At 44.7% G+C, this 144,179-nt stretch overlaps 1 protein-coding gene across 4 annotated transcripts; it reads left to right on the forward strand.

The window, feature by feature from the left end:
• The first annotated feature begins 14,582 nt into the window (after positions 1-14,582).
• On the forward strand, positions 14,583-76,817 carry NAP1L1 (nucleosome assembly protein 1 like 1). 4 transcript variants are annotated; one of them, XM_085653870.1, is made up of 16 exons: positions 14,586-14,748; positions 25,851-25,884; positions 26,780-26,868; positions 27,032-27,134; positions 29,276-29,417; positions 30,216-30,296; positions 32,658-32,783; positions 33,775-33,846; positions 35,167-35,306; positions 36,224-36,369; positions 36,449-36,468; positions 38,927-39,046; positions 54,029-54,061; positions 55,081-55,131; positions 55,370-55,398; positions 76,118-76,817. In XM_085653870.1, the coding sequence occupies exons 2-15, from the start codon at positions 25,868-25,870 to the stop codon at positions 55,373-55,375; spliced, it is 1,146 nt and encodes a 381-aa protein (XP_085509996.1). In that variant the 5' UTR covers positions 14,586-14,748; positions 25,851-25,867; the 3' UTR covers positions 55,376-55,398; positions 76,118-76,817. The 4 variants fall into 4 exon arrangements, with proteins under 4 accessions (XP_085509993.1, XP_085509996.1, XP_085509994.1 ...); XM_085653869.1 differs by having other exon boundaries at positions 14,597-14,748; positions 32,655-32,783; XM_085653867.1 differs by lacking the exon at positions 55,370-55,398 and having other exon boundaries at positions 14,583-14,748; positions 32,655-32,783.
• Positions 76,818-144,179: the final 67,362 nt, after the last annotated feature.

Below are 144,179 nucleotides of genomic sequence, written 5' to 3' on the forward strand. Positions count from 1 at the left end.
CGCTGCTCGCACCGTGACCTGAGAGCACCGCTCGCTGCACCACTGCACTTCGCACCGCAGCACCCGACACCGGCCGACGCCAGCACTCCTGACTCCAACAGAGAGGAGATCAACCTGCAACACTTGTGACTTCGAGGGCCCCGACGACTCCTGCACTGACCTCCAGAACCGACGCCTGCAGACGTCGTGTTTTCGGATGCTCAACGAGAGGTCACCGACGCCCTCCATTTCTAAAAGGTGCTGTTTGCGGGTCTTCCCGACACTGTAGCTGGCCCGCGACGCCCCGGTCAGCCTGAATTGTTTGGATTTGTTTGCTCACGACGCCGTGATAGTCCCGGACGGAGCTATCGACATCAAGGAACCGTTTTTAAAGCGTATTTTGATAACTGTGGATTTTTAAGTACTGTATTGTGGATTTTTATCGTTTTTGGTCTTGTCTATAACTATATAAAAATATTGGATATTTTTCTACACTGTTGTGGTGTCCTTTTGTAGTGCTTATGCTGTATTACTGTTGGTTCTGTACAAATGCTTTACACACTGCCTCTAGGATAAGCCTGACTGCTCGTGCCAAGCTACCAAGGGGGTGAGCAGGGGTTATTTTAGGAGTGTAACTCCCTTATCCTGACTAGAGTGGTGGTTTCTGCCTGGCTTTGACACTTGCACTAGCCTGCCAAAAATCCCATTTCTAACAGCATTCAATAGGGATTGCGAGATGCCCCAGTTCTTTAATTTTTCCCACAATTTGGGACGAACAACGCTGTCAAAAGCTGTTTGGTAGTCGATGATCCCCAGATATAGCAACTTTCCTTTTGTAGCGAGCACGCCCTCCATCATGTGAGCTAGACAGATCAAGCTGTCTTCAATGTGGCAGCCCTTTTGGAAGCCGGTTTGAGTGTAGGGTATCAGTTTGCGGTCTTTCACCCAGGTTGTCAATTCTTGAAGTAGAGTGCTTGCGTGGGCCTTCCCTTCGACGTCAAGGAGGGCGATCATCCGGTAGTTATCGGGGCTAGACCGGGGACCTTTTTAGGTCTCGCTGAGTCAGCGCACATGCGCTGCTCAGAGAGACATTTAGTAGGTGAGTATTCAAAGAGCTGCTGGCTGGCCTAGCGCTTGCGTGCATGTGCGCGTGAAAGCGCGCAGCCGCCATCTGCCGCTCTTATCTCATTAAGTTACGAGCCGTCATGGCTCATTAAGTGCTTTTGCGCGCAGTGCGCGCACACTCAACTCCCTCCGCCTCTCTCTACCACTGCAGCCCCATCTATGCATTCCGCGCGGAAACGTAAAAAAAAAAAAAAAACGGGATTCATACAGCGTGAAAAGTGGGAAATGCCTTTCTGTTCCATAACACTGAAGACCTGATGTAAGTGCACTTTCCTCTACAGGGCCCTGTACCTGCTGCGAAACGTATAACTTGTTATGCCAGACATAGATATGTTTTACCCTCGGCGGTAAATTATTTCATCATTGCTGTATGTATTAAAGTGAAAGAACTGCAAGAAATGTGTTCTGCCGACTGTCAATGTATTTGTGTGTCCACTTATACATTAGCAAGCACTTGAATATATCACGGAGTTCCAGTGACAAAACAATAACACGGGCGTAGAGTGCATTGTGCCAGCATTTGAAAGCTGTCCAATAAATCGATAAAGAGAGAGCCCTGTCTTACCGATGGAGAGCGGTCTGAGTGAGAATCAGCCGCACTTCCCTGGTATGTCTCTGGGTAGCGCTCAGCTACCTCACACCCAATTTAGCTCTCCTCTGCTCTCAGCTGCCATGGGCACCTGATGCTTTATGATACGTTCTTTCCCATGTTGCTCGTCGCAGGAGCCTTCCTGGGATTTTCTTCTCATTTACTTATGCCGAGGTAGCCAGAGTAGCTGCAAAGAAAGGGGCCCCCTGATTCTAATGTGAAGTTCACCTAGACAGGGAAATACATGATGTGAATAATCTAGGACAACTTCAAAAATTAATACAAATCTCAAAACATGTCACAATAAGACACTGGTGACACTGGAAGTTAGAAAAGTACAAAAAGCAATTTATTAGGAATTAATAATCATTATAAAAAATATAAAAAGAGAACTAATGTTGCAGAGATGAACAAAAACACAACATTCTAGCTAGCAATCATACCTCACACATTCATACTGCATTCTATTGTTCATATTAAAGTACATGATCTATAACAAAGCAAAATTTTTCGATTGCAATTGATGTAGCAAGATAGTTCTATGAACACATCGTTATTGTTAAGGTGGTTTCCAATGTACGTGTCTCCAACTTTCGTAATGACAGGTAATCAAGTATTACCTGTCATTACGAAGGTTGGAGACACGTACAATCTCGGGTGCGAGCTGCCAGCGATGTCTCATTTTACAAACAGTATCCAATATATGTGGTAAAACACTATGGACTGACAGCTCGTCCTCTTTGTTAGGATCCTCCTAAACAGATTAAAGATTCAGCAGCAGTAAGAGAGGACTCTTTTACTCGTGTGCCCACCAATATATCAAGATTAACTAGATGATGTTCATGAACTCACATCTAAATGATGATTTTAAAACACTAATAGGTTTTTGCAGAATGCAATTTGAGTGACAACTGGCATCATTCACAGTTGTTGCATGCATTCTACTGAAAATAGAATACAGTCTTTTTCATGTCTCCGTGTTGTGGTCATTTTCAAATACAGTCACTGAGCACAAAATTCGGTGGTGGAACTCCTGAGGAAGGCAGAGGTCTGCCGAAACGCGCGTAGAGCTATATTGGAAACCACCTTAACAATAACGATGTGTTCATAGAACTATCTTGCTACATCAATTGCAATCTAAAAACGTTGCTTTGTTATAGATCATGTACTTTAATATGAACAATAGAATGCAGTATGAATGTGTGAGGTATGATTGCTAGCTAGAATGTTGTGTTTTTGTTCATCTCTGCAACATTAGTTTTCTTTTTATATTTTTCATAATGATTATTAATTCCTAATAAATTGCTTTTTGTACTTTTCTAGCTTCCAGTGTCACCAGTGTCTTATTGTGACATGTTTTGAGATTTGTATTAATTTTTGAAGTTGTCCTAGATTATTCACATTATGAGGTTGCCAGAGTAATTATCACATAAAGAGGCCACGCTTCTAGTACGGCAGAGGGAAAACCGGTTTGACCAACCTCTCGTCTCTGTGTCGGCCTGGGGCTACCCAGACCAAAAATCTTCAACACGATTTATTTACGTATTTATTCATCCATCCATCCATTTCTGTATAGCGCGGACATTACCCCAAGGCGCTAGGCTCTACAATATATATGGATCATTGCCCAAGGTACAAAATTACACGAGCTGAAGATGTTGATGCATTACAGTATAAGAGCAGATCATCACACAGGGCGGCATTGAATTACCTTCTCTCAAAACGTGTGTACATTAAAAGCCACAATATATTCGATCTTCTCATTAAAGGGTGCACCTCCATCTTCAGTGTTAACCTATCGCAGACCCTCCAGGATTTTGCGATTTGCAAAAAAAATGCGAAATGGGCACTTTTGTAAAAATGCCGCGATTTTTACAAAAGTGCCCTCAAAATATGTTAAATAACTGCCGTTCACCCTCTCTTTACTGCAGTGGTCTTCAAACTTTTCAATGCTGCTCTCCCCCCAGTAAAGAAATAAAATGCATCGGGCCCACCATATATTTTTCACAATTATTGTATAACTGACAATGTTTAAATATGTCTGTACTTATTTAAACACAAGCCATATTTAAACATTGTAGTCAAATTGTATTAACATTTTCCCCAGCTAGGACATAATGACAAAAAAGCTAGTGATGGCCCCATTACAGAGTGGCCTCTTATAACAAGCATTGGCATAGCCAATAGGTCTCACCTTTGGGACCTTATAAGAGTTTAGCCATGCAACAGTTGTTGCACCAAGGATATAGTGCTGCATAGCTAAATACTTATAAGGTCCCAAAGGCGAGACCTATTTAGGAGAGAGTTATGTAGAATTGGAAAAACGATAACCCTATTGATTCTATAGATGCATGAGGATTACTTAAGGATGATGAAGGTTTGCGAAATGAGGATGAGATCCTTCAGATGTTGTTGAGTGGTAAAGTATACATATAAATGACCTACCTTGTTACTTTAAGTTCCAAAACCACATTCCGCCAAAAATGTGATGACGCTAAATATTTCAAAACACATTACATGACACATTCACCGATTTTAGACATAGAAACTTGAACGTGAATATTGCCTGTGTTAAATGAAGTTACACAGTAGTTGAGACAAGTGAAGTAACAGCACTATAAAAGCGTGCTTGAAAGTGTTTGAAAAAGAGAAAATCACTGCTGACTGATTATAATGCTTATTAATGGGTTTCCATAACAAAATTACTTTTGAAAATGTTTTATTGTTCATTAATTGATGAAACTAATGATTAAAATGATGTGGCTTAGCATTTCTATTGCCTTACATTGAAATGCACCAAGAATAGATTGTGGTGCAATTATGCGTTAAAATTAGTTAGGAAACTGAAATTTACAAATATTATAGTAGAGACCATAATGATCATAGAAAACAAGAAACAATTTTAGTAAAATTATTTTTAAGAATAATTTACATGTATGGATTTTGAAAATTGTGGCAGCAGGCCATAGTAAACGTTAACCAATTTTGTGTAATAATATATTGGTGAAGTATTACTATTTATCTTTTATTATTTTTCATTAATTGGTACATACTATTATTTATTAGCAGACATAGATACATGATGATACATTGATTAGATATGTAATGAGTGATCACATTTATATGCTCTGGTTCGTAATTCTCCCTTCCAGTCAATTCAGCGCACCAACATAGAAGTTGAATGTGTCCCGGGTTCCCCAATCTGCACAGTTAGTCACTAATATCTGACAGCGACTCATCTGGTGGCGGATCACAAATGTTACCCCTGAATGTTTCCATTTTCCCCAAACCCGTGTCCACTTCTTGGGGCACCCCCTGTGTATATATACCGTTTTCTCCACTATCATAACGCCATCCGTGTCACAGCACTACTGATGGTAGGAGGGAAGAAGTCTTGCTCCCCAATATTGAGCTATATTGCGCTTCGCTATCATTACACCCAGTGTCGCCCAGCTCTAGGCGATTTGGTTTAGGTCTGTCAGCTCACAGATATTTAAAAGACACCTCTTGGGTTCCGGTGTAACAGCAGTTCCGGCCACCCTCGAGATGGTATGCATGACAGACCCCATTATCATTTGATCTCCGAGCTTTCCCAGAGTATATGATATAAGGTACCTAGCCCTCCGCACTGCCTCAAACAGAGTGGTGTGTCAGTGCGACCTATCGGGTACAGAGTTGTGCGTGTGTAGTAGATGTGATGGAGGATTTCCAGTTGCACTAACTTAAGTTTAGAGGGTATTGCCACTTCTCTCGGGTAAGCAAGTGTTTCTTGCCAATCTGTCTTGTCCAACTCCCCAATGTCGGTTTGCCACCTTTCCCTAAGGGTGGTAGTGGGGTCCGGTTGATTATTTGTAATCTTACGGTAGGTTTGGGAGATCGCCTTTTTAGCCATGTGGTCCGTTAATAGTCTGTCCTCTAATGGTGATGCCTCTGAGAGCTCAGTACCCGGAGGAATAGTTTCAGGAGTGCATGTCAATCTGCATGTAACGAAAGGTTTCCGTTGACGCCATCCCATATGTTTCTTGGAGCTGACCGAATGTAATGATCTACGTTACAACAAACAAATGATGGCTGATGACGGCTGAAAGCCAGAAACCGGTCCTAGGATGCTTGATTCCGGTCCAGGGAAGACATGGCTTGGCAGTTCGGGCTGGACTGTTCCCATGAGGCACAGGGTCAAGACTGATTTGCATATGGCCATGTCTAAACTGGGGTGGCGTAGTGGGCAAAAGAACGATGGATTTAACCCAGATCTCTTGACTGGGGGAGAATGTATGCATTGTCAGCATTCCGTCCATCATTTGTTTGTTGTAACGAATGTAATGATCTTGCACTTTTTCCACAGATCCCCCACCTCGGAAATTCCTATGAGGTGCCACTGTTTGGAGCCCTTGCTATTGCGTAGTTTACCTCAGCGTCGGGTTTCCCAGAGTGGTGTGGCCTGCGTTATAACCCCTTCCCAGCCAAGGGTACGCTGTGACGTGAACCATACACGTACCATGTGCGCTGTTGGTTCTATAAGGCTTGACCCCCGATGCTTGTTATAGAGTGCTCCCATGATGCCCACTATACCGAGGATATACCCGTCCATGCAGAACGCCAGTTCCTCCTGCGAAGCAGGTATCCATTGGTTTATCACAGTGAGCTGCGAGGCCCAGTAGTATACCTTTATATTTGGAAGGGCGATTCCGCCATACCAGCTTTTTACTAATTTATGCATGGCTATTCGGGCGGGTTTTCCATCCCAAAGTAGATTGTTAACCTCGGTGTCAATTGCTTTACAATAGGTGGGGGGAATCGGAAACAGGGTATCTTGTAGGGCATAAAGGAATCTAGGGAGAGCCATCATTTTAAAAAGAGCAGCTCTTCCCAACAGCATCAGTGGTAGGGAGCGCCAATGCTTTACATCACGGCGGAACCGTCCGAGCGGTTCAATTAGGTTTTTTTCCATTAATTGTTCGGGCTGTGGCGTAATATGGAGTCCCAAATACCTGAACCCCCCGACCGCAATCTGTATCTCACAATTCCTTGGTAGTCTCGGTGGTGGGCCCTTTAGCACACAAAGAAGTGACTTCTCCCAATTAATGGTGTAGCCCGAAACCTTACCATAAGCCACACAAATATCCATGAGGCAATTAATGGAACGTGCGGGAGATGCCATATATAGCAACACATCGTCCGCATATAAGGAGATGCGGTCTTCTCAGCCCTCCGCCCACTTTAGCCCTCGAATGACCGGATCCGGTCTTATCCAGGCCACCAATGGTTCGAGCACCAGCGCGAACAGAAGCAGGGACAATGGGCAACCCTGTCTTGTCCCTCGTCCCAAGGGGAAGTCGGCCGAGATATGTCCGTTCGCCACCACATGCGCCAGGGGTTGTGCATAGAGCAATTGCATCCAAGCACAGAATTTGGGACCGACGCCCAAATGTTGCAGGACAGCAAAAAGGATAGGCCATTCGACCAAATCAAATGCCATGCTCGCGCCAAGGGAGAGAATGACGGCGTCCTCCTCAATGAATGGTATACGTGCTATAACTCCGTGGAGCCGCCGCAAGTTAAGAGACGTGTTGTGGTCTGGCATGAAACCCGACTGATCCGGGTGCACCAACTTTGTAAGATAGGGTAGCAGTCTGGTGGCCAGCGTTTTAGCCAGTATCTTGGCTTCCACATTTAGCAAAGAAATAGGCCGATAAGATCTGGATTCCTGTGGCGGTTTCCCAGGTTTGTGTATTACCACTATCGTTGCTAGACGTTGATCCTGTGGAAGCTCCCCCTTACCCAGGCTGTCTACCTACATCTCCAGCAGACACGGGGCTGCATGGCTCGCTGCTTTTTTATACAGTTCGATAGGTATGAAATTGGGGCCTAGGGCCTTTCCAGTGTGTAATGCGCCTATAGCTAGTGTTAGTTCCTCTGACGTCAGATCTGCTTCTAGCTCTTGTGTCTCACTAGGGGCGAGTGTAGGCATATGGATATCTTTGAGAAATGTAAGATTGTCTTCTATCGTGGCCGTGGTGGCTGGTGTATATATAATCTCATAATGGAGCGTTAGCGCATCAACTGTCTGTTGCGGGTTAGTAGTTGTTTAACTATTCTTCAGTCGCAGCTGCGCGACCCAGCGACTAGCTTTCTCGCATTTATCCACCCATGCTAGGAGCTTTCCTGCCTTATCTCCCACCTCGTAAATAGTGTGCTAGGTCTTGGTGAGCCTGCCCTTCGCCTCCTCCCGCATATAGTCCCTGTATTCCTGTTTTGCCAAGTTCAGTTTGTGTGTCGTTGCCATCTGAGGCATGACTTTCTTCAGCCTGACCCACCTCCCCCTCCAGAGCCTCTAAGTGGCTCAGCCAATCCTTTTTATGGCAGGTGATCAATGAGATTGCTTGGCCATGCAACACTGTCTTGTATGCCTTCCATAGAGTCGTCGGGGACGTGACTGAGTGGTCGTTTTCCGTAAAATACTGTTTTGTGGTTGTTAAGAGACCCTTCCATTTCTTAGTGTTTTAGATGAACCCTGGGTAGATAGGAAATATGCTCCGTCGTCCCAGTGTGAGACGTGTATTGAATAGTAACTGGGGAGCGGTCGGAGATACCCCAAGGCAGGTGCGACACCTCCAGTATTCTCTCTAGACCCGTCACCAGTGTGAAAATGTAGTCTATTCTTGAAAGACTGTCATGAACACCTGAGGGGAAGGTGTATTGCCGCTTTTGTGGGAACCGCGTCCTCCAGGTATCTACCAGATAAAAGGCATCTAGGAATTCAGATAGTCGTAGATTTGTGCCACTCTGATCCCCAGGGGGCTGTCGGTCTATGGTTGCGTCTCCCGTGGCATTAAAGTCACCCCCCAGTATTAACTCACCCTGTGGGAGTGAAAGCAAGAATTTGGCTAAAGCAGCGAAGGCTACTCGATGCAGGGCCGGTGGGATATATACTGACACTATATTATATATCCGTCCCTCCCATTGACATGCTACAGCTGCAAAGTGCCCCTGATCATCCGTCCATGACCCAGTGATTATGAGCGAGAACCGTTTGTTAATCAGGACGCCTACACCGCGTGAGCCAGTAGTGAACGCAGAGTGCACCACCATTTTAAAACCCTATCTAGGGCCTTGCAGGCTGAGCCCATCAAATGCGATTCTTGGATCAGGGCCACTGCCGGTGCCTTGCGTTTTAGATATTATAGGACCAGCCCTCTCTTTATCCTATCCCCAAGGCCGTTTACATTCCATGAGACAATAGGGAGAGGGGGGCCCGCGTACTAGGGGTCAGTGATTGAGCAGCCCGTGAGTCAGCCAGGATAGTCATGTACGCCATCTATTACATCATAAATGGGAGAATGTACAGAGCATTGCAATAGTAACATCATGCATGTATTGGGTATATACCACACACTCTGGTCATGTACCTCTAACAGTGAAAAAGTCATAACATCGAACTGGTCCCTTCCCCCCCCTCCCTGCTCGGCGGATCTAAAACTACCCGCCAACCAAACATCGCATAGTCAAGGCATAGTGTAGTGGCTAATTGTTCAAACAAAAAGTCTTTGTCTCACCCCAGTTGGGCCGCTGGATAGTATTAAGTTCACAACATTCGAACATGCGCGATAGTCTATTGCAGTCATACCGCCCCGCCTCTGGGCCCCATCGGCACTCTCGCAGAGACCCCCACTCTGTTGGATATAGAATCGCAGGGTCAGACCTTATCCTTAGCGTCCGCCTTTCGCCTGCACTGCATCCTCCGGCGAGCTTGAGTCCATGGAGCCCGGGGACGTGTTCTCCAGCAGCCGCTGGTGTTGCTTCTGGCCTAGTAGTTTAGGCCCAGATGCCGGGCGCCATCCCTCAAGCCAGTCATGGGCTTCTTCTGGTGTCTCGAAGAACCAAAGTTTTCCCTCTGCTTCTACCCGCAACTTTGCCGGGGATAGCATAGAGTACTTTAGCTCTCTGGCTCTCATTTCTTTCTTGCCCTCCAGACAGCAGCGACGTTGCTTAGTCACTGTCGCCATGTAATCGGGAAAGAATGTAACAGTGTAGTTCTCGAGACGAATCGGAGGGGCAATCCGCGCCGTTTGAAGGATCGCATCTCGGTCATGGAAGTTGAAGATGCGGGCGAGTATAGGCCGGGTGGCGGGGGGCCCTGGTCGTGGTCTGCTACCCAGGACTCGTGAGCCCTTTCAACTGAGAAGAAGTTGGACAAACTGTGTGGTTGTAGATGATTCTTTATGAGGTCCTCTACAAAAAGGTCCAGCGCAGCCTTTTCCGGTACGCCTATAATCAAGACGTTGTTGCGTCTCGAGCGGCCTTCCTGGTCATCAAGCTTGGCCACCATTAGTTTGTTATCCGCTTCCAGTTGCTTGACCTGGCACTGTAGAACGGTGGTATCGGTCGAGAGAGTCGCCTCCATGGTCTCAACGTCTGTCATTCTTGTGGCCATTTTCTGTAAGTCAGCACGCACCAACGAAATGTCTGAAGAGATTGATCCCACAGTAGTTTGGAGCCTAGTCAAGGTAGTCATGATGTCCAGCAAAGTGACTTCTGCAGGTTTCTCGTTTGTCAGGCTTTACCCACGCTCAGTTTGCGACCCTGTGTGGACCGGCGCGTCTTTGTTATATGCATATTTGTCCAGCTTGAGTTGCTGCGTAGTTCTTTGTCCCTGACCCCCTATTGTAGCTGTTCCTCCGTAGAGCACTCTACGTCGCACTGGCGTGCGTCAGTAATCGCCGCTGCCAGCCGCAGAACTGACACGCGGTCTTTCGGTTTTCCTGCACCTGCACCCTGCTGCGAGTGCCTGAGAACGTGTCTGGGGGGGGCTCTCGACCAGGAGCGCCGGCGTATCTGCGCAGCGAAGTTCTCTGGTTATGTTTCAATGCGCCACAGTTGCAAAAGTTCTGGGCGCTTCAGGGCTATCTTCTTGTAATTACCACTGGAAGTTTACTTACTGCGGTCTCCCGGTCACCGTGGCCCAGGCTCCACCAGTGGCAGCTGGCAGTCTTCAAAACGTGCAAGGCTCACCCGCAGGATTGCAGCAGGCCCTTACTGTCTGTTAGGCTGGCCGTGCAGCACCGAGAGTGCAATGTTGGCAGCAGGTAGATATTAGGTGCAGTGGTGGAGGCACACGCAGGAAGTATCGTCGGCGCCTCCCCAGGGAGTACCACAGCTCCAGGCGTACGCCACAGTGCGTGCACCCCCATCTCGTTTGATATTAAATAGTCGATGCGCGTGAGGGCGCCCAAAGTCCAAAGTGTAACGGAGGTGGCGGGTCTCAAGCACGTCTCCATGATCGACACCGGCGTCTGCAGCTGCAATCACTGTGCCTCTTACACCGGAGCAGGCATTTAACAAGGAGCCTCACTCCTCGCCGTCCACCCGGCACAATCTGACGCTGCCGTGGGGTCGCCTCTTTCTCACTTGCGGCTCCCGCAGCGCGCACACTGATCGCTTATATCTCCACACGGCTTGTGCACATACTTGCTGATCAGGTCCCGAGCAGAGCGGCTGTCGCAGCGTCCCTGGAGTGTCGCTTGTTCGTCCCTTTGAGCCAGTCAGTGCCGCCCTTAATGCTCCGCGGCTCCTGGGCCACGCAACGCCCCGACCTCACTGCACCTCGCAGGCCGCGTCTCTTGCTCATGACGCAGGCTACTTATCTCGGGACGCTCGGGGCTCAGGAACCATTTGTGCGATTCCGCAAGGTTTCCGACGTCTCGCCCGCTAATCGTAGGGCTTTAATGCGCCACCGGATCAGCGAACTGATTGATTGGGAAGGTGCTTCGGTCGCGGAGCCTCCCTAAGCAGCGGCCATTTGCTTTGGCTGCTAGCCACGCCCCCCCATATATGCATTTGAATGCGTTTGGAAATGTGCTCTTTTCTCTTAGTCAGGTACAATGGTCCCTTGGCATTTCTGCTAATGTTGCCTTATTTGCTCTGTACATGTATCATCTTACGTTTAAAGGACTTTCTTTTAGAGCTCGCTGTGAAATAGTTTGGTGGGAAATCGAACCATAACCCGATATCATTGAATGATACAATGTAATCTTCTTACTGCGAGAAGCATGTGAGAAGCGGAAACCCAGCTATTTCCCATGATCAGCATACAGGAATAAATAAATTGTATTTGGTGATTTCATATGTAAACTAATCATGCGATGGACTGACAAGTTGAGAAATACTACATCACTAAAGCGTCATAAAGACTATAAAAGAAGAAACCCCAAAGGAGCGGCAATGCCATGCTTTTTCTTTTCTTTGCAAGAGCTACGGATGATATATTTTTCCTACGCGAAAGGAATGATCGCTTTCCCTACGATTTTATAAACCATCCTTGATCTTTTATTTTGGACTCCCTTTGCTGATACTGCTGCCTTAAGCAGCGGAGCTGGAATCCTTCTTTGCTGAGCTACTTGCTTTTGCCTTATTTCCACATTTTGCCCATGCTTATGAGCTCACTCTTAGTGGACTTTAACGTGATTCCTTTTACCCCTTTTTTTTGTTTAGAACCTTTGGATGCTGTTAGAGAACTACCATCCTTCTGCCTTAAAGGGTGGTAGGAAAATGCAACCTTGCATCTGATGAGTGTTTTAAACCATCCTCTTTGGTTTTGTATCTCTGCCTAAATGTGTAGTCTTGAATTACACGCTGTAATATTCTTGACCGAAATCCTTAAGAGATTGCTTATTTGTATTGATTTTGGATCATTAATAAAATACCATATTTATCTAAATTGTCTGAGTCAATTAATTTGTCCTGATGTTCTTTCATTGAACTGTGCTATTTTTCATTTAATTTTATATGCGTTGTACAGGGGCACAGCAAATCTTTTCAGAACATGAAGCTCTGCTACTTTTATTCTGTGTTGCTGTAGCAGAGCTCCTGGTGTGCATAATTTTAGATAGACTTAACTTCTTTAAGAGGTTGGGTTTACTCATTACGATACTTTATTTCTATCGCATGGTCCTGAGAGTGGCGTATTTGAACCTGAGATCGAACTTGTAAGTTAGTCACAAATTATTGGTCCTCATTGGGTGGCTAACCCTGTGTTTTGAACGCCCTATATCCCCCCTCCTATTGGTGGAAAAAGATTCATCAGAGGACCATTCGCCTTTGTGGTAAGAGAAATGCTGTGATCCATCTAACTGTAGAGGGCCCAGTATGGTTTGAGGGATAAATAGCAGAAGCAGGGCACAAATCGGGGATTCACGCAGATACACCGCGTCCACCCACTATTTTGATGCCGCCCCCCCCCCCCCGCCAAGAAGTTGAGCCCCACAGAAATATGCTGAACTTGTAAGGGTGTAATTTTCAGACACCAGGACACGTTCAGCAGAGACTGTACGTTGTCTTCTTTCCATTCCCAGCAGCAACGTGCAGGCAGCGAGGGGGCTTTTTTTTCACCTCCAGCTGGGTAGCAGTTAAGGGGCCATCAGGCCTCCTTTTGTTTGAATATCCTTACTGGAGCGGCCTGGAACCTCACACTTAAATGTAAATGCCACGGAAGGGAAACAAAGGCGCACAGCCTGTTATCTCTTCAAAAGTACTTAAGAGCAGCATGCTTTTGCCTTTGTTCAGTCCCTGTATATAAGAGATGCATGCACTGTAAGAATGTCAGATGTGTAGTATGTCTCAGTATTTACACAAATAACTCAATTTCATAAATTTCAATGCTGCGATTGTATTTCTTTTATGCGCTACTCAACCCAATGCAGGGTGTCAGAGCTCTTTATGTAACATACACATTATACATTGACAATAAATCATGTACATGTGTAAATCAATGTACAAGACGGGTTACATGAGAGGGGCTTACAAGGTGTAGGCACCACATGTCCTTAATAACTCACTGTGCTATAGTACAAGGATTCAAATGTATGAACTGCAGGTAACAAAGGATCTCTGTGTTCAAAGCAGTAACCCACTTACTTATCTACATAAAATAAGAATCTGCCATCTGCATGTTACATGAAGTGCTTTGCATGAGACACGTTAACCTTCTTTACTACTTTGATTGAAATTGAGACTTCACAAAACACAGATCTCCCCAACAAATGCATTAACCTGCGGAGTTATATCACCATTATTATTATTCCCTGAGATTTACTGGGCACCTCTGCAGCAGGTGCCTTAACCACATAAAATATTTTAAGATGCAGACTTTTCAGCCAATTATGCAGAACACATCTACTGCCATGCTTAATGTTGCCAATTTCTTTGTGGAAGGGTTGAAAAAATAAATTAGTTGAGGCACAGATTTTGCGTCAGGATTGCGCCACTTTTTTGGCACAACCCTGACGCCAAAAATAATTTGTTAAATCACATAATGCCCTTAAATGTATTCATGATATACCTGATAAACAAACGTGTGTGAGGTCTAAATATCTGATGTCACTTCTTGTGATGTCACTTCCAGTGAGGTCACTTCCTCCGATGTAGCGCGTCGTGATATCATGCGCTGTATTGGCACACATCTTGACTTCACTTGCATACTGCCTAACCTGGTTATTCCCCACTTCTTTTTTTAGGACCTGTGCCCTGAGCAGAAGTAAGAGATGAAATTAAAACTATTCTAACTCTTCCGCAGGATTAAGTGCTTGCATGAAATTCTATTTGTAGGAAGGCCATGACATAATCACGTCTTCTCGCTAAAAGATCGAAGTGTTTCGTTAGTTTACTATTTATTAAATACTAACTAAACAAGGGACCTCTCTCAAAGCTTCGTTGCCTATCCTACTTGAGCATGCAGTAGCACCCGCCTCCTGCATATCCGGCTACCTTGCTCTCGGAGTAGCAGTTGGTCTAGCCAAGCAGCTTGGAGATGGAGAGAGCTGGATCCAGGTCTCGGCAGGCGCGTGGTCTGCAAGTTTCCGACGAGCACGAGCGCGTTGTCCCGGCGACTGGCGGCAGAGGCGGGGTGCGGCGTGATGACGCCATGTATATGAGCGTGAGCGGCGGGACGTCCGTTCCTTTTTTTGCCGCCATCCGAGGGGCGCCTCCTCTTGTCTCTCGCGCGCTGCCGCCCTGAGTCACTGCGCAGCTCGCCCGGCTTCAGCCGCCACCGTTCCCCGGTAAGCAGGGAGTGGGCGAGAGTGAGCAGCTGCCTGGTGGGCGTCAGGTAGTGCGCGCCGCCGTCTAACCCTGATCCATAACTGTTCGCGGACAACCGACATCCGGGGTGGTGGAATTCCGCGCCACTGGGCCTGACCGGGTGGGGAGGGTAAAAGTGCTGTTGCCTGGCCTTTAGGAGGTGGGCCCTGGTTGTCTGTGAATTTGATCAGGCAGAGGCTTTCATTACAGAGGCAGGGGAAAAGGTATCTTCACTGGGGGTTGCGTGCCTGCAAGCCCATGTGTGATGGCATCTTCACGCCTAGGAGGCCCGAGGCGGGGCGTCCTTAGCGTTACTTGGAGCAGTGACACTATTGACAGGTAGCATCTGGTTGCGCATCAGACGGAAATAGGGGTGCTAGTTGTCAGGTTGCAGTGGGGGCTGCTCTGCATGCATCATATTGCTCGTAATGTTACAGAAGGTCTAATTGCTATAAGACCGAGGGGGCGACGGATGGGTGAGTGATCAGTACAGTGGTGTCGGATGGGTCTTGTGTCACGGCAAACGGGTACTGACTATTTTACTTTACTGCTCTGGGCCTCTGTTGGTGGGTATCCTCTGCTACTTTTCTTTTCCTCCAGTGTCGCGCGTACCACGGGAGTGGCCGCTGCCAGAGAGGGTCCTTACTGCACGTGTTATACTCCTCTGCCGCAAGGGTCGGCAGTACCCATTTGTTTCCAGGTCGCGATGCAAAGTAAGCATAGGCCTTTCAAAGTTAAAATGCGCGGACTTCTCTGGCAGCTGGAGTCATTGCAACAGTTTTTGTGTGCTTACGGTATCAACTGGAGTTTTGCCCTCTATCGTGTAATTTTTAAATGAAAATGAATAAACGTTTATTTTATCGCTAGGGTACGAGGAAGCATAATTCTCACTTTCACCTTTCTGTTAGCAGTTGTATGTTGTGCATTTTGCTGGATGGTCGTGGTGCTAGGAGTAATGATAGTTAAGGTACCTTGAGAAGTATTTGATGGATCGTTTAGTTCAGTTTCGTCTCTAGATTAAAAAAGTATTATCGTTTGAACGTGGCGAAGGTTGACCCTGTGATATCTTGTGCCTACGCTGCGACAATGCAAGACCAACCGTTGTATCAATAAGTTATGGTCTTGCTTGTGTTGCCAAGTAGCCTTCAGGCTTGGGTACACAAACCTGCACTGGCTCTTTAATTCGCTGCCACGTGATCTCCACGTGCCTGCTGTAATGGTGCAACGCCACTGAAGGAATAGTGCTAGACACGAACTGTGTTTACCACCTCACTTCTGTTGGTCGTATGCTGAATGATGGTTTTTATGCGTGGCGTGTGCATGAATAAACTTGATCATACATTGATTAGTATCGAGATTTATACATACATGCATGGTTATCTTGAATTGCCCGATAAGTTCGACTTGTACTTGCGTGAAAGCGTCGTCTGTATAGCACCTCACCAGGTTGTTTAGAAATAACGACTTAGTGTAAAATGAAACTTTTGTTTGAACGTATTCGGCTCTCGATGGGTTCTTCTCTGCTGTTTATTTCTCCTAACGTTGCCACAATGGCTAGATCTTGGTTTGAAAAACGATTGTATTAAACAGAATACTGCAGTGAATTGCAAATATTTTTCAAACTCTCCTCTCATTCAGCGCAAGCTCGGACATAATGTTCTGGTCTGCAAATGTGTTGGGTGCCTAAGATATTTTTAGTGGAAGGCCCTATCTCCTAGAAAGTGTAGTTTTGGTGGTGGGGGCTTCCAGAGGCATCCACAAATAACGTGGTAGCTATCAACACAATTTAGGTATTTGAAGAGCATTACTTGTTATAAACAATGTTAGCTTTGTCCAGGGCGAGCCATGTGTTAGGTTCCGCTATATCACTTTAATTGTCGACCCGAGTCTTCAGGTCAAACTTGTTGTTCATTCAGGTAACTGGCAGAATTAGTGAAGTATGTAGCTGTGACTGATTACTTGTAAAGCTGCTCTACCAAGGTAATAGCAGTGTCTTCGCTATGAACCATCGGACGCAAAAGCAGGACAACTAAAATGCATCAACTTATCTTCCAGTCATTGACTTTGATAAGTTCAATCTTTCTACTCGAAGATCACATGGAGCTTAACTTCAGTTTGGTGCACCCTTCTTCATGTGTCAATTAAAATCAAATCTGCGCGTAAACTGTTTTAGAAACACAAGTGTGCTTTAAGCATTTGGGATGTTAATGTGTTTAATGTAGTGTAGATGCCTGTTCGATTCTCTCGTTCTTAAAACTTTCATAGTCTTGCTTACCCTAGTAAATGTATGACATGAAATGTGTTTTCAGTTTGAAAGCGCTAGCTTGTGGACTGCTGAACTCATTCAGTAATGGCATTGTCTAAAAATGCCCTGCAATATCACCGGGTGTTGCAGACGTGCGCATAGTATTTGTTATAACTTGAAGTGGGCTGGTTACTTGTAGTATTAGGTGATATTGGCCCAGTTCAGAAAATATGGATTAGTAAACTGGATAGAAGTGTCCAATTTCTAAAGATAGTAAGATGAAGCATAAGCGTAGTAGCTCTTTAATAGGCGCTCACGTACTGTTCGGTAGTGCTGCAATTCTTTTGCAACATAGACCTCTTAGACGTGATGTTTGGTATCTGAAGAAGGCTCGAACTAGTATGTTCTTGCAGCTTGTCTCATGGGCGAGAGGTGCAAGTCACATTGAGCAGGGCATGTTTGAATTCTTGGGCAGTAGTTTACGATTATCACCACAGTTGCTGAAACTGAAGGTTCCTTAGCAGTTATGTTTTGCAACAGTGTTCTCAAAAGGCAAACCTGAATGTCGATTACCATGTACTCATGACTAGCATTGTTGACATACAATCTGTAAAAATAAGACAATGTTGTCCCTGCATACCTCACTGCTTTCTGTTTGCTCTTCTAAAAATGTATGTGGAGTGGTTCTAGGGCAAGAGGACTTGTTAGGTTTATTTTCAATGAATCTCTTCCTGCATGCATCTCCAAGTCAGTTCATGACTTGCGGACTAAAAGCTAGCTCCACTTCACACACCTACTGACTTATTTCTTTTAAACTTTCTGAGAACCTGTTTTGGCCTGCCTAGAAATGCTTGGCTTTGCCAGTTTGCTGTGTGCAGACAGCCAGGTACTGCAGTCATAATGACATTTTGCTTGTGTTGATGGGAGACCTCCGGCTTGCATTGCTATAGGCAGTTCACTAGGCACAGTTTAATTCACCACATTTCTTTGACATCCCCATGCTTTTAAGAAAAGGGCTGTAATATCAATGTAGACTTGGTTCTCGTGTGCTTTTTATTTGCTAGCACCTTTAATGTGAAAGATTGATTTAGGCCTCAAGTCTGGCATTCAGTCCTGTGGAATCTAACTTCTGTTTTGACATCCAGAGAATCTGGTTTAGAGTAGTACATTTTCTCACTTCATCTTTCTCTGTTGCTGTTGGGTAAAATGTCCATGATTCCTCAAATTAAAGGGACTAAAGGAAGTCCAGAAGGAAACATTCATGTCAAAACTGAGTTAGACAGGCTTTCTGAAATGTTGAGATTTTTGGCATGGTTCGATTTTTAAGGAACAGGACAGATTTGAAGAGATTTAATGAACAAGTCCAGTGAAATTAGTTACCAGTGTAACACAATACTATTTTCATTACTTGAGTAACCTCCATGCACATAAAGAGTGGTTTCCTTGATCAGTAGCTAGAATTTAGACTGCAATTTAAAATGGTTCAAGAGTAACCTTTCCAGAAGGCATCAGTTACGAATCAGAACCCATCTAAAGCAATTAATGGCATCTTTGAGTTCAGACTGTTACACCATAAGACTCCCATGATCGTCTAAGACAGCTAAACTCTTAAGTTATCACTATTCCTTCTACTCTATCCTGTAGAACATATGTAGGCACACTGCAGTTTCTTGACCTTGAGTTATTGTTGGTTCTGCATACAAAAAACTACCTTCGAATTACGGAAAAGCTTCCATTCACACCATGCCAAATGTCCAGAAGAAATGCCAGCTTGTCAGAACACCAATTCAGGATACTTTCAAAAGTTGAAATTGGATGTCGTTTTGCAATTCCAATTGTTTTTTTAAAACTTGTTTGTAGATGTTATGCTCTGCAGGCCTCTTTTGTACATTCACCAAGTGGATAGACTGAACTAAGGTAATTCTGATGAGTTAAAATTGGTGTGTTTATTTGCTTCTTACCTTGGGAGAACAGACCCTCAAATCATTTTTGCTTCCTTAAAAGCAAGAGTGTGAATTCCTTCGCGCTACGCCTATAACCCTCCCCGAAAACCTAGATCTTAAACTAACTTATTACTTTGGATACTTATAATAGGGCAGTTTCCGGAACACAAAACAGATCTCAAGTTTTCACACCCTGTAGCTGGCAAAATACAGATGGTGGTCTCAGACTCTCACTTGATTATTCAGAAGAGAACTGGTCTAGCATACTGCAGCCACCTGATAAAAAAATCTGTGGGATGCCCAGCTGAGGGCTCGTTTTTGCTAAAGTCTCCATAGGTGACACTGGTCTACTCGATAATCAAAAAGAAAGAGGTCCCTCTTGTCACACTAATATCCTTTATTTCCTTCACTTATCACTCGCCTCATGATCAGCACTACTCTTTCATTCTATCACTCGTACAATAAAGCCTGTTGATTACAAAGGCAACTATACGTTTTATTTCAAATTACTAATTTTATTCACCATTAAAATCCAATAAAAGTAGTATCGGCAAATTCATAACATACAATTATAATCACACTGGAGGTTTTAGCAACCACTATTGTAAATTGATCAATTAACTAATATACTAGAACTACGTCTTCGAAGTTGTCCTTCATAACAATTTCATTGTGTTTCAGTTTAACATCGTTGCTTAATGCACGTAAAATAAACTCCTGCAGAATCAGTACTACTATAACTCCCTTAACCTACATATACATCAATTTCAATAAACAAGAAAAACAAAAGTAAAATTTGTTAGGGATATATATATCAGATTGTCAACGCAACGTTTCGGTGGATCAGTTGGTTTACTCCACCTTCAGGACAATGCTTTAAAAGCATTGCAGTTCTTTTAGATATCTGTTCCAGTGAGGCGTCAGATAGATCGCCCTCATTGTTAATCCTTCCTTTCCTTAAGTTTCGTATCCATATTGCACTCCACATGGGTATGATTTTCATCCTGTCAAAAGATTATGGTTATACTTCTGAGGTCAGTTATTTCTTTTATTAGACCTGTCTATTTAAGTTAAAATCTTCTGTGGGGTGCATTAATGTCTCCCTACCCACACCCATTGGTTAAATCCATTTGTTTTGCTCACCATGCCGCCCCAGTTTGGACCCCAGCCATTTGTAAATTGGTCTTGACCCTGCTCCCCATTAGCACAGTCCAGCTCAAATGACCAGGACCTGACTGATTGATTCTGGCCCCAGGATGCTCATTGTCTAATCAGCACATTTGTAAAGCGCACTATTCACCCGTGAAGGTCTAAAGGCGTGGGGGGGGGGGGGGAGAAGAGGAGGTGCTGTTACTGCTCGAACAGCCAGGTCTTGAGTAGCCTCCTGAAGGTCAGTAGGTCCTGGGTTCGCCGTAGGAGGATGTGGAGGGTGTTCCAGGTCTTGGTGACAAGGTAGGAGAACGATCTTCCGCCGGTGGCCGCTCTTCGGATGCGGGGGACAAGGTCGGCAGAGCAGGCGGTTCGAGGTGTAGGTGAGTGAGGTATGCCGGTCTGGTGTTGTGGAGTGCTTTGTGGGTGTGGAGCTTGAAGGTGATCCTCTTGTTGATGGGGAGCCAGTGCAGGTCTCCGGTGGGGTGAGATGTGGCTGTTGCGAGGGATATCGAGGATGAGGCGTGCAGAGGCGTTCTGTATGCATTGCAGTAGTTTAAGGAGTTTGGCCGAGGCTCCCGCATAGAGGTTGCGTGCGTGGTCGGTGGGTGTTGGTGCTGCTCCCAGTGTGGTTGGCCACCAGGAGTCCCAGGCTGACTGGGTAGAGCAGAGGATGAGTACCTCCATCTTGTCCAAGTTCTGCTTCAGTTGGCTCTTCATCCACTCTGCAACGGCCTTCATTCCTTCGTGGAGGTTGGCTTTGGCGGTGAGGGGGTCCTTGGTGAGGGAGAGAATCAGCTGGGTGTCGGCGTAGGAGATGTCGGTCGTGCAGTCAGGCGACGTGGGTGAGCGGTGCCATGTAGATGTTGGAACAGTGTCTGGCTGAGAGATGATTCTTGGGGTACACCGCAGAACTCTGAGGCTTTGGAATGGGGTGAGGCAGACACTGGTTTCTGCCAGAGAGGAAGTAGGTGGTCCATTCCAGAGCCTTGTCTCAGATCCCTGCGTTGTGGAGGCATGTGCGTAGGGTGCAGTGGCAGACCGTGTCCAAGGCGGCTGAGAGATCCAGGAGGATGAGGGCCGCAGCTTCACTGTTGTTCAGATGTCATCAGTGGCGGCGATGAGGGCAGTTTCGGTACTGTGGTTGCTGCGGAACCTGGACTGGGATTGTTCTAGGATGTTCTCGAGGTAGCGGGCCAGTTGTCTGACTATCTCCTCGATGTCCTTCTCCAGGAACGGGAGCAAGGAGATGGGACGGAAGTTCTTGAGGTCTCTTGGATTGGCCATGGGTTTCTTGAGTAAGGCATTTATCCGTGTGCTTCCAGCTCTCCGGGAAGGTCGCGAAGGAGATGTTGACTTTGCGGAGATGGGGTGCAATGGTGGTGCTAGCTTTGTTGAAGATGTGGTGCGGGCACAAGTCTGACGGAGAGCCTGAGTGGATGGTGGTCGTGTTTTTGATGGTGTCGTCGTCGTTCACGTTGGTCCAGGTGAGCATGGGGTCGATGTGGATGGTGGCCCGGGGAGTCCGAGGTGTCGTTGGCTGTCAAGGCGGTCAGGTTGTTGACGCTGTCGTGTATGTCTGCAATCTTGCGGTGGAAGAAGGTGGCAAGGGAGTCGCACAGGTCTTGTGATGGTGGATGTCGTTGGCGTTTGAGCTGGGGTTGGAGAGTATTTCACGATGTTGAAGAGCTCTTTGCTCTTGTGTGCGTTGTTGTCGAGGCGGTTCTTGAAGGAGACCCTTTTGCTGTTCTGATGAGGTGATGGTGTCTGCGGATGGTGTTCTTGTGGGCCTCAGGGCTGTCCGGTATCTGTTCGCAGTGCCATTTCTTCTCTAGTTTCCGGCAGGTTTGTTTGGAGGCCTGGAGGTCCGCGGTGAGCCAGCTGGCTTTTTTGTCAGTGTCTGTGGAGGGTTTCTTGATCAGAGCGAGAGTGTTGGTGCAGTCGTCGATCCTCGCCTGAGGTCGCAGGACTCCGGGTCGGCAGGTGGGCTCCAAGCTAGGGTGGTGTTAAGCTGGACATCGGTGACTTTGCTCCAGCTGCGACGGGGGATCTGAGTGCGGTGGTGGGTTTCCGGAAGGTGAAGTGGATGCAGCGATGGTCGGTCCATTGGAGTTCAGTGGTGTGATTGAGAGACGTGGGAGCTAGCGGAGAAGGGGTCGAGCGTGTGGCTGGCGGAGTGGGTGGGCGTTGTGACAAGCTGTCGGAGTCGTGTCGATCAGGGTGGTGGAGTTGGTGTCTTTGGTGTTCTCGAGTTGAGTTCAGGTCTGAGGATGATGTAGTCTGTGGAGGCCATGGCGTGCGTTCCGACTAAGTCTGCGATGGAGTCACTGAACTGAGTCCGTGGGGGTCTGTAGATGAGCGTTCATCTGAGGGTGGTGTTGGGGTCCGTGTGGATCTGGAAGTGCAGGTGTTCGGTGGTGCTGAGGGTGTCATTGGTGCTGGTCGAAACCCTGAGGGTGTTCTTGTGGACGATGGCAATTCCACCTCCTACTCCATTGGTGCAGCCCCTGCGGGTGATCTTGTAGCAGTCTGGGATGGCATGGCGATGTTGGTTGCAGAGGAGGCATTCATCCAGTCTCCGTCATGAAGGCGACGTCCGGGGTCGACTTGTCGATCAGGTCCCAGAGTTCAGCGGTGTTTGCGTGCAGTGTGAGTGTTGATTTGGATGCATCTGAGGTGGTTGCACCCTCTCAGCGGGTGGTTTGGTGGCTCAGAGGCTGGTGAAGCTGCAGTTCCGGCAGAAGGGCCCTTGGGTGCACTTCAGGGTGGCCAGGAAGCAGGTGTGTGATCGTCCGGTGTTGAGTGCGTTGAGGGTGCTGGCATCGTAGTGGCGTTGGTCGTCGTGGCGGGGACCAGGGGGTCTGGCACTGGGTGCAGTCCAGGCAGAGGTGCTTGCCTTAGGCGTGCCAGCGGCACGCAGCGGCTGCCATAAGGGGAGGTTGGAGGGGGAGCGAGATGAATTGGTGTTCAGGGGTCCGGGCTGCAGGGAATGCAGCGGCAGGAAGGGAGAGGGGTGACTGGCAGAAAATGTGGGCACAATACAGGCTAAAAATGGACCATAAACAATGCAACAATCCAGCAGAATGGGGCAAAGTGGGCAAAACGAAATTACACTGCCAACAAAGGTGCAGAAGGCACAGTGAAAAGGGGCACAGGGGGCAAAACGAGATTACACTGGCAACAGTACAGAAGAAAAAACAGAAGGCAGTCAATCATAAGGGGGCACACAGACTTGCAGTACCCCACTGGCCACCAGGAATGAGGCGCAGGTGGTAGGCTGCAGGTGGAGGAGAGCCTCAAACTCGTAGCAGCGAGGGTAGGGAGCAAGGTACACGGGCACAACAGGTGGTGCTGTGCAGTGTGGGGAGCGACCTGCCCGAGACGGGGTCAAGGGTCGCACTCATTAGCCTAGCAAGCTTGGGACCCATGCATGAGCATACCCTTCCCACTTAAATTGCCAGTAGCAACACTGATAAGAGATGTGGGTTAAATCCATTAAAACATTTTTTTTTTTTGCTCAAGTCTCTACCCTGCTCCCCATTGGAACAGTTACAATGACCAGTGGCACTGCCCCATCCCTCCTGATCTGTCGTTTTGTTATAGTGCCTATAAAGAGTGAACTTAGTCTATTTCTGGGGTGTAAACCCATTTTGGTCTGTCTGGAAAGTCCAAATCACTTTCTGTAGCTTATTAGCCAAGGCCTTGTCTAGAATTTTGCTGGCTGTATTTAATAGTGAGATTGGTCCAGGAGTCAATTAGTCAGATGTTTTCCCTGGTTTGGGTATTGGTATCGCCTTCAAAATTAAGTCTCTGGGGAGTTCACCTTTCTGCTGTGCTTCCATGTAAAGCTTATGTAACATGCCTTCAATTCTAGAGGACATTTTCTTCATGAATTCAACTTGGAGGCTGTTCTGTCCAGGGGCTTTCCTGTATTGTAGCTGAGAGCACGGTGTGTATCATGTGCTAGTTCAGGTCTGCTTCCAGCCCTAGAGCTTAGTTGCACCAGTTTTCTGCAAGGACAGTCATTGAGACCTGCAAAGCTCACCTCTTGGCGGGTACCCTCCCCAAATAGAACTCCTGTGTTTTGTCTGCCATTACTGCTACTATTGCTTCTCTTCCAATGGCCATCTTGTAGACCTAGAATCACCAATATGCATTCTGCTGTTGTCCCGAGATTGCTGAGCCATGCTAGTTTACCTGCCTTATCTCCCGCTTCACATATCATTCGTTGTTGGGCTAGATGAGCTTGTTTAACTTTGTGTAACAGGGAGCTGTATTCTTCTTCTTTTTGTGTACTATCTGTTTTGGGCAGGTTTGCTCGATCTCCCGGAGTTCCCTTTCTGCCTCTGAGCAGTCAAACCCTGTCATCTCCTACGGTTTCAGAAATTTCCTCCGCCACTGCTCCCCCAATCTTGTGGTGGATGAGTCCATGTTCTGCAAAGTATAATTCTGTAGCTGCTCTAATCAACTTCCCGGTGATTAATTAGGTGCCAGGCTTCCATGCCATTCACGTTTTTCCCCTTGGATTTTGTGATTCTGTGATAGTCCATGGGCAGTAGTCCAATATTCCCCTTGCCCTATATTCCTTGTCTTTAAATCTATGGAGCGTTGGCAAGGCTGTCAAATCTGAGTATGCATGTTATGTTCCTGAATCCTATTGGGTATTCTCATACACTACACTTGCAAGCTAACTTTCAACTGATATATAGAGGATGAAATTGGGTGCTTATTTTTAGGGTTTCCATGTGAAGGGAGGTTGCACATCTGCAGCATGGTGGTGTAGTTAAAAACCAATAGATAAATAACTGGTTTGCTATAATCTGTGGTAGTGCAATAAGACTGGCTAGAGCTATTCAATCTGATTATCTAATTAGTAATTAGTCAATTGGCTGAATAAAGTAGGGCTTTGGCTGCTAATCAGTCATTTTCCTGGTGAGGGTCTTCTGTATCTGGTTTCAGAAATTACTTCATTTGAAGACAGCAAGTTAAACATTTTTCCATACACTTATTACGCGGTGCGTAATGCCCAGTTATTTTGGAACCTGTTGCCCAAGCTGGTTGGAGGTCTTAAAGTAAATTTTTGTTTTGCTTCGGGAGCTTGTCACACCTTGAATAGTTCTAGAGCCTATTAATCTAATTGATATGGCTGGGATCACCTTGTTTTTGGGCTATCTTGAATGGTTCATATCAGGTGGTCCTTATTCACATGAGCATGCTACAGAGAAAAGTGGAGCGAAGGATTGTATTAAATCTTTGATATTGTAAACAATCGCTATTACTGTAGGTTACTACTTTCAGGTTTCTGGTTGTTGGGTACAGTAAGTTTCTTTTCAGTAGCCCTGATCTTCAGCCAAGATTTCCTGTGATTTACATTTTCAGATGTATACCGAAGGCTTAATTCCATACATTTTAAGGTGTAGTATTGGATCTGGCCTATTCATTATTGGCTTTAAACTACAGTTTACATTCATCTTTAGTGTATTCGGGTAAGCATGGCTGAGGAACTGTCCTTGTAAACCATGATTTGTTTGCGTATGACTGTTTTTTAGAGTCGGTTCTACAAAAACACTTGCCATTTACTTGGGGCATTACTTAATGTCTTACAGTAGAACATCTGGTGTGCCACATGCATTGTAGATGTGTATAGTGCTTTAACCAAAGGGATTCTGTGCTCCATGGATTTCTTAGGCTTTGAAAAGTACTAAAATGATTAAGGGTCTAAAATGGATTTGTTTATCATTTCTAGGTGTTAAGAACATAAACATGGCAGACCTAGACAAGTGAGTACACTTTTTCTAATTGTGCTTTGTGTTGAACAAGCTTAACACATTTTTGGGTTCATTAGGATGATTTGGGTCAAATTTGGGCATCTCCTTTCAAAAAGTTTAACATTGTATTGTAATTTAAGTGCGGAAATGCTTGGTTACATCCCAAGTAGTTACCAACCAGGGGTTTTGTACAACTTAAACTGTTCTACAGATGTTTGGCTATGAATAAGATTCAATTGCACGATTTCATAAATTTACGGATAGCTCTTGTTGTACCCTCATTGATGTGATCTGTTGTATCTGCACAATTGCAGCCTAGAACCCAGAGAATGTTGTGAATAAAACCAGCCTGTCGTAACTTCTGCTTAGTGATGGGCAGCATCTGTTTGATTAGACAATGGCTGGCTGTACTATTTTCAGTATGTCATTAAAACTTTCACTATGTTTTTTTAGATTGTATTAGGCTTCTAAAGTAGTGACTACTAGTCTTGAATGTTGCATAGTGGATGAGCTGCTTCAAATTACATGTGAGCGTCTAGATTTAGGAGACAGTAGTATGTGTATCATTGCAGCAAAGGGTTGTAGAGGTATCCCACTCTGGATTGGACCGGATGAGGTCCTAGTTTCTCCTGATCTCCTGGTCCCATTTAAAAAGGGTAACTACACCTTGTGAAATTTTATTGGGGAAAGTAGGGAGATATCAAATGTACTTGCGTGTACTGTAGCAGCGATTAATTTAGAATTCTACCAAGTGACACTTTGTTTGCACAAGATGGTAGGGTATGGAAGTGTTTCTTTTTGACTGCATTGACAATAAATAATTCCTCGATTGCATGACAACTGATGTGTACTCATTTTGGTACTGTTTAAATTAATGTATTAAGCACAGTAATTGTCTATCCACTAGCAAAGAGCAGGCTGAGCTTGACCAACAAGACATGGAAGACGTTGAGGAAGTAGAAGATGAAGAAACTGGTGAAGATGCAAACAGCAAAGGTATGCTAAAACAGTAAAGAGGGATTCTGGGCGTAAAAAAATCTTTGGCAGTTTGACACAAGCGCTGCTCTATATGGGCACGTAATACCTTAATGGAGGGAATATATGTAAACTGTGTGCATAAATACTCAAATTTAAGCCAACATTTATTTTCTTCCCTCAGCTCGTCAACTGACTGTACAGATGATGCAAAATCCCCAGATTCTTGCAGCCCTTCAAGAACGATTGGATGGTCTAGTAGGCACGTCAACAGGATACATAGAAAGGCAAGATATGTACTGTAGTGAATATCTGCAGGTGTATTTAGAACCGTTTCCTAGTAAACGAGGTACATGTCTAGTATTGCTTGGTTTTGATTTACAGCTAGATACAACCTACACTTTGGATTATAGAAGTTTTTTTATGTAGTTTAAAAACAAAAAAAAATAATGTAATGGGGTTGTGACGGGGTTTAAGTGGAGCAGCAACGATGAGCATGTGATTTCAATCATTAAATGCATTATTGGTTAAAGTGAACCTGGCGTTCATTTTGATTAAAACTGTCTGTGGTTGACCAAGGGTTATAGTGCCTGGTCATGCATCACTTAATCTGTCCTGTATAAGAAATGTGGTCTTTGGAAAGGTTATAGGAAAACCGCAGTTTAGATGCGGTCCTAATGTAACCTTAAACACATGATTTTCATATGGAAGATCGAGAAGGTATATTTCTACAATTATCAGATCAGCCTAAGCAGAGTATAGCTGTGCTTTCAAAGGTGCCCAAAGGGCACACTGCTTTCAAAGTAGCCCTTCAGCCATAAGTTGTCAAAGTGAAGGAAATATTTGGGCAAGCCACTTGCTGTGGCAGGAGTAGACATTCTAAGTGCTTATTGCTGAGATTTGTTAGTTAATTGTGTTCTTATTGCACTACAAGAGTTTTTCATATTCCTGCATGAATTGCCATTCGGACATTTAAAATCACTAGCTGTCAGAAATAAGCCACATCCTTCTTGGTTCAGAAACGTGGTCATGTTGGCTATACCCACAGCTGGCTGCTTAGTCATCCCATAATGTAATAAGTGACTGTAGATGTGATCATTGACCAAAAAATCCCTTTTGTCCTAGGCTTGACTTCTCTGGAGTAGAGGTGAAGTTCTTGACTTGCGCAGTAAGTTTCCTGAGGGTCGAGTGGTGGCTCTTTGACATGTTGCAGACTGAGCCTACTACACACGTGCATTATTGTGCACCAGCTGTCTTTAAAAACTGTCCACTTTAAACTTGAGGAAGGATTATTTGGCTAGCAGGATGTTAGCGGATTCCGACCAACTGCAGTTTGTTTTGACATTACTATACGTTGTATGTTCAGTATTTCTATAGCGCAAACCTAGGCAAAAGGCAGCAGAGTGCTCTGCGTGATTTTACACTCAATCATGTAAAGGAGATGAAGCTAGGTTAAGGACTGTTAATGCTATGTGATTTTCAATTTTTTAATGTAAAGTCTTCAACTCTTAACTAAATGGTAGCAGCTTTAGAGTCTGTTGTGCATGGAGATGTTCCTGATCTTGGTGCATAGATGGAAAAGGCCGGTCTAATTCGTTCTTTTTTTAATACTTGGCCTGATGGTGTCCTGGCTGTGGGTGAGCTGAACCACCAGAGTTGGTGAGCTTGCCTGCAAGATGAGCAGTGGTGGTCGTGATGACTTTGTAAATGATGCCGCTGATTTTGAAGATTGTTCGACTTTGCAAGGGGAGTCAAGAGTTCCATCCGGATGATGTGATCATGTCTTCTGGCCCTGGATGAGTCATGCTGAAACTTGTAGGATGCTCATGAGGAGTGCCAATGTGGCCTCTGGGCATAGCCTCCACCCGGTTGCAAGAGTATAAGGTCTTGGGAGAAAGCAGGTGCCAGGCTTTCTTGTTGGCAATGTCTCTTGAGGTTGGAGTCTAAGGTAAATCCAAGCGACCCAACATTTGGTGGTGATGGGGTTCAAAGCAGTCAAGGTTGTTGTAATTGAGGCAGGTATCTTTTATTCTTTGAAAATAACGGAATCCTGTCTTGGCTGGATTTAGCTTCAATTGGGTGTTGGATTCGTGAAGCAGGTTTTTGGTCTTATAAAATCTCAATGCGCAATGTGGTTTTGTTAAGCATGACATTAACTTGCTACGGTATGTTCCTAAGTATGATTTTTTTTTTTTTTAGTACTTAGTAGCACAATGTTGCTTAGCTCTGACCATTGTAGTGATTGTGCTGACCAGTGTGTAGTGCTATTACACCAGCATTTCTCTCAGAACTGAAGTGAGTCCCCCAAAAGACATGATCCATGGCAGGGGTGCTTTGAGTTTTGTCTTCAGTCGTAGCATGATTTTGCACTATCTAGTTAACAGTGATTTGCAAGATGTTTACTATGTAACTCATTTACTAATTTCAGCTTGCCTAAAGTAGTCAAAAGGCGTGTAAATGCCCTGAAGAATCTTCAAGTGAAATGTGCAAAGATCGAAGCTAAATTCTATGAAGAGGTTCACGAGTTGGAACGAAAGTATGCTGCTCTTTATCAACCCTTATTTGACAAGGTAATTTGGTTTCTGGCATTTTTGACCATTCACTTGCATTTTCATTTGCTTCCGGTATTTTTAACTAACGTAAGCCACTCTGACTTAAACATGAAGTGTTTTGCTTACCTATAGTTCATTGTTACTACCAATAGTCTAGACCTTTACAAGGAGCTGAATTGCCAAGAATAAACTTCCCGTACTAAGAATAAATATCCTGGTCTACAGGCCAAGTCTAGCATATTACAACTTTACTGTTGGTTTTAGTAGCATCAGTGCTGGTGGCCATAGTACCTTTGATAGCTTTGCCTTAACTGAGCGAATTGTAACCTCTACTTCTAGCTCATTTTAAGCAAAGCGACTGTTTGTTCCTGTTCAATTCTATTTGTGTGGTGCTTTAAGGGGTGCATTGTAATTTTAATAAAGCAAGTTGTAAATGTTATCTTTGCCTTTTTCTCACGGCTCACTTGTATCCTGTGCATTGCGCCACAAAATAGCATAAAGATGTAAATACACTTAATCTGGTCTAGAGAAGTAATTTCTCCAGGACTTAACTTTGGCCATTCTTTAAGAAATTTGTTTTATTAAAATGAACTAGCTCAAGGTGTAGAAATAAACATCCTTGCAGTTGGTTAATTCACTAAAATGCATGATTGTGCTGTTCAGTTTAAAGTGGATCACTGCAAGGTATGCTGGTATTTTAAATTGCCTCGGTACATAGCTTGTTCACTGTTTTGATATCCTAATTCTGTGATTGCGTACTATTACATAGTCATTACGTATGGGTTATTTTACTCTTTAAACTATTAAATCTTTCAGCGTAGTGAAATAATCAATGCAGTTTACGAGCCCACAGAGGAAGAATGTGAATGGAAAGCAGATGAAGAGGAAGAACTTTCAGTGAGTACTTGTAGTAAGAACGTAGTTATTTCCATATATTTTCAACCAAGTGCATATATCCATTCTGTCAACAAGCCGGTAGTTCACTGATCTCGTTACTAACAAGCAGTTAACTTGGTGCAGGAGTTACAGTAATCTGATAGTGATTTGTTACTCAGCAGGGATGTTTTACTGAGTTCACCTAAAACGAAAGTCCTGATTTAGTTTACTCCACCCAATTGTCCTCTAATTCACCATGTTCTCTTCCCATGCTGACCTTAGGGGACCCAATAGGTCAGGGGCTTAATTTCCTATAGATCAGAGGCACTCTGTGAATTCATGGCAATATCCGGTCCTCTGGAGGTGAGCGCTGTGCTATCTGCTCGCCCTGAAACGGGTGGCGGTGTAGGGCATGCCCTCGCTGCAAATACCGACAGCACGCACTCTCCTCCAGATTGTACTCCATTCCCCCCGCCCATTTCAAGTCCTCCAATTTTATTTTGCCTTGGATCCTCCAGGCTTCTCCCAGATGTTGTGTGTTCCCAATTCGAAATGCCTCCAATCCTACCAACTCAGACAGCTGATTGATGCACCAGAGCGGTGTTAAACCAGTAGTTTTCCCTTCCAGCCCAGAAACCAGGTGGCATCCTTCCATATGTGAACTACTGTGTGTAACGTGCACCGATTTCCTGTTCCATAACAGTCTTAGCACCCACTCATGGATGCCCTGTCCACTTTATACCCTGGTCTTGATGTAGAGCGAATTCCTATTTGTTAATAACCAGGAGTTGGGAGGCCCAGTAATACTTGAAAATATCGTGGATGCTAGCCCCATCATATACCCCTGTTGCAAATTAGCCAGAGCTATTCTGGGGGCTCCCCCACAACATTCTGCAAACTTCTTGGTCTATACCTTTGAACACTGCTTGTGGAATCTTGTGGGGTGTGTTCTGTATAATGTAGAGTAGTCTATATAGACTCTTATACAGAGCTGCTCTACCCATAAGCGCCAACTGTGGGGTTCCCCTTCACAGTTCCGGAGTCTGTCCAATTGTGGCTCTATTTCTGCAGCAGTACTCTTGTGAGTCCAGCGTGATATAGACCCTTCACGTCTAACTGGCTCCTTCTGAGTCGCCCCTGACTGATTGTATTTCACTGACTTCTACCAGTCGATCTTCTAACCGGAGTTAACCCTCCAAAAATGCAAAACACCTGTATAATCCAAACAATTGAGTTTTGGAGACATGCAATGTACAAAAGGACATCTGCGTAAAGCAAGATGCTCTCCACCGATCGCCCCCTATGCCCCTAATTAAAGGGTCCCTTCGGATCCAAGTTGCCAGTGGCTCAAATGCCAGTGAAAATGTCATGGGGGGGGGGGGGGGAGGGGAAGAAGCAGACAGTTATGCAGAGTACCCGTGTTTGTATATATTCAGTAAAGCATGCACGCAACTATGCAGACTTTGCCTTAATATAGTCTGAACTAGATGAGAAAATCAATATAATTGAACAATGCAATTAATGTCTCCTGATCAAGTACAGTCCTTGTTGTGCTAAGAAACCTGCACACGTTTAAGAATCCCTCAACTACATATATATTTAAGAGCATATCTGATTAATGATTAAATTGGACAAAATAAGATTAAACAGTGTACAACTTGCACATACACAATTAGTGAAAATAGTAAAAGATTTGAATGTGCATTTACATGTCTTACATATCGGTTAGGCATCATAAGGTTGGGGGAAGACTGTCCAAATAGTCGCACACTGTCAGAAAAAGCAGATATTTAGAATTGTTAAAGATTTTTTTAGTGTTGGATCAATTTGTCATCTTTACTTCAAGGGATTGTCCACGGACACCCCAACTTGATTCCCAGTACATCTGTGCAGAGGTGCTTCTCTGCATCCTCGCCAGTTGATCCTGCGCAGTGTACGTTTTTAGGGAGGCTGTGAAATGTAGTCCCGCCTTCCACTCTTGCGCTGTGATGTCACCATGAGGGTTGTTAAATTCAATGTAACCTGCATCAGCAATGCTAACCTCTATGGCAGATTTGAAGGGGCAGAGTTAAAAGTGCAACTGCTTTACCCCCACCTATCTGCCTCCCTTGGTTGAATTGTAAAAATCAACTTGTAAAATGTAAACTTCTATGCAGCATTCTCAAATGCTATATTAATGCTGTACTTCAAAATCTACAAAAGTGGGAAGGGGCAGTTTCTGCAGCTAGTCTTTTGTCAAGCGAATCAAGTGGTCCCTGTAAATTCTCATGCTTTAGTAGTTGGTCTCAATGCAATATTCTCAATTGGATATTTAAATTATCTAACCTAGTGTTACTCAGTTCCATTGTTCAGCGAGGCTAATATATTCATTTCATCAAGGAGGAAATGAAGGAGAAAGCAAAAATTGAAGAGGAAAAAAAAGACGAAGAGAAAGAGGATCCCAAGGGTATTCCAGAATTTTGGCTGACCGTGTTCAAAAACGTTGACCTGTTAAGTGACATGATTCAGGTATGTAGTGCCATTACACAAATTATTTTTCAACATGAGTAAAATAAATATTTGCAATGGACTATTGTGTGTAATGCTATATTAGGCAATGAGCATTGATTGTAAAATACTTTTATTCCCCCGACCCACGGAAACATTCAGGCCATTTCAGAGTTTAATGTTAATCTGATTTTTCTTGTTAATGCTTCTGACTAGTAGAGGGGACCCTTATTGTCACACTGTTAATCCCTGATGTAGTTTAATGGTACCTGGTGAAAAGGATTTAGAGTTACCTGTTAGCAGAGGCATTTGGACTATTGCAATGTTAATTTCACTTTCAGAACCATCCTCTCTGAACTTGGATTTTAGTGATCTAAGTGGATATTGGTGAATTTAGAACACTTCTGTTTAAACCCGGGAAGTGTAGTGGAACCAAGATAATCTAAGCTTCTGAAAATAAACAAGTGCACCCACTTTACAGATTAATGCTTTCCTGTCTAATATACTTGCAACCATGTGACTTTCAACCAACTGTAGAAGGTTGAATTTTGAATCTTCCCATTGGTGTGTAGTGCCAATTGTAGGCAAGCAGTACATGTTAAACAGCCATGTTAGTCTAACAATGTTTATGATTGTGGGCACTTTGAAGTCTTAAATTGCGAACCACATGACTGATCGTGTCTTGAAGAATAAAGCTGCGAAAGTGCTCCTGTAGTCAGTTTTTTGCTGCCGTTAGTTGCACAATTCACTACAGCCTTTCCTTGTGTATGGTCCGAGTTCCTGCATATTTTTTTTTTTAAAACTAGTTAATGTTTTGTGGGATGCCCAGTTCAAAGTTTAATAACAGCTCCTTAAGTGTACAGACTAAAGCTAGGGCGGCCTCTCCTTTGTATAGTGAGTTTTATTTAAATAAACTACTTTCTCTTGTGTCAATAGTCCACTGTACTTGGTGTTAAAGGCTTCTCCTGTTTCAAACGTTTGTTTTACAGTAATTTTCTACTTATTTTTAAAGGAACACGATGAACCCATTTTGAAACATTTAAAAGATATCAAAGTTAAATTCTCAGACGCTGGTCAACCCATGGTAAGTTTGTTCAAGCTTTCAAACGTCATTTTGTAGAACATGTTTTTAGATCAACTTCCTCCTCACTAGTGCTGCTTCAACTGTCTTGCTGCTGTACTAATTCATAAATGAACACACTAAGACTATTCCTACTACTGCCTGTGGGGGACAACTGTCTATTCCTGACTGGTAAAGCACAGCCAATCCTAGATGTATGGTTGGACCAGAGACCCATTTCCTGGCAACTGTTCAATTTTCAACTGGGAGCGTATCTTGTCTAAACCCTTTATCAACTGGCAGCTTCAGTCTCCAGGGGCTGCCACTTTGGAAGCGTATTTTGGCTTTTGTTCTGTAGTTTGTGATTGCAGGCTAGTGCTGCACACGAAGCATCGGATTTAAGGTGTATGGGTATATTTTTGTACTGGCATCCTGGTGATGGTATGGACTTCACTACTTGGGTTGTGCCCTCTACATTAGGCTTTAGATAATGAAATAAGTGCAAAGAATCACCAGTTGTCACAATTATTTACTGTGGTCACTAATATAGAAATGCTTAACTAAATAAAAATGTCATGGTCTAATCTTGTTTTGAGTACCTTGCAATAAAGACCTTGCATTGCTGCACCTCTGAAAACATTTAGACTTAACGGTGTACTTTATTCTGATCACTTTTTGACCCTTTGAGGAATTTCTCAGTTCAAGTGATCAAAGAGTCCCTGGACTAGGCAAAATGCTACTTGAAATTAATGGAGTTAGCGTGAAGCGTTACAAGTAACTGCAATCTATTTTGACCACAAATATTTAGTGATGGCTAGATGGTAGTCCACATTGGCCTTTTAGCTTTCTTGTGTACTTTCCTTGTCACCCCTTTTCTTCATTGGGTTGTGGTGAAGTTATATTTTAATGCCCAGATTTTTCTCTGGGCTTTTATTACTAGTAAGCCTTTGTGCAGTTCTTTCTCCTGACCCTCACTATGCTTCGGATTGGGAGTGGGTGCAGGGGGGTGGGGGGTTATTTAAACTGTAAATTGGGTTTCTTAACCATCAGTTAAACCATGTCATTTGGTTTCATGAAGCCCCACTTTAACCAGTTTTATCCTGATCTGTTATAATATTTTACCACCAATAACCGCAACAGCAATAATAGGGTGAAGGAATTGCCCTCCTTTTATTTGCTCTGAAAATGCTGAATTAACAATGCAGACGTGCTTTTTTGTGCAAAGGTTCTGTTCACGTGAATTCTGACCCAATTACGTCAGTAATTGGCTGTTTAGGATTACATTTGTCTGCAAGAATGTGTGGAACGTATGCCATGGGACTAACTAAACACCCTTTTTTGCAGAGCTTCACACTAGAGTTTTACTTTGAATCAAATGAGTTCTTCACAAATGAAATCTTGACAAAATCCTACAAAATGAGGTCTGAGCCAGATGATTCTGATCCCTTTTCCTTTGATGGGCCAGAAATTATGGGCTGTACAGGGTGAGCATATACTTTTTTTTTATCCGACTTGCTACCTTTCAGACTAAAGTGAATGATTTAAAACGGATACAATGCTGCTTTTGTATCTTTTATAAACGTTGCAGTCGGGTGAAGTGGGATTGGCTTGGTGGCTTCTCAGCTATTTTTTCTGTTTGCCAATACATGTTTTTACTAAAATAGATTTATTAGGGGCTGTCTTCCAGCCCTCTTCGCCCATAGCTGTCGCTCCTTTTTCTTGCACCCACTCCAGCATGCAACATGGGGCAGTTGGTCTGCTCCCTTTAGCCCATTGGTTAACTTAATCACAAGTGAAACATTATGCTCTTTCACAATGACTAAATCACTTGCAAAGTAGTTCCAAGTGCTGGACTAACAATCTGCTTTTTTTTAAACCGAAGTATTTTTTCCTTATAACCAAATATTTTATTTTAAATTGGACCTGACTGCTTCCCTAACAAATATTCAAAAACCATGTCCAAACAAGCATGGACAAGGGCACAAGGCTGGTGGTAAATACCAAACCTATTAGCTTTAGCGTATTTTTTGTGCCCCACTTGGTCAAATATTGCCACCACATGAAATTCAGATTTCTCTGCGGACAGGAGACTAATGTCCCTAGTCTTTTTATTTAGTTTCTGTAAACTGATTTATCAATTTAATATTTACACTTTCAGTAAGCTCTTTAGCTGTATTGGTAATTTCTCACCTGAAACTTCATTACTTTGCAAAAGTGATGGCTACATTTTATCCTGATATTTCCCATACGTAGGGTTCTGAAGGACTTTGTTTGTATTGGGCAGGTAATGTGATCAACCTCCAAGGTAGGAACTTTCACAGGTGTCTTTATGAAAAACATAATGCGAAAGTAAAACTTCTGATTTAGAAGCCCAATCTGAATGTTTCCTTTGTACATTTAGGTGCCAAATAGACTGGAAGAAAGGAAAAAATATAACTTTGAAAACTATCAAGAAGAAACAGAAGCATAAGGGCCGTGGCACAGTTAGAACTGTTACCAAAACTGTACCAAATGATTCGTTCTTCAACTTCTTCACTCCTCCAGAAGGTAACTATGAAGTCTTTCACTTGTTCACATCTTTACCTGCGCATATTCAGATACTGATTCTTTATATTTTGTTTTACAGTTCCAGAAAGTGGCGAACTGGTAAGTAAAACCGTAAACCTAGGAAGTTGCAGTTTTTCTAAAGCCTTAACATTTGAATTGTAAATCTTGATTAATTAAAATGGCTGGTTTGTCCTACAAATAACACACCTGCATGTTATCATTTCTTTCGAAAGTCTTTGAGCTGGTACTACCATGCTATCTCATCCTGTCCATCTGCCAATGGTGTAATGGTAGTCCCACCACATGAAAAGAAAAATACAATCTCCTCTTGGGCACACAGTAGGCTTCACGTTTACACAATCGCCCCTGGCGTTGCCCAGTGACCTTGCCATCTCCCTTGAACTCTTAAGAGGTGCTAGAAATCTGTATATCTCTATCAATTGGATTTTTGTAGAGTCTTAAGCAGAACACCGGGGTGGCTTATTTGATAACCATAAGTAAAACCTTTTCCAAATTAAAGTGTGTACCGTTTCACTTATCCGGAAGAAGTGTCTGGCCACGCACAACATTCTCACATGTATTTTTTCACAATTCCTGTTATAAAGGATTTTTTTAAAGGATTTGAGTGTTTACTGCCACTTTGAAACCTCTACAAATGGGAGTTTAAAGTGGCTGTGTACATTGGTTCGTCTACCATTTGAACCAGTACAAAGCCCCTAATGCATCTTTCATGGAAGAAGCTAGTTCCATCACTTCAGCAACCCTGCACCCTTTTCCATGTGCCAGGTTATAATGTGGATCCTTCACTTTTTTACAAATGTAACTTTTTATTAATGCATCACCACCACATAGGACCTGTCATCCTGTAGATGTTGGTTCTGGCCTCACTAGGTCAGGCTATAAACTGCACATTAACCCTGTGTAATGGATCCTGTATTTATCTCCAATTTCATTACATCTTATTGCACAAAATGGCCTCTTGCATATGTAAACGTGTATACAAGCCACGTCATGATACTTTACAAAAATACAAGATAATACTACACCAAAGACTGATGCATAACATTATCCATCTATTAAGAGGATTTTTAGGTTGAGTGCATGAGAAAGGAGTGACCATTTCTGGTATTGGTTAAGAAACCGAATAACCAGCCCCATTGTGAATAAATGGACTGAGACTAGCCGGTAATGGGACTCTATATGTAGATAATCTACTCACCGCTGTGCTATTTGAACCATTCACACTTGTTTAAAGCAAACCCAATGATTTGTTCGCGGAGTACCTTTTTTATATCTTCAGGTTAGAGTTCACAACCTTAATTCTCTTCAGTTGACAATGTTATGTATAGGTCTTCGGTGTAGGGAACCTTTGTTCTGTTGTCTACTTTGTAACGTATCACAACGTGGCTTGTATATACTCTTACATATGCAAGAACCGGCTATTTTGTGTAATAAGATGTAATGAAATTGAATAAAATATTACATGATCCATAATTACACACAAGACTAATGCGGTTTTGTGTATTGAAATAATTGATAGCCTTTGGGGGGATCCCATTGATCCATCCCCCACTCAGCTTTACAGTATCAAACCCCATTTGATGTTTATAGTTTGCTCAACTAAAGGCATCAGGAAGCTTAGTGGCTTGTAAAATAGGCGCCATTAAGAACCAGTTAGTTTACATCCAAACAAATCTCAATGTGAATTTTGCATGTTCTGTTGGTGAACAATATGTTGCCATGTAACACAACGCATTCAGTGAGCAGCAACGCCTCCATTTCTGCATGACAAATTGGCCCATTAGGTGAGGTTTGTAGGATGGTGGAAATGGAAGTCTGCTTTCTCAAGCATTTCTGTTCATAGAAGGATTTATAGCTTATACGGTTTTCTGCAAAACTGCTTTGACATATTTGGTTAATGTCTAATCTTATCAGATGTGGAGCTCTTTTCAAGCCTCTGGAGTATCTGAAGTATGTGCTGTCTATTTTAGAAAAATAGTTTTTATTCCTAGTTATTCATGGCTTGGAATAGTTGAAAACAAGCTGCGCGCTGCCCTGTAATCTTGGATGGCAAGGTATTTTTTTTTATTGGTGATTCCTAAAGGACATCACTTCCAAAATAGCTGTTCACACAGCTACCATTACAAGCCCTGATAGAATAGTGAAGTTGGTGACCTAGGAAATTAAGAGAAACGGGAGCAAATTACTAGTCTAGGCTACCAATTAAACGTATGCTATAAAGGGATTTGTATGTAATTGAAAGTGTTTTCCTGTTGAAATGGAGTACATAACAGGTAAATTGTGAAATTGGCTGATTTGCTGTTAAGGTGCACTTAAAATACAAGTTACTATTTAGTTTGCACAAACCCATTAATAGTGCAAGAGGCACAAAGTTGGTGCTTGCCTGGAGTTTGACGGTGCAGAATTGCTTCTCTTCCTATACTGTTAAGGTCTTTATAATGGAGCAATTGACTGTTTTGGTTATGCACATGCCTGCATTTTAATAATGTGGAATGGTTGTAAGTATGCCACAAATGACTTTTATCCCGTTTTGCAGGATGACGATGCAGAAGCAATACTTGCTGCAGACTTTGAAATTGGTCACTTTCTAAGGGAGCGTATTGTCCCACGATCGGTGTTGTACTTCACTGGCGAAGCAATAGAAGATGACGATGATGTAAGTAATAAAATATTGAGTTTTCTGTACCTTTTGGAAAAGGTTTTGATTTGGGTGTATCAGCCTATGGTTTGAGTTATTGTGCTTGGTGACCATAAGTAGTCTTCAAACTGCTCATTTGAAGATGGGCAGCAAGGTATTTAGAGACCGAAGGGGAAAGGGCTTTTTTTGGCCTGGATTACTCCTTTATGTTCTATGCAGCTGATGCAGAAGTAGCCCTCAGTCAGGTTAGTTTGTCAACCACTACCTATGATCTTGATGGTCCACGGTCATCTGTGGGTTCTTTATGTACCACTTATAACGGTTCAGAACTAAATGGCCATCTGCATGGTAGTCAGCACATTTTCCCCTCTTGTAATGCAGTGCACAACAGGCACTTAAAACCCCAAGCCTCAAAGGGGCTTTGTTCCACAACTAACCTCAACGTAAAGTTCAGGCTCTGTATACCACTAATCTCCTCTGCCTGAGAATATTTAACAGAAACCCCTTTACTCTCTAGCCAATCGCCGTCTAGCAGACGTGCCTTTAAATAGTTTGCGGTAATGTCAAATTGTTCACCTGTCGAAGGCTGACCTGAGAGCAGTCTTTGTGACTGAAAATGGTTCACAGTGCAGTCTAGTTGCCAGGCCGTGGAACGCGGAGGCCTGTGCCAATGTGTATTGGAGACCTCTTGCTGGGCCGCTCCCTATGCCATCACGGACGCTTGCGGCTGTGATTGCTGCATGGCCCGAGGGAGAGATGGAGGCAAGTGGCCGTGAGTGGTAGGTGTTGAGCTACCCTGCCATTCTACCTCCAGCGCAGATGAGGCACACTTAGGAGGACCTCAGATGAGACTAGTGATCCTAGGCTTGCGGCGGACAATTAGGACGGAGTGGTGTGATGAAACTGGGCCGGAGCGCCTGACTTGCGGGAGCAGCTGGACCCATGGGAAGTGAAGGCACAGGAATTAAAGGTGCTCAGGTATGAGGGCTCTGAAAGAGTGCTGTACCTGGACTTTACTCAACAGGTGCAGGAGGCCAGTTGCCTCTTCAAGCAAGCCAAAAAGATTGAGAGAACTCCAAATTGACTATAACATGAGAGGACTATAACATGCTGTACCAAGCTAGACTAGGAGACATTGACAGAGGCAGCCATATTTAATGATCCAAAGCAAGTACTGCAATTTCTCAAGCACAGGGCACCTGAGAGGCACTCCCCCAGGGGAGGGGGATCACATGGGCTAAGATGCTTCCCAGTTGTTTGTAATGGAGACTGTTGCTTTGCTTATTGGGGGTTCACCCAGATGTCCATGGAACGCACTGTTCCTGTACATGGATAGATACCAGTTTCAGGCTGAGACCGAAGCGCACTATGAATCCTGGATGATTCACGGCATCATATAGACCATTGTCCCTACTAAATGTGGATACAAATCTATGCCAAAGTTCTAGCTGACCGCTTGGCACCTTTACTACTGAGCACCAGCCAGGGAAGCACAATGGCCCCTCTGCTCTACACCTTAGCAGCAGAGCTGCTACCCTGCGCCCTTGGTGTACCATGCTATAGAGGACTTTGATTCCCGAACTATAGACCTATCTATGCAGATGACATGATCTTGTACATAAAGAGCCCTGAACACAACCTCAGCAGTGTTCAAGGAAGTGGCCCAATTTGGAGACCACTCCTGACTGTAGGTTAGCTATCTTCCTGCTTACTGCAGCCATGGCACCAGCTTCGTTGGAATTCCCCCTCTAATGGATGTTAGACCCTGTTCAATATTTAGGGATTCAGATGCACACTAACCCAGATGTAGTGATATGGGGAAATTACGGCAAGGCCACACAAAATGGTAGACGTAGAGCGTTGGATCAGGTTGCCATTGTCACTTGGGCGCATAGCCGTGAACAATATGGTGGTCTTTCCCTGTTTTCAGTTTTTATTTATGAACATTCAGATACTCTTACTTGGGGTGTTTCAGCGACTCCCAACCCTTCTGACACAGCTGGCCTGGACCAGCAAGCAGCCAAGAGTGAGATGGAAAACACCATACCATACTCTGGGGGTATTGAAGGCATGCCAAAGGCAAGCCTGTCTGCACGAATGGGCCCAGGGGCCAGAAACACAGCCCCCCGCTCCCCAATAGTCGTAGGTACACAGCAGAAGAGCTGTTGCTCAGGCTGACTCCTGGGCCACAGTGTGCCTCCGCTCTGTCTGGACAGGCTAAGGTAATCGGAGGTATGCAATTTCTGTAACTTCGCACTGAAAGATCACTTTGCATAAGACAACACAACCTCCCCAAGGAAATGAAATGGGGATAATTGACAGCAGGTCTCTCCTAGGGCATAAAATAGAGATTAGGCTGCTGTTAGAGGGAGGAACTACTGGATGTATTTATAATTGAGACCTAGCTCAAGGAGAGCTCCACCTGACATAACTGCCCTACCCTGGAATACCAAATTTGCGGATCGGGCAGGCAAAATAGGAAGCTGCATTGCCATTATATTTAAAAAAAGCTTGGGTGCACCACCCCTCTCACCATACCGGACAGTGGTATCCTGCAATTTGTGATCGCGCTCTCCCAAACATGCACCTTCACAGAAATTTTCATTTATGGACCCCATAACCATGCAATACCAAAGGGGATGACGGACAGAGCGTTTGAGCAAATAAAACACTCACCAACTGATCTGGGTTTAATCCATCATTCTTTAGCTCACTCCACCACCCCAGTTCAGACCCAGCTATATGCAAATCGGTCTTGACCCTGTGCCTCATGGGAACAGGCCAGCCCGAACTGCCAAGCCATGTCTTCCCTGGACCGGAAACAAGAATCCTGGGACCGGTTTCGGGTTCATAACCCTAATCAGCCAGGTGATCTTGAATCCAGTGGCAAAGTGAGCAAGGGACCCACATCTGGGCATACCCTGCCAACGTAGGGCCAACAAAGCGATACTAAACCATGCAGCACATTCAAGGCTCTCCCAGAGGCGCTAGCTAGGCTAATTGTAGGAAAAGGCCACATTATCATGCTGGGGATTTTAATATACACCTAGATGAAACCGACTACTACAAGATCTAGCGGCCCTGCAACTCATCCAACAAGTAGACCGCAACGACTCATGAAAGGGCACTTCATGACCCCATATTTTTGAATGACCCAAAGATCTAGGTCAACACACCATCCCGGTACCAGTCGGACCATTACTTTATCACTTTTACCCTCCTAGACCAGGCGCACTGTCCACTAGGGCATTGGGGCATTGCCCCACATGCCGCCCGCAGCTCCCTCTGCGTCTCTGTACTTAAGTAAACTCTGTTTACTTGAGTTCAGAGACGCCGTGGGAGAACTGACAATCGGGTCTGTCAACAAGACGTCGGACCGCCCACCCCCTTCAGAGTCTGACGGGGGTGGCTGGTCCAACGTCATGTTGACTGACATGATTGTCAGACCAGGGGCAGCAGGCAGCACCATTAGTGCGCATGACTGGACGGCCGGCAAATTTTTCCGCTGTGTCCGGTCATGCGCACTAGTGTCTGCGCAGGCTGGCGCATGCCCATAGAACAAGGGCTGAGCAAAGGCTCAAATCTGTCTCCTAATTCACATGCAATAGTTATGAATAAATAGGTGAATGAAAGCATGGGCGGAATCTTCTTGTGTAGATTCACTGCATCAACACTAGTCTATGGCATGTTGTAATTTACTCAGTACCCTGCTTTGAAGTCCCCTTTCACTCTTTATTTAGAAACTATCCCCCACCCACTGACACATACACCACTTTGTGTTGCAGTTAACACCACTATCTATTAGCAGAAGTAAGGAGTATGCATGAGTAATAGCCCAGGTAATAGAATCGCTGGTGTTAAGCCTGGCTGTCACCGTCGCTGTACTAGCGACTTTCGAAGAAGCTGACAAAAGCAACTCACAGAATAGGACACGTCTGTATCTGGAAGTAGGGGTGCTGCATATATCTCTGATGCACCCCAGGTCAAGAATTAACAATCACGAGGCCTACAAACTGTCCTGACATGCAGTTTTGTGTGACAAAGTGCTGCTAGTTATTTTAGCTGAGTTTACTATTTCTGCCCGTTTCCGGTTATTTGTAATTTTCACAAGTTTCTCTTTCAAGGGAATTGCTGAGCGGAGAAGGTCAGCGTTCCAGAGATTTGCTAGCACATACAAATAAAGACATGTTTGATTTACAAAGCAAGTCGGGTGATGTCATGGCCAGCACCCTCACTCCTAAAATTGTTCCAGCACCGCTCTCTGCACTGAACAAATCCCTGTCAAAGTACCAAGTTGCAAGCTTTACGCAGCCTCCTATGAGATGGTGAATGCTGGTCTGGGGGCGTGGGGGGGGGGGGGGGGAGGACCCTCCTGCGCTCAGACGCCAGGGCCTTAGGGTCTCACTCAGAGTCCAAGAGTGATTCATAAGGACTGTAAAGACACCAGGAGTCCTTCTGTGTTGTCTGCCTTGGGCACCTGGCCTCCCTTCAGCTGGCATCTTCTCCTGTCACCTTCTTTCTATGACTCGGAGGCCCTGAGATGGTTTCCTGAGATACCAATTCTGTCTTGATGTTTAGTCCGAAGACCCTACTGGAAGTGTACACATTTTCGCTGCCTTACACAGCCCTAGTTGTTTACATGTTTCCCTACACCTTGTGTGCTATAGGTATTTATAGTGCTTACTATCACAGACTAAACGCTTAATCAGTTTGAGAAGGTTAAGTCTACTCCATGGCAGGCCAGTGTTGGTGATTTAGCCATGCTTGAAGGCTATGATTTGCGATGTTATGGTATATTACAGAATATCGTGCATTTACTCATGGAAGTTTACTGGGAAGTTTTACAGAGGTTAATTGGGCAATAAGATGTTTAGTTACATGGATAATTTTACACGTGGTTGTAGTTTTGCACGAGGATATTACTGCCCTGTTTAAAGTTTGTTTCTCATGCTCTTAACTAGAACTTTTGAAAGTCATTTTTAGGTTGTGATTCAGGGTTAGGTAAAAGTGAGACCTCTGACATTGGGGAATACATGTACATACAATTAGATTGTGATTAAGGCTCCCTGTTTACCGTTTTTACTGATTTTTACAGATAAATACAGACAAAACATTTATTTTTGTCTGTATTTATTTTTAAATGTGGATAAAAACGGAAATTGGGGTGCTTTTTGAGTAATTCTAAACACTGTTTGCCATGACTGCCAGGCCAATAGATGTGTGGATTGATCGATAAGGAGGTTAAAAAAGAAAGGAATTTAAGTAAAGAGGCTTTAACAGCAGTAGTTATGCACAAGGTTGATGCTGAAACTTGCATATTTTCATATAATGCACTGATTTATCTTCTGCGGGTGTTCACAGCACTAAAACCTGGCACACATTCAAGCAAGAGCGCATATTTATCGGTTAAATAAATGTGGAAATATACTAATTTCAGCTTAATTTTTCCACAAAACCCAAAATAAATATGGATAAATACAGACTGAAATGGCAAAAAAATAAATACATAAAACCGGGAGCCCTAATTGTGATTAATTGCATCATGCTAGGAGTGCTTTATGTGGTTCTTTCATGCACTAGTCTGTCTGGTATCAAGCACTGTATTCAACTTCATGTTGAACTTTGTTTTGCTCTTTAAATGTCCAATTAAGCAACGATATTTGAAAAACCTTGCGTGTATTTGAATAGCAAAATGTATCTGCACAGCCAGATACATGCAAGATACGTGCATACCCAAGTCTTACCAGACCTACTGGCTTTACCACTTAGTCTCATACCCCATCCACAGTAGTGAGTGTTTTGCTGTGATTGTGTATGTAGAAGGACCAGATGTTTAGGGATTCACCTCGTGGTGTTTGAGCATTGACCAGACAGCAGTGCAAGTGACTTTTCTCATGTGTGAATAGGCTTTTTGATGGTAGTGATGTAAATATTTTGAAGTGAATATTAACCGGAGTTGAGCCTCCCCGACCCTATAGTGAAAAGATGTGCCATTTAAAGAGACAATCCTCCTGATAGCGTTTAATACAAAGTCACCAAAGTGCATTCTGGGTCGCATCAGCAACAGGCAGTCTTCTAGGCCTCACCGCTCTAGCACAGAAAATGCTGTGCAGTAGGGCTTCTCCGTGGGATCATAGTTCACGAGTTGGCACTAATGCAAAGTGTTGCTGGCACCACCAACTTTTATAAGGCTAATGAAGCTTGGAAGAGATGGCCATGCCAGCAGTTCAGTTTTCAGTGTTTGGTTAGTATTAGTTTAACCCCTTCGACGCTTATGACGGAACGGTTCCGTCATGCACGTCGGTTGGGCTGTGCTTATGACGGAACCGTTCCGTCATGGCCCCGCCCGCGCTCAGAACCTTCAGCACTGCGCGGAAATCCGCGCAGCGCTGAAGGGGTTAATCTACCATTGACCAGTACTCCAGTAAAGTGGTTGTATTGAGGTGACCACTGCATGTTCCATGTACCAAAGCCTGGTCCGAAAGGAAATTGGTGAAGGGGTGAGGTTTCCACCACTGGGCAGGAGGCCAGTGTCTGAAGGTGGAAGAGGCAGGATCTCGAAGGGCCTCTGGTACTGGCAAGTGCCCCCCAAGCCATGTCCCTTTCACCCCTTGTGCTGTCCCTGTGCATTAGTTTTGCCTCTTTTCAATTGCTATATTTTTGTGTAGTGTATTCCATCACTTGGGGGTGTTACATGGAAGGTTTGTGCTGATTATTTTAATTCTGGATGTGAGATAACCAGGTTACTTTCCAGTAAAGTGTTTAAAAAAAAATAATCAGTGAGCATACTGCTTATGAGAAGAATTTATTGCATTCTCGCACAGCTTTAAATGTGGAATGTTTGGGAATATTTGCGGTTTTGTGTCCACGTCATGTCGGATCGTATGAAGCGGGGATGTCCCGAGTTGCTTCACAAGACCTTGAATTTAGCCATAATTTCAGGATAACCAAACAATATGTAAAGGATACAATTTAGATCAACTGTATCCATGATTGTCATGTGTATATACTATCCGATATGAATCCAACCTTCATGGACCAACATTGGACATCACTGCCAGAAAGGGCCTCTGTGGTGGAGCAAGTCTGGTAACATTGGCCCCTTTTAATATACATTGGCTATGAGCATGTGCGTTTGACTCTTGTCGTGGTGATGCCATTATGCCACGTACAGGCCTTCAGACTCTGTACTAGATTTTCATTTCTGTGAGGAGGTTGTTGATGCTATGAATTCATATATGTCCAGAAAGCAACCAGCAGCTTCTTGTAAAGTGTTCATTAGCTTTCACACATTGTTTTTCGGTATATATTTCTCTGAAACAGTGCATCTTTGAGTGCAGTGCAGCGAAGGGTGAGCAGTGTGCCGGAGTCCAGGGTGAGTTATGTGGATGGGTGAAAGCAGGCTTAGTGATGGCAGGGAAGGGTGAGTAGTGTGCCTATGTGAATGCAGGGAGTGATGTATCTGTGCGTGCAAAGACTTGTCTGGTTACTCCCAGAGATGTGTTCGCCAAGCCTCCTCTATCTCAAATTTGCTTGAATGCACAATTTGCCCACTATTTTCAAAATGTTCTCCCCTGTAGGTGGTTCCGGCATACCACTTTCAAATGTCACCAGCCGTCCCTGTCCTAGACATCAATAAGTACCATCTAACATCATTAAGACTGGCTGGAAGCTGGACCAAACTAGGGGTCTCCACTCCACACCTAATGGATAACCAAGATGAGGCCCATCAACAATAGGAACACTAGATTGAACAGTCGTTAGACTAATGTATTCCAAAATCCAGGCCAAGGCCAAACTCTAAAAGAGCCCCCTAGTTTAACCAGCATCTAGCCTCTCGGGGGGGGGGGGGGGGGGGGGTGGGGTAAAAACTGGAAAGGAACTCTTATGACTCTGCACTAAAATTGCAATATAACTTGACAATCCGACTATCAAACTGAAATTAAACCAGCTCAATCTTAAGTTTTGACAAACATTAAACAGGCCGTCAATTCCACTAGTGAACTATTTAAGATGGTAAATGCCTCTACAAAGGTTGAGCAGTGCAACTCATCCCTACAATCTACTAAACAAAATGCTACGAGCTTGCAGCCGCCTTCAATAAAGTGGTAGACATCTACACTGAAGCAACATAGGGTCAGATCACAATGAACCGGCGGACTCCACTGTTATCCAACCCTGACTCGTCCCAGCTTTAAATGACACCTGACTACTTAGGAGTAAAATTAAATCAGGCTGCCTTTGGACCTTGCACTTGCCCTCCTCAAGGGTGTGGAAGCCATACTTTAAACTGCAATAGCTACTAACACTCTCTAGACTACGGGACAGTCCAAAGAAGTGGAAACGAGATCATAATGCCCCTGTTGAGAGAACCTCTTAGATCCAGGTCTATAGGGCAACTATCGCCCTATCTCCCTACTACCTGCCCTAGGAAAAATACTCTAGAAACCTGTTAATCAGACGCTATCCCAATTTCTGGAAAAGAATCCCTATTTACACCACACAGGTGGGTTTTTCGCTCAGAGCACCTAATTGGCTCACCTGATAGTCACGGAGGAGCTTAATAGCATCCTGACCCAGAGGTTTCTCTCTCAAATCCTGCTCCCACAATTCTGTTCCTAGACTTTAAGCGTGGCGTTTAATACCATAGACTACCGCATTCCAAGAAGGCTTTGGGAAGTCTGCATTCAAGGCAAAGCGCTAGAGTGGTCCACCTCCTTTCTGACAGACTGGCGGTGTCCATAATCTGTCAAACACTCTGCCAGATAAATGTGTTAGTTCCACGTGGTTTGTCAGTCTCACATTGTTCATAATGTATATGTGCCCATTGGCAGATATCGTACAGTCTGGGCTGTTTCATATCCGATGCTGATGACACATTTGGTGGTCTCCTTTGCGAATGGCCCTAACTTGAAACTTCATCAATTGGTGCCCTGTCTGAAGTGTCAAATTGGATGGCCAACTGTTGCCTAAAATTAAATGGTGACAAAACAGAATTGATGATCCTGGTGAATAACCATTGCCCCAGGCCTGTATAGCTGGGCAAAGGACCTGGGAAATCTTCCCGTTCCCAAACCCTCCATAAAGAACCTGGGTATGTGGCTGGACAAAGCATTAACCATGGACGATAAAGCCAAAAAGTCAGCAGTCACATGCTTTGGTGTTCTCATAATGATCCAGAAGATCATGGGGCTTATCCTGTAAATCCTTTAAAGGATTGATTCAATCCCTAGTGGTGTCCCGCCTTGATTATTGCAACTCACTCAGTGGGCTCACCAAAATGTCACAAATAGACTGCAGGTCATACAAAATGCGGCAGCTAGGTTATTGCTCAGAATACCAAGACAATCTGTAAAAGCATCCCTGCAACTGCTCCACTGGTTGCTCATTGATGCCAAGATCAAGTTTAAATCAGTTTACCTGGCTCGAAGCAATGAACATCAGTGGCCTCTCGGAAAATCAGACCTAATCTCTCCATATATTCCTACAACATGCATTGGGTCTGCACAAGTCTTATGAGAACCTTGAACGAATAGCCAGATCGTCCTCACACCTGGTCCCAAAGTTGTGGAACTCAAAACCCTGGGAACAGACTGCTCAATGAGAGCCCAGCTTCAGCAAAAAGCTTAAGGCATTGTTCCCACTGTAAGCCCCAATTATCCACCCTCTTACAGCACTCATTCACTGCTGGATGCCCTTGGGCAGCCATGCGCTTTACAAAAGACTAAAACGTAGAAACATACTACAGATTGGCCCAATGCACTCATGCCCACGCTTGGATACATGGCTCCCCTGAAGATCAGATGGCTGGGGCTGGATGCAGCAGGCTAATCTACCTTGCCGCAACTGCTGTTTGAAAAGTGGACCCGAAGGCTCAAGGTTATTGATCTGGTGAACACCTCAGTTAACTCATGGCAGAGATTACTTGAAAAGCAGGTAGGGTCCTTTCTATACTTGCAAACACCCCAATAGGCTGGTCCACTTGGTTCCCCACAGAGGTGTGCAGGAGACATTGGTAGCCCTGGGGATAAATGTTGTGGGGGATTTTTTTCTATTTTTAGAATGGTAAATGTTAGATTGGGGGTGACGGGGGACAGCAACTCACTCAACACAGCCCTACAACACATTACTACAGAACCCAACACGCCCTTCGAGACCTGCTTGCTGAGGAACTACTAGAACCCCAGAAATGTAGGCGTTTTGGACTCCACTTCAGGTAGAATGAAGAACCAAACAAAACTAGGTTATGCAAAGACAAATGTTCTGAAAGATCAGTAATGTATTGCCCTTGTGTACAGGTCTCAATGCAAGGTTTTATTGGACTATTTAAGCATTTGAATGATACTATGGTATTTTTATAGTGCAGTAGTAAATAAAATGCTACAGATCTATTCAACAAACCTTCAATAGGCTGCTCTAGGTTTGGTGTAATTTCTAGACCTTCAACAATTTTGGTTGGACTTAGTCTATCAAACTTGCCCCTCTTAGTGCTGTTCTGGCACTTTGTCTATGGGGTGTTGTGGGCTGAGCAATGTGGCAGAGGTGGTGTAGCTTCTGGCAGCACTTAGTCACAGCACAAACTACAGTCCAGTGTTTGCTCACCTGTAATACACCACTTTACAAATGCAGTTCAGAGCCCTGTACATGAGATCCGGTGTAGATTTGGCAGGGGGAGGGGGTACAAGATCTGGGGACCATAAGAAAAGCACTTTCTGCTTCCTGGTGGCTTTCCTGACACTACTTTCAGTGATATCAGCACAATGAAAATGAGAGATTTTGGTGAAGGATGTAGTTGGAAGAAAAGCTGTTCTACAATTTGGCACGGGAACGCTCTGGAATGTGGTAGATCTGACTGAAGCAGAGCGTTTTATACAAAGGCATTCTTGTGACTAGAATGAGCAACTTATTTGTACAAGTGTATTGGGTACGCATGCTCGTTCAACTCTGCACCCCAAGCCTACTCAAAATGCAAGCCATTTAATTTGAGTATACTACGCCAGAAACTGGTGTGTGAATGACTAAGTTTGACTAGCAATTCAGGAGACCATCTAGCTATGGAGTGAACTAATGTGGAGGAAGACTTGCTTTTTAGTTTAATCTAGTTAATACAGGGACCTTGGTGCTCAAGCTATAAAAGATTCGGTCTGTGGAGAGAAAGGACAAGAAAATGGCTTTAAGGTGCAAATACAAAATGTTGCAGTAGAAGGGTAAAGTCTTACCTCCTGGTGGAATATTTATTTTTGTCGGCACAGTACCAGAATCTCCAAGCTGAATTTGTTACTGCTATGAACTCATGACTTGTTGCAGATTTTGCATAGGTATGGCTTTGCAGCAGGGCCTAAGGTCTAAACAAGCCACTGGAAATGTGAAATGCCTGAGACGCTTGCCATGTAACTGCAATACAAGTAAAGTGTTCTTGTGGCTCAGGAGGCTAGTGTGAAATGGAGGGCTAGATAACCTAGTTTAACTGTGGTTTAAAGTAATGATGGACCCTTCTAAATAGCAGGCCCTATACTTCATGTGCTCACCTGCAGCCGCTAAGGCCTTGTGTACATGCAAGCCTCACTGGCCTCATCAAGCTAACGAATCATGGCAGCTTTAGCCTACACGCAAACCAGTAGTTGTATTGGGATAGCAGTTTTGAATACGAGGGCTCTGCAAGCTACCATGGAACTTCCGGCAAGAAAGGCAGTCTGTTACTCTTGTGCGCTCAGGGCACAAGTGTGCCTGCCATCCTAATGCTGCTTCACATTCCTCTCATCCTAGGCCTTGGAGAATCTCTATTGTCTCATGGAAATGTGTTGCGTCTGTGTCAGTGTATTCTAGTCCTTTTTCTTCACAGGCTGTTTTCTACCCCCTCCCACCTGCATGTGAGCACTTGTGTTTTCAGATATTGCATCATCACACCTCCTTAGGACAGGACTTCGAAGGCCAAAGTGTTTGCTCTTATTCCATATTCTCATTGGTCCAAAACAAGAATGGAAGACAGATTCTGTTTTGAGAATTCATTCAGTGATTGTTAGTTTAGTTAGCCCTCTTAGCAGGGGTTGACTATAGGTTGCATTTTGGGCAAGCTTATACCCAACTCGGTAGTCAAATTTGTTCATGGTGCTAAGCAAATGTGCTTTTTTTTAAATAAAATAAACCTGTGCAAATGGCTTTCTGTCATCTGTAAAAATAGAACACTGGCTGTCTTGCCTTTATCATTGAGGCAGCAAAGGACTTTACAAATGCAGGTTTCTTCCAGTTAACAGGAACTGCATTAGTCCATATTTTGACACGGTGGGTGCAGGCTGAAACATTCTAATCTGCAAAACATGCTGACTGTGTTGCAGATGAAGACTGACACTGCTTGGTCCCTGGGTGTTATCCAGTATGGTAGGTAAGCTTTCATCTCATGGCTCCAGAATATAAGCGGGCCTTTAGCTAGTGTAGCATAAAAGATGGTCAGCTGCACCACAGGTCAAGATCAGCAGTATCCTTCCTACAGCAACTTCTAGGCAAAAAGAGCATTCCAGTAACCCAAACGCCAAACACTCCTGACTCCCTCAGGCTTCCTTTACTAATACACTACTTAAGCCATAGTTTAAGAATATCTTAGTTAAATTCCAAATGGGCTACATTTTGACAATCTTTGTGCTTAAGACTATGGAATTAGGCCATACTGAGTTTCTCCAGAAGGCACCTGGTCACCCTCCCAGCAATAGAACATCACTCCTCTTCAAGAGCTGAAGTAATAGATCTACTTTCTCTAAGGAGCGGTCAAAGGTTCCCATGATCCAAAGAAACCTGCTTGCATTCAAAATTCTTCCTGTTTAAACACTATTGAAGGCTAATCCTACTTCTCACGGAAGTCCTCTTCAAAGTCTTTTTAATGATATCCCTGAAGTCCTGCTGCAGGAGAGGAGTACCACACCTCTCCCCAACTTAACCTTTAGTCACTGAACCAAACCGCTTGGTTCAGGACCAGCTTAAATTAGAATTTTGGGGTTTCTCTGCAGATTGTGCAAACCCCTGCTATGATGTATTGCATCAAGTTGAAACACTTCTGCTTATGGTGACTGAAGCCCATGTTTAAGTTGCACCTAATTGCTCTTTATATGCTCAGTCTCACCAGGAAATATTTGAGATGCTGAATAGTCCTACTTTCTGAACCAAAGGTTTTACGAAACCATTCATGATTGGCTTGTTCAGAGTGAATCTCTCCCCCACTATAAGAAGGGGTGCTGAAAGTCTTCACTATAAATAGGCCATATTTGCTCTTCACAAATGAGTTGCCTTGTGCACCAACCCAGTGTTAATGCCCAAGATACTTTCAGACTACAGTCTGACCAATTCTGCTGTATGTTTCTATTCAAAGCCTTGGCTATAGTCTGCAAGAATACTAAATTCTTGATGATCCCAGGTGTAACAGATTTTACATGGACTGAACAGAAGATGCAATAGACTATCTCTTGGTTTCTTGACTGCCCAGTTTAATCCGGGCTTTGCCCGCTGTCTATCCATTTCTGCCACAAAGCATTGGAGCTAGGGTGCAGATGCATTTCATCAGGAGCTTATTGGCAGTAGTTGCACTCTATACAAGAGTACGGCTCCAGACAGCTGTCTAAGAGCAGGTACACTGTCACAAAGCACTTTCTGAACTGGATTACGGCAGATGACTGAGCCAAGCAGTCCCATACAGCCGGTTCTATGAAGAGACTTCTTAACTATATTGCTTTCTCCTGTTGAAGCACATTAATGTATGAAAGGTCCAATGCTGGAGAAGCAACTAATCTAACTTTCAGTGTTGGCATCTTTCATGGATTCACATCAACTGTCCCTCCCCAGTCTGAGGCTCTGCTTGTTCTTGCTATCATTCACACTTGTGCTCTGAAATCGGAACTGTGATTGCCCCTGGGCAATAGAGCTCAGCATATCCACCTCGACGGAAGTTTGTGTTCCAAACTGGGTGAATGTGCTGTGAACTTGAGACCGTTTATTGCTAGTTTAAAAATACTGTGGATACTTCGTCTCAAGGAATGATCAGAGCATGTGAATCTATTGAAGCTACCTATGCGGGAGAACAGGAGTTGGAGGTAAGTACATTTGATTCCAGTGAGCCTCTTTTGTAGTTTCACATGTGGCCCTTTGTAGTCCAGGATTGCTATACTGTATCCTTCACACTTGTACAGCAGAATGAGTGGCGGTGGCTTGATTCAAAAGAGAATGTACTATTATGCACTTGATGGTGCCATTTAATCATAAGGTAATCTAGTCTAGCGGATAATTAACGCATGTTCCTCTGACCTTTAGTTGCTTATTATTTTCACATGCAAGCTCTCAGGGCTTCAACTTTTTATGGTAAAACAATCTTCTTGCTTTAGTCCAGAAGGAAAGACAGTTTCCATACATGCTCATTTTCAGCAGAAGTAACACAGCCAGAATAGTTGCTGAAAGGGCAACTCTGACACAGCTGTGTTTAAAATGAGAATTAAAAAAAAACTACAGACATGTCTGTTTAAATGTTTCCTTCTATGGTACACCGATTACAAATTTGTCTTAACCGTTTTTAGTGTTCAGAGATTAAAGACTGGAGCAGAGATGGGATTGAATGACATTTTAGAGACCTTTTTCCTTTACTCCAGACCTACCTAATTTGTTTTATAGTGACTTCAATTTGTAGCCCATTCTTACACCAGTTAACTTAACATAGTCCGTTCAAATCAGGACTATTTTGGGGTCTTCTCCTGCCTTAATGTAGCCCAACATTCATCTCCGGGTCATGCTTTCCTTTTTTCTTCTATGAACTATATTTCTTGTATGAATTCTCACAAACTAGCTTTGGGTTGGGGGTGCTGAAAGATTAAAGTCCCACTACTAGACTGGTTGTCATGGTTTAAATGTTTTATTCCTAGAGGTCTAAACTAGGTCCTAAGAATACATTTGTGTGCTGTAATGTTTTCCTGTGTAAACATTTTGTTGTGCAGCATGGTTTCTAATTACATTCATTTTTTTCAGTATGATGAAGAAGGCGAAGAAGCAGATGATGAGGTATTATTCCTATGTTGATTATATTACTGGTGTAAAGAATGGGCAGGGGGTTCTAAAAATGCTTTTCTATTGGGTAACTAGAGGCTAGTGATTTGGGCCACGAACTAGGCCATCTGTATTAGTAGTATTTAGGGGTATTCAGTGACTAGAATCAAATCTTAAATGTATTTCAACATTGAATTAACTTCTACACTACTGCTCAGCAGTTGCGTCTATTGATCTGCATAGGTTTTGTTGAAGCGTATAATTGTACTGGTCTATCTAGCATAGCTGTCTGCAAATTGTGTCCCATTAAGAATGCTGTATTAAGGACCGACTTCTCTACTGAACCTAGGGCGGAAGTAATATAGCCTCTTGCAAACTAGTCTTGGAAGAATATTCTATTCCCAGATTACTGTGAGTAAGTCATGTGAATTGAGGTTCATTTCTTGGCTTGCCTTGGAGATGGAACATTACCTGTATTGCTCCTAGTGTGCAAAGTATCAGTTTTCCTGTAATTCCTGGGGCTGACTTCCTGTAGTTATCTGCAGTCTATTGTTGAGCCTAGTTTTAGTAACATTTGTACAGTCACCGCTATCTGCATTGGAGGGAATACTTGGCTTTGGAGCGTACTCTTTGCTAGTTTATGGAGTGTGCTTTTGAGCTTTGCCTCGTACCTGTAGCTTCTGTCCTGGTTGAAGAGTTCCTCTTGGGCTTCTTATCAGCCAAAACCTAACATGTTGATAGACTTATGGAACGTGATAAGCAGTAGCAAATCACCCTTCCTGATAGTCCTGCCCATAGAACCCACAGATCAGTCTAAAATACAGAGCAGGAGCAGATGGTACTCACAGTAGAAAGGTCTGAGGTAAAACCCTTTAACAGCTGACTGGATAGTCCCTGAAGTGTTTCCTGGCTGTTTTTGCTGCAGTTAAGTCTTCACGTTTGTCATTTATTTTGTTTCCCCCTTTGTGGTATCCTAAATGTTCACAAGGTATTTTTGAATCCTTGCTTAATGCCTAGCTTTTTTTTTTTTTCAGGAGGGTGAAGAGGAAGCTGATGAAGAAAATGATCCAGATTACGAGCCCAAGGTAAATGGTCTTTTTATACTCTGTTGGTTTAGGAGTTTTAAGATTAGTTTCTATAGTTGTGCACTTTGTCAATGTGGCTCAATCATTTAGCAATGCAAAAATCTGTCAATTTTAATATTGCAAACAGGGCAGTTTGGATACTAAATGGCAAGATAACATCTATGCTAATTTGCTGTGTCTAATTTGTAAGCATGTTTCTTCCTTCATACATCCGTTCCTCTTCGTTTTTCCTCACTAGGTTTAAATCTTGTAGAAATCTTGTCCTGGGTAGGTAACACTTGCCATTTTTAACACTGCATTAACACACTAACTGTCTTGGGTGTTAGTCTTCACAGCATACTACTAATCTTTAACCTGAGCAAGTGATTGCTAATTGTGTGTTTTTGTATGAAGAATGTTTATTGGTAATGAACTGCACTGAAGACAAACCTACAGTCCATTCTGGGCTATCTGTTGGTTAGTCATGCATATTGGACTTGTATATTTAACCCAGCTACTTTTTCTTGTTACTGGCGCACATTTTTTCACTCAAGCAGTGGATTTTTTTTTTTAATCAAACATGGGTGGAATCCTCGACTAAGGACCATGACTTTAACAGACTTTGTTTCCCCACCCCGTCAAAATAAAGGCTTTTTTTCAGTGGGAGTCTTACTCAATCTGCAGCTCCTGCTGAAAAAAAACAAGACTCACTCCTGTGCTTCTTCAGTAATTGTACCCTGGTGGGCCAGATCCCGGTGGTCATTTGTACATCCTGGGAATCACCACCTCCCTAGGGCTATCTTCTTTGTAATGGTAGGTGCTCTCCCCCCCCCCCCCCCCCCCCCCCTTCAAAACAGGCCCTGGGACCACCTCCCCAGGGCCACATTCTATTAAAATTGTATAGAGGGAGGCTGTATGTCGCTCACCGTCCCGGGCTGGTCCCTGCCCTTGGCCCCCTACCCACCTAGGACAGTCTCCTGCTGTATCCCAGGGTGCCCACCCCCGGAACATAGCTGTTTACTGTGGCTTGGTGTGAGCTTTGACAGCTCCAGCCAAGTCGCAGCAAACACTCCACTTCAGCAAGCGAGTGGAGCAATGCTCTTGGTTGCCGGAAGCAGACCTTTCGTCCCCAATTTGTTCCAGAGTTGAGGCTCCACTTATAGCACTAATCATCCTAACTTTGTGCGCATGGCCAAGGGAAATCAAGTGGTTTCCAACAGACATTATCTGTAAACCACGATGGAGGGGTTTACATCCTTGCTTTTTGTGAGCGCAAGTGACTGACGAGGGGGTTCCTTGTCTGCTGAGGAGTCCATGGTTCTCCCCTTTAAATGCCCGGAGTAATTCCTATAATCCATAGCACCACTAGCAAACCCACACAGCCACTCACTCCCACTCAGACCCATAGCACTACTTAGACCCACACAGGCACTCTCACCCACTTTCAAAGGTTAGTTAGGAAGGGCAATTAAATAACCTTAAATTCAGTGATGTCACTGTCATGAGTGAAGGGCAATTAACCTTAAATTCAGTGATGTCACTGTCATGAGTGATGAGGTCATAAGCAGTGCATTGCAGTGGCGTAAGTTAGTTGACTCCAGTAACTAGAACTGCTGAATAACTCTGGTTTTGCACAAGTAAAATTTGAGGCTAACGTCCCTGTAACTTTTCTTTACAGTGAATGTATGCCAGACTTAGCAGCATTGACCAAGGTCACTACGTCAAAGGTGGGAGGTGTAAATTCTTTCAGGAGTGACCTGCGCTTTGACTTAAAGTTGACCTGCTCGTTTGAGGGTGGGGGAGAGGGAACAGATAAGTGTTCTACACCTACATTATGCTGAGCGAATTCAGCTTTAGTGTTACCACTTGACTTGTGTTGACCGGTTTATTAAGATGTTTCTGTTAATATTTTTAGTCTAATTTTTTTGCCAATTTTTTGCAGCTTCTATCATTCGTTTAAATTACTGCATTTTTTCCTTATTCATGATCTTATAGTCCAGCAAACATTTTTGTAATTATTTTTGTTTAACTCCTAATATTTACGACATCTCCAGCACCCCCCCCCCCCCCCCCCCCCCCCCCATGTCTCCTACCTTTGTTTCAGAGTTTTTAGATCCTCTGAAACCAGGGGGCCAAGGGATTGCTCATCCTAGATTTAGAGGCGCTGACTGGGGCGAGTAGATTAATACTTCTATCCAAACTGTATAGTTGACTACTGCTATATCCATCCTGTGAATTTTCTGGTATGGACTCCTGTAGGATCGAAAAAGGTCTCTGGTTGCCACAGTGGATGTCAATTGAGACTATTGCTCCAAGATCTAGATTTGCAATTTAGACCAAATAAAATGGGGCCAGTGCCTGTCCAGGTGAGAGGAAGAACACTAATACTACCTAAGGCAGTATTAACTAAAAATACCATTTGTGTCCTGCTTGGTGAGTGGGACACTTTACCATCTGAGGCCCATACCTGACATAGCCTGTAGCAGTACCATTGTCCTCTTCTATTGCCTCTAGATGAGTCCGTCTCCAAGGATGAGTAGTACTCTATGGTACTCAAAGATGAAGTCTAATCCGGTTAATCCTGAAGTGAGACCGTTTCCTCTTCTAGTCCGCATCCCACTAAAGCTGCAAAGTTGTGAGGGAGTTTGTTTAGGCTAAACAAAATCAACACTAATAGAACATTGGAATGTGGAGCACTACATTGAATACAATGGAGTGCTCCATGCTTCTAAGGGCCAGTAAAAGCCCGCGGAGCAACATTCCAGTGTTCCTTTTGTTCACAGCTGTAGCTATGAACAAAGGCCTCTTGTAGCCAGAGGGGGATTTAAACCCCCTCGGGCTCCAAGAGGCCTTTTTTGTATTTGTTAAAACATTCTGCCACAAGAAGGCAATGTTCTGATAGCCTTTCATAGCTGGGCTATACTGGCCATTAATGTCCCGCTCCTTCAGCTCCAGCCTTTAATGCTGGAGCGGGCCTTTTATAGGCGGTTTAGCCCGCTACGGCAGGGTAGAAGGCGATAATATGGTAGGTGCAAATATTGTTACTTTGCAGTATGTTCGAAATGGGCATTTCCTCCAACACTAATACAATTTCACAAATCTGTTAGTCAACCATTGCTTTCATAATCAGATTTTCCTTACCATATGTATTGGTGATTAGATTTCTCTCCTATAAATTGCCTGCTAATGCAGGTATAGATGAAACTGACCTTATTCTCCACTTGACCCCATGGTTTGGGAATCATCTTGTTCGAGGCATATGAGCTGCAGATTGTACACTTAGCATAGCATAGATCGCCATCTGGTGTTGGGCCCGGATGTTTGCAGTTTGTTTTTCTTCTTGGACAGTCTTTGGAAGTCACGAGTTTGGTGACTCCTCCTTCGGTCCGTACTGCGCATGGGCTTCGGCTCCATCCTCAGATTGTTTTTTTCCGCCATCGGGCTCGGATGTGATACTTCGTGCTCCTGCTTCGAACTTCTACGGTTCCAGCCTCGACGGAAAATCCTCGTATCTTCGAGTTTCTTCATCATCTTCATCTCTCGAAGCGGCACTTTTCTCCATCCCGTACATCGGCACCGGCCTTCGGGCCCTCCTCGACTCCGGTCCCGGCCGATGGAAAGGACTCCGTTCAAAAAGTGCCCAAAATGTGGGTCTAAATTTCCCCACACCGACCTCCATCAGGTGTGTAATCTTTGCCTCTCTCCAGAACACGAGGCCAGAGACTGCCCCGCCTGTAAGTCTTTTCGATCGAAGAAAACCATCCGGGATCGAAAAGCTCGACGCACCATGGCGCACTCATCGTCTGCAGCTCCACCGGACATCTTCGGAGACGGCGCCGAAGCTTCGGGGCAAACACACACCGAGCAGGAAGAAGACGTCGTCAGCGCTTCCGAAGCCGACGACTCCGACGTGGAGGACATCACACCGGCGCAGCGGGCCGTGAGTACTGTGCCCCCTCCCACCCCCGCGCCCAAAACCAAAGAGACTCAGGTTACCCCCTCGCCTGCCGGCCTGGGCAAAACCAAGACCAAAGCTTCGATCACCCCACCCTCGGGCTCGGTGTCGAAGCATCAAAAGTCTCACGGCAGCTCGGGATCGAGCCAGCCGACGTCCGGTGCCGAAAAACAGCATCCGGCACCGAAGAAAGCAATATCCAGCTCGACTCCGAAGCCACCGGTGCCAAAGCCTGGACTCTTGGTGCCGACCAAACACAAATCTGTCGGCACCGACGCTCCGACGCCAAACTCCTTCGACGCCGAAAAAACAGGAGGCCCCAAAAAAGCATGGCGCACACAAACCATCGAAGCCCTCGGCTCCGAAATCACCGGTGCCGACGGACGATTCGACGCCACTGGCTCTGTTTACACCAGACCCTCTACAAAAGACTCTGTCCAAGGATCCAAAGACTGGACTATTGACTTTAATTATCAAGAAAAGACGCCTTGATACTCCGGCTCCTCCTCCACCACCCAAAAGGAAGGACTCTGCTACTTCACCCCTCAGAGTGCCCTTCCCACTACCGCCTCCCCTACCTCCTCCACCACCTCCACCCCTTCCCCCTCCCAGGTCTCCGCCACCTCCACCTCACTACGATCCGGCCCCATCCCCAGATCCGGATGACGGGGACCCGGACAATTACCCGGCGGACGCCCCAATGGATCCCACTCCACCAGGGACCCCAGACCCATGGGAGGATTACAATAACCCTGATATACCAGATATACCTCAGGACGACCTATACCCATCCAGGCCGTCTCCTCCAGAGGACTCCTTAGGGTTTCATCATTTAGTGCAGAGAGCAGCACACTACCATGGGGTGGACATGCACAGTGAACCAGTGGAAGAAGACTTCCTACTGGATACATTTGACATACAAGACAAATCCACTTCTATTTTACCCATGCTTAAGGGTGTCACCAAGCACGCTACAGAGGTGTTCAAAGACCCTGTCAGGGCCAGAGTACTGAACCCTAGAATAGAGAAGTACAAAGCGGCACCCACAGACCCCGCATACATTAAGGGCCCTGCTCCCCTAGATTCCCTAGTTGTCTCCACAGCTAGAAAGCGGGCTAACTCCCAATCCTCAGGAGAAGCCCCACCGCCAGACAAGGAATCTAAACTTCTGGACGCGTCTGGTAAACGCACCGCCTCCCAAGCTGCAAACATATGGCGCATTGCAAATACACAAGCACTGCTTGCGCGATATGACAGAGCACACTATGACGAACTAGAGGCTCTTATGCAGCACCTTCCAGAAAAACACAAGCGCAAGGCTCATGACCTAATACAGGAGGGTAAACTAATTACAAACACCTCCAAAAGTGTGCCCTCGATGCAGCCGACACTGCTTCTAGAGCCATAAATACAAGTGTCCTGCTTCGTCGCCATGCCTGGCTCAGGATCTCAGGGTTCAAGCCTGAAGTCCAGGCGTCCATACTCAATCACCCCTTTGACCAGCAAACTCTCTTTGGGCCAAAGGTAGACGAAGCGTTGGAAAAGATGAAAAAGGACACAGACACAGCAAAGTCTATGGGGGCACTCCAAACACAAGCCTCTAAACGTTCCTTTCGACGCTCGTCCTTTCGTGGCACAGACGGAGGCTCCTCCACCGATAACGCCTCTACCTCCTACAAGTCCCCTCCTCAAAATACCTTTTCAAAGGGCAATCAAAGGGGCGGTTACAGAGGCAACAACAATAAGGGCAGGGGCAAAACCAACAACACCCGTTCTGCCACCCCACCCGCACAATGACTCCCCTCTGCTCCCCCCCCCCCCCCCCCCCCCAGACCATCCCACTCCGGTCGGGGGCAGACTACAAGACTTTATCCACACATGGGAGTCCATAACATCGGACAAATGGGTGACCCAAATCATTCGGTCAGGGTACTGTCTCGAACTAACATCTACCCCACCCAATATCCCACCAAGGCACCGTCCAATGTCTCAAGAACATTCCACACTGCTCAAACAAGAGGTACTCTCACTCCTCCAAAAACACGCTATAGAGCAAGTCCCCGTCAATCAGCAAAATCTAGGGGTCTACTCCCTATATTTCTTAATACCAAAGAAAGACGGGACCCTCAGACCCATTCTCGACCTCCGGCCTCTAAATGCCTACATACATTCAGACCATTTTCACATGGTCACCCTACAGCAAGTCCTCCCACTCCTCTGCCAGGGAGACTTCCTCACAACCTTGGATCTGAAAGACGCATACTTTCACATTCCAATACACCCCTCTCACAGGAAATACCTCAGGTTCGTGGTGGACGGGCAACCTTACCAATTCACGGTCCTCCCCTTCGGGGTCACCACTGCACCACGGGTGTTTACCAAATGCCTAGCAGTAGTAGCAGCACACCTCAGACGTCAACATATTCACGTCTTCCCTTACCTAGACGACTGGCTGATAAAAGCCGCGTCCTACGACCAATGTGTGCAACGTACAAACAGCACCATCCAACTGCTCCACCAGCTAGGCTTCACGGTGAACTACCAAAAGTCCCACCTCATACCATCTCACACAAAGCAATATCTCGGGGCCACTATAGACGCCTCCAAAGGTATTGCCTATCCAAACTCAGCCAGAATCACAAGCATTCAAGCCTTACGCAAAACATTCCTTCCTCAACACTCCCTTCCAGCAAGAGTGTTTATGAAGCTTATAGGAATGATGGCGTCTTGCATCTTCATAGTGCCCCATGCAAGACTCCACATGCGTCCACTTCAAGAGTGCCTAGCACAACAGTGGAACCAGGCCCAGGGGCAGCTGACGGATCTGGTGTTGGTGGACGGCCGCACACATCACTCTCTGCAGTGGTGGAACACCACAAACCTTTCCAAAGGGCGGCCGTTCCTGGACCCGGTTCCTCAGGTGACTCTAACAGCGGACGCATCGCTCTCCGGCTGGGGAGTGCACCTTCTACACCTCACCATGCAAGGTCTATGGACGCCACAGCAAAAATCGCTCCACATCAACCATCTGGAGCTCTTGGCGATCTTTCAAGCCCTAAAATCTTTCCAAAAACAGATTTCGGGCAAAGCAGTCCTCATTCGCACAGACAATATGACTGCAATGTATTATATCCAAAAACAGGGGGGGACACACTCTCCCCCAGCTCTCCCGCTTAGCCCAGAGCATATGGAGATGGGCAATTCCTCAACATCTTTCTCCTGGCACAGCACGTTCCAGGCGTACAAAACACCATGGCAGATCTGCTCAGCAGACAAACGCAACAACTACACGAATGGGAACTGCATCCACAAGTTCTTCACCCATTCTTCCAACAGTGGGGGCATCCTCAGATAGACCTCTTCGCCACCCACAAACAAAAAATGCCCAAGCTTCGCCGCCAGATACCCACACCCATTGTCCAAGGGCAATGCGATATGGATGAACTGGTCAGGCAGATTTGCATACGCCTTTCCACCTCTCCCACTAATTCCATTAGTAGTCAGGAAGCTACAACAGCACTCCCTCACACTCATTCTGGTAGCTCCGACGTGGGCCAGGCAGCCGTGGTACACCACGCTACTACAACTGTCAGTGGTACCACATCAAAAACTGCATCTATCCCCATGCCTCCTAACCCAGAACCATGGAGAAATCAGGCACCCGGACCCAGCTCAGCTCAACCTGGCGATCTGGCTCCTGAAATCCTAGAATTCGGATACCTTAACCTTCCCCCTGATTGCATGAACATCATCATGGAAGCCAGACGTCCTAACACTAGAGCATGCTATGCCGCAAAGTGAAAAAGATTTGTAATTTACTGCCGTAACAATACAATCAACCCTCTAGATGCATCCATACAGCACATCATATGCTATCTGCTCCATCTTCACAGGTGTAACCTGGCATATTCATCCATACGCCTACACCTAGCAGCGATCGCTGCTTATCTACAAAACAGACAGCATTTATCACTCTTCAGAGTGCCCGCTATTAAAGCCTTCATGGAAGGCCTTAAACGCGTAATTCCTCCCAGGGCACCACCTTCCCCTGTATGGAATCTAAATTTAGTTCTTACACGACTAATGGGTCCGCCCTTCGAACCAATGCACAAATGTGAGCTACAGTTTCTCACCTGGAAAACAGCTTTCCTTGTAGCTATCACTTCCCTTAGAAGGGTTGGTGAAATACAAGCGTTCACCATACAGGAACCCTACATACAAATGCATCACAGCAAGGTCATACTTCGCACAAATCCGAAGTTTCTGCCCAAAGTCATTTCCCCCTTCCACCTCAATCAATCAGTGGAATTACCGGTCTTCTTTTCGCAACCCCAATCTGTTGCAGAAAGGGCCTTACACACACTTGATGTGAAAAGGGCGTTGCTATACTACATACAAAGAACGCAACCCTTCAGGAAGACTAAACAATTGTTCGTTTCCTTCTCTCCACCACATAAAGGCAACCCCATTTCTAAATCAGGGATAGCTAGGTGGATTGTAAAATGCATACAAATTTGCTATCAAAAGGCAAAGAACATTATCTGTTCCTCCTAAAGCCCACTCTACAAGAAAGTTGGGGGCTTCTATGGCTTTTCTAGGGAATATACCCTTAGATGACATCTGCAAAGCAGCCACATGGTCTACACCGCACACCTTCACAAAACACTACTGTGTAGATGTGCATTCCAAGCAGCAAGCTAGGGTGGGCCAGGCTGTACTAAAGACACTTTTTCAAACAGCTGCAACGGATACCGGTGGTCGCCGCTAAGGTTGGGTACTGCTATATAATCTATGCTAAGTGTACAATCTGCAGCTCATATGCCTCGAACGGAATATGCTACTTACCAGTATGCATCTGTTCTTGGCATGTAGAGCTGCAGAGTTGTACACGCCCACCCGCCTCCCCGGCTACCTGTATCCGTTCCAGTACATCTTATTTAGATACAACACATGGGTTTCTCACTGTTATTACTACGCTCCATCATTTCCCTGTTGGCGAAAAACAATCTGAGGATGGAGCCGAAGCCCATGCGCAGTACGGACCGAAGGAGGAGTCACCAAACTCGTGACTTCCAAAGACTGTCCAAGAAGAAAAACAAACTGCAAACATCCGGGCCCAACACCAGATGGCGATCTATGCTATGCTAAGTGTACAACTCTGCAGCTCTACATGCCAAGAACAGATGCATACTGGTAAGTAGCATATTCCTTGTAGCTGTTCTCTGCCACACTTTCAGTGAAGTGAATTTTGTTGACCTAAATTTATTATTTAGAGTTTATATATTCAATCAAACTGATGTTGGTTCACTTGGACCAAATGCACCAGCCTCGTTAAAACCTTGCTCTAAAATATTACAATTTTCAAGAAGGTCTGTTTACCTAGGACCCTATTCCTGACGCAGCCTCTGAGGTAAAGTTAGCTTGTTGAATTTGGTGACAGAAGTGGCCAAAGAATGCATAAACCAAACTAAAGTATGAATCACAAATGCATGCCTTTGAGTGCTATTTGGAAGAGGAAGCGTATCGGTTATTGCTTGGATTGAACATATTGAACATAGGTTTGAAATGGAAGTAAAAACCAATCTAGTGAAATTTTTTCTTAAACAAGAGGAGCTGATTTTGTCTTGTGTATACTGCTCCTAGGAGAATAAATTTGCCCACTGAGACTAGGGTATTAACAACCTGGGGATGGTATTGGAGCTTGTCAAGTCTCATGCTAGAAATGTGATCCAGGCATTATCCAATTATTTGCAGCCTGGACTATCTGGTGCTGTTGTCTTTAGATGGCTGCCCTCTTATGTTATAACTGTATGTATCGAGTATTAGAGTATGGACTTGAAGCTCCGCCCACACTCCCGCCCCAATATTTTTCATTGGCTTGTCAGTCCTTGGTTAATGCTGGCTTCTGATTCGTTAAAACATTTTAGTCCCTCCTTAGTACAGCCATGTCTTAATCTGTAACCTCTCATGAGGACTGGATATTTTACTTCTGTTCTGTTATTTACAGTCTGTGGGCCCTATTGTCTTTAATGAGATTCTCCTACTCAAACACGACATGCTTCCTGCAACTGCGCCCACTTTGCTTGCAACACTTGCAGGACGCTGCTCTCATAATGTCTGCCACTTGTCTGTTTTAATGTCCGCAGCTAGCACACTGCTGAATTCGGAAACTCTTGCTCTCTGTAGGCTGGAAGTATTTAGTCAATGTGTGTGATGGAGTTGTCACTGACTGGGACAGTCTCTCCTTGCCCTCCCTGCCACCCACCACCAATTTAGGCTGCACAGGCCTATGCCAGGCCGGAGCCTAGCCCATCTTGTTCACTCTCGTCCCTCGGTCTGTACGGCTACCCACCTCACCTGCCTACTGTGATCGGCAAGCCCCCCCTTATCATTGCCACTCCATAATACAGGTCCCACTGACTCCAGGTGCCTGAGGCCCCACTGTCTCAGCCCTCTAGGCCACCCGGAGCATCTGCATCAACCAGTCCTGCAGATCTGGTGGATCCCTGCAACTCCTCACTGGCCGTGCACCCACTGTCACACTTTGCAGGGAGCTCAACTCAGGCAATCACCCAAATGGGACAGGAATACAGGTCTCTTCCACAGAGCCATGCTAAATTATGTGCCATCTTTCCGTGGCTGTTCATGCCCTCCTCCTCCTCTAGGGATCATAACTGTTGAATCTAAGCCTTTTGAAATCTTTCCCTGCGCAAGGCATTTTTCATTAAGTCTCATGCCTGCAATAAGGAAGGATCCATGTAGTCCCTGTACTTGGGACTGTTCCGGGGTTGCTTAGTTTCTGCCAGATTAGATTATCCAAAGTGCGCAGTAACGCATTCTTAATGTTATGCTTTGAGATCTGCTCTGTCTGGCCACACTACTTTCCAAAATTCAAACTCATTTGAGCTTGGGAAGATAATGTTGGTAAACAATTGGAGGAGCCATACATTTTGGCTACTAATCTAGGAGATCCAAGTCCCTCCCTCCTATATTTCACTAACATATGGTAATGTGGAAGTCAGTTTTGCACTGGGGATTTTAAAGTGAGTGTTGGGCTCTTAATTATTTTGACAGTATTGCAAAGCCAAAATTGAGTGAACCGGCTTTGGCCATAATTTCTAACTTGTGGTGATAGAAAGAGCCACTGTTATTGAAGGTAACCCCAATAGATGTGTATATTACTTCATTTGTAAGCAGCTTCCCATTTATGCTCCAAACACTTTAAAAAAAAAATGTTTTAATCCTCATCGATTTTCAGCACTCAATCAGGCGTTAATTGTGACTAATCACCCGTAAGGGTCTCGGCGCTGGGTAGGGGTGCAGGTTCCAGTCCATCGAGGGGGTCAGCCAAAGAGCCAGCTTTTGAGTTTTCTTGCGAAGATGTGAAGCGTTGTGTGGTTTTCATGAAGATGTCACGCTTGTTTCCAGAAGTAAAACCAGCATTTGGAATGCAATAGGTCTCGCATTTCCAAGAGTTTAAGCTATTTGCATTGTAAATGACCATGCTTTTTATTTGTTTTAAAAACCTAAATAAAAGGCATTGTCCTTTACAATGCCAATAGCTCAAACTTGCATAAACCCGACCCATTGCAAATGCTTTTTTGAGTTGGCTGTAACATTGTAAATGTAAAAATTGATACTTGTATAGCGCACAACTCGCCCGCAAGGGTCTCAAGGCACTTGTACGAATACCGCTGTGGAACCCATCCTGGCTTTCCCTGTGAGGCGTCCAGTCCTGGGCACCCCCAAGGTGGAGGCCAGGCATCCTTAGCGTTGTGGGGGCCGTTGTGGAGATTAAGGAAGCTATTGCCCAGAGTTGCAGAGTGGGACTCCATGATTGGAATAGGCACCAAGGCGAGAATTATCAGGTCCGTGGAATTTTTGAGCCCAAGACCCGCCGAGGAGGGGAATTGAACCCTGGTCCCGGGCTAGACCTCTGCATCAGGGTCTGCCGCTCTAATCATTGAGCCACACTTCTCCACTGTTTACAGGTACAACCCATAGCATTACTTTTAATGACCTATGAAGGCTTTCCTTATCTTGCATATCAAGTATATATTGCTCGCAGTTTTAACTTGGGCTTGAGGACTGCAGTGTATCCTTAACATTTATCTTCTATAATTATACTGCAGAGTAAGTTTTGACTAGAAAGGTATTGGGCAGTTTACATTACTTGAGCAAATGTAATGACTAAGCATAGCAGTCAAACACTATCGTATGAAACCTCTTTGAAGAAAACTGCAGAAAAATTGCGAGGTTGATAGCAATGGTAGAGCTTGAAACAGTGAGACATGGCTATGTATATCTGCAGAAGGAAAACACCCATAATGTAGTACACCTTGCACTCAAGATTTATCCAATTGTCTACCCCTAGCCTTGGTACTGTACCTATTCTGGTCCCATATCCAGCAAACTAGTCTGCTGCAGTAGGGCCTCTCTATGCTCTTTGAGCCCCTTGTGTGTCTACTCGAACAGCTTCTGGCCGGGGTACAACTAGCATTGATCAGTTGCTTATTTGCAGTTTAATTCCCTGAGTGACCTCCTGGTTTCTTTGGAGTCCAGCCTACTTAACCTTCAAAGGCCAAAAACTGGCCCGTTTTGCTTCAGAGGGACAGCCTACAATTATTTGCCAGCATTATGGTCTTTAGTAGATTGCATGGTTGCATTTCCTCTGCTATCCGAATCTTCAGCAGTCATTTTATATAGAGGCGTTAACGTTTAGTTTTTCAGTGCAAACTCCAAAGTGCTGCAGAAGCCTTGAGTGCCACTCCTATCTTTTATAGGCTGACTTTCTGGCACACCACTAAATTGAGGCGTCCTTTAGCAACAGGCATGTTGTATACCTGCTTTTGCTGCACATGGAGCATGCTGGGCTTATACAAATAAGGTCAACACTTTAGCCTGTGCACCCAATTATGGGCACCGGTGCAAAGATTTTTGAAGTGGCACTCTTTGCTCTCCAGAAATGTGCGGGCTTGATTAATGTGCCTTCTGAAAGGTAGGTCAGGTCTTGTGTGCAATCACTCCGCCTATAATTGAGCTGCCACCAAGGCTGCCTTAGGCCTGTTGGTCCCCTGGGTTGTAGGACATTGACAGTCTGCCCGTTACATAATGCAGTTCATTTTCAATGTATTTTTATGTAGCCTTTGACTAGCCCTCGTCCATTTTGGCATTTTTAAGGTTGCTCAATAGTCACTTCTGTATGTCTCTGCAAAGGTTTCAGCCTCCAGCACTTGGCACCAGTGGGTCAGCTGCCTTCACCTCGTCTGAAAGATGTTGCAGTTGCCAAAAAAGGCTATCGCCAGCTATATTCTCTATGGACTGTGCTCTCGAACTAAAGTATCCTCAGTTGGTTAGAGGATCCATCACAAAAACCAAAGGAGATTAGAGTCCCCCAGATTTAATAGACTCCTTCACATTGTCAATCTGCAGTTTGGCATGAGCTCATCTCCAACTCAAAGGTTAATCGCCAATAGACTGTAGGAAAGTGCCCCTTTTTGACATGGTCACCCACTTTTTGCCTGGTATCTGATGCAATTGACAAGTGCACTGGATTCCTGCTATCCAGGTCCCCAGTGTCGTATCTTTTCCCTAAAACTTTACAATTGTTCCCCCAATTGGCAATACCTTTAACACCTCCCTGTAAATCCCTAGTAAATGTTACTCCCTCGTACCTATTGCAGGGAAGGTAAAGAGGGTCCATAAGGGCTGCAGCAGGTATTGTGCCATCTTGAGACACCTCAGCACCAGCATTCAAACTGGCAGTGCAGGCTGCATGCAATGCTGCACAGAAGTGAAGACACCTCGGCACACCATGTGCCATGCCTACAGACACTGCATGTAGTATAATGTAGTCACCCCTACAGCAGACCTTGCAGCCCTAAGGCAAGGAGCACTATACTGTGTGGACATGGTTGTTTTCTGGAAGGGTATCACTATTGCTACCTTAAACGTACTGGGAACTTTTCCACAATTGTGGGACTGATTGAATAGGGTAAAGGCCAGATTGGAGGGAGGTCAGTATATGGCATTTTTTGGTGGGGGAGGGGGGGGGGGTTAGAGATCATTTGGAGAATACTTATCAGGTCATTGAGGCAGTCATTACTGATTTTTCAGGGAATGTAGATAAGCCAACAAGGTTCATGTCTTTTCCCATTTCCTGTTTGAGGGAACTGGTGGGGATGCTTGCTTTAATAGTCTTATCTATGAAATTGGTATTAAATGTTGGCCTGTGAAGGGGTGATGGGTAATGTGACTATCCGGGTTGGAGTTCTGAAATTTTTCCAAATAGTTCCTTATTTTTGTGGACGAGGGTTTAATTTGTAAAGAAGGCAGATTTAGCTTGCTGAATGAATTTTATATTTAGATGTTGTAAGTAAAGTATTTTAGTGGCGTAGTTCTTCTGCCCTTTGTGTTCGTGACTGCGTCATTCTAGTATTGCAAGTTGGTTAATCTGTGAACCATTTAGAGGCTTCATGGTGTCTTGACTGGTTTATTCTGCATAGGGGTGCATGAGTCGCTGACATTTGTAAGCAAATTGATCTTTCGGTGTTGGTCAATGTCCTTGTCTAGATCGAGAGTAGTTGATACCAGTGAGTTGCAATAGGAGTTAGTCAACTTGTGACCAGCTCCTGGAAAGAAGTCCAGACTGCAGTGGAGGTTTTGGAGATAAACCCTTAAGTGAGATTTTAATTAGATTTTCTGAAAGTACAGTGGAACACTGAGGCTGGATCCGAACTGCATGGCCCAGACTTGGTCTAAAGTGTGGCCTTTGTGTGGGGATAAGCACATTAAGTTCAAAATTAGAGTTCTAAGATCCAAGGAATCGGAGAATAGATGTCCTTTCTAGTTATTTGCTCAGTAATTTGTCTCCTAGTAGAACTTTAGCATGGTCAATCAACAGAGGAAATTGATTTGTAAAAAAAAGACTAAGGGAAATGCTGCATGTATGCTGGGGGTCAAGAGGTGTGGGAAGAGATGAGGGGGGCGAGGGAGATTCCAGGGTCAGGTTGCCTACTGCAGGGATGTTTAAAGAGGCTAGTTTCGAAAATTCCAGGTGTTGATTACTGTGGTTACGCCATCACCTGCTTTATCTGGGGAGCCAGTTAGCTTGGAGGATGTAGTAATCGGGTAGCGCAGCGAAGATATCCAGGGAGGACTCCTGCAAGCCATGTTACGTTAGTAGCAGACTATCTAGTGTTTCAGAATCAAGCAAGTAGAAAATCTGTTAGTGTTATCATGGAGCGAGTATTTAAATAGATTTGTCAGGGTTGGTCCTATCAACTTTGTGGAACAGTTTCATGTTGGATGGTGGGTTTGCTTTTCTTCCAGCAGTTAGCGAGCTGATGGTAGTGTTAAGGATGCCTAGTTCGTGTAATTTTTGTAGCACAGTGATGTCTTGGTCTCAGCTAGTAGGGTGTAGGTCTTTGTCTTTTGGGGAATAGTTACATGTTGGGGCATAATGGCTGGCCCCTGGACGGGTGCCGAGTGGCTTGTCTTTGGCATGCCAATGGCAAGACAGCTGCATGTCTGCACAGTAATGGACATTTAAAGTGTCCAGGAGCTCCACCCACTGCTGTGGTGAGAATTTGATGTACAGTCCATAAATGGTTAATACCTCAAAGAAATTTGACACCAGTTTATACATTTTTATATTCTAGTCGCCAAGATTCATGATCAGATAAGTCCTTATTCAGATGGGGTTTTTAGCATTTACAGAGAATACTGTATTTGCAGTTAACCTATGGGGAAAACATACGACCACTTGTCAACGACTGACAGGACTGTTCTTCAGGTAAGTAGGGGCCAAGGTCCAGGACTGCATGAACAGGTCTGCTCTGGGTTCAGAGGTGCTTCTTGGTGTCCGGCAGCCCGATCGACTCAATGGGAAATGGTACCTGTAAAAAAGCTGCAAGCAGAGAAGAGGGTTTGGGGGGGGGGTGGGGCATGGCAGCAGTTGGTTCCCACCCAAAGGAGGGGGGTGGGGTAGTTGGTTCAAATTTTTAAATTTATTTTTATTTTGGCGGTTTTGTATAGCACGAACTACCCTTGCGTGTATCCGAGCGCTTTACAGGGCAAATATATCGACGTATAAGTACAGTGAATTGTGTGCATACAGTAGAGGTAAAAATTAGAGACCAGCCTATTTTCAAGAGTGTATAAAAGGTTCAGGTGAATTTGGCCAAGAGAATTGATTTCACTTTTTTCAAAGGCTGCGGACGGCTTAAGTCTAGTTTCTGGGGGCAAGGCGTTCCAAATCCTGGGAGCCATTCCTGAGAAGGTAGTTTGTTTTCTTCTTGGAGAAACGTTGTTTAAGTAGCAGATTGTTACAGATCTTAGTAGATCTGTTACCACCCAATAGTACTAGTTTCTCCGCTAGGTAGCTCGGTATTTGGTGGTGCAATGCCTGGTGTCATACAGGCGATTTTCAAAAGGATTCTGGCCTCAAAAGGTAGCCAGTTGAGGGCACGCAGGTCAGGGGTAATGTGAGTTTCTTTTGGTGCCTGTGAGTCTAGCGGCTGTATTGGTTGAGGCTCTTAGAGGGGCGGTTGTTGACCTGGGCAGGCCGCAGAGCAACACTCCCATAGTCCTCTCTGGGAATTACAAGAGTTTGAACTGCCTGTTTAAAGTAATTTGCAGGTACGAAAGGCTTCAGTTTTCTCCAGGTGTTCATATGGAAATTTGCTCCTTTAGTTGCAGCGCTGATGTGATTCTGCATATTTAGCTTATTGTCCAGGGTTATTCCTAGTGATTTAGCGGAATTGACGAGGTTGACCATCGAGTGCCGTTAGGTGCTTCATCCACTTGTGGTGGTTTGGTTGGGGGGTGCTATTAAGATTCTGTTTTAGGATGTTTAGTTTTAGTTAGTTTAGTTTTAGGATGTTTAGTTTTAAATGGTTCTTTGCCAGTCAGCTCTGTTTTTTGGAGCGTCTAATTCAGGGACTTGATGTCAAGTGAGTAAACCTTAATGTAGAGTTGTCGTCAGTGTACATGTGATATTGGATATTTGATGAGTTGAGCAGCTCAGTGAGTGGTTTCATAAACAGATTGAAGAGTGTTGGAGAGGGAGGATCCCTGGGGTACTCCCAAGGGACTGGGGAGGGGTTAGATTGATTTATCTTGAATCTGTGTTCCATTTTGGAGGAAGGAAGTGAACCAGTTCAACACCAGACCTGATAGACCCATTCTGTTTTCAAGAGGTCTAGTAAGTTGTCGTGTTTGAGTGTATCGAAGGCTGAGGATAAATCAAGCAGTCTTTGTTTTGATCCAATATTTGTAATGAGTCTGTGGGTCATGGCTGATTCAGTACTGTGCCCTGATCGAAAGCCTGATTGGAATGGATTGATCAGGTTATAGTGGTTTGTGGTTACTGAGCTGCATGTGGACAATTCTTTCTAATAGTTTGGCCAGTGTCGAGATGTTGGAAATAGGGCGATAGGTTAGGTCTGACAGGTCCACCAATGGTTTCTTTGAGATGGGGGATACCTGACCAGCTTTGATATCTGGGATGGTTCCTGGGGTTGCTCCTTGCAGCTCTTCGGTGTCCTTGGGCCGATCGATTCTGCTTATCTGGTGCCACGGGCTCCCTGAAATACCAGATTTGGCTGGACATGACCAGTCAGCCAGCACACTAGAGGACTAGTAGGTTTCAGGGAGCACCGCTAAGGTACCCTCTGGGTGCATAGTATATAATCTTATACTGGAATCAGTATAGATGCATTAAACCGAGGTCTGGTATCAAACACCATAGATTTCAGTGAAGCCCTTATGAAGCTGGGTAACTGATTTTGGCCAGTGCCCAGTAAATATCTTAAGATGGCTTCTATGTTCATTTGCAAGATCTAGCATTTGAACTAGACCTCACAGGGCAGATCTGCCATGCATATGTCCTCATAAAATATAAAGCACTCCATAGGGCTGTAAGGCATGCTGTAGCAGTGACTGGCATGTATCATATGGAGTGAGTGTGGAATGGCACACGAGTGTGCCATGTTGTATTTTCACCATGTTACACAGCCTGCAATGGCAATCTGCATGTAATTTGTATGGGGTTCCTCGGGGTGGCATAAGACATGCAGCAGCCCTTGGCGACCCTCTGATATACCCATGCCCTAGGTACCAGTGGTACCATTTACTTGGGACTTGCAGCAGTGCCACAGTGTAGGCCAATTGCATCTTTTACATTGTTTTAAGGAGAGCATTGGCACTGGGGCTTTGTTAGCACTTCCGGTCAAACATCCATATTGGTGAGCAAAAGGTGGGTGTGGCCATGACAAAGGTGCACTTTCCTACATGGTGTTGGTGTAGAAGATTGGTTCCTCCAGTAAGTTACTGATCTCCCCCAATTCAATACAGCGATCAGTGCTGTGAATGTTTTTTAAAGTAAAGGCACGTGAATTTGAATTGTAAGTCACAGCCATTTTGAGCAAGCACAGGTCTTCCGAACCACTTGTCTGGAGACATTAAGTCTTATTTAGAAACCACTGTTGCTGCATTCAAATTGGGCACATACGGGGTCTCATGTTGAGAACTGGTTACGTTTGCCAGATGGATGGTCTTGTCTTGGAGACCTATGGCCTGAACAATTTAAGTTGGTGCTCAGTGTGCCTTAGAGTATTGACTTGAAGCTCTCCCTATTGAGGAATTTGTTTGTCTTCTCCTATTTCTACAGTATTCCTGTTAGACTATTTTTTGCTGGAAGTCTTCTGTGCAGCTTTTTAGCTGGAAGCCTGGTCTGCCAAATATGCTATTCACCGGATGCGAGGCTGTGTAATAAACATTTGTCATAGAGGAAGAGCAGAAATGGCAGTGTTAAGTAAAGTGCAATTGTCTAATCTAGTGCTTAGTTCTTGAATGATCTCTGCACACCCAGCAATCTCTTCGAAAATTCTCTGCTCCAGCTTTGCATGGCAGGAAATGCATGTGGTTTGATCCAAGCTTAGCAGTGGTTTTGCCATTCCAGGGAGCTGGAATGGAGGTGGAAACCTGTATGAAGATGTAGGGGAATAAGTCTGGAAAATGGCTGCTGCTTTGGTAGAAACCTAATTTCAGTCCCAACTGTTGCAGACTTTCACAAAACACCAGTTGTGAATCAGCTGGTGTGAGTACAGTAGTTGATTTCCCTGGAATCCTTATTGGATTTTCTTGAGCCAGAATGAAATTGTATTCTTTTGCAGAGAATATTTTGATATAGCTAGTTGAACACTTACTGAACACATGGTTCCTGTCCAGAACATAGTTAATGTAGTTTTGATCACCAAGATTGTGGCAAATGACCATTTGTAGAACAAAATGTGCCGCCCTAAACTGAACAGGACTTGAGGTTGCTCACTTTTGAAAGCTTGGGCCCAAATGCATTTGCCTATATTTTTACTTTAAAGTGGGAGAATTCTGCATTGGCACCATGTGGTCTTCATGCATTTACTGCTTTTTTTTGTTGGCTGGTAGACCACAAGGTAATAGTTCTGGAAACTGCATTCCATTTAGTTTCCAAACTACCACACATCTGATTAGGTTTAAAACTCTCTTGTATTCAAGTAATTAGTTTACTAAAGTCAAACTGCCACAGCATGTTGGCCATTGTGGACTTTGAGACTAAACTAGTAAAATGTAGCCAATCTGATAAATCTTGCATTAAAGTTTAGTAGGTTTTTCCAGTATTGGTTCCATGAATGTCCCATAGACAACCTGCTAATACCACAGCTTTTTCTGAAATCCTGTTTATACTTAAGTCTTCCAAATGGCCCTGGTACATGTTCCAAGCCTTCAACAGAATACCAGGTCATGACCTACAGCTCCACCATGCCCAGCTAACCCCCAAACATGCTTTTTGCTAGCGGCTTCATTGGAAGGTTAATGGATATTCTATTGTCATGCCTAGAGTGGTGCAGCAATCCGTTTGATTTTAGACCTTGCATTTACTTGCCATGATTGTGAAGGATTTGCTAGGCTACAAAACCGGCTGTAGCTTGTCTTCCAAGATCTAAAGTAGACAAAGGGTCCACCAATTGTATAAATCTGAATTCTGTGTGGATGCCAGTATTCAAACTTGGTAGGCTTATTCTTAAAATGGAATAGTTTTAATTTTGAACATCTAAACGTTAATGTTAAGAATTTCTAATTAGCGATCCTTAATTTTTCAACACACTTGCCTTAACTTCAGATGGTACTTTAATAAATTGCAAGTTTTCCAACATACACTTTGCTAAAAAAAAAAACTCATTTGAAGTCTACATGGATTAACAAGGTCAAGTCTCCCATCTGTAGACAAATGCATAAAGGACCTTCCATTTTACAAATGTATTAATTTGATCTGGGAACCTGCATATAGGGGTGAATATTAAGTGTTTATCAAAATTTGCTATTAGTCTAATTGCCACACTAGGAATGCAGTTAAAGTAAAGCGGGTATAGTGCTACCTTCTCTCTTGGCCAGTACTGTAGCCTTTGTCGGGCCTCTTGGAATGTTCTAAAGTCAAAAGCTGCTGCATGGTTACCTTTCTACCCATGTAAAGGGGGTGGCCTCTAAGTAAATCACCAGCTCTTGCACAACTTTTCTAATTACCTTGTGCTACCAGTGCACTTAAGCGTTTTTAGAAATGACATGCCTTTGTGCACTAGAGGTGGTAAATCATTTCAGTAAGACATGTCTGTTTGGTATGCAAGTCCCTGCAGTAGGCTAAGATGCACTTTTCTTGAATCTCCTTAGATCAGTTAATCATTGAATGCTAGTCCCTGAAACTTGTGCAGCACTCTAGCAACGTAATAAATTGTGATTCTAGCATTCTTTATTCAGCAGGTTTAAACTAGCCCCTAGCATAATCAAATGTCAGCAGATCTCATCAATCTCTTGTACCTTCGCGGTTGAAGATAAAGTGTAAACTTTCATTTTAAATTGTCCTTGTTTATCCAATTCCCCTACAAAAGTGATACACTTTCAGACTGTCTTTAAAATTATAATTTTCTATACATGATTATACCAGTTATTTTTTCATGTTGCTATAAATTTAAAACATGAATGCAATTCTAAATTCTAATCTCACTTCTCTTGCAGAAGGATCAGAATCCAGCAGAGTGCAAGCAGCAGTGAAGCCGTGTGTAAATAAGTGGCCTTGAGGATTTACCTGCACTGTAATAGCCTACACAATTAGTTACTTGCAGCCTTATGTTTTTGTATTTCTTGGTAGAATCAAGTAAATGAATTTTTGTTAAAATATAAATAAAACATTTAAAGAAGTTACAAATGTAAGACTCCATTCTACTTAGCATTTTAAGGCTCATTTTCTTGCATATTTAAAATGCAGAAAATCCTGGCATGAATGTTAGTTCACTGCTCCATTGTTTGGTTCCTGTGAAGTCTTGTCATGTAGTTTTTGACTGCAGCCTTGGAGGGGGTCACAAACTGTTTTCCAAGAACTATTTTAGAGAGCCATCTCCTCGAACCAACCAAAGTATTTCAGCCCAGTGGGGGGGGGGGGCCGGGGGGGTTGTCTGCTTGCACTAGTTGTGCCTTTCCATTACATCTCTACAAATGCAGTAATCTGTGCTCACTAGGAGACAGTGCATTTTGAATTTGACTATTTACAAGACTAATGCACCTGGCAAAAAGAGATCAGACTATGTCTAATGTTCATAACAGCTTGTTTGCAATGGGTTTTTGTATTTTATGTGACGGTGATCTACAAATAAAATCTAGTCACCTTATTAAGGTTGTTTACGACTGGGGTGTGAATAAAACCTAGTATTTTCAGAAACCAGGTATTTTGTGTTTTCCTATGTCCACATGTTGGATGAAGTGGTCCTTTAAAAAATGTGTTGTGCATTAACTATAGCATAATGCACTTTATTTCACCAATGGAATGTAAGAAATTAAGTTACCTGTAACTGAAGTTCTCCAATATTAGGGTATCTTTCATAGATTCACATGCCTGAATCATTACCAGTCAGTGGGAGTCCCACAGTACATAAAGCGATAATTATGCACATAATAACCATAACATAGGTAACCTAGAACTAGGAAGTAGTCACAAGAAACTTCCACATCTACGACTTGTCCAAGTCATTATAGTCCAAACTGCAGCCAATCAGGTGCCCGCACACTCTAGAATGCTCTCCTCAGTGTGAGGCTCTCAGATTTTCCGCATGTTGTGTGAAGGGAGTCTCCCTGAGCTCTGCTCAGTACTCCTCTATTCTGGAATTTCTTCTTTCAAGACGTCATCTTCAAAGATCTCTTTAGACCTTGTGACTCTTGTGATAAGCTCCGGCTGTTTTCTGAAGATCCCCACAAGTGCATTTATTGCCTTTATCCGGATCACCGGGTGAGAGATTGTAAGATATGCAGGACCTAACTTCAGAAAACACTTAGCTAGAGAAGGGCTACTACTTCTGTGGCTACAGAAGATTAAGGATCAAGACAACCCCTTATCTGAGGTGGGAAGTATTGTATCTGGCTCATCTATGTCCTCTAGAAAGAGGATGGCTGAGGAGGATCTGTCTTCTCCTGGGGCTAAGGTGTCAAGAGCAACTCTCTAAGGGTTCTGATTTGCCTTCCACCTCAAAGGCTCCTCCACTTTCTAAGGGTAAGCCTCTGCCTACTACGCCCTCTAGAAAGACTGGTCTGGCTTCAAAAAGACTTCCTGAGAAGGATTTACCTCAGAAAAATCCCATCATCGATGGCTCCTCCGTTGACAAAGCGTCGACTGGTACCTTCTCGTTGCCGTGACCAAAAATGATCATATCGTCAGCTTCATCTCTGTCGACGCTGGTCTCTGTGAAGCCCATCTCGTCAACTAAGGACATCTACCGCCAATGCACGGTTGGCTAGAAAGAGCTAGTCAACGATTGCCTCGTCGGCGTCAGACTGCCTCATCGGCGCAATCGACAGCCACGGCCTCCTCTGCACCATCTATGACAGCATTGTCTTTGCTACAGACGTGGTTTTTCATTGGAGGCTTTCTCTATTGCATATCTCCCCTACCATGGTGCCTATTGAGGTACCGGAGCAATTACTGGATTAGGGGGATGATGAGTCCGAAGAGGATGAGATTCTGCACTGCCAGGAGCCCTTTGGAATTTATTAAATATCCAGAGGATGACCAGGAGGATCCTTTCCTGGAGCCTGTAGCTCCAGCTCCTGAGACTATACCTACAGCACAGATGCTTCTAGCGCTGCTAAACCATCTACAATATGTTAGACGATTATCGTGGTTTTCCTCCATCTGAATTGGCGGAGTCCATTCCATCGACACCTATGCCTCCACCTTCTGGCTCTTAAGGTCTCCCAGACCACCTCCTCTAGTACAGTCTCACCGTTCCCATAACACCACTGAAGATGATGGGGAAGAAGTGGACTATAGATCTTCTTACAGAGTGGGACTACCAGATTCAACTCCAGCTCCCATTGACTGTCCTCCAGTCCATCGGAGGCTTTCATCTCCTCCTGGAAAGGGCACCACAAAGGTTCCTTCTACAGATGGAGACAAAAGGATGAGTGCTTCCTCTGCGATTTTAAGGATCAGCCAAGAAAACATACGGACCATTCCCATTATTGATTTCATTTGGAAGGAAGGACTGAAGGTCATGACCGCGCCTGCTTCTATTCCTGCGGTCTTGCCTTGGTTAGACGAGAAGTATAAGGCACCAGATAACTCGCCTGCTTGCCTCATAGGTCAGCCGAAAGCTGACTTATTGCCCAAGCGGCACAAAGACAAGCTAGAAACCCCTCCAATTACAGCTCCTCCAGACAGGGACGGCAGACAACTGGATGCTATTGGGACGGTTTCCACCATGACAAAGACGTCCGTGCTGCTAATTCACTGGCCATATTAGGACGGTACTATGGGCAGATGTGGTCAGACGTCCCTCCCTACATGTTGCCAGAACCATGAAAGTCTGCGGCCTTAAAGATCTTGCAAGAAGGGAGCGTATCTGAGATGATAGATTCGGCCGTGGATGTTGCATCCACAGGATTTCAGTAGCTAGCGGGTGCTGCAGTTCTGCAAAGGCAAGGCTGGCTAAAGTCGACATCTTTTCGCCAGGAGGTTCAGGCAAAGATTGACATGCAGTTTGATGGAGAATCACTATTTGGCCAGCATGTTGAAGAGGCCCTTCAGGCCATTAAAGATACCGAGACAGTAATATCTCCCGGTACTCTTCAATTTCGCAAGCCACACTTTTGAGGTGCCAAGGGACGTAGATCCTTTTCCAATAGAGGAGGCTACAACCAACAAAGGTCATACCAGTCCTTTCAAAGCAATCTGAGATATCAGTCCCAAAGACAAGAGTCATATGGACAGCGAAATACCTCCTATTCGCAAAACCTAAGAAGGCCCTCCTACTGTGGACTGGATTAACTAAAAAGCAATGAGAACCGCCACCACTTCTACCGCCAACCCCTTTAAGAGTTGGAGGAAGAATCATCCAATATTACTCGAACTGGTCCACTATCACATCAGACAAGTGGGTCCTGGACATCGTGGCCAGAGGCCATGTTCTAGAGTTCATAAAGATTCCTCAATTCTCCTCCCAAGGGCCCACCTCCTGCTCATCTCAAGGAGCTTTTTTCCCCAAATTTGATTCGAAAGGGTCACTCATTTACAAAGTGGAACAGGATTTTATTTGAGACTTTTCCTGATAATGAAAGTTGGGAGAATGGCGCCCCATCCTCTATCTTCGCTCCCTCAACCTGAAACGATTATCCTTCCGAATGTTGACACTTCAAGAAATCCTTCAGCTCCTCTTGGGATTAAATGGCCACCCTCTACCTCCAAGACTCCTACTTGCATGTGCCAATTCTACCCAGACACACAATTCTTGCGGTTCAGAGTGGCTGGCAAAGACTTTCAATTCAAAGTCCTGACTTTTGGACTACATTAAGCACCCTGTGTATTTACCAAAGTTCTGGCACCAGTGGCCGCACACCTTCGTCTGGAAGGGATTCAAATCTTTCCATACCTGGACGACTGCCTTATCAAGGCAAATTATTTTCCAACCGCAAACAAACATTCAAAGATGTCTCTCATTTTTCCAATCTCTAGGTCTCCCCATCAACATCCAGTTTAATCTTGTTCCATCACAAAGACCTTCTTGGGAGCCAAGTTAGACACTGCTTACCCAGGCATTTGTCTCAAATGAAAGACAACAATCTGCAAGCTAGCTCACCTTTTACGAATATAAAGCTGCGTTTCAGTCCGGCTGTTTTTCCATAAAAAAAACTTGATCTCTTCCTGCATCCCTTTGATACCCAACTGCCGTTTTAGAATGAGGCCCCTGCAAGAGGAGCTCAACCACCAATGATTAGATTTCGGGGTCGTTTGACCTAATTCGCATCACTCCTCTGTGAAGCCTTACTCTGGTGGACTCTAATAAAGAACGTGGAAAAGGTGAGCATTGCTGGTAGAAGCCCCAAATTTCACCACCACAGATGCATCCCTTGAAGGATGGAGAGCACATCTTCAAGGGATGACTGTCAACGGCAAGTGGAACTTCCAGCAACGAACTTGGCAGATCAACTTTCTAGAGTTAAGAGCCATCTTTTTAGCCCTAAAATCCTTTCAAACCATCATTCTGGGATATTCAGTACTAATTCGGACCGACAACCCTACAAGTATGCACTACTTGAACAAACCAGGAGGAACAAGGTCTCCCCTTATCTCTTCAAGCCCAAGAAATCTGGGACTGGGCGATACGGCACAGAATCAGCCAATCGGCGATCCATGTTCCAGGAGTCTCCAATGTCCTAGCAGATTCCCTCAGCAGATCAACAGTTTCCAATCACGAGTGGGAGTTACATCAGCCAACATTGAATCTGGTCTTTCAGGAGTGGGGTTGTCCCGACCTGGACCTGTTTGCGACCAATCTGAACCGAAAATGCCCATTCTTTGCAAGTTGGCTTCCCCACAAGGGGTCACATGGGAATGCGTTTGAGTTGGTCGCAGATATATGATTATGCCTTTCCTCCGATACCATTGTTTTCTAGAGTTCTCTGGAAGATGAAGAGAGAAACTTGTTGCCTATTTCTCATTGCTCCCAGATGGCTTTGCCAGTTCTGGTTTACCGAACTTCTGTCAATGTGATCCCATTCAGTTTCGACCTATACCGAACCTCCTATCCATCCAGAACTGACAGATCTGCCACCCGGACCCTGCTTCTCTGAAATTAGCAGCCTGGTCCCTGAACACCTTGAATTCGCACATCTGAACATTCCTACGGATTGTAAGGAAGTGTTAGCCAATGCTTGAGCGCCTGCCACTGTTAAGACGTACAGGCTTAAATGGAGATTTTGCATATGGTGTCAATCTGCCAATATTCACCCAATTCATGCAAAAACTGAACAGATTTTACCTTTCTTTTTACACTTGGCAAGATCAGGCCTGTCCCATTCTACTCCCAAGTATTTTTGGCAGATATTTCAAGGTTTAGGCAAGATGGTGCCAATTCTCTTCAGCTAGGATCATTCAGCAGTTCTTCAAAGGATTGTTTTAGATGTTTCCTCCTGTCCGACGCCCACCTCCATCCTGGCATCTTAATGTGGTGCTTGCACAACTCATGCGGCACCCCTTTGAGCCTATTCATAAAGTTGGTTTGAAATTTCTATCGTGGAAAGTCTCTGCTGTTGGCCTTATCAGCTAGGAGAGTTAGTGACATTCAAGCTTTTACTGTTAATCCACATTTTCTTCAATTCACCCCAAACTCAGTAGTGCTATGCACTAACCCCAGATTTCTGCTTAAAGTGCCTTCGGACTTCCATCTTAACGAGCCTATCATTTTGAAAACTTTCTTTCCCAATCCTCAATCACATGCGGAAAGAACTTTGCATTCCCTTGACATTAGATGTCGCAAGTTCCATTTACAACGGACTTCTACAATCCGTAAATCTGAACAGCTATTTGTAGCCTATGGAAGGATGCGGCAGGGACATTCAGTATCCAAGCAGACTATAGCTTGTTGGATTTCTGCCGCAATTTGCCTCTGCCATCAGCAAGCAGGAAGACCATTGGACACCACTCAGAGCACATTCTACAAGAGCTATCTCCTCTTCTACTGCTCTTTACGGGTGTGCCTCTTCATCAAATTTGCAGAGCTGCAACTTGGTTCAGCACACACACTTTTACCAAGCACTACTGTTTGGAGGCTGCCAGTGATGCAGATACGTCCATGGGACAAGCGGTTCTCCGCAAAATAAGGTGAGCCTCTGTTCTTCCCTTCCCTTCTGTACTATTTCTCAGACGCACTTCAGATATGATTATTGTATATCATAGCATTTCCTTGTATAACCATATATACATGTATTTATGCATAGTATAGCATTCTAGTTATTGCATAATGTATTTTGTACATGTGTTTGTTACAAATAGCGTCTTACGATTATTATTGGCGTACTGCTTTCTATTCTGATTCAGGCATGTGAATCTATGAAAGATACCCCAATACTGGAGAAAAATAGTTATTTTCTTGTAATCTGTGGTTCTCCAGTATTGGTATCTTACAAAGATTCACATGCAACTCACCCACCTCCCCCCTCAGAGGCTGGTTTATGCTCTTATCACTTGGTTCACTCTTGTGCTAGAAAATCTGAGAGCACCCTCTAGAATGCTCACTGAGGCTGTCACCTGATTGGCGGCAGTTTGAACTATATATGACTTGGACAAGTCGTAGATGTGGAAGTTTTTTTCCTTGTAGTTTAGGACTACTTTACGTCCTGGTTCTAGGTTACCTATGTTATGGTTATGTGCATAATTATTGCTTTATGTACCGTGGGACTCCCACTCCGACGAATGATTCAGGCATGTGAATCAATGAAAGACACCAATACTGGAGAACCACAGATTACAGGTAAGTATTCTTATCCAGTATTGGTATCTTTCATAGATGCACATACTTCGACAGGGAATGATTTAAGCGCCACTGTACCGTAGTAAACAGTATGTCTTGTACCATAGACCATAATGGGACTAGAATTCACTCCTATAGCCTATCCAAGTCCTTTTTGTTAAAATTAACCTATGATATATAACCAATCGCGCAACAGTGCCCTCTAGAACACTCCAGAGGCTAAAACCCTCCTTTTCAAGCACAAGGGGTATTAAACATCCCCAAACTGAGGGGAGCCTCTTTGGGTCGCATGTGACGCTATGAAAGATACCAATACTTCCTAACTGCACTTACAGGCAAGTAACTGTTTCTTATCCAGTATTGGGTTATTTTATCGGTTCACGAATCCGAATAGCAAGCAGTTTAACTGTATAGATATACATAAATATACTCCTGGTACCCTAGTGGATGATGGGTAACAATGTAACCTCATGCATATACCTATTAAATATGCACCCAACACTGTAAACTGTTAACAGAGCTTACATCACTTATGGCATTTATTCCATGGAGTTGAGCCTCAAACTGTAAAACTGCTTGCCCCACGGTAGCATCATTTTAATGGGCTGAGTTCAAGCAGTAGTGTTGAGTAAATGTATGAGCGCTCTTCCACATTGCTGCTCTACAAATTTTGTCTAGTAGAACACTGGCAAACAGGGCAGCTAAAGTGAAAAAAAGGCCTTGTAGAGTTCACTCTTGGTTTAGCAGAGTGGTTTCCCAGACTTGAGGAGACAAATTAAATCATGGCAGCTATCCATCTGGCAGTGGTACTTTTGACTTGCCTCTTTGAGGAAGACCATAAGAGATGAACTGGTGACTATCTGAATTGCCTAGTTCTTTGTAGATGGAAGTTAAGTCTCCTATTGATGTCCAAGGTATGAAGACCGTTCAGCTGGCAATTTCGAATGTGGAAAACGGGTACACAAAATAATGGGTCCATTGAGATGAAACTGGGGTGGCACCTTGGGAATAAACTTGGGGTTTGTAGGAGCATCACATAATACTCAGTAAAATGGAGGAAAGGCTCATGAATAGTAAAGGCCCAAAGCGCACTAACTTCTGGTTGACGTGAGGGTGAGCAAGAGCAACTTTCCAAGGGGTACTTGGGCTCTGCTCTACGAATGGATTCAAAGCTGGATTTCATGAGTTGTGAGAACCACATTGAGGTGCCATTCTGGTGAAGGAGCCTTAACTGGTGGGAAGGTCCTAATTAAACCCTTCGTGAATCTTGTTTCTGGATGAACAGGGCCATTTGGAGGTAAGCCTGAATCTAGACATTGCTGCAAGGTGGACCTTTTTATTAATGAAGGTACTAAACCTGAACAAGCTATAGATGATAGCTATGGCAGAATTTGTTCAAGTGATGATTCCAAGGAATGGATATTGGAAGCTTTGCACTGAAGAGATTTACATTGTGGATTTCAATTGCCAGCATGGCTCCTGAATTTAATGAAGAGATGCTGGCTCTGGATGGAGGATCTCACTTGTTCTGTGAGAAGGTGGCTTTTCCTGGGGAGAAGGATGGAATGGGCTTGAGTAGACGCTTGGTGAACCAATGTTGTCTGGGCCACTAGTGAGCTATGGGAATGAGGCAACATCCCTCCATCTTCAATTTTGTGAATCCCGGGAATGAGGGAGGGGGATGGGGGACCATAAGCATTAATCCCTGACCATCTCATTGGAAGGGCATTTCCGCATGACCCGGAGAGTGGGTTGTGACTGGCATAAAGTCTACCTTTTTGCAACCAACAACAAAGCAAAATGCTGGTTTGCCCCACCATGTAAAAATCCCATTAACACCTGATCAGCTCTCACTCGTGTCAACTGTCCATGGTTCTGCTGAGCATGTCTGCTTATGCGTTGATGCCTGGAATATGTATTTTGCTTTCAGGATGATTTGGTGCCTTTCTAACCATTTCCAGAGGGTGTGAGCATCTAAAGACCTTGTGCTGCCTTTATAGTGCATGCTGGTTGTGTTGTCGGTTTGGAGCAGCACCTACGCTCTTGCAATATGTTGTAGGAAGGCTTGGAGAGTGAGTTGGTGCCTTTAATTCCAGGCGGTTGATGTAGTGATTTCTGGTAATGGAACAGTTTCCCTTGAATCCTCTATAGAGGGTAGTCTGTAAAGAGACCTGTTTTTTAAGATTCAGACATGGCAAAGAGATACCAAATGCAGAAAATCTGAAGAAAACAGGGCAGAGCTCAGACTCCCTTCACACGACATGCGGTAGAAAATCTGAGGGTTTTAGCCTGTCGGGTGTGTGCTAGAGGGTGCTGTCACCTGATTGGAAGGACTTGGGCAATACCAGTAAATTCTGTTGCTATGTGGCCTATGGTACAATGCTTACTATTTTACTGCGGGACTCCTACTTTGACAATGGGGAATGATTCAAGCATGTGAATCTATGAAATATACCCAAATGCTGGTTGTTTTATTAGTCCTGTCTCCATTTATGTGGCTGCAGTATGGCTGTGACATGTGGGAAAGTAGTCCACTCTAGCTATGCTTTCTCTGGTGCTCCCGACTACTGATGCACTTTGTCTCTGTACCCTGGGTCCCTGCCAATCAGGTTCCCAGGGCCTGTTCTTTCCCGAAACTGTACCTTGTACCCCCAGTTGGCACCTATATGGCCACATGTCATTCCCTTGTTAAAGGTACCATGGGTACCAAGGGCTCTGTGGCCAGGGAAGGCCTCTTATGTTTGCAACACTTATTGTGCCACCCTTGGAGGCCCTGTACTTTTACACACTCTGCCATTGCAGGCTGCGTGTTTGGTGCAGAACAAAGTGAAGAGTCGACTTGTAGGCATGGCACACATCCTGATGTGCCATGCCTACAACCCACTGCCCTGGCAGTGGTCATCCAACCCTCTAGCTGGGTGCACTATGCCAGTGGTGAGTGCACAGGTGCATGAGCCCTGTACCCCTACATTGTTTAAGCCAATTCTTAGACATTGTAAGTGCAGTAATTCCATTAAGAGTATATGGTGCTGGGAGTTAGTCATCACAAACTCCACAGCACTATGTCTTTACTGAAAACTGGGAAGTTTGGTATCCAATTTCTCAGCACATTAAACCCACACTGATGCCAGACACTCCCCTATCAGAATTAGGGATTGTGCCCACTCCCCCACGTGGGGTGAGCACACCAAGGTTTTAGTAACCTTAAGGTCAATAGCCCATTGGCTACTGACTTCGAGACCCTTAAAACGCCCCTAAATACAGCATTTAGGGTGTAGCCCTGAACCAAGAAGACAGATTCCCACAACCCGGAAAGGAGGCGCCCAGCAAGAGGAGACGGCAGATAGCATCTGACTTAGCCCCAGCCCTACAGGCCCGTCTGCAGTTTCCAGAGATCCTGTGCCAAAAGTCAGTGTCCTGTAGTCAGCAACCTCCAGAACCCTGTGAGGACTGACTGCCTTCAACAAAGACCAGATCTCCTGTGAACAGTAGCTCTGTTCAAAAGAAATAGCCAAGAGAAACCAGACGCCTGGAACCACCACTGCACCTGACTCCTACAGCCGGAGTCCGAGTGGCCAACCAGTCCCAGCGAGGTACCCCAGCGCTCCAGAGTCCCCGTGGGTTGACCCCTCCCCTTAAGTACTCCCCGATTGTCACCTGCAACCTCTGCACGGAGACCCCCTCGTTAGTAGGTGGTTCTGACACTATGGGCTGCCTGGATTATTCGCTTTTTGAGCACCTAATTGAGCTTTTACTGTGGGGGAGCCTCATAAGTTGGGACTCGCCCACAGTGAACTCTGGATGTAAGTCTGCATGTGGATTTTACTGGTGTTCCCCTGGCCTGACCAGGCCACTGCACAGCAGCTGGAGTAAGGGACACCGGGCTGGTTACTTGCAGACATGTACGGGCTGCGCAGGGGAGATTCCTAGCGTGCGCAGTCCAGGAGCAGCTACAAAGTGAATGGTGTGGCAGGACTTGTGCAGTATTGGGTGGTGACGTGGAATGGGCTTTATACCCTGGAAAGAAACATGCCAGGGAAAGTCAGTGTTTTACTGTGTTTTCACTTCATTATTCCCCTATGGGGATGTGGGGCCCATGGCTAGATTAACTTCCATTAGGCCTACAGATTCCGGACACGCACTTAAGTCCAATGTAGCGAATGTGAAAATAAGTATTCTGCAGAGTCCAAAGTCATATTTGTACTGCTTTTGGGTCATCCAGAACTGTCATATTTCTCTGAGCCAGCCAGGACCAGACCCAGGCTGAGGGCTGACCTCAGCTGGATGGATTGCTAACCTTTCTTCCACAAGCTAGGGCCTCCTCTCCACGAAGAGAAGATGGGAGGGGCTACAGGCTCATCAATTAGCAGCTGTCACTGGGCGCCAGGCTGCACCAAGGAGGGAAGGCAGCGTGGGCGAAAGACAAGTGGCCAGAAACCCTGGACGACGCCATTTTGAACAAGCTCCGAGGCTGGACAAGGAGGGGGCAGGAACGTGATGTGTCGCTGTTTGATAGGACCAACAGAGACTTCCTGCCAGCCCCCTACTCAACTTCAAAAAAGTGCTTGCACAGGAAGAGAAGGTCTCTCTGGGGTGTGGTCTGCTGAGGGTGAAGGTGCTGGAGCCTGGCGCAATGGGCAGTTGGAAGGAGAGACCCTCCTGACTGCCCCCAGGACCCTATCCGCACCAGAAGAACCCAGGACTGGTGCACAGAAGCAGGGGCCTCTGCGCAGGGAGAAGAGGGGCCCAGAAGGAGAGCCTGGTGAAAGGCTGGCGCAGGGAACCAGTGAAGACCGCACCCTGCTGAATCGGAGACCCTGAGGGCGGAGGAGAGAGTTCCCAGTGGCTGGGGCTGGTAAAGAGGAGCATGAAGCGCCCCACAATGCCTCGCCAGGCATTTGGAAATATGCCGTTTTTGTGCTTTGTGGCCCCCAGAGGAGGGGGGGGGGGGGGGGAGGGTCACCCTCACTTGTGAAAAGGTGCTGGGGGAGCTGCTGGAGTGCAGTTTCCCCTCCCCCCCCCCCCCCCCCCCCCACCCTCCTCAGCACAAAAATCTGCCATTTTGGTGTTTGGTGGCCCCCAAGGAGGGGGTCACCCTCATGTGTGAAAAGGGTTGCAGGGGGGCTGCAGGAGCACCACAGTCTCCCCCAGCATAAAGAACAGTCCACTCCTAAGTTTCACGGGGCATCTGAAAGAATAACCCCTCAAGGGCTCAGCCAGCCTTTAACACCTTCTAGGCTGGAACTTGTGTTCTACAGCTGAGGGTGTACTATGAAGTGCATCATGGAGTGAAGGGCTGAGTTGGGGATGTCTGGAGAAGGGCATCCCCTGGAGGTGAAGTGGTGTAATTGCACCGAAATGCATTTACTATTGGTTATTTCTTTTTAGGTGGACTGAAAGTCGCATGTGTAAAGGGAAGTACCTGTGTAAGGTGATAAGCTAAATGGAGCTATGTTGCTGGACCTTCCTGCTTGGGGGCCTGGCTGTATTTATGTAATCCCATGCTTTTACCTGTGATTCCTTTTAAAGTGTAGAGGCGCACTGCAGGAGAAGTGTAGTTGCCAGGAGTACTTCTTTTGAAGGGACTATGTCACATGTGTAAGGTGATGTCATAAGCCAAGTAGGGTTATGTTGCCAGACAGTCCTGCTAGGGTGTCAGGCTGTATATGCGCAGTCCTGTGATTTCATCTGTGATTCCCTTGGGGGCTGTAATTGCAATGCATTCAAATGATCAACCAAGGTGATGAGTACTGTCATTCTAAAGTGTGCGTAAACATGGATTCTTGCTGCTGCGCTTAGGTGAAGACCCCAGACTGCTAGCCCATAGACATAGAGGTGCATACTTTATGGTCAGTAGGAGATGCTCAGTCAAGGTCATGTGTCACCAAGGCAGGTTTACCCCTTTTTAATGCTTGTTGAGGTAATTGGGTAGGTCGCCACTGGGATGGTGCCAGTGCGCAGGGCCCTCGCTCCAGGTTATGTTCAACTAACTGCACTGCGGGCAAGTTGATGTGCATACATGGGAGTGGTGGTACTAGACCCCCCCCCCCCCCCCCCCCCGCGGGAGGGTTGGAGATGTTATGCAATGTCACAAAGTAATTCCAACAGCTTATGTATATTTATAAATTGGTGCATAGTATTGACTGGTGTGTTTAATAAATGTACTCTTACTTTTATAGAGCAAAGTACAGACTGGACTATCAATTATTGAATAATTTTTGTTCACCTGCAAATGGCAATTACTAGCCCACACCACCTCCCTTGAGTAAGCCTCAGACTGCTCTGGAACGCTACCCTCAGAGTCAGGCGCTACAATTGGGTGTTTGGTTCCCAGTGAAGGACAAATGTAGTCATGTTACTTGTGCAGGCCTCACAGATGCCTCATTTTCCAACACCTCCCCCCACCCCTCCTCCCCAACCGCGTGTGACCCTATAAGGTGAAATCTGACCTCAAAAGACACCTGCATCCAGCCGCCCTGCACTCTGGAGAAAATAACCTGAGGTGCACCTACATCTGAGCCCTCCAAGTTGCCTGTCCAGATGTTGGTTCCTTCCAGAAGTCTTCCTGGACCGAGCCTACAGCTAAAAACCAAAACTGGCAATCCCCATTGAAAACGGGGCACCCGATGCCAAAACAGCACCCTGCACCCACCCGCCACTGTGGGTGTACTTTGGATGCAACTCTGATTTGCCCCACCCCATTTTCCTTCAGCTAAACCCCAGCAGCTTTGCTCCCACAACCTTGTGCTCCTGAGCAGCCCCCAGCCGGAGTCCCCCTATCCCCAATTGGTTAACATTGGGCCTCAGCACCCGGCTGCCCTAGTGCCGCTGAGTGTGTATCCTTGACCCTGGGGGAACCCTGGTTCTCACTCCAGATTACCAAAGTACTTACCTGTTAACCGATAACTTCATTTCTCTCCAAAGGAATACATTGATTGTTTTTTTTTTAAACATGTTAAGTGTGGAGTTGGTTTTTTATGGAGCGTTGAGAAACCGTCCCAGTGTGATGTCCAGGTGCATCACACGGAGTAGAAAGTCTTCCAGAAAGTAATCGGCAAAGTAATCTAACAGTAATTTCCACTGTTTTGAAAGCATTTACAAACCTGTAACAGTCCTTTTCATTCAGCTTGCTTGTATTGTTCAACATGCCTTGAAAATTATCAAACACTTACCTGTGTCAGGCTTGCTTGGTTCTAGGAAATAAATACAACTAAATATTTTTATGCAAACAAAATTTGTCCGAGTTCAGTCTTTGAGTGTGTGACATTTGCTGATTGAGTGGGTACAACAAATGCTTAACACTACCCTCTGATAAAGCCTTACTGCTCGCCCACACTACCACAAATAGAGTAAGATGCTTTCTGATGGATACATCTGCCAGTGGATTCCTCACCTTGTGAATATCCCCTGCTCCAGCAACATTCGGAAACTTTTGTAGCAGTCCACGCCGATGAGGTCGAAGACTATGTCACAGACACTGCTCCGCTCACGTCACCGGCTCCATAAGAAGACCTCGTCGGCGTGATGACGTCAGTTCCCTTTTTTCCACGTCGTCGACGCCAACGGATTTCGGGAATCTATCTGTAGCTTCACTGTTACTTTGTGTTTCTTCTGGATTTCGCTGTCCTTTTTCGTGAGAATGTCGACAAATCTGGGTTCAAGCCCTGTCGTGAATGTGGAAAATATGTCGATCACTGATCCACATGACGGTGTATGGTGTTTATCTTCAGACCATGATCTGGATGGATGCTCTTGCTGTCGCAAGATGAGCTCCAAAGCTCTCAAGGAAAGAGGCGACTCTTCATCGCGAGGATGAATAAAGAGAGGAAGGAGGAAGTCGAGAACCAGGTCGAAGTCTGCGTCGGGGCATGCTTCAAGATCCAAGAAGCACAAAAAGAGGAGACATTCTTCTCGACGTCACTCTGACAAGAGTACGGCTCCGAAGTTGAAGTCACCTACTCGACGCTGTAAGGACTGTCTCTCCCTCACCTGTTCCGGATTCACCTGCTGGTCCTTCTTCTCCAGTGAATTCACCGGTTCATTCTCTGGCTCCGGCTACATCTCCGGCGCCAGCTCCTTCTCCGACGCTGGTTCCATCCCCGGCTCCGGCTTCGTGTCCGGCTCAGTCCCCGGCTCCGGTTGAGAAGCTTCCAGTACCGGGTGAACCTTTGATGCTGCAATTTCCACCGTCGGTGCCGGTTGGCCCGAGTCCGGTGATGCCTGATCAATACCCTGCGTTCCCTGGACCAGGTCAGGACCCCACGCATTATTTAAATGCAATGTATGGGGTATTTTCAAGAGCAATATACTCCACTGGTGCACCTTCGGGTCCCATGGCGTTCAGTCTGGGAGTGCCTCAGGCATATCCGCAGGCCCCTTTCATGCCATTTTTTCCCCGGCGGCGCCGTCTTGGCATCTACTGGCACCGAGTCCTTCTTCACCAGCGCCGACTCGACCTCGTTCGACGCCGGCTGCTCCTGTGGATCCACGTTCGGCACAGTCTGATTCGATCACAGCGCTGCCGGTGCCGGTTGTACGAATCCGGTCTAGGAGGAAGGCTCAAAGGGTGCTTGATGAGCAAAGGTACCTTTTGGAAGAGGAGGAAGGAGAGGTTGTAGAGTCTGACGTTTTTGAAGAACTTAAGGAGGCCAGTGGCTTGGATTTATCTCCTGAGTGGGAAATTACTCCACCTTCTGATGAACTGTCCAAGGATGTGGCTCCATATCATGCAGTCATAAGGAAGGCAGCTGAGCTGTTGGATCTGCAGTTGCCAACAACTGAGTTTAAATCAAACATTCTAACCGGTACTGCATTCTCCTACTACGGTTTCAGAACCATTGTTGCCTTTTAATGAGGCTATTATAGATCCTGTGATGGAGGTGTGGCGTAAGCATTTTTCTGCTCCCGCAGTTTCCAAGACAGTTACCACAAGGTATAGGGCGACTCCAGGGGACCCGGAGTTTAAACTTCACATCCTTCACCTGAGAGCCTGGTGATTCAGGCTGCTTGTTCAGGGAAATCTAAGGGTGCGTTTCCTCAGGTCCCGAGTGACAGGGAGGCTAAAAAACTAGATCAGTCGGCCAAGAAGGTCTTTTCATCGGCCAGTATGGCCCTTAAATCTACAAATGTCACTTGCCTTTTGGGACGCTATATTCGGGCGCTCATGGATTCTGCAAAGAAACTGGCTCCAAAGCGATCTGAGGAGGATAGAGTTGGCTTTAGAGGTTTTGACGGATGCCCAGGCAGCAGCACGCCAGGTGATAGAGTGGTCTGGACACGGCGGATTCAGTGGCAAGAGTCATGGGGTCTTCTGTTGCCACTAGGAGGGGTGCGTGGCTTAAGTCTTCAGAGATTTCCACTGATGTGCAATCAACGTTGTTGGACTTGCCATTTGAAGGCTCTGGACTATTTGGTAAAAAGGCAGATGCTGCTCTTGAACGTTTTAAAGAAAGCAAGGCTATGGCTAAGTCTTTGGGCCTTCAATCCCAGTCAAGGGGATCGTTTAAAAGATATAGGGGTTTCGGAAGGGCAACATTTCGTTCCTACAGGCAGACCCAGCAGCAACAGCAGAGCTCTCTGTATAAGGGATACAGAGGCAGAATCGGGGGTCGCACACGTGGCAGTCAGCTCTCCTCCTCTTCCTCAGCCCTCCCACCACCGCAAAGCAGCCCTAGATCTGCCATTCTGGATCATGCTGGTCCTGTGGGGGGCCGGCTTACCCATTTTCTACAAGATTGGGAATCCTGTTACTACAGATCTTTGGGTTCTAGACCTTGTAGAATATGGGTACGCCCTTCTCTTTCGGGAATTCCCTCCAAATTACCCTCCTTGTCAAGGGGCTTGCTCAGAGAATCGCCATCTATGGGCATCCATAGCAGAAGAATGGCTCTGCACAGCCATAACAGAGGTCCTACTCTGCTGGACAGCCTTAACGGATGTCACACCCTGCCTCAAGGACTTCATATCATTATGTTGTCTAAGTTCCATTTCTGTATATTGTGTGCTTCTTTTATCCTTTTGTTTTCACAGGGTGTGCCCTCTCGTACGAGTCCTTGCAATGCTCAGCCACAATGATACCTCTGCATCGCATAAAAGCGGACCTGCCCAACTGGCGATGCAGATTATTTGAGTTCAGCCTGCAGTCCAGAGTCCCTTTGCGCATCATTCCGTTGATGTAGAGACAGTCCTGGGTTACCGTCCTGAAAGCTGGCAGCAGAGAGGGAGTGCATTGCTGCATGATTCATCCGACACTCCGGTAAACTTGATTGAGTAGAAGCAAGCAGGTATTTATTTATAAATGTTTGTATAGCATGAACATGACCTCGAAAGGTATTCGAGTGCTTCACATAATGGAAGGGAAGAACAAAGGAAAAGGGGAGAATGCAAGGGGGTAACAGAGAATAACATAATTAACTAATAACAATGTACCAGGATGAGAACAAACCATACTTAATAGGGTATAACAGACAACCCTGAGCTTTACAGTTGTTAGGTCAAAAAGAATGTAGTCAGGGGTCATTGAGCAAGCAGATCTATGACCATTTTAGGCAAGAACTTGTTCATTAGGATTATTTTTACTTTGTTTGAAGGCAGCCGTGTGGGGGAGTCTGCGGACTTCTGGAACTCCACCAGATCTTCGGTGCAAAAGGTCTGAGGTTTCGATAGATTTGCACTTCTTGATGGTCTACCCCCTCCTGATAGTTCTAGCTTTTGAACCAGATAACCAGGGGTTTTGAAGTGGAGGGCTTTTTGTGTCAAACAAGCAATCTTTAGCTGTATTCTTGCTTCGTACGGTAACCACGAGATCTTGGGGCTGGGGGATATGTGTTCATTTCTTTTTGTACCCATAATCAATCTAGCAGCGGCATTCAAGGAAGCCCTGAGTGGGGCCAAGGTGTATTTGGGGAGGCCACAGAGCATAGCGCTACCATAGTCTAACCTCGGCAGGACAAGTGCTTGAACCACCTGCTTGAAGTCCTATTGAGGAAGGGATGGTTTTGATTTCAAAGAATCCTCAATTGGTGGTTAGCTCCCTTACACATCTTACTAATATGACTTCATGTTCAAGTGCGAGCCCAGGGTGATTCCGAGAGATTTAGCTGAGTCGCTGATATGAGGGGCAGATGAAGGCAGTGGTGTTTCATCCAGAGGTCTATCTTAGGGGTGTGATTAGGAGGAGATATGAGAAGAAATTCTGTTTTGGCGGTGTTGAGCAGGAGGTGGTTCTCAGCCAGTTTTGGGTATTCACCAGGGTGGAGTTGAGTGAAGAGAAGTCTCCAGAAGGGGTGATTTTCAGGTATAGTTGCGTGTCATCTGCATACATATGAAAAAGAATGTTCATGGAGTTTAGAGCATTCGATAACTGTTCCAGGAAAATGTTAGAGTATGGGAGAAAGGGCAGACCCTTGAGGGACCCTCATGGAGACTGTAGAAGGCTGGGATAGGGATTGATTCACCTTGACTTTTCAAGATCTATTGTGAAGGAAGGATGATAACCATTGCAATACCAGATCAGAAAGGCCCATCCTGTGTTCCAGAATGGCTAAGAGGTTGTCATGATTAACCGCGTCGAATACTGAGGAAAGGTCAAGAAGGATTAGGAGGCAGGATACGTTGTGATCTAACATTTTTAAAATGTCATCCATAATGTGAGTAAGTGCTGATTCCGCGCTGTGACTGCTCCCGAAAACCAGATTTATGTTGACTTCATTCTCGTTTACATGTGCTTCTGCACCAGTATCTGTGGATTGAGTACCGCATTGGGACTCTCCAGCAAGTAAGAATTTGCATGCAGCGCTGACATGAAGTACTATTTACTCGCTATGTGTTTTTGGAACTTGTAAACTTTGCCCTCATTCTGGAGAGAACTTTTGGTGACTTGGTTTTCCAGTGCACACATTGAAGAGAGGAACCCTCTGAGAATACAGTGAAGTCAAGGTACATTCTAGAGACACAAACCCATAAATTCAGCATCATTCGGTCTTGTATTATGCTTTCTGGTCTAATCGTCTTAGACAGGAATGAGGTGTTAGTGCCACCCCAGGTAACTGCATATTTCTTATAAAGTAAGAGTGGTTAATTATGCATGTGTGAACTGATGAAGACACTACAACATGTTCTAATTTTATGGACAATCTCATTCCAGATCTCCTTCCTGCAGTCCGTTCCCTAACTCCCCTTTCCCTCATCTGGCCACTCTGAGCTTCTGTTAAAATTATTTGCAGAATTGGAGCTGCCAGAAGGTGGGCATACTGAGGGTACTGCTCCAGAGGAACCTTCGGATTCTGAAACCCAATATAGTAATTTAATTTTGGTCAGCATATTTTTCTTAGCCAGGGGAGGGAAAAGTTTATAATAAGACACTGGGTCTGCTGGATTATTGTTAGAAAAATATGCAAATGTTTGCTCTTATGTTTTTGGACTACCCAAAGCGGGTGTGAGGCAATGTTCCCATTGTGTGAAATTAAATACTGCGCGTGGAGTATTGCTCTGTGTAAGAAATGGTGTGCATAATGATTATATCAGAACATTTCATCAAAATTCAATGACCCAATATACATTTCTTCACTTACAAATACAGTATAATGTTCTAGCTCAAAAATGTAAGTCCCAATCATCAGAGATGGTGCCAGGCTTGATAATATCAAGTGTTTATTAAAGAAAAAAAAATGGTATTTACAATGTTTCTGTTGGACCAAATATTTAAAATTGCACCTTATCCCAAACAATTCCATCAAGTACCGGAACTGCAGACATTTTCACAAGGGACAGATCTCTTCCCACTAAGGGCCTGATTACGAGTTTGGCAGTCAAACGGCAAGACTGCAGTGCCGGCGGTCTTCTGACCATTGTATTATGAATTGACCGCAGTGCCTGGGGTGTGGCTGCAGCAGTCTTGTGGTGGTGGTCAATAGTTTTCTGTATATATCTGTGCCTGTTTGAGCATTTCGACTGCACATATGCTGAATTCACACATATAAATGATACATGTGGAAAAATAGCACTTACCCGTTGCCAGAGTGTGACCCATATGTGGGCAGTCCAGTCAATGAGTGTATGGTACAAAAAGGACTTACCTCTAACGCTTTAACAGGGTTGCATTCTTTGGGGTGAAGATGATGCTGTGAAGGGGGACCTAGAGAAAGGAATCCACAATTAACTCTGATGGGAAGAACAGGAAAAGGGTGAGTGTGCACCCCAAATCCTTCCTTTGTGCCAACTTGAAGACTGCGGTCCCACTGCCGTGGTCTGCTCTTCGGAAAGCCAACTCGTAAAATGAACGACGGTGAAATTCCTCGGAACCGCCCAATGGCAGCTGCTTTTCCCCAACCATGGTGGTCTGTAGCTAGCTGGAGTTGGTGGTTCCCGGACTGCCAAACTCGTAATCAGGCCCTTAGTGTGATGAGTGAGGAGTCAATACTTCGACTACTGGTTCAACAGCAGAGAATTCTGGGAGATAGTGTCCATTTAGAAGTAAAAAGAACTCAGTTACAGAGCCAATGCAAATGAAAAGAAAGATGGTTTTCCTGGGAAAGACGGAAACCATCAAATAGCCTGCTGACAGCAAGGGAGCTCATTCCGGTTGCGCCGTCTATCAGCCTCCCTGCCTCACGAATACCTGAGCCACCTGGTCCCACAGGGCACCTCCCAAAAAACACCACCTCTTGAATACATTCAAAACCTTCAGCAAAGATGACATTCACAACATCCTTACAGCATTTAAACCATCAAACCACTTCAACAACCTGTTAACTTTGAATATTTTCAGGGAGATCAAATCTTCTTTAATACCCCATTGGACCAAGATAGAAAATGCCTAATTTCAGCAAGGCACTATCCTCAACGGCCTAAAAGTAAGACTGGTAACCCCTATGACCCAAACAACTTCCACCCTATTTGCAACATTCCACTTTTAGCTAAGCTCATTGAAAAATGCGTTCAGGTCCAACTTTGCAACCATATAGAGCATTTCCAACTTCTAGACCAATTTCAATCCGGCTTTCGTTGTCAAAGCTCTGTAACAATCCTGTTACACGGGCTAAGAACAACCATGGGCTTCCCTTTTACCCTTGTGGCAAATTGCAGAATTGTTTTTGGGAACCCAGGGTGGTAACTGAAGCCAAATACCTGCTTTCAGGTGCTATGTTTTGGCAGAAAGTCATTTGAAATCTCTATTGTGGTTTTATCATTTTTGTGCACTATATTGTCCGTTAATGCTGCGCTGTGTGCATTTTGTACTGCAAATGTGCGAGTCTGACTGTTTAATAGTCTATAGTCTAAGAATAAGCGGTATGATTGATTTTGTTTCACTACAGGAAACAAAGGATTGTTCATTGGTGAGGTGCAAGACTCAATTACACCTTGATAGACAAGTTGTATTAGCATTTCTCTAACCTTGTGTTTAGCATCATATTTGATGGGGTATTGTGGTTGCACTTGTGGGCTGGACCTTATGAGTATTATATCGAAAGGTGAATCTTCATCCCAATCCCAATTAATCCAATGTGAATGCGGTATAATGCCGGGGCTTGTGCAAGGGCCCTCTCCTTGGCATATACATGTTTAAATAATTCTGGAATGAGGTTGGAGAAAGATCGTAATATTACACTTTCTCCTTGAGAGACTTGTCTAACAAACTCAGGTGGCCAATCTTTTTCAGCCAAGAGAATGTCCTAACCAAATGTTAAGTTCTCCCAAAGGAGAACTTTAGTAGTATGATGTATATCACTCCATTTGGAGTTGTAATTCATACAATCTCCCTGGAGCACTGACTCTCTAATCCGTTGTTTCCAGCTGGACAAAATCATTAGTTGCTCTTGCCGCCAGACACTTTTGAACATTCTGGCGAACTATTGTGACTTCTGCCGTGCTGTCTAGTAGAGTCAGAGCCCACTTCCTGTTCAGAAGCAGAATAGTCAATATGTGTGGCATGTTTAAGTGTTATTCCAGCTGCTTTCTTCTTTTTAAATTGAGGGTTTTGTTGAGGTAGTTTGCCCTCCTTTTTAATGGTGATGTCAAAAGAGCGGTGCAAGTCCTTCGGCTTCACGTGCTTGTCTGACCTGTGCTTTGATCGACCTCCTCTCTCTGAGATTTTTTCGGACTCCCCCCAAAAGGAAACTCATCAGTATACTGATACCTATCAGACTGTTTAATTTTATCACAGCTGCACAAATTACAGCACGTTTTAGAGGACTCCTGTGGAGGAGATCCATCCCGTGATTTTGTTTCTTCTTTACATTTCTTATTTTCGGAGCGTTTTTTTTTTTTTTGTTAAACTCGTGCCCCTGTTTCTAGTTAATCCTTTTCAGAAGTACCCTTAAGTTGTGGCTTTTTTGTTCAGTCTCCCAAACTATCTCGAACCTATAGATGTAAGCAATATTTTTTGGTAGTTCACTCCTTTTTTTTGAAATTCTTTTTATTGAAAATATAGAGACCACGGCATCACAGTAGAGAAATACCATACACTAAACCTCCACAATACACATATAGCAAACTTCAACATCACATTGCAGTACATTATCATAACTTGGACTCCAGAAGATAGGTCCGACTCATCTGTACCATGGGTGCCTCACATATATCTCCTCCATAGGCATTCCAGGCGCCCCAAATTGAGGTCCATTATTTGGGACATCCCCGTGCAGTGTACAGTCTTTTCCCCCGAACATGCACCAGTCAATATTTTGTTTCCATTTTGGCAATGTTGGTTGTGTGGCAGACCCCCAGTTTTGTGCAATGTCCTTTTTTGCCGCTGTAAGACCCAGTGTCACCCAGGTTTTTTCGGAGGTGGTGAGGTCAGTGGGCTCCCATATGTTGAGGAGGCAACGCTTAGCCTCGGGGTGTACATTTTTGTTTAAGACCGTTCTAAAGGTCCGGTGTATCGCTTGCCAAAACTGTTGGACATGTTCGCATTCCCAAAGTATGTGCATATATGTGCCTGTCAGTCCGCACCCTCTACAACACTCACTCCCACTGTCTCTCCTCATATGTACCAACTGTGGTCCCGTGATATAAATCCTGTGGAGGATCTTGAGTTGGATCATCGTAACCGTGCAGAGATACCCACCTCCCGGGGGGACGGTCCCGCCACTCTTCGTCCTCTATTTCTAGGCCGTCTGACACCCAGTGTTCCCTAAGTTTCTCTAGGGGGTCTGAGGTGTTGTGCAACAGTTTCTTATAGGTAAGGGAGACTGCTTTCTCAGGCAAGTATCCGTCCAGGAGCCTATCCTCTAGAGGGGAGGAGTCCAAGAGCGAGGTGCCCTTTGGTATGGCCGCATAAAGAGCGTGGCGAATCTGCAAGTATCGGAAGAATTCCATGCCTGCAATTTCATATTGTCGCAACTCCAAAAACGGCACTACCGCTCCCTTGGACAAGAGATCACGTACGCGCGATATGCCAATGAGGTCCCATTTATCAAAGCCTTTAGAAGACCGAAGCGGACCTAGTTGTTCCGAGTCCCATAGAGGAGTGGCAAGAGTTATCCTATCCTTCCAACCTAAACTTTTCTGGACATCGTGCCAAATCGTTACTGCATGGTTGGTTGGGCCAGTGAGCGCCACTCCTTTTTTTAAAATGTCTTTTTTTTTATCAATACAATACGGAACAAGTCAAATCAGATAATCTTTAACATCTTTTATACCCCCTACCTCCAGCGCTCGGAGCTTACACCATAAATAAGCAAAAATAATACAATTCATACCTATTGGGTTTGAGAACAAATATATCACACGTTTAAAAAAAAAGTCATAAACTAGGAACCAGTTATTATTAAAGTGCAAGTGTGCGAATAACGGGCGTTATAAACTAACCCTTAACAAAGCAAAATTAGTGTTAGCATATATTAGTTTATAAACCTTGCTAAAGGGGCCTAGATTAATAGCCCTTTTTTCCTTGCTTTGTCCTTTTTTTGCATATATTGCTTTCTCAAGGTTACAAACTCCTAATAAGCGAGCCAGCCGTACTTGGAACCGTGGGGGTTGTGGATCAAGCCATGCCGTGGCGATTACCAATCATAATTTCCATTGCTACCGCAAGAAATAATTCTGTGTCATGCCTTTGGCCCTCATCAGGAAGTCCAAATAAAATCTATTATGGGGTCAATCAAACTTCTATATTTGTTTTATCATATAAAAAAATCTTGAATTTCATTTTTGAGAGGACGGAACACAGTACAGGTAGTAAACATATGAACTATATTGGCACAAGAAGATGCACAGCGAGGACACTTTGTGCCACGACCCGTGCCCCATTTCGCAATTCCCGCAGGTGTATAGTATAATAAAAAGTAAGTCTTGTAAAACTGCACCTCTAAGTTGGCAGACATTAAAACTGAATAAGATATACTTAAAGCATTTGCGAAGTCACCTTCTGAAATTACCAACTTGTCTTGCCATTTTTGGGAGACCTTATCAAGGTCGTCCTTCATTTCATTATTTAATACTTTATATTGTGTCCCAATACATATGAGTCTGTGCCCATAGATTTTCTAGCAGCTCTTTCTTATCAAAGCCAATTGGCCACCCCCTTTACGCTGTAAAAAATCCCTTATCTGGAGGTACTTAAAGTCCCTGTTATCGATGGCAAACTCTCTTTAACCCCCTGTGTGCCCATGACGAGCTGGACTCGTCATGGGCCGCGGTTGCGCTGTGCCCATGACGAGTCCAGCTCGTCATAAACCCCGCCCGCTAATGTAACGGCCGGCACAGGGCGGGGAAAGGGCGTGGCACACAAGGGGTTAATTCATCAAACGTAGCCAGGCCATAGGGAGAAAAAAAATTACCCAATTTATTTACACCAGCTGATACCCACTTTTGCATATATCCATCCCTAAAAACATCAGGTAAGCTCAAATTATTCTGAATTTGGATATACAAATTTAATCTTCCCTAGGCCAAGTAGCTTCTGTATCCTTGTCCATGCTGTAAAGGGCCCCAGGAGGTACTTAAGTCATACTTTTTAATAATAACTCCGTTCTATTTGCCTCCAAAGGCAGTCCAATGCATCTTGTCCTATTAATTCATAAAACGTAGGGGTGACTTGCAGGGAATCATTCAATGAAGATGGATCCAGCAAAAGAATACCGCTGTATTGCAGTATCGTGGCTCAATGATATAATTACAAATTTGAAAGCGCCCACCCCCCTCTTTCCTTTGGGAGCGATGGATACCTTAGTGCTCTCGTGGGTTTGGTATATGCCCATGAAACTCTCTAAAAAAATTGCGTTGAATGCTTTAAACCAGCTGTTGGAAAACTCCAAATGGATCAATCTGAAGAAATATAAAATTTGTGGAAAAAAATCATTTTTAAAAGATTGCATAGGCCAGACCTAGTAAGGTGTACGTTATTCAACCTTAATAGAACTTTCTCAGTTTTAACTAATACTAGCTCTAGATTTAAATCTACGATCTTCTCCACGCTAGAGGATATGCAAACACATAAATATATTGCTTGGTTGCATACCAGATTATCTGCCCACACAATTCTATTAACGGTTTACGTTTTGTCCTTATTCAGAGAAAATCCCGAAATGTCCCCAAAAAGGAATGCCTCCCTCAATTGCTTTAATGGCTATTTCTGGATTGGAGGTTACAACTGCCATATCATCAGTGTAAGCTAAGAGTTTGCTTTCAAATCCCTGAAAGAATATAGGAGGAATTAGAATGTTCTGCATAATCTTTCATATAAGCGGATCGATATAGATAGCAAACTAAAGTGGGGAACGGGGACATCCTTGATAGAAACATTTGTCACCAGATTGTGGTATAGAGCTTTCACTCCTTGTATAAATCACGGACTGATACCCCTTGTTTGCATAGCCTTCCAAAGATATTGCCAGAAGACTCTATTGAACGCTTTTTCATCATCAAGTAGTATATAAGACATGGGGTCTCCTGACACTTGAGCTGCATCAAATAATGAAATCACACACCTAATGTGATCTGTGGTGTCCCTCCCCGGAATAAATCCATGTTGCTGGCTTACCGCCAATTTTGAAATGACCTGGGCTAATCTCATGGCCAGCACTTTAGATTATATTTTCGAATCACAATGTATTAATATAATTGACCGATATGACCCCAGGTCTACCACTGGTGTATCCTTTTTCAAAAAAACTACACTTTTAGCCACAGACCATGAGGGAGGAAAATTACACTGTCCTATATTTGGTTAAATAGTGCAGTCAAATGATCTTTGAGTTGAAGGGCAAATTTTCTATAAAATTCGGAAGGAATAAGATCCATTCCTGTCGCCTTCCCGGAGGTTATGCTGGTAATAGCTAAAAGAATCTCCTCCCATGAAAGTTCTCAGTAGTAGACCGGTTATTTGCAACCACTCTCTGGAGGAATTCCTCGATCGATGATAAACTACTCCCACTATCTTCGTTATATAGAGCTTGATAGTTGATTTGAAAAGCACTTCTGATTCCATTTGAGTCCGAGACTAACCCGAGATTATGACCACAAATTTCTCAAATCTCATTTCTCACCCCTTACTCTCTAGCTTTGACCGCCAAATGATGTCCAGCCTGCTTACTACATTTGTATGTCCTCGCCTTCGAGGCTGTTTATTTCTCTGCCGCCCTATCTGCAAAAATGTAATCTATCGTGGCCCTCGGTGATATTACTTGAACTTGGGCTTCTTTCACATCCCCTCTTTGTTGTATTAAATTCTCCACTGCTAAAGCTAAGCCATCTTGTTTAATCTGCATGTGTTGCCTCTGTCTTTGCCCTGTACAATGAAAATCTCACCCCTCAAACAGGCCTTAAATGTGTTCGATACTATACTCAAGGCCATACTACCAATGTTTTCTTTAAAATATGTTGGGATCCACTTGCTAATATGTGCACAATAATCTTCATTGGTGAGAAGAGAACTGTCAGGTCTTGGAAACCCTATTGGAGACAAAGACATTGCTTGCTGGTTTCCAAATTACGGTGGCAAGTCAGAGGTGGAGTCAATTGGTTTCCCGAAGATTTCATTCTTCAGTTTAAAGCTGTTTAATCTGTGTTCGCGGTAATCGAAGATGGCGGACTTGCGGAATACTGGGGTTGGCGTTCTAGTGTTTAACTTTATTCTCTCTGACTAATGGTTATCGTACTCGTGCACCTGTGGCGCTTCACACTTCAATCGTCATTCCTTGAGAGAAAACGGTGTTTACTGAGCTCTTGGCCACATCTAGTTTGGAATTGGTTGCGAGGCGTTACCGCTCGCGTTTCTGAATCTTCCCAGTCAGTGCATTCTTAGGAGGTTTGTAGCGGTACCCTAAACCGCCATCGAAGGAGATTTCAGGTATTTCTGGAACTGTTAGAGCCTCGCGTCTGGGGTTCTTCCAACTGTTCTTCTTGGAAAAGACAGTCTATCCGGAACTATTCATTACTAAAGCAAGTTACTGACATCCACAGAGTATTCTTTTATCGTATATTTCTGTGGAGACCACAATTATCTTAAAAGACTTCAGAGCCTATATTTTTGAATTCCTTTTGCTGAGGAGAGCAAGCTATTTATCTTATTTTTTTCTAAGCTTTTGGCAAAAGACAATTGTCTATTGAACTCAGTTTGAGGCAAAATTAGAATTAATGCGCAGAACTTGATTCTTTCTAGAACACTGTTTCTAATTTGCGCATATACTCTATTTTCTCAGCCACTCTTAACCAGTAATCACTAACAGTGCAGCGTACTTCTTTAGTGAACAAGTAAATACAAATATATATATTTCTACTTACCATCTCTATCCGCGCAGTAGGACATCAACTCCATCTAGAGAGAAGAAAATAAGGATTGTTAGTGGCCTAGAGTTGGCGAAGAATAACAATCTAATAAGGCTAATTGCTATACTAGAGAGAAGCAAGCTACAGCATAATTCAGGTTTTGGGAATTGTGTACGAAGTAGTATATTTAAGTATCTGTAGGAAAACATTTCTGAGTAATTGTGTTTGTAATTACAGGTGTAGAAGACCAGACATAAGCGCACCAGAGTAGACACCGCTTTAGCAGTCTCTCCATCTTCCCATTCCCCTTTCCCCCTCCCCACTGCGTGCAGATTGGCATCTGGTGCGCATTGGGGGTAGGGGAAAAAATCATCTTACAGTCAGCTTCGACCCTTCTGCTCCTGTGGAGGCACAAGTTTGGGTATTGAGGTTCCAACAGATTGAAGTGCCTTCAATTGGACCTTCACCGGAGCAGAATGGCTGCAGGTATAGATGTTAAGGCCTTGGCACCAGTGTTAGAAGGGTTGCAGAAACAGTTGAGTGAAAAACGGGAGGAGGTTAGGACGTCTAGTCAGGAAGCTAGTTTTCTTCGACAAAGGTTTGAGTAATTCTCAGCTAGTACCAGTTCAAGCACTAGAGAACAAATCCCAGCCATTCTCCCCTTCTCCTTCGGCCGCAGAGTTAACCACCCAAGTAATCCATGCCATCTCCCCTACAATTCCATTGGCCGCGCCTGAGAGGTTTCATGGGGACTCACACAAGGCCCAGATTTTCTTCACGCAGTGTTCTTTACATTTCTTATGTAGGCCTATAATTTTCAAGGAAGACCAATCCAAGGTGGCCTTCATACTGTCTTACCTGAATAGAGATGCAGCTACCTCTTTCGACGGGAACAAATATGGGTTTTTAGGACCCAGAGCCATATTTTGGGATTAAACTAGGACATTCCATGGAGTGCCCTTTGATAGTGGCATCTTATTGATTGGGAAACAAACCTATGATGTGACAGTGTATATTAAAGGGTGTTTGTTTTAGAACATGTGTGCAATATTTACTTTACCTTTGATTCTCTTAATAATCAATTAATCAATCAAATTATTTGTAAAGCGCACTACATACCCGCAAGGGTTTCAAGGTGCTGAGGGTGGGGAGAGGGGGGTGCTGTTGCTACTGATCGAACAGCCAGGTCTTGAGTTGTCTCCTGAAGGTTAGAAGGCCTTCGGTTTGTTGTAGGATGAGGAGGAGGGTGTTCCAGGTCTTGGCGGCACGGTGGGAGAAGGATCTGCCTCCGGCTGTTCTACGGATGCGTGGGACGGTAGCCAGGGAGAGGTCTGCGGAGCGGAGTTTCCAGTTGGGTACGTAGGAGAGTCGACTGAGATAGGCTGGGCCGGTCTTGTGGAGTGCCTTGTGTGCGTGGATCAGGAGCTTGAAGGAGATTCTTTTGTCAACAGAGAGCCAGTGCAGGTTCCTCAGGTGGGGGGTGATGTGGTCACGGCGCGGGACGTCGAGGATCAGGCGTGCAGAGGCATTCTAGATTCTTTGCAGTCTGTTGATGAGCTTGGTCAGGGCTCAGGTGTAGAGGGTGTTTCCGTAGTAGTCTGCTGCTGACTAGGACCTGGGTGACTGTTTTCCTTGTGTCTGTCGGGATCCATCTGTAGATCTTGCAGAGCATACGGAGGGTGTTGAAGCAGGTGGAGGAGACAGTGTTGACTTGTTTGGTCATGGTGAGTTTCGAGTCGAGGATGACTCCCAGGTCGCGTGCGTGGTTGGTGGGTGCAGAGGGTGTCCCCAGCGACACGGGCCACCAGGAGTCGTCCCATGCTGAGGGGTTGGGCCCGAGGATGAGGATCTCCGTCTTGTTCAGTTTAAGGCAGCTATCTTCCATCCAGTCGGCGACTGCCTTCATTCAGATCGGGTCGGATTTGGCGGTGAGGGGGTCCTTGGTGAGAGAGAGAGAATCAGTTGCGTGTCGTCTGCATAGGAGATTGTTTTTTTTGTTTTGTTTTTTTTTATCCTCGTATGCCTCACGAAAAGATAACCAGATTCCATTTGCACACCTAACTGGACATATCCGTGGCCCTCTGTGCTTGCGTGCTGGAAAAACCGGAAACAGGAAGGGGAGGAGAGAAAGCTCAGCTCCAACGCTTTATGGCCCAGGTTTTTGGGAGCATCGCAGTCCACCTCACCTTCCCGCTTTTCTCTCCACCGCATTCCCCCAAGCGCCTGAGCACTGAATGGGAAGCATCAAATGGAGAAATGCCAAGGTAGCCGGACGAGGCTTAGCAGGAGATTATGTTGAGGTTGTGATGTCGGGCGATGCGTGCGAGAGCTGCCATGTAAACGTTGAACAGCGTCGGGCTGAGGGAGGATCCCAACAATGAACTAATTGGAGATAAGAGCTTATGACAAACACTCATAATCCTTCATTATAGTACACTTGTACCCCGTGACAAGATGACTATTCCTATGAGCATCGGGGCTTTGCCCTTGACCCTTTTTTAATAATGAACTAGCTGTAGATAAAGGTTAACGATAGCTCTCCACTATCGATTACCATAGTATACACGTACTCTGACAACCACTATTCCCATGACCATCAGGACCGGAAGGCTCCGACTATTTCCGGGCAGCCCAAAAGGTCATTCTGTACATTGTTTATGGTTATGTAAACTGCCGTTATAAGGGTTCTTAAAACATGCATTTTCACTTGTAATGTTAGTGATTACGAACATTTATAGGTGCAGATACATTTGAAATATGAAAAATTTGAAATCGTAGCGAACATCGGTATGGGGAAACAAACTCCCAGCTACACCAGTAACGGAAAACGCTAATCACTTCCGGGCCATCAAGGGTTGACATTACATGCAATGGCATTTTAAACACCAGAGACGGAATAGTCCTTCCCCTTCGGTCTTTAACATGGGAGATAGTCAGGAATTCTAGAGATAAGGAGTGGGGTCTCAGACAATGTATGTACTAACTCGAATACGTGGGTTTTGCTTTGGACGCCACGTCTTAAATAACTTCGAAGAGTCCTTAATGTGAAATGGGATGACAAAGATCGACAACAAAAACTGTTACACGGTGGGAAGTTCGCTTATTCCCCTACACAATACATAGTAGATCATAAGCGGGGATATGCATATTAGAAAGTAAAGAGACAAATGTTGTGCAATACTGAGTCCTGGTTTGAGATAGCCATAACACATTCACAGATGCACAGTTCTTTCGAAAGTTGGTGTATAGATGGACGTGTACTTCAACGTCCCTTTCTACAAGGTGGTAATGAAAACGGGACAGTTTTTATAAAATGAGAATACAGGACAGATAATACGGACAATGACACTAAAGTGAATTTTGGGTTGTAGTTTCACGTCATCTACACCAAATATGAGAGAAAATTACATTTGGAATAGAAAGGAGGACATTTGTTGGCAAACTAATAGCCTTGCTAGATGAGTTGACAATTGTTTTAGAGTATGTGTGTTTTTAATGAGGCACCATTACAATTTTGAAATCTTGTGATTGTAGAGACCTCGTGTTAAAGGACCTCGTGAAGGAGGTACACACAGGGTACCAATTTGGTGAGATAATTATCAATGAACTTTTGTAGTTCACAAAGTTCAAACACGTGTGTTGGGACTTGACACTGACACAGGTGTTTTTTGTGTGATACACACTTGTGGATTTTGGTTATATAGGGTTATGATATACACAATTGAATCAACTATATGATTATGTTCTTTCAGCAGATGGTGGACCAGACTGCGGTTGGTATCACCTATGGATGCCATTAATTGCATTATGGCCTTTGTTTACATATTTGTTTTTTCACATTTTGAGCAGAGTGACTATAAACAGGTCCTGAAGAATGCCACAAACCTGAAGGTCAATAGGCATGAACATGTTGACCATATTCTAAATGGGTCTCATCCATAACCCTTCACTTCGGTTTTTTAGTCCTAACCACTGGGGACCTTATAAAAATTTAGCTTTGTCCACCAGGAAATAGTTTTAATTCTCCTTTGATATTATTTTGCACTCTTCCCCTCGCTCCCGAGTACATTGGGGGATTAAAACACACCTCGCGCTCCTCTCCTGCGGGAGAGTTGTAACCCACACTGTGTACCTTGCGGACACAGTGTGCAAGAGGGAACCCAATGATGAAGCATGTCACCCTTGGGTGAGTGAGGGTTCTCATCTTTACAAGACAAATTGTCCATTTCCCTTATACACCTCCCCACACACACTTTTTCAAGATTATAGCTAGATCGTCCGGTTTTCTTTTTGTGAGTTTGAAAGACCGTAGCTGAAATTGCTCCACAGTTTACCCTCATAGTGATAATAGATCTCCCCTACAATTCTATTTGCCCCGCCTGAGAGGTTCATGGGAACCCACACAAGGTCCAGATTTTCTTCACGCAGTGTTCTTTACATTTCTTATGTAGGCCTATAATCTTCAAGGAAGATCAATCCAAGGTGGCCTTCATACTGTCTTCCCTGAATAGAGATGCAGCTGCCTAGTTCATGCGTTTAGTGAATACCAATGATCCCATTCTTTATAATTTGGAGGAGTTTAAGTTGGAATTGATGCGCATTTTTGATTGGAGAGCCATTTCGCAAACCACAGATAATGAACTGCTAGATTTAAAACCAGGAAACCGCGATTTAGTTGCCTACTTGGCACACTTTAACAAGTTGATAGTGGAAACAAACTGGACAGAGGCAAAGAGCAGCCATATTTTACAGAGGTCTGAAAGATGAGCTGAAAGGTGGGATAGCGCAAATTCCCAAGAGACCAACTGAGTTATCTGAATTAATAGATCTGGTTCTTCAAATCGATCAAAGGCAATTTGAAAGAAGTGAGCGACGTAAGAATACCAGACCTTTACCACCCCGATTTGATCAGTTTAAGTCTGAAGCATCTAAGTCCAGTGAAGTGGGGTTAGGAGAAGAACATATGCAGATTGGTTCGGTGCGGGGCCCGTTAACTAAAGAAGAAAGAGAGAAGAGAAGAAGTGGCAAACTTTGTATGTATTGTGCAAGTGCGGGTCATTTTGTAAAAATGTCTCCAGAAGCCCAAGAATAACCCATGGGTAAAAACAGGCTCCACCAGTAGACGGAGTTGCCCTGGTGGGAGCTGCAGAAGAGACAACTACTAATGCTCAGTTTTTAGTGAATACATTGCAGTCTGCCGCCCCTCATTTAATAATTTCCAGTCTGATTAGATTTCGAGATGTGGAGGTGAAAGAAGTCTGTTATGGTGGATTCTGGGTCACCGGAAAGTTTTGTGACATTAAATTTGCAAAGACCCTCAATTTATTTTTTTTGTTAAACTTTATTAGGTTTTAAATCCAGTTGTTTACATTGTACACATCTTGATCTTGACCCACCTCCCTCCTATACAATCCCATACTAATTACTGAAAGGTTCATTTGTATATTTCCATGGTCCCTCTCTATCCTGGTCCTAAAAGGCATCATACATGGGACTAGGGGGATAGTGACTAATATTCAATATAGCCCGTTCCATGCCTCATGATTAGCCCCAATGAGTCTTAAACTAATCTAACTCCCCCCCCCCCCCTCTCCAGACATGTCACATCCAATGCCTTCCTGTATCTACCAATATCCTTGAAAAACGCGTAGTCAATGGACTCCAGTTCTCAAATACAGATTTGTGCAGGTTGCCACTCTGGTCTTACACATCGTAAACATACGGAATATGGTCAAAGAATCACATCTACGCTCTGTAAAGGGCCTACGCTGTATCTGGGGCTCCCAGTTCCGCATCATCATCGCTCACATCATCCAGGCTTTTCAGTAATCGCACCAAGTTTCCCCACATTCTAGCCGCCTCTAGTGCTCTTTCACTCCCCGCTCTTCTTGCTAATTGTAGATGGACTATTCCATCACATTCTGCCCACTTGATAAACTCCCTTTTCCATCGATCTAAACTCGGGAGCCTACTCACCTTCCAATGCATCGTAATTTCCCCTTTGGCCAACACCAACCCCATGTCTATAAACTTACTGGTGATCTTAGTTTTAGCCGTGTGGAGGAACCAAAGCAATATACAAGTCCCCACCGACCGTTCCAACTCTCGATCTGTCACCTCCTTCAATAGTGCCAGCACTGCAGTCCAATAGCCCGTTAATAGTGGACATCCACAAAGCATGTGGGGAAAGTCCGCCCCCTCTCTCCAACATCTTGGGCATTAATCCGAATCGGTGTTAAAATATGTTTTGATTTTTGCCGGCGCGAGGTAGGCGCGGTGCAATATGTAGAAATAAAGCAATTGAAAGCGGGCGTTCCTGGTGCTTTTCCACGCTCGCTCTACCACCTCAACCCAGGCTCTGTCCGGGATCTCTTTTCCCACATCTACTTCCCACTTTTGCTTGAGCGCGTCCAAAGGGGGCAACTTCTCAATTGTCATACGCTTGTGCAGGCACGTGATCGCTTTAAACCTCACCGCTGCATTTACTATATTTTGACACCGTAACGAAACCCTAGGTTCCGTTAGGCCCTCTTTCCAATGCGCCCGTATAGCCACAGTAAGTGCTGCATGGAGCAAAAAATCCCCTCCCCTCAAGTCAAACCGCTCCTGCAAAGAACAAAAAGACAGCATGGTCCCATCCTCATACAAATCCCCAATGGTGGTCAGCTCCTTCTCATCCCAATTACTCAGTTCCCGCCAAGAGCCCCCTTGAGGAAGTGCTTCACACATAGAAAGTGGTATATCAGGGGCATTAGGCACTTTTAAACCTGCCCTCTTACGGCGCCGCCTCCAGCATTGCCGTGCTGTCTTAAGTTCCTCTGAGAGGACACCTATCTGTATAGGAAGGTCCAGCGATATTTGAGATAGTTGCTACAGTTCCGGGGCTCCCCCTCTCTCCTCTTCCGCACCTTGCAGCCTCATTGCTACTCTCTGCATTATAAGAGAAACAAAAAGGGGGAGTAGAGAGGTACCACTCAACCTGAGTGGTGGAGGTGGATACGTCCTCCCAGGATTCAGTCAAACATAGTGATCCACCCACAGATGTGTAAGTAAGTCAAAATTTCCCCAGGTAAAGTGTAGAACCCCACGATGGTGGGAAGTACACACTAGTTGTTTAAATACCCCTCACACACCAAAAGGGCCCTTGGTGTCATGCTTCATCATAGGGGTCTTCCCGCCCCTCTACGGGACGGGGCGTGCTACGACCTACGTGTACATGGGAGCACTGATTTTGTGAGAACTATGTGTTTTGATAGGGTGTGAGAGGAAGGGTCGGGGGTGAATAGAGAAAGTGAGATAAATACCTGGCTCGTCGGTCTAGAAAATTTTTAATATACCTATGAGCTGGTATTAGTAAAACGTGGGGGGGAGGAGGTGTGTATGCCTCAATGAGCCGTGCCTCCTATGTCTGCCGACATGTTTCGAAGCTCCCCAAGCTTCTTCTTCAGGACCATAAGGATCCCTCCCTAAACTCAGTGCTGTGTAATAACGTGAATAAAGTGTAGTGTTGAAAAAAATCTATATATAAAGAAAGTATATCGTGCCTCAATGGGTCTTCATGGCCAATTTACCTGCAAGAAAGACATATACAGTGGGGGAAAAAAATATATAAAGACATTCGTCCTCTGCTTAGATGACAATACCATCGTGAGCATTCAGTGACCTGAAAAAAAGTGACAGAATAATCTACTTTTATCATTAGTCAGCTTGCGTGACGTGTCTCAGTGCGACGTGGGGCAAGCAGTAGTACATTAATAGTACACAACAAAAACACACGTAGAACATAAAACACACACTCTAAGAACTCTTGAACAGTACACCAATATTCTGTCCCATATCACTGATGACTTCTAGATTGTGGTAGGACAAAAAATGGGGTAAACATACTTGATTCCTGTACTATCAACAGCCTCTTGAGCCTGAAACACGGGTCGTAGGAGTGCCTGATAGGCTATCTGAGAAAAGGAAAGGGGATGAAGTACTTGCCTCTGGATAGTTGTAAGTCAAAGTTCCCATGGTTACGAGGTATTTTTTCTCGGCTGTGCCGTACTTACAACTCCCGGGTTCGCTGCCCTCCTGAATACGACCTCACCGTGTGGCTCCGTGGGACAAATGAGTCCATGGTGAAGGTCTGTTTAAATACCGTATGGAACTGGTATCGGTAATTGGTACTGGCGCAAAAGGAAGTGACTGGCGCTTGCCGGCACGGTTCCGCTCATTCTGCCAGTCATGACCCGGAACCGGAAATGTCCGGGTTCGCGTGTGGACAGAAAAAGTAAACAAAGTGAAATTACGGAAAAACCCATTGCGGGGAGGTTCCATTCTCTTAAAAATATGTTAGTTTCAGATAGAGGACTCAAGTCACCCCAATAGAAGTAACCAAAATGACAGAACCGGAATGAATCTGGTTTTATCGACGGGCGAGTAAGATGAGAAAAACCCCTATGGGGTATGATAGGAGATCGTCTGGGTCAGAGGCAAAGTTCAAGATCAGTCCCTCTGAATGAGGGTGTTGAAATTACGTGGATCGGTCCACAGTATGACGCGGAGGATGTGTGGAAAGGGTAAGAGCCAATACAATACGGTATGAATATAAATTCCCAGATACATGATGGAAAACCTAAGAATAACTTATTCTTGATGTCTCCAGAGAAAAGATATCTAGCTCCGTAGGAACCGGGGCTTTTTTGCAGATGTGCAAGGTAGCGCCCAAGGCAGAAAGTTTTATTCTGACAAAAGCATGAATACCCCAGTTGACACTATAGGGATGAATTTAGAAAATAAAAGGGGGAGGCCATGGTTATTGCCAGGGTGCTAGTTATTACACGACCTCGGATTATCAAGACATAAGGATGACAGACGTTCTCAATCTTACTGGGTTGCTAATGTCTTATTTCAAAACTGAAAAAAATGGAATTTGGTCTGCATGGGGAAGTCATCAGTACATGCTTACCCAAAGTAGGTTCATTGGAGCGTTATTACTTCAAGAAGTATATATGTTTTGAAATAAGACATTAGCAACCCAGTAAGATTGAGAACGTCTGTCATCCGAGGTCGTGTAATAACTAGAAGTTATTCTTAGGTTTTCCATCATGTATCTGGGAATTTATATTCATACCGTATTGTATTGGCTCTTACCCTTTCCACACATCCTCCGCGTCATACTGTGGACCGATCCACGTAATTTCAACACCCTCATTCAGAGGGACTGATCTTGAACTTTGCCTCTGACCCAGACGATCTCCTATCATACCCCATAGGGGTTTTTCTCATCTTACTCGCCCGTCGATAAAACCAGATTCATTCCGGTTCTGTCATTTTGGTTACTTCTATTGGGGTGACTTGAGTCCTCTATCTGAAACTAACATATTTTTAAGAGAATGGAACCTCCCCGCAATGGGTTTTTCCGTAATTTCACTTTGTTTACTTTTTCTGTCCACACGCGAACCCGGACATTTCCGGTTCTGGATCATGACTGGCAGAATGAGCGTAACCGTGCCGGCAAGCGCCAGTCACTTCCTTTCGCGCCAGTACCAATTACCGATACCAGTTCCATACGGTATTTAAACGGACCTTCACCATGGACTCATTTGTCCCACGGAGCCACACGGTGATGTCGTATTTAGGAGGGCAGCGAACCCGGGAGTTGTAAGTACGGCACAGCCGAGAAAAAATACCTCGTAACCATGGGAACTTTGACTTACAACTATCCAGAGGCAAGTACTTCATCCCCTTTCCTTTTCTCAGATAGCCTATCAGGCACTCCTACGACCCGTGTTTCAGGCTCAAGAGGCTGTTGATAGTACAGGAATCAAGTATGTTTACCCCATTTTTTGTCCTACCACAATCTAGAAGTCATCATAGTGATATGGGACAGAATATTGGTGTACTGTTCTAGAGTTCTTAGAGTGTGTTTTATGTTCTACGTGTGTTTTTGTTGTGTACTATTAATGTACTACTGCTTGCCCCACGTCGCACTGAGACACGTCACACAAGCTGACTAATGATAAAAGTAGATTATTCTGTCACTTTTTTTCAGGTCACTGAATGCTCACGATGGTATTGTCATCTAAGCAGAGGACGAATGTCTTTATATATTTTTTTCCCCCATTGTATGTCTTTCTTACAGGTAAATTGGCCATGAAGACCCATTGAGGCACGATATACTTTCTTTATATATAGATTTTTTTCAACACTACACTTTATTCACGTTATTACACAGCACTGTGAGTTTAGGGAGGGATCCTTATGGTCCTGAAGAAGAAGCTTGGGGAGCTTCGAAACATGTCGGCAGACATAGGAGGCACGGCTCATTGAGGCATACACACCTCCTCCCCCCCCCCACTTTTTACTAATACCAGCTCATAGGTATATTAAACATTTTCTAGACCGACGAGCCAGGTATTTTTTATCTCCCTTCCTCTATTCACCCCCGACCCTTCCTCTCTCACCCTATCCAAACACATAGTTGTCTCACAAAATCAGTGCTCCCACGTACACGTAGGTCGTAGCACGCCCCGTCCCGTAGAGGGGCGGGAAGACCCCTATGATGAAGCATGACACCAAGGGCCCTTTTGGTGTGTGAGGGGTATTTAAACAACTAGTGTGTACTTCCCACCATCGTGGGGTTCTACACTTTACCTGGGGAAATTTTGACTTACTTACACATCTGTGGGTGGATCACTATGTTTATTGACGTACTCTCTGCGTTAACCATTGTAGTTGTGCAGCCAAATAATAGGTTTCGAAATTAGGTACCCTGTGACCGTGGACGGATCATTACCTTCAGGGCGACCCTTCGTCACCCATTGCCCATAGAAACCCCGTTATCATAGATGTAAGTTGCTTAAATATCCTCGCTGGTATCCAAACTGGTGGGGGTCCCGAAGTAGTACAACAGTCGGAGAAGAGCCACCATTTTAAGCAAAGACACACGCCCGGCGACCGACAGTGGCAGCGTTCCCCAGATGTCAAAACTGCCCGCTAATCCCCGCACCACCCTACCAATGTTGCCCTCCAAGATATCTGACCTGGAATTATATATCTGGACCCCCAGATAGGGGAGGCACGTGCATTCCCACCGCACTCCCGCTACATCTTGTAGGTCGCGCCTATTTCCGTCTATGGGGAACAATCTGGATTTAGCCCAATTAACTCGAAGGCCAGACATCTCCCCTAGCTTGTGCAATACTGCCTTCGCTCCAATAATTCCCCCTCTGTGTCACCCAAGAACATAAGCAGATCATCCGCATATAGGGCTATGCGATGAGTTTGACCCTGCACCTGCAGACCTCGGAAGTACCTCCCCATCCTAGCTTTCGCCGCCAGATGTTCCATGGCTAATGCGAACAAAAGAGGGGACAACGGACATCCCTGTCGTGTACCCCTGGTCACCTCGCAAGCTTCCGATATCACCCCTCCCATCCGAACTCACGCTGTAGAGGACCTATAAAGTAAAGACGTCCACGCTATAAAGTCTTCTCCCAGTCCAAATCGGGCATTGACGTGAAAGAGATGAGGCCATTCCAAACTGTCAAATGCATTTTCTATATCGACAGCAAATATAGCGGCAGTGGCCCGGTGGTAGGTGTCTGCCTCCAGTACACAAAGCAGCCGCCGTACATTTAAGGCCGTATTCCTAGTAGGAATGAAACCAGATTGATCACAAAGTATCAAGGTGGTCATGTACGGCAACAGGTGGGTGGTCAACACCCGGCTTAATATCTTATAGTCCGTGTTAAGCATGGAGAACGGGCGATACGCCGTTCTGTCCCATGCTGACTTGACAGGTTTCAGGAGCGGAATAATAACCGCCTCTCTCGTGGACACAGATAGGTGGCCCAGTTGCCTTGCCCTATTGTATAAATTCACTAATCGTGGCGCCAACTGTTCAGTGTAGGTGACATACAACTCAATCGGGAGGCCGTCTGTTCCCATCGTTTTGTTCCGCGCCATGTGTTTAATAGCCGCCTGCACTCCCCGTAATTCGATATCCCCTCCAAGTGCCTCAGTGTCAGGAGTGCTGCACTAATCCCCTTCACGGAGGCAAAACGACGCTTAATACCCTTGCCCACCCTCCGGAACACACTTCGTTTGAGCAGCTGCTCCAGATGGGAGGAAAGGGGAATTGGGACAGAGAAGAGACACTCGTGCTGGCCTGGACTCCCTCCTCGGTCTGGTGAAGAATTCTGGAGGATACCTAATGCACAGAAGGGAACAACATTTCATTTCTGTACTCTAACGAAACTTGAATCTCTTGTTGGTTCCTTTTCACCCCTAGACCCTCCTACCAGGTTTCTGCAGGAGTTTCAGCTTCTCTTCTTTATGACCAGTGGTCCACTTCAGGTATATGTATGTAAGTGGATGACCTAATGCACAGGGAGATAGAATTTACAGGTAAGGTGATCCTATTCTATAACTCACACTCTCTCTCTATCTGCACAATTCTATCTCTTACTTATTGCTCTGGTCTTTCTATCTTTACCTCTTTTCAATTAGTTGTTTGATATTGTCCAGATGGATAATGCACAGTTCTGTAGTCTCTACTATTAGTCTATGACCAATTGTTCACTGAGTTGCACTGCTTCCCTGTAGATGCGCGCAAAAGGGGACAGGGAAAGGATAACGGTAAAGGAAAGAATAGGAAAAGCGCAAGGGAGGCAAGGAAGTCAATGAAGGCAGGCTACAAAGTTCCACAGTCTAGTAACCATGAATTGAAGCAAGAGTATAAATTATGCTGCCACCAACTGTCTTGTGCTTACTTGCTTCTTGGAATAACTGAACTTGCCAATTGTCTTCAGTCTCCTTCTCTCGACGGTAAGCCTACCGGAGTAAAGGAGACACAATGTTACCTCTTTGCTCTGCAGTTCCTTGTACTGACGAATTCCTGTGAACATTGCTTAACTTTGAAAGTAGCGGGATATTATTCTGCCAGCTGAGTGGACTGACAGAATTCTCAGACTTGGACTTCCTACTCTATGCTCTCGGAGAGTAGAAGGGTAAGCTAGGGTTCCTACCACGTCAGTAAACGCGGAGGTCAAAATTCCTGCGCGCTGACAGGAATACTTGAGAGAATTCAGAATTCGCGACGTCTCTCTGACTAAGGTGAATTGAAGTGCGCAGTAGAACGCGCTTCCACAGCGCGCGAAGTCTCACTTCCCGTGAGACTTCAGACTCTCACAGTACTGGGGTAAACCAGGCGGCCATCTTGTAACGGCCGATCTTGCATGAACAGTAGACCAGCAATTAAAGAGAGGGCTTCACAATGACTCGACTTCTTCTGAGGTTGATTCTTTAGTGTGATGACGTTCACATTGTTCCTGACAGTACCCCCTCTCAAGGACCGATCCATCGGTCTCGGTTTCAGAGGATGCTGTGCATGAAACAGTCTTATCAATTTGGGAGCATGAACATTCTCTGCCGGTTCCCAAGATCTTTCTTCTGGTCCGTAATCTTTCCAATCTATCAAGTACCATAAACTCCCCTTACTTCTCTTTGAATCTAGAACCCCCTTTACTTTATACTCTAAATGTTCATCCAACATCAAGGGGGGTGGAGGTTTATCTAATCGGAGATTAGAAGCTGTTTTCTTTAAGAGACACATGGAACACGGGGTGGATGCCTAACTGAGGAGGTAATTTTAGTTTGACCGTGACTGGACCTAATATTTGCTCAATTGAGACTGGGCCAATGAAACGAGGTTGAAATTTTCTATTTCCTTTCAGTCTAAGATGCCGTGAAGACAACCATACTGAATCTCCCACTTGATACTTGGGCGCCTTTCTCCTGTGCTTATCTGCCTCTCTTGTAGCCCTCCTTAGCCTTTAATAAATTGGACTCTGCAGACTTACGAGCAGAATTTAGGTCTGTCAACAGATTGCTGACTGCTGGAACCCCAAAATCTCCTTGACTACAGAAAGGATTTGGATGCCGCCCATAGTTGAGAAAGAAAGGAATATCCTGTGGAAACATTTTTTGCATTATGTGCAAACTCTGCCATCCAAAGCATTTCAGACCAGTCACCACCCAGATCCAGAAGAAATACTGTTCCAACTCTTGATTCGCCCTCTCCGTCTGGCCATCTGTCTCTGGGTGATAACTGGTAGAATGTCTGACCTCCACTCCCAAACCCTTCATAAATGCCTTCCAAAAGTGGGACACAAATTGGGAGCCCCGGTCGGAAATCACTGTCTTTGGAACACCATGAATCTTTACTATGTTTTCCCAAATGAGTCTGGCTAACTCTGCAGCTGAAGGAACCCCTTTTACAGGAATAAAATGGCTCATCTTGGTAAAGGCGTCGACTACAACCAAGATTGTGTTGTACCCTTTACTCAATGGGAGATCTATAATCAAATCTATAGTGATAGTATGCCAAGGTTGAGTGGGTGTAGACAAGGGCTGCAAATATCCTTGAGGAGCCTGCCTACTCGGTTTCCCTCTGGCACAGAGTTCGCAGGCTTCCACATACTTTCTAATCTGTGAATTCATCTTGGGCCACCAAAAGTATCTCTGAATAAGGTCTATGGTTTTCAAGGTTCCCTTATGGCCTGCTAGAGGATGATCATGACAGTCTTTCAACACTTGTTCTTGAATTTGAGTAGTGGGTAAGTAAAGGGCTCCATTCCGATATGATAGAGAATCTTTGACTCTGCCTTCTTCTTGACTAACCCACTTAGCCATCTCTGCTGCCGACATCTGTTTTCCCACTTCTTCTTTGTACTCAGCCACTGACAAAGTGCACACAAACTTAGATTCTGGGATAATGGACTGAGGAATAACGGAATGTTCTGTACTTTGTCTGAATCCTGGACAAGGCGTCCGCCTTTCCGTTTTTATTTCCTGGGCGATACGTTATCACAAAGTCAAAATCTGCAAAGTAAAGGGACCAATGCAGCTGACGCGGAGTTAAGGTCCTCGCAGATTTGAGGAATTGAAGATTTTTATGATCAGTATACACTGTTATAGTGTGCCGAGCTCCAAGTAAATGATGCCTCCATTCCCCAAAAGCGTCCTTTACTGCCAATAGTTCTTTTTCAGCAATTGTGTAGTTAATTTCGGCAGGATTTAATTTACGAGAATAATATGCTACTGGATGCAACTGCCCAGTTGATTTGTGACGTTGGGACAAGACTCCCCCTACAGCTTGGTCTGAAGCGTCTGCTTCTACAAAGAAAGGCTCAATTGGATCCGCATGGAGCAAGATGGGCGCCGTAGTGAAACTGTTTGAGGAATTGAAAAGCTTGTTCAGCCTCCTCTGACCAATGAAACTTTACTCCTTTCTTGAGTAATCTGGTAATTGGAATAATTTTCTGAGAAAATCCCTGGATAAATCGTCGATAGAAATTAGCGAATCCCAGAAATCGTTGTATCTCTTTTATATCTTTTGGTGAGGGCCAATCTGCTACTGCTTGCACCTTCTTCTTTTCCATTGTAATGCCTCCAGGAGACAGCACGAATCCCAAGAATTCCACAGTCTGTACACTGAAGGCACACTTTTCCAATTTTACATACAAGTGGTGCTTTTGAAGTCTTCCAAGAATTGTTTTGACATGGTGTGAATGTTCTTGAGGGTCCTTGGAGTATATTTGGATGTCATCCAGATAAACTACAGCGATTTGATCCACTAAATCGCCCATGATGTCATTAATAAAGTGCTGGAAGGCTGCCGGGGCATTACATAGGCCAAATGGCATCACTTGGTACTCGAAAAGCCCGTACTTGGTCCTAAATGCAGTCTTCCATTCGTGACCTTCTTTCATACGAATGAGATTATACGCCCCACGAAGGTCCAATTTGGTGAAGATTTTGGCATCCTTCAACTGATCTAAAAGATCCGAAATTAGAGGCAATGGATAGCGGTTCTTGACAGTGACTCGATTGATGGCTCGATAGTCGATACACGTCCTAAGAGAGCCCTCTTTCTTAGGAATAAAAAAAAGCGATGAAGACACTGGGGACTGGGATGGTCTGATAAATCCATTAGCCAGGTAACGGTCAAGGTATTCTTTGAGATAGCCGTTCTCAGCCTCCGTCAGTGCATAAATCTGACTACAAGGTAGCGTTGCTCCTGGCTCAAGATCGATGGTACAATCATAGGGACGATGGGGCGGGAGCCTCTCCGCCTCTTGCTCACTGAATATTTCTTGGAATTCTTGGTACTCTATTGGAATCTCTAAGGTGTTAACCGCCCCAATAGGTTCTCCGCAAAAAGATAAGGTGGATAGAGAAGGCTCCAGAACATGAGGGGAACAAGTGAAACAATGTTCAGCACAGAATGACGAGTCCATCTCGACTTTCCGATTCTCCCAATCGATTGTAGGATTATGCAAGGAAAGCCAAGGAAGCCCCAAAATGATCTCAAATTGCGGAGCATCAATCAGGTTGAACTGAAGGATCTCACGATGCCCATTTGATTGAATTAATTCCAGATTTTCTGTGTGATGGGTAATCGGGCCAGAAGAGAGATTAGTTCCATCGACTGCTCGAACTGGTTCTTTGCATTCTTTACGAATTGCCTGAATTCCCATCAATTTGGCATACTTGATATCACAAAAGTTGCCAGTGGCTCCAGAATCAATCATAATTGCCACCCCTGGAATCTCTTGTTCACGAAACTTCAAAACCATTGGCAATATTAAATGCGGGGTCTGAGTCTGAAGAGTGTTCATGATGTGATTAATCTTTGGAGTCGGGTCTTCAACTTTCGCCACCTGAGCGACTCCGCCTGCAGATGGTTTTACAAGTTTCCCGAATTGGAAACCTTAGGCTTTTTTGGACACTCTCTTACAAAATGTCCCGCTCCTCCACAGTACATGCACAGTTTCTTCAATCGCCTCTGTTCCTTCTCCTCTTTGCTGAGGGGTCCACGAATAGACCCAATTTGCATTGGTTCACTTTCGGTTGTGCCTCCCGAAGACTTGCTAGCTTAAAATCTTGTTCGATCAAATCGTGGGACATTCCAATGAAAATCTTTGGTCTTTTCTCCTCTTCTCTCAGAACTTCTAAAGTCGATCTCCAGAACCAAATCCACTAATTCTGAATAATTGGTGGGTCGATTTGGAATCTGCGCTAAAGTGTCTTTAATATCATCTCGCAACCCCCGATAGAATAAGGCCGCTAGTTTCTCCTCCGGCCAATTAGTTTCTACCAGCAATTTATTGAACTATGTCAAATATGTGATTAAATCCCTGCTCCCTTGGCGCAATTCTAATAACTCATTATCAGTTGCCTGGGACACTCTGCGTCTATCAAAAATCCTAAGGAATTCTGTCTTGAAATTTTCTAAATTATACAAAAAAGGATCGTCTCGGGCAACCAAGGGCATGGCCCAATTTGCCGCATCCCCCCCCCCCCCCCAGGTGGGATAAGATGAAGGCTACCCGTGATTGGGCATCAGGGAAGAGATTCGCACGACACATGAAGTGTAAGGAGCATTGAGTGAGGAAGAGCTAAACTTTCTGGGGATCACCACTATATCTTTCTGGGGGAGCTAAAGGAATGATGGGAGAAACTGAATGAACCACCTGAGCTACAGTGTGAGGGTCTTGACTGGGAAGTGAACTACTTGAAAATTTTTGAGCAGAAGACGCTCCGGCTGAAATCTCACTAACTCTCTGGGATAGTTGAATGGTTTCCTGTCTAGAAACTATTAGGTCTTGTCTTAAGGTCTTATTCTCTTCCCTCAAGACCCCTAGGTCTCGCTGAATTCCGTCCAACATTTTTCCCAAGGCTTTTAAACTAAACCCCTCCGTCATTCTACCCGGGTGAAGAACACTTCGTGGGCACTTCAATCTGTCAGGAGTGCTGCACTAATCCCCTTCACGGAGGCAGAACGACGCTTAATACCCTTGCCCACCCTCCGGAACACACTGCGTTTGAACAGCTGCTCCAGATGGGGGGGAAAGGGAAATTGGGACAGAGAAGAGACACTCGTGCTGGCCTGGACTCCCTCCTCGGTCTGGTGAAGAATTCTGGAGGATACCTAATGCACAGAAGGGAACAACATTTCATTTCTGTACTCTAACGAAACTTGAATCTCTTGTTGGTTCCTTTTCACCCCTAGACCCTCCTACCAGGTTTCTGCAGGAGTTTCAGCTTCTCTTCTTTATGACCAGTGGTCCACTTCAGGTATATGTATGTAAGTGGATGACCTAATGCACAGGGAGATAGAATTTACAGGTAAGGTGATCCTATTCTATAACTCTCACACTCTCTCTCTATCTGCACAATTCTATCTCTTACCTATTGCTCTGGTCTTTCTATCTTTACCTCTTTTCAATTAGTTGTTTGATATTGTCCAGATGGATAATGCACAGTTCTGTAGTCTCTACTATTAGTCTATGACCAATTGTTCACTGAGTTGCACTGCTTCCCTGTAGATGCGCGCAAAAGGGGACAGGGAAAGGATAACGGTAAAGGAAAGTATAGGAAAAGCGCAAGGGAGGCAAGGAAGTCAATGAAGGCAGGTTACAAAGTTCCGCAGTCTAGTAACCATGAATTGAAGCAAGAGTATAAATTATGCTGCCACCAACTGTCTTGTGCTTACTTGCTTCTTGGAATAACTGAACTTGCCAATTGTCTTCAGTCTCCTTCTCTCGACGGTAAGCCTACCGGAGTAAAGGAGACACAATGTTACCTCTTTGCTCTGCAGTTCCTTGTACTGACGAATTCCTGTGAACGTTGCTTAACTTTGAAAGTAGTGGGATATTATTCTGCCAGCTGAGTGGACTGACAGAATTCTCAGACTTGGACTTCCTACTCTATGCTCTCGGAGAGTAGAAGGGTAAGCTAGGGTTCCTACCGCGTCAGTAAACACGGAGGTCAAAATTCCTGCGCGCTGACAGGAATACTTGGGAGAATTCAGAATTCGCGACTTCTCTCTGACTAAGGTGAATTGAAGTGCGCAGTAGAACGCGCTTCCACAGCGCGCGAAGTCTCACTTCCCGCGAGACTTCAGACTCTCACAGTACTGGGGTAAACCAGGCGGCCATCTTGTAACTGCCGATCTTGCATGAACAGTAGACCAGCAATTGACGAGAGAGGGCTTCACAATGACTAGACGTCTTCTCTGAGGTTGATTCTTTAGTGTGATGACGTTCACATTGTTCCTGACACTCGGCTTGATCAGCCTCCAGTTGCGGTAGGTGGATCTCGTTCGTGAATCACTCAAACTCGTTCTCGGTCATAACTGTCCTACTCCTGTATAATTCCTTATAATCATAAAACAACCCGTTTATACCTTCATGAGTGAAGCAGGTGTCTCCCGGGCGGCACGAACCTCCAATATCAGCGAGCCCCTACGCGACTGATTAGCCAGCCGTGCTAACAAGGCCCCTGATTTATCCCCCTCGACGTGGGTGAGTTATATATGCCTTGTGATCAAAGCATCGTAGGCGCTCCCACCAGTCCTGCCACTACCTGTTTTCCCTCTTCCAGATCCCGCTGCTTATCCGGCCTGCCAGGGCGGGCCTTCTCAATAGCACGCAAGCGTTGCTCAGCATCGTCTATCTCCTCCAATAGTACTTTGCGCACTCCCACCGTCTCCGCTATGCAGCGACCCCGAACCACCACCTTAAAGGCGTCCCATTCGACAACTGGCGTGGAGGCTGTCCCTTCGTTATCCCCGAAATATTAGGTGATGGCTGTCCCCACTATTTCCCTAAATACTTGGTCCTCCAGAGCCTCTGGGCGGAGTCGCCAGGTAGGTATCCGGGCCCGGGACCGCGACCTACGCATCTGGAGCAATACCGGATTATGATAAGAGATCGTTCTAGCAAGGTATTCACTACAGTGCACTCAAGACCCTCTGAATTAATTTTGTCAGAGAAGCCAGACCCAGTTCGTGACGTGGATGGTACTAATGTATTCTCTGGCCCAATCATCCATTATAAGGATGAGAGCACTCTGATCGGACCTGGTAGACATCTGAGCATATTACGGTTCAGTGTCATCAATGCTCCTCAATTTCAATTGATTTTGGGTTTACCATGGTTGACTGAACACAACCCAAAGATTGATTGGGCAAAAAGAACTGTAGAATTGAATTCGGAGTATTGTCAGAAACATTGTTTCGAGTCCAGGGACACCGATTCAGTCATCTCCATCAATCCTCTTGGCTAATTAGGCACAAATGATTTGTGCACTTGAAATAGTGTCCCTGAGGAGTACCAAGATCTGGTGTCCGTTTTTGTTGAGAAAGAGGCTGAGAAACAACCACTGCCACGAGAATATGATTGCAAGATAGAGCTAGAACCAGGGACGTCCTTGCCTTGCAGTCGTATTTGTGCTCTATCAGAAATTGAAAACAAGCATTTAAAAGATTATCTGGACACATTTTTGGCTAACGATTTCATTTGACTGTCACTGTCTCCAGTCTCCTCTCCGTTCTTTATTCCTAAGAAGGATGGAAAATTGAGAACTTGCATTGACTATCAAACCCTGAACCAAGTCACAAAAAAAATTGTTACCCTTTACCTTTGATTTTGGAGCTTCTGGACCAAGTCAAAGAAGCCTATATCTACACAAGTGGATTTAAGGGGGGCTTACCATCTGGTTCGCATGGCTGAGGGTCATGAGTGGAAGACAGCATTACGAATCCGATTTGGTTTGTTCGAATACCAAGTCATGCCATTTGGCTTGTGTAATGCCCCAACTGTTTTTATGAACTTCGTTAATGATATTCTAATCGAGTTTTTGAATCATTTTGATGTCGTTTACATCAATGACCTCCTTATCTTCTTCGCCAATTTGGAAGAATATGTTCAGAATGTTCGAGCAATCTTGGAACGTTTGTTGGAAAATCAATTGTTAATAAAATTGGAAAAATGTGTTTTTCATTCCAGTCAAGTGGAGTTTTGGGGTTTCATACTCTCTCCCGAAGGAGTGTTATGTTATGTTATGTTACCTAGTTTTATATAGCGCTCAGCTGCCCCAGCAAAGGGGCGTCCCGGCGCTTCTTGAACAAACAACTGGCAAACAACGATTCAAAGAAAAGGAGCCAAGACAGACCTAAACACCCCCTAAGAACAGATGGGTCTTAACGGCCTTCCTAAAAGGCAAAAGTTCGTCGATGGCGCGGATATGGGCAGGAAGTGAATTCCACAGCTTAGCAGCTAGTACACTAAATGAACGGCCACCAGCCCGGACCCTTTTAAAGCGTGGAACTATAGCAAAATGCGAGCCTGAAGATCTTAGGGACCGCGATGGTACATATGGTAGAATAAGCTGTTCAAGAATCGGAGGGGAAGAATATTTCAGGATCTTAAACGCGAGACACAAAGACTTAAACTTAATTCTCTCAAAGACCGGGAGCCAATGTAGATCAGAAATAGTTCTTTTTGCTGAGCATGATCTGGGCAGGCCGACCAAAGCTCTAGCAGCAGCATTTTGAACTCGTTGGAATCTGCAGAGTTCGGCCTGGTTGGCTCCAAGCAGAAGAGAGTTTGCGTAGTCCAGCCGAGACAGAATAGTAGCTTGTACAATAAGCTGTCTGGTCGGAGCATTGAAAAATTTAAAGATCGGTCTAAGTCTTCGCAAGATCCCGAAGCATGTGGCAGCAGTTTTCTTGGTATAAGAAACAAAACTAAGTTTAGAATCTAGCCAAATGCCCAGATTCTTTACCTCAGTGACAGGAAGGGGGGTAGGGCCAAGCTCCGGCGGCCACCAACGATCTCCCCATGCTTGACTCTGCTTGCCAACAATCAGCACCTCGTTTTTTTTTTTGCATTTAATTGCAAGCAGTTATCTGTCAGCTAACGGGCCACAGACCTAATTCCCTCGCAGAACTTGGTGGCTTCTAGGTCAGATGCCCCACTAATCGCAACCGCTAGCTGCGTGTCATCAGCGGAAGATACCATAGTCAGATTACAACGCTTGATGACTGCAGCCAGCGGCTGGACATAGATATTAAAAAGTGTGGGGCTGAGGGCTGACCCCTAAGGAACACCCTGAGTGATGGAATGGGGCTCAGACTGGTAAGGAGGGGTAACAACCCTAAAGGTCCGACCAGATAAAAACGAACGGAACCAGTCGAGTGTCGATGGATGACTCTAAAGTAAGAGCAATAAAGGATTGGCCAACTCCTTGTTCAGTCAAGGAGATACAAAGTTTCTTAAGCTTTTTACATGCGATTCATTCCTAACTTCTCTGAGAAGGTTAGTCCCATTACTAGTTTGCTCAAGAAGAAGGAAAGGTTTATTTGGAACGCGGAAACTGAGAAAGCCTTTCAGCTATTAAAGGAAACTTTCATCACCGCCCCAATTCTGGCTCACTCAAATCTTGAGGAACCTTTTTATATGGAAGCAGATGCTTCCAACCTAGCCATCGGTGGAATTCTATCACAGAGGCATAAAGATATGGGCCAGCTTCACCCTGTGGCGTTTCGCTCTCGTAAGTTAACGGCTGCGGAAATCAATTACTCCATTGCTGACAGTTTCTAGCAGTAAACTATGCTTTTTGAGGGCATTCTTTAAGAGTTTGGGAGTGGATTCCCATCTCTGTTTCCATCCAGAGACGGATGGACAGACGGAAAGAGTGAATCAGGATTTAGAGCAATACTTAACGTCTATCTTATGGATCAGGAAGGAGATTGGCCCGCTTTGCTCTGGACAGCAGAGTTGTCTATAACAATTCAGTTCACTCTTCCACAGGTTATTCTCCTTTCTTTTTGAATTCTAGTAGACACCCAAATATGTTGATTGATAAGAGAGTGAGGTGCCAGCAGTAGAAGAGGTAATGTTGGGAGTTGCACAAGGCCTCCAAGTTGCTTCAGAGAAATTGGTGAGAGCTAAGAATTCTCACAAAGAGCAGGCAGACAAGAGTAGAAGAAAGTCCAGTTTTCAAGCCTGGAGATCAGGTTTGGAGTTCCACTCGAAACATGCGGTTAAATGGGAACAGGAAGTGTCAATCCAAATTTATAGGGCCTTATGTGGTAGAAAAGATGGGAAACCCAGTTTGTGTAAAGGTCACACTTCCCAAAAGGTTGAAGGTACATCCAGTTTTTCATGTTTCCCTGGTGAAAAGAAACCCCCCTAATTTAAGGAAGACAAGCCCTCCAGCTCCATTTCTAGTGAACTCCGAAGAAGAGTTTGAGGTAAAAAGAATTATAGACTCCAAGGTTAAAAGGCGCAGGTTGTTTTACTTAATTGATTGGAAGGGTTTTGGCCTAGAGGAGATATCCTGGGAAGTTCTGAAGTTCATGCCCCCAGATTTGTTAAAGAATTCCCGAAGACTCATCCTCAGAAGCCAAAAAGAGGGGGAGGAGGACTCTTGGTGGGGGGTACTGTCAGGTCTGGGCAATCCTATTGGAGACAAAGACATTCCTTGCTGGTTTCCAAATTACAGTGAGTTGCAGATCCTAGACCAAGTCAGAAGAGGTGGAGTCAATTGGTTGCCCGAAGGTTTCATTCTTCAGCTTAAAGCGGTTTAATCTGTGTTCGCGGAAATCCAAGATGGCGGTCTTGCGCAATATTGGGGTTGGCGTTTTAGTGTTTCACTTTATTCTCTCTGACTGACCGTTATCGTGCTCGCGCACCTGTGGCGCATCACTCTTCAACCGTCATTCCTTGAGAGAAAGCTGTGTTTCCTGAGCTCTTCACCACATCTATTTTGGAATTGGTTGCGAGACGTTACCACTAGTATTTCTGAATCTTCCCAGTCGGTGCATTCTTCAGAGGTTTGTAGCGGTACCCTAAACCGCCATCGAAGGAGATTTCAGGTATTTATGGAACAGTTAGAGAGCCTCTCGTCTGGAGTTCTTTCAAAGCTGCTGTTCTTGGAAAAGACAGTCTACCCAGAACTATTCATTACTAAAGCAAGTTACTGACATCCACAGAGTATTCCTTTATAGTATATTTCTGTGGAGAGCACAATTATCTTAAAAGACTTCAGAGCCTATATTTTTAATTCATTTTGCTGAGGAGAGCAAGCTATTTATTTTCTTGTGTTATTTTGTTCTAAGCTTTTGGCAAAAGACAATTATCTAATGAGAACTCAGTCTGAGGCAAAATTAGAATTAATGCGCAGAGCTTTAGTTTTTCTATAACCTTGTTTCTAATTTGCGCATATTCTATTTTCTCAGCCACTCTTAACCAGTCATCACTAACAGGGCAGCGTACTTCTTTAGTCAACCAGTAAATACAAATATATATTTCTACTTACCATTTCTATCCGGTGCAGTAGGACTTCAACTCCATCTAGAGAAAGAAGAAAAGAAGGATTGTTAGTGGCTTAGAGTTGGCGCAGAATAAAAATCTAATAAGACTAATTACTATACTAGAGAGAAGCAAGCTACAGCATAATTCAGGTATTGGGAATTGTGTACAAAGTAGTAGAATGATATTTCAGTATCTGTAGGAAAGAATTCCTGAGTAATTGTGTTTGTAATTACAGATATAGAAAACCAGACAGAAGAGCACCAGAGTAGACACCGCTGTAGCAGTCTCTCTATCTTCCCATTCCCCTTTCCCCCTCCCCACTGCGTGCAAATTGGCACCTGGTGTGCATTGGGGTAGGGGAGTTGGGGAAAAAATAATCTTAGTCAGCTTCGACCCTTCTGCTCCTGTGGAGGCACAAGTTTGGGTATTGAGGTTCCGACAGATTGAAGTGCCTTCAATTGGACAGTCACCCGAGCAGAATGGCTGCAGGTATAGATGTTAAGGCCTTGGCACCAGTGTTAGAAGGGTTGCAGAAACAGTTGAGTGAAAAACGGGAGGAGGTTAGGAAGTCTAGTCAGGAAGCTAGTTTTCTTCGACAAAGGATTGAGGAATTCTCAGCTAGTACCAGTTCAAGCACTAGAGAACAGAAATCCCAGCCATTCTCCCTTCCTCCTTCGGCCGCAGAGTTAACCACCCAAGTAATCCATGCCATCTCCCCTACAATTCCATTGACCCAGCCTGAGAGGTTTCATGGGGACCCACACAAGGCCCAGATTTTCTTCACGCATTGTTTACATTTCTTATGTAGGCCTATAATTTTCAAGGAAGACCAATCCAAGGTGGCCTTCATACTGTCTTACCTGAATAGAGATGTAGCTACCTCTTTCGACGGGAACAAAGATGGGTTTTTAGGACCCAGAGCCATATTTTGGGATTAAACTAGGACATTCCATGGAGTTCCCTTTGATAGTGGCATCTTATTGATTGGGAAACAAACCTATGATGTGACAGTGTATATTAAAGGGTGTTTGTTTAGAACATGTGCGCAATATTTACTTTACCTTTGATTCTCTTAATAATCAATCAAATAATTTGTAAAGCGCACTACATACCCGCAAGGGTTTCAAGGCGCTGAGGGTGGGGAGAGGGTGGGTGCTGTTGCTACTGATCGAACAGCCAGGTCTGGAGTGGTCTCCTGAAGGTTAGAAGGTCTTCGGTTTGTCGAAGGATGAGGGGGAGGGTGTTCCAGGTCTTGGCGGCGCGGTGGGAGAAGGATCTGCCTCCGGCTGTGGTTCTATGGATGCATGGGACGGTAGCTAGGGAGAGGTCTGTGGAGCGTAGTTTCCTGTTGGGTACATAGAAGGAGAGTCAACTGTTGAGATAGGCTGGGCTGGTCTTGTGGAGTGCCTTGTGTGCGTGGATCAGGAGCTTGAAGGAGATTCTTTTGTCGACAGGGAGCCAGTGCAGGTTCCTCAGGTGGGGGGTGATGTGGTGATGTGGTCGCGGCGTGGGACGTCTATCAGGCGTACAGAGGCATTCTGGATTCTTTGCAGTCTGTTGATGAGCTTGGTCAGCTTTGACCCTTCTGCTCCTGTGGAGGCACAAGTTCAGGTATTGAGGTTCCGACAAGAATGTTCGAAACTCCAAGCATTTCTATTTTTCCCCCCATTCCCTGGATTTGTAAAACCAATGGATTGTGATCAGAGAGGAACCTAGGGTATCTCTCAATTTTAAAAGAAATAAGGAGACTATTTTAAACGAAAAAATAATCCAGATGGGCATGTGTAGAATATGGAGCAGAAATGTAGTATAACCGTGTTCTGCTGGTCTCATTCCAACCCAAGCATCAAACAGACAGTGTTCCTTAGACAGCCCTTCTAGGGATTTAAAAACATTTGGTGTTCTCCCTGTATAGGAGTACTGAACCTGCATATTCCAATCACTCTGGAGTTTGATATTCAGATTTCCACACATAACAATGGGAAAGGGGCGAGATATCAACTTCCTGGTCGATAACAGAGGAATTATCCAAAATACTCCCATAGAGTTGTACAGAGGGTAAATTTGTCTCCGCTATTAGTATGACAAACTGCCACTGCCCATCGACCCTGAGTTTTCGCAGCCATATGTGTGAATTTTAACCAATTACCCTTAGCCAGAATTGGGACCCCTCCCTTACGTGCCCCTTGTGAAGTTGCACCAAAAAGATTGTATCCCATAGTATTTAGAATATTCCTTTGTGAGGCCTCTTTGTGTGTTACCTGAAGAAAATAAATCTGCCTTCAGGACCTGTACTCGCATTGCAACTCTTGATCTTTTTCTAGGCTCTTTAAATTCACAGATATTAATAGAGACGATTCATACCCTCTGTATATTGCCCATTTTGATCTATTGAACAAAAAAAAGAAAAGCTATCTGGTCCCTAGTTTGTGGTGTAAAAACAACAATTCTACCAAGCTGATTCATACTGCTGAATATTTCATCATTTCTACCCATTTTGTTGATTTGTTTTTTATTGTATATCCCATTTCTTTTCCCCCCTTTAACCTCCCCTTTCCTACCCTTTTAGTTTAACTAGCCATACTACTCCTTTCCCCTTTCAGCTCACTTTTTAAAACTACATCTTAGACTAAGATCCTCCCTTCAGCTCATCCAAAATTCCTGTGCCTGCACCTCTGGAAAAAAGCTTCTAGTGCGCCTTTATAAAACCACTTTCAGTTTTGCTAGGTTTTTAAATAAACCTCGAACCCCAGCTTCTGGAAGGAAGAAAACATCTGTCTTATTCGACATCAACACTCGAAGTGGCATGAGCAAAATCTGTCCTGGCAAAAAATGAGATTCCCCCCAACTCCTTTTTCGAGTTAGGGCGCGCCCGGTCATATATGCTTTGTCTTAGCAAAAAATTGCCAAAATACACCAGGAACACCCGAGGGTATGCATTATTGCTGTTTTGTTGTGATTTGAGGGTTAGGGGGAACCTGTGCGCCCTCTGAATTTCCTCATCTCAGTCCCATCTCACAAGACAGGGGAAGGTGCCTTTCAAGAGCCTGATTATAAAGCTTCTTGGATCTCCTCTTTCAACCCCCTTGGGAATTCCCAGCAGTCTCAGGTTATTCCTCCTTTGCCTGTTTTCTTATTCCTCAAGTTTCCACATCATTTCTGTGAGTTTGGGGTCCTGAGAGATACGTAAAGTTTTTAGTTCGGCTACCTCAGCTTCAAAGGTCTCTGTACGTGCTTCCACCAAAGTCATCCTATCTGACATTTAAAAACAGGTCTTACTTATTTTTCTGACAGAAGCTTGTAGCTTTTTCATGGCCTGCCTAGCTTGCCTGTTATCATTCCTGACCTTCTCTTGCATCTGTTTGATTGCTGCCAGGATGACAGAGGACGATGGTTCACCATTACCACTAGGTACCAGTCCAGAGTGCTCTGCGCCACCCTCTTGCTGACCAAGTAACTGGACTGACAAATAGTCTTGTTTCAGCCTGGGGATATCCTTCCTGGGTGAGCCTTCATGTCTGCTCTCGGTATTCTCACCAGTCCATGCATATTTTTTCCCCTTACTCGTAGATTTCCTCTTGTCTCTTCATCCGCTCGAGCGGCTTTTGCGCTTGGGATGGATAACAGAGTTGTCCAGCGAATTGCTGCCAGATGCACACGAAAGTGTGGGGTTTGAGGATTCTAGGTCAGGTATTGAAGAATCGGAATCTTCAGTGAGAGAAATTTTTCTCCCCCCTGCAGCCTCTGGGGATGAACCCCCCCCCCCCCCCCCCCCCCCCCCCCCCAGCAAACACGGGTTTGGGAAAGTGGCACCCACAACACCGGAGACGCTAGTAGGGACCCCTCCCCTCTGTTCAAGTTCATCTGGTTCCATAGTCATGTCATTAGGAGGTACAGTTTCAAAAGTTGTAATGGGAACCAATTCCCTACCTGGGATGGCTTCTACAATATTTGCCTGGATCTTGCCCCCCCCCCCCCACCACCATCACTGATGGTTTTATTTGAATGGATGTCCCCCCGGTAGTAATAACCAGCTGTGTATCTACCTGTATGGGAATATCTGCAATTATCGGCAAGCTCCGGTCTTGCTCTGATTTCTTGTTTCACACAGATGGAAAAATGTCTGAGATTATTGGTTGTCCTTCAACGCTTGCAATGCCAGTTACTCCGCTGTTCAGTTTCTGGCCATGCTTCCCTCCGAGGCTTGCTGCATCACTGCCTCGCCTTCTGCCCCTCCCCGGTCTCTCCAACATGCTCTGAGTGAGCAGATGTCCCAGAGGAGCCGGTTGGAGCTGCAGTTAGGGTCGCAGCTGCGGCGTGATGTTTCACCCTGAGCGCATTCCCTTCCCTTCCTGCCATACGGCCGAAGGTATCAGTCAACCAGGTAGGTGGGTTGCTGTGGGTTTTCGGCGAGATTCAATCCTGCGGCGTGGCCAGGAAAGCCACGATAAAAACAGTTGCCTCGCTCCGTCTCTGCATGGGAGGTTACTCGTCTGCTCAGTGTTTTTGCGTTGATTTGGGACGAGAAAATATGCTGCCACTGATCCGGCATTACTGCAGGTCCGATCTGATGTCCATTGCGCTTCCTGCAGGAAAAAACGCCACTAAACGAGGTGTAGGGTGAGGAGTGGAGACTGCGGGTGAGTTACTCAGACGCCATCTTGTAGTTCACGCTCCTGATTCACTAATGGAACTTGTCTAACAAACTCAAACAGCCAATCTTTTTCAGCCAAGAGAATGTCATAACCAAATATTAGGTTCTCCCAAAAGACAACTTTAATACTATGCGGGATATCCCCCTCCAGTTGGAGTTGAAATTCATACAATCTGTCTGGAGCACTAACTCTTATCCGGTGCTTCCATGGACAAAATCATTAGTAGCTTTCGCCACCAGACACTCTTGGGGATTCTGGTGAACTATTGAGACTTCTGCCACGCTGTCTAGCAGAGTCAGAGCCCACTCCCTGTTCAGAAGCAGAGTACTCAATATTTGTGGCACGTTTAAGTGCTATTCCAGCCACTTTCTTCTTTTTAAATTTAGGTTTTTGTTGAGGTTGTTTGACCTCCTTTTTAATGGTGATGTCAAAAGAGCAGTGGAAGTCTTTCAGCTTCACATACTCCTCTTACCTGTGCTTTGATCGACTTCCTTTCTCCAAGCTTTTTTCGGATGACTTTTGAAAGGAATGAGAAGAAATGTATCAGTATACTGATACTTATCAGACTGTTTAATTGTAACATGGCTGTGCTAATTATAGCGCTATTCAGAGGACTCCTATGGAGGAAATCCACTCCGTGATTTTGTCTTTTCTTTACTTCTCTTATTATCCGAGTGGTTTTTTTTTCTCCAGAAAACTTGGGTGCCTGTTCAGAGTTAATCCTTTTAAAATTACCCTTAAGTTTTGGCTCATTTGTCTGGCTCCCAAATTATCTAGGCCTATAGATGTGTCGGTGTCAGCAATATTTATTTTTGTTAGTTCACATTCCTGACTTACTAATGTATGCAAGACGTTGCAAGTCATACAGCTAATGCTGCTGCTTCCCCTTTAATATTTAAAATAATTGAGGATACTGTGGCATAATATGCCTATTAGTTTTGTCCCCAATTCCAGGGCAGGGGCTGCCCTGTATTCATTTTGGATCTGTTATAGCACTTTTGGCAAAACAGAAATGGATGGTATAACATGTGTTATGGTGTGGACAGCAGCAAATACTGTGCCCCCGGTGGTATAGTCTTTTACTGGAGGAATCATCCCTAAAGGTAGGCACATTGTGAGCATTCTGTTTATCTTGAGGTCACGTATGGGAACTACTGCTTCAAACTGATTTGTTTTTTGTGCAATACAGAATGGAATTTCCTCCTATCTGGTGAGAACTTTTCCCATTATTGAGTTAATAGTCACTGGAATTGCCGACATTACTAAGTGCGGTTGTGCAGCTTGAGCATTGCTTGCTGGGTTTATTATCATTTTTTGCTTAAAGTATTGTGTTATACATCTGTATTACCTAACTAGGCTTGTATATAGTGTACTTGGCTCTGGTGCTGTAAGGTTTGCTATGTTCGGGTAAGGTGTGTAACCGGCTAAGACTGGCCATGTTGCCCCTTCATTGCTGACAGGACCCAGTCTAACATCACCTCTTGCATGTGGTAGGGCGCCTTGTAGCCAATTTGTGTGTTCCTGAAATGATAATGCTATTTCTAGCTCTTCATAAGCTGTGTAGTTGTTTGGTACTGCTGCTATGCTATAATTGTGAAAATGTCTTTATTGTGTGTTTGCTGCTGGAAATGTTACCCATGAATAGAATACCTCTGTTCTGTACGCTTTTTGTGCCTCTACCTCTGCAGTTTAGTGGTATGTTAACTGGTGCTGCATTATCCATTTTAAATTATGGGATTCGGAGAAGTTAGCTATAGTGGGGTATCCTTTGAAAGGTTCAAGCTTGAACAACCTACAAGCAAAAATAGGGGTTCCCTATTTAGCTGAGGAGAATTAGTCCCTAGCACAATGGACATCTCCGTTTGATTGGTGATTAGGGTCATTGGGCACACTTAAGAATGGGTCGGGAGACCCATTAAGTAAGTACCCAAACTAGAACGCTTGTGGAGCCATGTCGTATGGTTCCTTCTTTCTCAGTGAAACTGTGCTTTAGACAACATAAGCTTCAAAGCTATATGGACGGAGTCCACTCATACCATCAGAATATGTTGATTTAATTCCTGGCTAGCTCACAGCGCACCATGCGGACCCCTAACCTGACAGGGCACAGCCTCAGAACATGACAACTCTAATTTCCCCAAGGAAATCGTGGAAACAAATCTTACCCCTTCGTTGATAACTCAGGCATGCCCAAAGAGATACACAAGAAGTATACAAATTGGCATTTCAATAATATTTGAGACAATTGAACTCCTGTGTAAAGTATGTGCGCTGCAATGATTAATAGAAAGAAGCAACATAATTTCATCAGCATTACAAGAATGGTGAACAGACCATTGTGGTATTGCATTGGATTATATGAATACATTGAATTGTACTCCTACCTAGCGCTGCTTATCCTAAAAAGCATACTGTGTGCTTATGTGCCAGAATACCTTGAATCGTCAACTCCCAATTTACCTGTGTGCTTGTATCATCTGCCATCCAATCCAGTATTTGGTGTAGAACAGGCCACCGTCCTTCACAGGAAAATGATGGGATTCAGCTGGGCTAGAATTCAGACACGGGTGACGTTGACAATCCATCAAAATGCTCCTCTGTCTAAACAAAGGCTTAGTCCAGTACATATATAAAACAGACGCATTAGTAAGTGCCAGAACTCTGGCCCGGCTGAGATTGTTTATTCTCCCACCCAGAGCTGGCGCCTAAAGAACAACAATCAACAAGGACAGTTTGCGCAGTAGTTCCGAGACCTTGTACCAAGTGTTCCAGTGGATGATAATGTGCCTACCAAGAAATGTATATGAAAGCAAACAGTTTCTGAGTACACTATCATATGCTGGTGAGCAAGCAAAATGTACGCTAAGGGTCACTGTTTGAAAACATTAAACGTGAGCATATTAAAATGGAAGTGTTTGTGCATAGGACCTAACAACCACATGACAGGCTGAGTGGGATCCTGAGTCATGTGCCAAGTGGCTGTGTAGCTCTAGAGTTGGCTGGCCTGTCAGGGCATTTCCCTCATTGTGATTCACCTGGCAGGATCTTTGAATGCCAGTGCAGACTAGCTTAGCCAGTGGTGCCTATTGGATCAAAAATATTAGTGGTATCTCGAGGGGGCACAGAGCATCCATCAGTGGAGGGTACCCTGGTTAGATCTTTTCAGCATAATCTAGAATGTGCAGTGTCCACGTCAGTGCGTTGGAGTTCCTGCAAAAACTCTTGATAACAGATTAATCCCAAAAGGAAAGTAAAACTTGACTCCTACATGCCTTCCTGTCATTTTCTCTCTTACCCAGAGTACTGAAGATCAGGAACAACTAGCTGAGGTCATCCTGGTGCCTTTAGATTAGGCCAGGAGAATGTGGTAACCAGATGTAAGGAAATGGGGTGAATTATATGGTATGGTTATGCAACCTTGCCATGTAATACACTTACCAACCCCTTTAGGCCAGGAGGTCCAAGTAGTCAAGCTTACACAAAGGAAGAAGTGCAAACCATTTAAACAGCACCAAAACAATTGAAGAAAAAATACATGGAACACTGGAAAATTTACTGTCTTTTTGTTTTTGACACCAAAATGAAAAATATATGCCGAAGAGTTCCGGAGATCCAGATTTTGAAAGGTATAGTAAATATGCAAGTTATCCATTAACCATTAAAATGCGTTGACAAATCCAACGAATTTAACATGTAGAAACTTTTTCTAGAAATCCTTGGGTCAATGCAGTTACTTTCAGTTACTTTAGGCCACCAGCTCTGGCAGTAATAGTCAAGGAGACCAGTAAGGTTCTCAGAAGCAGTTACTTTGGCAGTAGAAGCAGACTTCAGTCAGTTCCAGGCACCATTATCTGCTTGCGATAGGTTTCTATGGAAGTGGTCCTGGTGTACAGATTCTGAAGCTGCTCAAGGATGCTGTGGATGCGATACAGTTGACCTGAGGCTTTCTGTGGCTACTCCAGACTGTGTGAGGTGGTCCTGGTCGCAGGGGTCGATGTCCCTCGGAGTTCTCTCAGTCCTGCGAGAAATCCAGTCACCTGATATCACATTACAGCCAAATCCTTTCCTGGGCAATAACTTATCTATTGGGCAACCAAGCTGCACTCTATTCGCTCCCCTGTGAACAGCAGACTCTGGTGCAACTTTGAGCATCAGGTCCTGACCTCTGGTGCTTTATGGTGGTGCTGCGAAGATCCGGGCTACCAACTTGTCCCAGCAGGCTTCTTTACCTGTTGTGGCCCTGTGCTATGAACAGGTGGTAAGCCAACTGACCCTTGTTGTCTCTTCTTTTGGCTGGGCTCAGGAACTGACTTCCAGAGCAGGACACAGTCCCTTCTCCTGTGCTAGCTACCAGGTTCAGCAAGTGCAGTCCAGGTCAGTGCAGCCTCTCTTTGCGGCTCCTTGGTGTGACAGGGCAGTCTTTTGGTCCTCTTCTCCATTAGAACAAGAATCAAGTGCCCCTTTTATGCTCCGAAAATGCCCTAGGGTATATCTGGTTGGTGGCCAATGGGTACGAGGTCCCCTCCCTCCTGATGATCACTTCCTGTGCAGTGTGGCATCTGGTTTGCCATCCCAGGGTGCACCATTCCACCCAATATCAAGATAGTAGAACCCCTCTTGGTGTATAGAGCTCCCTAGCCCAACCACAAGGTGTGGCTACATGCCCCTGGAAAACGAGTTTGACAACTGGCCTCCCCTCTCTTGCCTGAGTGCCACCCATCTACCTAAAGACTCTTGGGGGTCAGGAATTCGTCTCTGGTGTTAGGCTGACTAAAACCAGTCAGTCAGCCCATAAGCAGTTGGTATGGTTTCAGGGGGGACCTCTGAAATGCCTCTGGGTGAGTTTATTGATTAATCCAATACTAGAATCTGTGTGGGTTCATCAATACGGGATGTTTCATAGCAAACATCCCTATTTTCAGTGAAGCCATCAAGTAGCTGGGAAACACATTTTCACCAGTACCCAGCACATGTTTTAACATGGCTTACCTGTTCCCTTGCACTGGCAGTAATCAAACTTCCCAATACAGGGGCATATCTGCTCATGAAGTTAGGCCCTCACATGTGGTATAGTGCATCTTGCCTTAGGTCTGTAAGGCCTACAGTAGGGGTGTCTTACCTATACTTCATGTAGTGTGTTTAGGCGTGACATGTCGACTTCAGTTTTCTCTGCACCATGACACACAGCCTGCAGAGGCGTAGCTTGATCAGTAAGACTAGGGGAGGGGAGAGCTTCAGATTTTCTGACAGTCAATCAACTGTTAATCAACTGTTAACTATTAACTATTATATAAGAAGCAGAACATGAGGCTGGCTTAAGGGCCAATGGAAAGGGAAGAGAGTGCAGATTGTGAGGGCTACTTAAAACATATTTTGTAAAATACCCATGTTTAAAGATCTTCAAAACAGAAGTGTGCATGTGTTTTTGTCCGAGTGAGTATTTAATACTCCCAGAGAAAATCCAACAGACAACTTACCATACCAGGCTGAAAGCTCCTGTACCCAACTATTTACTAAATAATATATGTATAAGGGGGGTGTAACACCCCAAACAACCCCCACCCTGAAGCTACATTTCTGGCAGCCTTCAATGTCAGTTTGCATGATCTTGGTGAGGGGCTCCTAGAATGGCACAATTTGTGCAGCAGCCCTAGTTGACCCTCTTCAGTCTCAATCCCTCGGGTACCAATCGTACCCTTTACCAGGGACTTACAAGGGTTACTTACATTTACTAAGGACTTGCAGCAGTTGCTGAAGTTGTGCCAATTGTGGTGCAGTCTTAGGGAAAGAACACTGGTCTTGGGAACCTGTTTAGCAGGGACCCAGTACACCTCAGTCAAAGTTGTATCATAAAACTAGGAAAAAAGTGTGGGTTGGGGAGCGGTACTGCAGTAAGTACCCAGTTTCCTGCATGATGTGTGTGCGATATTCTACTTTGCTTTGGGCGGGAATTCAAAAGGGGAAGTCAAACCCATCTGCCCATCCAACCACCTAAATCGCGAAACACAGTACACAATGAAAAAGTAAAGGGACAGAAATAGGTGTGATTAAATGTGTTAAATGTCAGCAAAGCACACTTGAGAAGAGATCAAAGGCATGAAACATCAACGCAGATAAGGGAGTGCACTAATCAATAGAGTATGACACCGCATATTTGCATTTGCTGGCAACACCACAGTTATGACCCACTGGGCCACACGTTCATTCACAACACTGCAGAGCCCATGAAAGCTGAGATTTCAGCATCCCACCCAGATGCACATATGAAGTGCTGCACTGTGGATTATGCTGCATGACCAGAATCATATCCAGTTTCCCTCTAAGATATGTCAGCAGAAGAAAAGCTGCAAACCAACCTTCGATTCAGATACCTCCATTAGTCGCACCACTGACATGTGACTTTTTTGTTTGAAAGGTGCTCAAGCAAGTCATTGATGCACTCAAGCCCATGTAGGCGTGCCATCTCACCTTCCCCCTGACTTTTGTCTCCTTAAAGAGGCATTTCATCTCCCCCAATCCTTCATTGCATGCACCTCACCATCAAAAAGCTAGCAAATATACCCCTGGTTCAAAAGGTGAGGCCTGTAGTACTGAAAGGAGGTGACCATCCCTTTTGAAGTTGGCTCCTTAGTTGCACGCCACCTAAAAAGGATACCAACATTTACATATGTTTGGTATGTGATGCATGTTAGACCTGGCATCTTTTGGCGTGTTTCCCTGTCTTTTTGCTTTCTGACCTCCTGGTTTTGACTGTTTTTGCTGGTTTAATGTCTCTCTGCACTTTCTTTGCTGTTCAGTGTTAAAATGCAAGTGCTCCTGTTGTAAATTGTGTTATGGATTGGTGAATCCATGATTGGCATATTTGATTTACTAGTAAGTCCTAGAAAAGTACACTGAGTGCCAGGGCCTGTATTTCAAATTCTGCTAGTGGGCCTGCAGCGCTGGATTGTGCCACCCATACAAGCAGCCCTGAAAAGGGTTCTCAAACCTGCCACTGCAGTGTCTGCACGCAGTTTGTAACTGCCATGTTGACTTGGCAAGTGCACACACTTGCCAGGCCCAAATCTTCCCTTCTCTTACATATGTCACCCATATGGTAGGCCCAAGGTACCTCTGTGGGCAGGGTGTTGTGTAAGTTAAAGGTAGGTCATGTACTGGTGTGTGTGAGACATATCCTAATAGTGAATTACAGTGCATTTCGTTTTTCACTATGGAAAGGCCCAGAGGATAGAATTGGAGTTTACTTATAACATCTTATAACCATAACTTCCCATTGGGACTAGAGAAATGGAGTTTAGTGTGCCTGGACACAGAATGCAAAAATGCACCTTTTTAGTAAAGATGTTTATGCTCTGTTTGAAAATACCACTTTTAGAAAGTAGGTATTTTCTTGCTTAGCCAACCTGTGTGCCTCTGCTGGGTTTGTGGATTGACTGTCTGGCTTTGGAGTGACAGGGGCTGAGGATGTACATTCTCTAAGCTTGATGGGGGACCTGCCTTTACTGAATAAGTCAGGGCTGGGCTGAATAGACCTGGGCTGCATTCAGAGTAGAGTGAGGAGTTTTCACTAGCACCTGAATAGGCCGGGTCTGCATTTAGAGAGGTGGGAGGAGATTTCCTCTGCACCTGAATAAGCCCTGTCTGTCTTGGACAATGCTGTCTCCACCTCCTGCCGGGAAACTGGACCAGAGAAGACAGAACTGGTTTGGGCTGAGCACAGACACCCTCTGACCAGAAGAACAAAGAGAAACAGAGTATGAATATTGGGGCCCAGGCCCCAGAACTTTAGAACTCGCTGGAATCGAGGAACCTGCCAAGAAGAAGAGCTAGAAGAGCTGCCAGATGGTACTGTCCCTTTGCTGTGTTGTTGCTTTGTTGGGTTGGCCTGCAGTTGCTGCTTCTGCCTTGGGCAGTGAAAGGACTGGACTGAACTTTCTCTAACTTGTTGCTGAGTATCTCCAAGGGCTTGTAACCGAGCTTGCCTCCTGTTCACGAAGTCTCAGGAACAGCAAAGACTTCAATCGCCTCTGGACACTGCCTCTGGAACCGTGGGTTTCAGTTGCTGCAGAGAAGGAAAAGCAGCCGACTCCTTCACTGACTGTGTCCTGAAGGCACTGCAGAGGGCGATGGCGATGACCGACCCCATCACCACTGAGCTGCTGCTTGCACTATGTCCTGTGTGCAACTCATCATGCACTGCCTCGCTTTACCTCGCCGCCCTGGTCTCACTGATGCCGTCGCTGCTCTTTAACTAGGTCTGTCGCCTGCACCGCGATTTGTCAGCACTGCATCGAGCACCACCCTGTCTCGCACTGCAGCCCTGGTCTCACCGCTGCTGGATGACCGTCGCCGAGCTGCTGCCTGCACCGTGACCTGAGGACACCCCCAATGGTTTACTGCTACACTTTGCATCGCAACTGCGGCGGTTGCTACACCCGGCCGCAACGAAAAAGGTACTGTTTGAGTCTGTTGAACCTACCACTGACCCCTCTTACACGGTCAGCAGGAACTGTTGCATTCTGTCGGTTTCTGTATCACGGTAGCACCGACGGAGCTACTGACTTCAAGGAACTGCATTTTTAAAGTTATTATTGCAAAGTGCATGTTTGTAAGTACTGTGTGTTGGATTTTTGTAATTTGTTCATGGTTTGGATATATACAAATAATGGATATTATTCTACACTGGTGTGGTGTCCTTTTGTAGTGTTTTCACTGTGTTACTATTGGTTATGTGCAGTGCTTGAAATGGAAAAATAGAAGTGCAGGTGCTCTGAACCAGAGTACCTGCTTGTTTCTGAGAAGTGCAAGTACTCTCCAATTAAAAGTATTACGTCACTCTTGAAAAATGCCGGTACCCTCCCTCTCAAAATAAAAAAGTTCCAGTACTCAGTACTGACCAGTACCAGCCCATTTAAAGCACTGGTTAAGCCTGACTGCTCGTGCCAAGCTATCAAGGGGGTGAGCAGGGGTTATTTTAGGAGTGTAACTCCCTTACCCTGAATAGGAAGAAGGGTCCCTACTTGGACAAAGGTGCAAACCATTGCCAACTAGAGACCCACATTTCTAACAATGCACAATTATGCTTCACTATATACATCAAAGGATTACCTGTTTCCTGGAGTGACACAGCCATCATGGATGCCATCTGAGTCTTAACTCAAAAATAAAGACCCAGAAGAGTCTGGGGTAAACAAAACCACGGTTCCGCACAGCATCTTCACACACTAATGACCAAATCCCAGTTTACCATCCAGGTCACAGCGTCTAACACTGCCACCATGATTAATTACACCCTACCACAGCACAAACACCGGGCAACAGTGGGGGACTCTTCATGGAAACACCCTTCAAACATGACGTCCTGAGAACGCTTTACTTTTTGTAGCTAGTTACGTACACCTGGGGAACTTAATTTACTCCCAGTCTTGATTCCTTTAACTGTTTACAGATACTCCTGGGCAGTCAGCCCACACCACAGCCGTACTGACAAGCTGGGCCTAGGATTTTATTCAGTTACGAAAGACAGACGTATAGAAGCGCAAGCGGGCGACTTAGACTACTTCTGAGATCTCTTATTTGAAACTAGTAACAGATGGATGATTTCATAATTCATTTAGTTTGTTCTTGACATTTTTAGCTGGTGATCTACATGGTGATTCGGTGTTAGGAATTGTGCTGCACAATCGCGGCTTATGGTGCACTGATCTATTTATTCTGTGTGTGACTTCCCGACAATTGTCATTTATATTAATTAAGGTTATATCTACACGCTAGTTATCAACAAGGCAATCCCAAAATTACCACCCAATGGTACAGTACTATTAAAATATCACACTAATATAACACAAGTTCCGGAATTATATCACATTTATTAAAAGAAGAATTTTAACAATAAAAAATCCTAAATCCATCCATACAGTACATGTTAAAAACAATCAATTTATATCAACATACATTTTGTACATTTTTAAAATTACAAAACACAAACTGTTATGAGCCCGCATAACAGAAAAACAGACAGTAGACTTTGTCATCTACAACACATCTAAAATGACCGATATTTTTACACCGTGATTTGGGATATATTTGAAACTGCTATCTCCAGTCCTCTACGGCGGTCCCTTAGATTGTGTCTAGCTTTGGCGTCGACGCGTTTCGATGGTTTGATTTTTATAGGACCATCTTTATCAAGACAAATTTATAGGCTTAAAATACTTCTGGCTTGATTTCAAACCTAGAAAGACATAAGTACTATTAGTAGGAAAAAATAGAATAAAAAACTGGCTAGAGAGATAACCATGCTTATAACCTTAAGGGCCTCTTGGTTAGCAAGATATTATACTTAACCATCACCCCTATACTGTCAAATCTATATAGGCAATCATGTATGTCCTCCGCTTAGTCATTGTCGATAGTGTTTTCTATAACTTAAATATCCTGCTGCTTAAATATGGGGTTATACGGTAGTTATTATATTTAAGTGTTAAAACTTCACCTTAACCTATGGGTCACGTTCCTGCCCCCCGTACTGTGTGATGCTTGCATTATTGTTTCCTCACCTTTGGAAATTCAGCCTACTGCTATGTGCTCGCTTCCTGAAATAATTGAAGGCGGAAGGCTAGCGTTCTGGTTTCCGTAATAGAACTTCAATTCTCAGAAGTACACAGACTTCAGTTGCTGTAGAGTAACATAACGATATCAATTACTGTTAGAAAGACCTTTAATCGATTTAATCAGGCAGAACAGGATGCGCTTACCGGTATCTGTAGATGCGCTTGTATAATATACCGCAGCGTATTTCTTGGTAGCGTATTTCTTGATAAAAAATCGATTTGCTTTTATCAGAGACTGGGGTCCAACTATCTTACCCTTTTAGCACGTCTCGTATTGGTTCCTAAAAAATATACAAGGGAACCATGTCATACTGCGTGTCCCAACTCTTCTCGCTCGTAGATAAATATACTACAATTACTTCGAGACCTCGCTATCCCACCGAATCTCCCTGATACTCGAAAAACCCGGTCTTACCTTATGGCTCTCAACTCGTTACGCCGGTATGGAGACTTCTTGCTCCGTCTGTTCTCGGATAATCTAACCTGTGCGGCTATTTGTTAGAAATGCTAGGCTCTAGTGATTGGCTCAATTGGTCACATGTCCATCTCAAAGTCCAATCGCATAGCTTCTATTAGGATTGAAACTCTACTCTAAATGATGAGTTTTTTTAAAACTTTATTTTGTTGGATTCTACAAATCGATCACAATTTCCTACGAAACGTTTGTTAACGTATGAAATAAAACTATTTTCACACGTCCAAGTATTTAGGCAAATTAACCGCTGTTATATTTTTTAAAATACATCCCTCTTGAGGCTGTCTGTTTAGCCTAGGTTTAAATCCCTTAGCGTTCCAACTTTATTGTTCCTGCTTGTAACCTCTAAACAAAAATTACAACACCTGATGCAGTGCGAATTGTAAAAACTAATTGATAACCACAATGCCAAACATCATTGTATAATCTCCTCAGCGGCATATAAACCAAAAAACATGGTCAGATTAGCCAACATTATGTTACGGATATAATATGCGAGATTTTGTCTGCTTAGTATCCTAAAGCTAGTATGCAGGATATAAACATGCGGAACACACTTCTAAAATTGTCCTCTATTAACCACAATATTGAATACAAAAATTGTATAGGAAACTACCTTTAGCGACAACTTGTGAGCTATCTCTGGGCATTAAACGGTCATTCGAATATTTAATAC

The sequence above is a fragment of the Triturus cristatus genome, chromosome 4_1 (genome assembly GCF_964204655.1).
Source record: "Triturus cristatus chromosome 4_1, aTriCri1.1, whole genome shotgun sequence".
Lineage (NCBI taxonomy): Eukaryota > Metazoa > Chordata > Amphibia > Caudata > Salamandridae > Triturus > Triturus cristatus.

What these genes read in the sequence shown, in the direction of transcription:
- NAP1L1 (XM_085653867.1), top strand. An exon ending in CTTCTTCACTCCTCCAGAAG is followed by an intron (nt 36,370 to 36,448) that starts GTAACTATGAAG and finishes TTTGTTTTACAG; the next exon opens with TTCCAGAAAGTGGCGAACTG. An exon ending in CAATAGAAGATGACGATGAT is followed by an intron (nt 39,047 to 54,028) that starts GTAAGTAATAAA and finishes CATTTTTTTCAG; the next exon opens with TATGATGAAGAAGGCGAAGA.